This window comes from Ursus americanus, chromosome 26 (assembly GCF_024610735.1).
Source record: "Ursus americanus isolate L20-20 chromosome 26, mUrsAme1.1.p, whole genome shotgun sequence".
NCBI classification, from domain to species: domain Eukaryota; kingdom Metazoa; phylum Chordata; class Mammalia; order Carnivora; family Ursidae; genus Ursus; species Ursus americanus.
In genome coordinates this window covers 19,533,407-19,655,302 of record NC_142152.1, presented here as the reverse complement: position 1 = coordinate 19,655,302, position 121,896 = coordinate 19,533,407, and the positions used below count along the sequence as shown (strand labels likewise).

Below are 121,896 nucleotides of genomic sequence, written 5' to 3'. Positions count from 1 at the left end.
GGAGATCTCCCCTGAGGGCACTCCTCAGCGCAAACCAAGCGCCAAAAGAACCAGTCACAGAGCTTGGGGGCTTCCAAGAAGAGGAGACTAGCATGACTCCCCTTAACTCTCCCTCCATGGATGCTGAGTTGCTGGAAGTTGCAAGCACCCCCCGTGCCCCAAGGCACAGCAAGGAAGTTCTGGGGAGAACCCAACATGTGTCTTTTGGAATTGAGGATGGGCATAAATGAAGAGACTTGTGTGCACTTCCTGTCTGGAGGCCTCTGACTGTGGATCCTGGCCGGAGTGGCTTCTATGGCCAACTGAGGAGCAGCCAAGTCACCAGTGGTGTGCCGGCACGGACAGACAAGTCCCACAAGAGGCAGGGAATGCAGGAGTCTGCAAGGGGCTGGCCAGAACGTGCTTTGCTACAGCAGTGCAGGGTGGGGTCCTGCGGGGAGACTCCCAAGAGCCCACAGATGTGCCCATGAAAGAAAGAGCACTGGCACCTGCCAGCCAAAGGCACCTGTCACAGGATTTTGCCACTAATCCTGTAATATCTCTCCCCCAACCCTGACACGGGGGAGCCACAGCAGAAAGGGAAGGTTAGAAAAACAGACCATGCAAGGGGCACTTGGGTGGCTCATTTGGTTAAGTGTCCACCTCTTGATTTTGGCTCAAGTCATGATCTCAGGATCGTGAGATCGAGCCCCGTGTCGGGCTCTGCACTCAGCGGATAGTCTGCTGGAGATTCTCTCCCTCTCCCTCGGCCCCTCCCCCTGCTCTCTCTCTCTCTCTCTCTCTCTCAAATAAACAAGTAAATCTTCAAAAACAAAACGAACACAGTCCATGCCTTACTCTCCCTACCACAGGGTCTTGAGCCAGAGGATAGGCCCATGGGGGGAGGGGAGGAGTATTAAATTGGATGCAAGAATGGTCAAACTGGATGAGGTTTTGATTTGGACAGGACCAGACTTTTTAGTGCCTAAAAATTGGTCTTAATTACAGAAACGAGACTGTTCTTGTGGTGGTGGGGATAGTCAAGCCAAGGACTCTGCTGGAGATGTCATTAAAGGTGGAGAAGGGAAATTCACCATACCATGGTTGAAGGCAGTGAGGGGACAAAAATGTAGCTCTGTCCTCAGAGACCCTCTCCAAGTTCAGCCCATTCAGTAAGTCAGTTACACAGGTAAACAAATAAAAAAGATACTTCCAGCTGGGCATTAGACTAAGCAATGAAGGTAAAGCAGGGTGAGGTGGTACCGGTGGGAGGGCTGCTGTAGATTGGAGGCTCAGGGATGGCCACTCCAGGAGAGGGGAAGCAATGAAGAGCTAATTCTGTAAAACATCTTGAAGAGAAGTGTTCCACGGAGAGGGCAGCGGGCATTAATGTGTCTTGTTCAAGGAGCAGAAAGGAGGCTGCAAGATGTGAGACAGATCAGAGAGGGGGACGCAGCCATTCAGGGCTTTGATGGACAGTCAGGAGCAGTGGCCAGAGTCCGACACTAGGTATTAGCAGTGCCCATCCTTTGGTAGCGTGGGACATTATTCACTGGTGCCCTCCTGCCTGCCCTGTCACTCTTCCTTTCTAGGGAACAGTAGGCTGCAGGAAAGCACCGGGGCCAGCACGCTGGCCAGGTCTTCAGGCTTGAGGGCAGGGGGCCATGATGCGAATGATGAGCTCATTGTTGGAGGTAGTCAGAGGGGTGGCAGTCAGCATTCTTGCACCCCGCCCCCTGGCTACCACCTCAAGGTGTGAGCGAGCACACACCAGGTCAGCCAGAGACTCGTCGAATCCCTCCTACCCCTCCTCTGGCACATTCCCGAGGGAGTCCAGAGAATGGGCTTCTGAGCCCGAAGCAGGAGGCCAGGATTTCATCCCCTTTTTGGACACGCGCTGTTTCCTGGTGTGACCTTATTCAAGATCCTCTACGTCTACACCTCTGTTAAAAAGATGGTATCTCTCCTAGGATGCGCCGTCGCCGCCTCAGGCCTCGCCTGGACCCTGACGCAACAGGAAAAGGTTGAAGATCTGGGAGCATGGGCGGCATGGTGGCCCAGGACGCAGCCAGCTCCACTAGAGGGCGCGCGCCCCCCGGCGACCTTCCAGCGCTCACGCACCCTGCGGCGGCGAGGGGGAGGCGAGCGCCCCAGGCGGCCCCGCGCGGCCCCGCGCTAGCCGACCCCGGAGCGGGCGCCCCCAGTGGCCGGGGCGGGAAGCGAAGGGGCCGGGCGCCGGTCCCTGAGGGCCCGGCTCTGTCACGCCGAGCTTAATACCTCTCCTGGCCTCCTTTCAGACCTTCGAGGCCGCAGCCTTGGTCCTGCCACCGAGAGTTTGTTCCAGAGGACAGGGCGAGGAGCTCCATCCGGGACAGGTCAGCAGTTCGAGCTTGCCCAGGACGAGAGAAAGGTGACCAGGTGCCCCTGTCCCGGCAGGCGTCGTCTCCCCTGCCAGCCGTCGGGTCAGCCCTGCGCTGCCCCCAGCTCCTCACGGGTTAACCCCCCTTCGCCGCCCGCTCGCTTCCCGGTGCCAAAGTGGGTGTTGCTGGAATTCCTCTCTCCCTCTCCCGTAATGAGGGGGCTGAGCTGTCCCTCAGAGGAGGGGGCATGGTGTAGATAAAAGAGACGAAAAAACAGGGGGAGGTTTCCAAAAATAAAAGCGTCCGTCTCCCCTTCAGAAGGCTGCAGAGACGGCAGAAGGCGCGAAGGTGCCGCGGCGGTGCGCGCCTGGCTGGAGACGAGCGGACGCCAGGCTCGGGGCGCGCAGCCCGGGGACCGCTCACGTCGCCCAGCCCTCGCCCCGAGAAGGCTGGCTTGGAGCCTCTAGACCGGGAGAAGCGGGCCACCGTCCGGGGAACGGAGCGAGGCCGCCGCAAGCCCCCGGGGCAGTTCCCCCCCTCTCACCGCTCTGCAGTCGCCCCCGGAGCCATGAGGCCCCCGACCACCCACCGCTGCCCCAGGCGCGCCCTGCAGAACCCCTGCGGGGGCCTCCTGGCCCTCGCCCTGGCTCTCTTCGTGGGCATGGGCCATGCTCAGAGGGACCCAGTGGGAAGATACGAGCTGGCTGGCAGGGACGCGAATCGGCTGCGGCGCCCCGGGGGCAGTCACCCCGCAGCGTCTGCAGCCAAGGTGTACAGTCTATTCCGAGAGCAGGACGCGCCAGTCCCGGGCTTGCCGCCCACGGAGCGGGCCCAGCCCGGCTGGGGGAGCCCCCGGAGGCCTGCCGGCTCGCTGGCCAGGAGGCCGCCCCGCGCGCAGCAGCCGCGGCGAGCCCAGCCACCTGCGCAGACCTGGAGAAGCAGTCCCTCGGGCCAGCAGCAGCCCGCAGCCAGGGCCCGGGCCGCACCGGCTCTCCCGCGCCTCGGAACCCTCCAGCGGCCCGGGGCTGCGCCCCCAACCCCACCGCGAGGGCGGCTTACGGGGTGAGCACTGCCGAGGAAAGCCTGGGGGTCGGGGGGGAGGGAACGAGGGCGGGCCTCCATGTGCTAACTAGTGGAGGGATGCGCAGGCGAGAGGAGAGGGCCGCGGGCTCGTGCCCTTGGTTTCTCCGGGAGCAAGGCGGCCTCAGGACTGCAAGGAAAAGCACCGGGGTCCCCAAGCTGAGGCTCGGAGATCCGACCCACTTTCGTAGAGTTGAGGGCAAAGAAACACCATTTTCACCCTTTCGTACCAGCTCGCCGAGACCTGACGTTAAATCCTTTCCCAAGGCGTCCATGCTTTCGCCTGCCCTCCGCTAACCGGTTCCCGCAGACTCCCCCAGGGCTGCAGGGATCCGAGAGGGAGCCCCGAGGGGGCAACGGGGTGGGAGGTCCAGTCGCCTGAGGCCCCAGAGCGGTTGAGCGGGCTCAGAGCGCAGGAAGGTGGAGGACGTCGGGGCTCCAGCGTGCCAAGGCAGACGCATCTCCGGGAAGGGGGCTGGCAGCGAATCCTGAACTTGGCTACAAGTGTACGAGTTGGGACGCAGGTCGGGCTGGGCCCACGCGTGGCTGAACGTGGGAGGGGGAATGGGCTCGAGGGCACTTTGGGCCGGAAGCCCGCTCGCGCTCTAGCTCTGGCACAGTGGGTACGTGGGAGAGTGCGTCTGTGTGTGCGCCTGTGCAGCTAGGTGTCAGCGCGACTCTCAATCTGCGGGACCCTTTCCCCCCACCCGGCGATTTGCTTTTTTCCCTCTCCCGGGGCACCCCTGCTGCCCGCTGGGGGCGCCCTCGCAGCGTCGGGAGGCTCGGAGGCAACCCCATCCCCAGTCGGGGTTTCCTCATGGCAGAGGGGCACTTGGCCTTGTCTGGGTATGCCACGTGTCTCCAGAATGGGGGCAAAGGGAGCCCCGGGCAAGGCGGGGCTGGAGGAGGGCTGGATCAGAGAGACTGGGAAGGTCTCTCGCGGCCCTTTATGGCCTGGACCCCATTTACCAGTTGATTTTAGTCCCAGTACTCAGCAAGGACACTTGTACCCTCGGTTCTACCCTGGAGGACGGTGTGCCTGGTGGCCTTCCGCTCCAGGTTTTCTTTGGCTGCTGAACTCTTCCTATTTCCTCAGGATTGCCTCCCTTCGTTCAGATCTCTGCTGAGACAGGTCTGCTCTGACTACTCCTGCCCCACCCTCTCTCCTTTCCACGTGCTTTACCTGTTCCTGCGTTTATGGCCTGGTCTCCCAGCCCATACCAACGTCAATTCTACAAAAACAGATGCTTTGTTTTGTTCATTGCTATGTTACTAGTGCCTAGAACGGTGCCTGCATACAGTTGATATTCGTTAAGTATCTGTTGAATGAGTGGATGAACTCCCTGCTTCCCCAGTAAGGCCCAGCTTAAAGCAGGCAGAAAGTAGACCCATGCACTGCCAGGTTGCTTACACACAGGATCAGTCAACAAGTGTTAATGGAGCACCGGTTTTGTTTCAGTTTTTTCCTTTCCTGACGTGTGCAAGTGAATACATGCTTCCTACGAGCAAGTGTGCAGAGCCTGGGACAGGGGATGGGGGCTCAGAGACAAAGTTATTGTTCCTGCCAAGAGAGCAACTCATTTACTTAAAATGGAGTTGGAGAGATGGACAGATATGTAACAACGAATGTGCTTACTAGTAACGGAAGCTTCCCATTAAGCATAAAGGAATGGGACAATTATGACTGAGGAGCTCAGAGGAGCTGGGGTCCCTGAGCTCAATGGGCTGTCTGAGGGGACGCAAGAGGGGAGGAGGCAGGAGTGGGGCCCAGAGGTGTAACACTGCCAAAGGATGAGGGCTTCTCACTGTTGGCACTGGCCTGGGGGCAGGATGGCACCCTGGTGTAGGGAAGCCATCAGAGTGAGGCTGGAGGAATAGGTTGGGCCAGTTCATGGAGGAGCTTATAGCGTAGGCATTTAGGTGCAAGTTGGGCGAAGGTAGAATAGTGGAGGTTGGGAGAGGAAGGGTGCACTATTAGAAGTTATGAAATGAGGTGGGGATGTGCAAAGCAGATTGTCACCACAATAAAGCTGGTATATGTGCACAGGTATGTAAGGACACGGGCTGGGTGCCACCCCTAGGCACCTGTCATACACAGGTGCACACATCGAATCACATGCTGGGTTTGGCTCCTCCTGCAGATTCTTTCCTGCAGCTTTAAGGGTGGGCTCCTCTGGCAGTCCACCCAACCACTCCAAGTGAGCTGAGTAGCAGTCTTGTCCATCTGCTTTCTCTACGCAGTCTCATTCTGGCTAATGGCTCCTGGCCAGGCTGACCTCTCTGGCAACTGCCTAGTGGGCTTCTCAGGGCCAAGGAGCAAGTGCCACCTGCTGGTGAAGCTTGGAACTGCATTACTACCATGGGCCATTCATTCATTCCACGACTACTTGAAAAGCCTATTGTATGCCAGGCACTGTGCTGGACCATGGAGATACAGTAGAGACCAACACAGCTGGTGTCCTCACAGAACTTGCATGTAGTGGGGATTTATCGCACACAACAAAGATTTATTAAGCATGTGCCAGGCACAGTGCTAGTGTGTGCAGTACGTTGTAACCACAGCAGACACAGATCCTGCACTAATGGAATTTATGGTCTATAGGGGACTTTTTAAGCCATTGTTTCACAATATTCAGTGTTTCTTGAAGTAGCCTCACAGCCTAATACTTTCATAATATTTTCCTTGATCTTTTCCCTCTTGGTCTATTATTTTTCTTTAAATTTATACACTGTAAAAATAGCAGGATTTTGTATTTCATCTATTTTAAAGTATTTTATATTATGAGGTTTTGTACAAACATATTTTAAAAAGTATTGGAAATAATATAACGATCCACATTTTTCAAGCCTTAATATTTTGGCATATTTTGCTTTTGATTTTTTTAGTTGAAATTCCCTCCATAAACTTGTCTCTTTCTCCCCAGAGTTAGCCACTACCCTGAATTTACTCATGATTCCAATGTATGTTTTTACACGATTACTACAGATGCAATCCTCCATAAAATACACAATATTGTTTTGCATATTTTAAACTCAGGTAAGTGATACCATACTGTATTATCCTCCTACAACTTGCTTTCTCCCCTCCTCATTAGATTTTTGAGTTTAGCCATGTTAATATAATCAGCCCATGTTTATTCATTTTAACTGTGGTATATTATGCCGCTGTCTGAATATACCACAGTTTATCCACCCTCCTGGTTTTGAACATTTAGATGACTTACATTTTGTTTTGCTGTTACAAACAGTGCTTGACTCATTTTTCTACACAAATTCATTTTTCAAGGATACTTTGTATTACTATCATAGTTGAAAATAATACCACTAATCATAAAAAGAGGGTAATTGTAAGAAAATTGAAATGAAAATGTTCTCAAATTCTAGTCAGACACCCTATCTTAGGAAGCTCAACCGCGTGGTGTGTCCTTCCTATTGAAAAGGGAGACTAGCATGTGTTGGGGGAAGGACCTGGCACGGGAACCCAACCTCAGACAGATTTTTTTCACTGATCTAATCAAGCTAGAAAGATCACTGAAAGGGGGATCACTTTTTCACCATGCGACTCACATGAATGCTATGGTTGTGGAAACCTAAAACCCCCTTGCTTAACCTGGGTGTGGCCCATCCATTATTTGGGAAACAGGGGATTAAGTGAAACAAAGAAGTATTAAATGTATGCCGCGTGTCAGGCATTGTGTTAGACACAAAGAGGAATAAGAAAGAATTCTCAAGATAATCAAGATGGGGACACGTACAACCAGTAACCTGAGACAATCAGGACTAAATGATTGCAGTGGCTGGGGAATGGGGAAGGCAGAGGCTCTATCAGGGGAGGTTTACACAAAGGAGGTAACATTTGATCTGGAAGTCTCGGAGTATGCAAAGGACTTCAATCAGCAAAGAGGGGGGAGGCATTCTAGGCAAAGAGCAGTTTAAGCAAAGGCATCAAAATGTGGCCCAATGTGGTGCTTTTGTGGGACAACAAATTTTATAGCCTTGGAGGATCATAGCCTTGGTTGTGGAAGGTCATGGGCACGGGGACAGGTAGGTGATGGGGGCAGTTAGACCGCACAGGCAGGTGGGGGCCAGGCCAGTTTCATAGAGGCCAACAGAGAGTCAGGGGAGGTTTTTAACAAAGGACCAGTACAATCGCATTGGTCCTACGTGGACCAGCAGGTGTTCTAGGCTGTTAGCCAGATGTGTCCCCAAGGGTTGGACAATGATGTTGGATCCTGAGTTGATGTTTGTTGAGAGGTGTCACCTGGAAGGTAGGGCTCATATGATCTCATGGTGTTACCTTCCAAGGAGTCAGAACCATTGAGTCAGATATGCCCCAGCCAGTCAGACTTACTTGCTCTCTCTAGCTAGCCAGAGCCTGCCGAATGGTCTTCTCCCAGCTGAATGGTCATCTCCCACCTCCCTGGGCCTCTGCCCAAGATTCTAATATTGGCCTTGAAAGAACTCTCAGAGTCCCCCTTTGGGCACCTGAATCCCTTTTGAGTGCCCTTCCAGCCCTAGCCTGGCCGCCCCTGCCTGGCAGCCTTTGATTCTGACCAGGCCTCACTGTGTTCCTAAAGGCCCTGAGGGCTCTACCGCTGGCAGGCAGGGCATGGCCGGCTGCTGCCTCCCATAGTCAGCTACAAAGCTGTCCTGAGGGCATCTGGGGTGACAGCTGGCTCATGGGGCCTCCTTGGGCTGGGCTCCATGCCATGACCTCCCAGCCAAGTGGGCCCCTCAGCCTGTGCTTTCTGGGCACTAACAGACCCTAGTTCTTAGAAAACTCCCAGGGCATGCAGTCTGTTTCCTTGTGAAGACCTCCTAGGCCTCTAAGAGGACTTGTCATCACCACAAGGGGTAGTGACTTACAAATGCATGGGTAATATACCCACCCCTTCTTCCAGTGCGCACACTCAGAAAGCCCGGGTATAAGGACCAACCCCTTCCTCAGAACCCAGTGACTTGGGCTTTCATAGAGCCAGGAAGCCGCGGAAGGCAGCGGTCCAGAGAGGCTTCGGGGTGGCCAGGATGGCCCAGCTTTTGGCTGGGAGGACATTCTGGGAGCTCCCTGGGAGGCAGCTCCCCATAACTTTGGGCCACAGGGCTAGAAATGGGCTTCAGCTTTTCCAGGCTGCAGGAATTTATTTTGAATGTTTTGTAAGGCTCCAAAAACCACACAAGCTTTGGGGTCCACTCAAATGTCAAGCAAACTCGTAAACGAGACCAGATGCTCGCTCTTCTGTCCACAGAGGTCACAGGAATGGCCCCCTCCTCTTCACCCTGATTCTCCAGCTCGTTCTCTGCTGCCCCACTCACGCTGTTTCAATGAGTGCTCAGTAGACAAATTCTGATGGTAATAATGGGGTCCGCAAAGCCAGGGCCAGGCCCAGGCCCTCAGAAGCCTTCTCTGGGGGGATCCCTTCTAGAGAAGTCACCCAGGTCCAGGCATTTGGGTCTCTAGATGGAGAGTCGGGGCTGGTGAAAGCTGCTGGTGCTACAGGGGCTTCACCACACACCTGAAAGCAAAGCTTGGCTGAGTTGGGTGAGTACCCCAGCAGTTACTACAGACCAGTGTCTCCCGTAGGGACCCTCAGTGCTGGCACCAAGGAGTAGCTGAGGAAAGACTGTCCCCCATTAAGTAAGTTCCATTCGCCTGCCCAAATAAAAAGTGTGCTCACTATGCAGAGGCAGCTTAACCCAAGGCCCCAGTTTCATCTTCCTACCAGCTCATCACCTCAAGCCCCTCTTAAATAGAAATTCTGTAACCCCAGTTCCCTCTGTCTCCCCCTGCACCACGCACCAGCCTGCCTGAGGGCCAAGGCTCCTCCCCTGAGCATTTGTTGGCAGGTGATGCATATGTATGTCCTGAAGGGTGTTCTAGGTGTGTTTTCCAGCTGCCCTTAGATAAGCGGCGTTTGTGGGGCAAAGGACCACTGTGTTTATTCGTTGGTGAGAGGTGGTGTAGGGTTGGAGCATGACTTAGAGGCAGGCCAACTCGGGTTTGAATCCGGCTTCGGCACTTACGCATTGTTGAGCCTCGGTAGGTCACTGAACCTCTCCGAACTTGCTTTTTTCATCATCTGCATGATGACTGTCATTCATTGTCCCAGGAAGTGCCTTCTTTGTGTTAGGTATTCCCGGTCTCGCGTGCTCTCTCTCTCTCTCTTTAATCATGACAACAACCCAATTAGGCAGGTATTATGACCTGGGAGTGAAGTTGCCCGAGATCACGCAGAGAATGACAGTCAGGACTCAACGTCAGATCTGCGGGGTCGCAAACTTCTTGCCCCTGGGCCACATGGCCTCCCTAGAGAAGGATAGTCTAGGCAGCCTGGCAGGTTTCCCCTGGGCCCTGCCCGTAGAGGGTGGGACCATCCACGGGGCTCTGGGAATAGTACCTCTCTGAGCACCCTTGTGCTGACCCAGTTTTGCTGACCCCACAGGAGGAATGTCTGCGGGGGACAGTGCTGCCCAGGATGGACGACAGCAAACAGCACCAACCACTGCATCAAACGTGAGTGCCCCCGCCCTGTCTACCCTCTCCCCCTCTCTCTCTCAAGGTTGGCCAGGCCCAGAGACTCCAGGACCTGGAGCAAGGGTCTCTTCCCAGTCTGCCTTTCCAGAATGGAGGCAGTGGGCTGTGGAAAGGAGGTTTTAAAAAGGCCTCCAGCTGAAAACAACTCTCAGATAAAATTCCCCACTCGTGTGTTCAAAGCTTCCTGCATTCCCCTCTTGCTGCCCCACTGTGTTGGTGGCCCACTCCCCCTGTCCATGGGGCCCTTGGACGCCCACACACCCCTGTGATCTGCAGCACATGACTGGCCCCAGAGCCTCTGCATCACACAGTTCTGAGGGCACCATTCACCTTGCATACTCTGGGAATCCCCTTCTGCCCTGGCCGCTGGCCCTGCCGGTCCTGGCCTCTGTCAGGCCTCCTGCCAGCATGAGGCTGTCAGATGAGGCTCCAGCCCCGTGTCTGGAGCAGTCTTCCTTCCTCCTGGCTGGCCCCGATGAGAGAAAAGAGAGAGTCGTCATCTTAATTATGTGGAAAGCAAGGAGGGAGGCTGGAAGAGCCAGGGCCTCCATGCCCAAGCCTCCACTCACCCCATAGAGGCAGTGCCAACAAGAGCCGATGCCTACGCGGCTCTCATTTTGTGCCAGGTACACTTTACAAGGCCCACAGGGCAGGGAGTACCACTATCCATTGGGCAAAAAAGGAAACTGAGGCACAGGCAGGTCACTTGTTCATGGTCACGTGGCCTGGAAATGGCAGGATTTGAACTCAGGTAACCTGACTGCAGTGTCCCTTTTCTTTTTTCTTTCTTTCTTTCTTTTTTTAAAATTTTTATTTTGTTATATTAGTCACCATACAGTACATTCCCAGTTTTTGATGCAATGTTCCATGATTCATTATTTGCATATAACACCCAGTGCACCATGCAATATGTGCCGTCCTTAACACCCATCACCGGCCTATCCCAATCCCCCACGCCCCTCCCCTCTGAAGCCCTCAGTTTGTTTCCCAGAGTCCATAGGTTCATTCCCCCTTCTGTTTACCCCCCTTCATTCTTCCCTTCCTTCTACCGATCTTCCTATTTCTTATGTTCCATAAATGAGTGAAACCATATGATAATTGTCTTTCTCTGCTTGACTTATTTCACTTAGCATAATCTCCTCCAGTCCCGTCCATGTTGCTGCAAATGTTGTGTAATCGTTCTTTCTGATGGCTGAGTAATATTCCATTGCATATATGGACCACATCTTCTTAATCCAGTCATCTGTTGAAGGGCATCTCGGCTCCTTCCACGATTTAGCTATTGTGGACAATGCTGCTATGAACGGGGTGCATATGGCCCTTCTCTTCACTACGTCTGTATCTTTGGGGTAAATACCCGTAGTGTAATTGCTGGGTCATAGGGTAGCTCGATTTTTAATTTTTAAGAGAACTCCACACTGTTTTCCAAAGTGGCTGTACCAACTTGCATTCCCACCAACAGTGTAAGAGGGATCCCCTTTCTCCACATCCTCTCCAACATTTGTTCTTTCCTGCCTTGTCCATTTTTGCCATTCTAACTGGCGTAAGGTGGTATCTCAAGGTGGTTTTGATTTGATTTGATTTGAATTTCCCTGATGGCTAATGGGGTGGCTCCCTGCCACTACCTTCTGCCAGGCCCTAAGCCTGGCTACAAAGGCTCAGTCCCACCAGAGCCCCTTCCTGCCTAGCGACAAGCCCCAGGCCCTGTTCAGTGTGAGGGTTTCACAGCTAATGGTCTACGACAAAAACTTGCAGTGTTCCCAGCCCCAATGGATGCCCTCAGCTCTGATTCTGAGACCTCCCGAGATGGGGATGGGATGGGGACACGATGGGGCTGCTTCTGTTTCTGTGGAGATGGAGATGCTGGCTCCCCCAGCTCTTGGTTCTGCTTCACACGCCATGGCCCTGACCCTCTCCCAGCCTGACAGGGAAGCTCAGGCAGAACCTTGGGTTTCTCTAAGGGCCCCCAGGTAGAGAAAACAAAACCCCCAACTCAAAGACAAACAGCAAAGCAGATCTTTCCCCTGAAAATTCCTTTCCTTTTCAGGGAGCCTGGATTAGGGGGGCTCTCAGAGGACAGGCCCTCTCTGGCTGGTAGCAGAGATGGGGGAAAGACACTTGTCCTTCATAATTATAAAGATGAAGACAGTGCACCTCGGGTGGCTTGCTGAGGTCACAGACTCATTGGAGGAGGATCAGAGACTCAGCATCAGCAGCTCCCCTAGGCAGAGAAGCCAGGGACGTGGGTAGCCAGGGTTTCGTGCTCAGCAGAAGCTCTGAGGTTGGGCGCTGAAGCCCGGGCACTGGTGTATTTTTAAAGTTCCCCAGGCAATTCTAGCCGGGGCTGAAGACCACTGAGCAGAGTTTGATCAGTCATAGGAAGATCTGCCTTGGGGGCCCTAACTCAAATCCTGTTGTTCCCACGAATCCTCTGGGATCTTATTTAAAGGGCAGATTCTGGGACTCCTGCGGGCTCAGTCGGTTAAGTGTGTGCCTTCAGTTCAGGTCATGATCTGAGAGTCCTGGGATCGAGTCCCGCACTAGGCTCTTTGCTCAAGGGGGAGCCTGCTTCTCCCTCTCACTCTGCCGCTCCCCCTGCTTATGTGTGCGCATGCTCTCTCTCTCTGACAAATAAAAAAAAAATCTTAAGAAAAATAAAAAATAAAAAAGTGCAGATTCTGATTCAGCAGGTCTGGGGCTGGGCTGGAGAATCTGAGTTTCTAACAAGCTCCCAGGGACTGCTGGTGCTGGTGGTGGTGGTGGTACAGGGACCACACTTTGAGTAGCAGAGCCTTGGGGCACTCTGGAGGACTGGGGAGGGATTTGGGGTTGGAGATGGAGTGGAAGGTTGGTATGTTCTAGTGAGCTTGGCAGAGAGGGTTGCTGAGATTTGAGCTGAAGCTAGAGCAGGGTGGCTTCAGAGGGGGTGGGCTTCTCACCAGCTGCCTGAGGGTTCTGGGCCTGGGCCTCGCTCTGGCCCTCCAGCCCTGGAGGGTGTCAGTTTCCTAACTTGTTCATGATTTTCCCGTGTTAGTCTCTGCCAAACTGGAGTTTTGACACCGGAAACTCAAGGTTGGGTGAGTCTGCAGATTGTCAGAAACAACGTGTGTGTGTGTGTGTGTGTGTGTGTGTGTGTGTGTGTGTGTCTACCCTTGTGCCCCAGCTGGGGGAGGCTCTAGCATGCTGCCAAATCCCACTCCAGCCTGGGAGCCCTCAGCCCCCTATTTCTCTCCCGTTCCTCTGGCCCTGCTGTTCCCCCAGTCATCCCCCCTGACCCTGGCACGCAGGCTGGCACCTCTCCTGGAGCAGTTGCCAGTGGGCATTAGCCTTTCCCACTGGAAGTTGGCTTGCCCACTGAAGGGCTGTGTGCTAATTAGCTGGGCCTTGTGCTGTTTGCTTGTTGCTATTTTGCTACTAACGAGCCTAACGAGAACCACGTGGGCGGTGGGGTGTTGGCTCCGTAGAATGTGGGGCTCTTGGCTCCACACCCTGTCAGCTGGCTCTCCTGTTTCCCCCCGTGGTTAGCATCTTCCTCTCCCCTCCCCACAGCTGCCCTCCTGGCTGGAGCCAAGAGTGCCAAGGCTGCGGAATGCTCAGGACTCTTTTCTAGCACTTTCACACATGTGGGGTGCCTCCTTGGCCAGCAGGAGAGGGGGGCTGACAAGGAGGGGTGTGTGACCTACCCCCATGGCCAAGAATGAAGTCTAGTCCCAGAACCGTGTGGAGACTCAGTCTGTCCCCTGGTCTCTGCCAGAAATCTGTGGGTCCGACCCGCTACTCGTATGCAGGGAGGGATGGCCCTTGCCCCCTGGGCCACCCCTCGGCCCCCTCTTGCCTCCTCTCACAGAATCCTCGGGGGCTGTGACTTACTAATCCATCTGCCTGGCAGGCCCCTCCCTTCACCCCCGTCCGGTCTCTGGACCTCGGGGAGCCACTGCATCTGCCAATGACCACTGTTGGAACCCCAGCTCCTCAGTCCACCCTGGCAAGGTCAGAAGCTGGGCTCTCATCTCTTGCTCCGGTCTTGGTATCTGCCTCCCCTTCTGCGGCTCTGCCAGCTCTGCCACAAGATTTCTGTGTTTATGTATTTGTGGAGGCAGCTGCCGGGGGCCTGCCTGAAGTCCTTCCTGAGGGGAAGCACTGTCGAGTGTGGGCTGACTGGATCCTGTTTATAGTTAGGGCTTTTGGGAGACCGTCCAGCCTTCCCAGACTGGCTCACCCCCATCGCCACCCCAACACACACACAAAATGGGGGGCTTCTGAAAGCTCACACTGGGGAAGAAGATTTGAAGAATTCTTTGAGTTCTCCTTTTATCTCAGCCTAGATGCACAGAAGCTATTCTGGGCAGGGCAGAGGGAGTCCCGCAGCTGTTGAGGAAGGTGTAGGGGGGTTACTCCACCTGCAGCACCGCCAAGCAGGAAGGCTCAAGGTTAGGAGCCTGTGCTTGGGATTCGGGTGCCAAATCCAAGGAATTGTGGATCTGAATCCCAGCTCTGTGTCTTCAGGCAAGTGACTGGCCCCTTTCTACCATAGAGCCTCACCCATAAAACGGGTATAACCATCTATATGATAGTGTTGTTTTGGGGGATTAACAATAACACTGTAGCTATTACCGTGGGTCAGGTACTATTCAAAGTACTTGATATTGTTAATTTTTGATCCTCACAATCCTATAAACTAAATTCGATCTTTCTCCCCATTTACAAGTGAGGTTAGCTATTTGCCCAAGTCCTGCATCCAGGAACCAGCAGACGCTGGATGTGAATGCAGGTAGCCTGGCTCTGGGGTACAGGGCTCGTGCTCCTGATAAATGGGCACGTCTGTGTAGAGAGCTGTCATTTTAATCCAAATCCAGGAGGTTGTGCTGACTACTTGGGTTTAAATGCAAGCTCCACCACTTAGCTATGTGGCCATGGGCAAGATGCTTACGCTCTCCGTGCCTCAGTTTCCTCACCTGTAAAATGTGCCTAGGGTTAGTCTCCACCTCACAGAGTTGTAAGAGACAAATGAGATAACTCAAGTTAAATGTTTAGTTCAAGGCCCAGCATGTTCTCTGTGCTCCACACGTGTTTGGCCTTGATGCTGAGAGAAGGGACTGTGTCATACGGCCCTCAGCACAGAGCAGTGGCAGGTGCTCATTGGACACAAAGGAGAGGCTTAGTAAGCATGTACTGAGTAATACAAGGCCTATCCCAGGACTATGCCGACAAGTCCCCTTCTGCTGCCTCACTTCTCTCAGCCCTTCCAGAAGACTCAGGAGCTCCTGGAGTGGGCCTTGGCATCTGCCCCTGCCTTCTGGGTCCAGAGCCTCCACAGGCATGGTGGCTTTTGTTCTGGTCCACAGCTCAGTGCGATGAGAAATCCATTCCCCCTAATGTAGCCCTAATGTGGCCCCACCCATCCCATCTCTGTAATGACTCCATCCCATCGGGCAAAACTATGGCCAGGTGGACAAGAGCACCAACTTTGGAACCAGATTCCTTGGGTTCAAACCCTTCCTCCATCACTTAGTAGTATGGTGACCTCAGGCAAGCTGCTTGACTGCTTTCAGCCTCGGTTTCTCCATATGCCAAATGAGGATAAGAATAGCACCCATAGTAGTTATAAGAATGAGGAGAAGCGACACATGTAAAGAAGTTAGCCCAGGGCCTCATAATGGTAAATGCTGAGCAAACGTTAGGGAAAAGGGTCATGGCGGGGGGTGGGATCTTCACCAACTGGTTAGGAACTGCCAGGAGCCAGAGTCTGGAGCGTCTGTGTGGCTTCTCTCTGGAAGAATCATCCTATGAGAGTCAGTAGTTGGCAGGGAGTGGAGGAGAGCAAGGTGAGAGGTGGCTAAGGGGAATCATTACATGACCTCAGTGGAGACCCAACTAACGTGAAGGGTTCAGTTGTAGCAAGAGACCATCATCTCTCTCCTCACCAAGAATGGGTACCTGAGATTTTCCTCGTGAGCAGGCACATGCCCCAAGGCTCTTTGCTCAAAGAAGTATTTAAGAGATGTTCTTCGGAGGATCCTGAAGCCAGCTGCTGCTGTGTCCTATTGATAACAGGGGAGTGCCTACATGGTCCTTGTTTGGTAAAGGACTGAGTGGGTGCAGGATCTCGTGGGTGGCCTGGTAGTTTCCTTCCTCCATCCCCAGCCTCCTCTTCTCGCCTCCTTGGCTGGCATCTCCTTTTCTACCCAACGTCTTAATGTTTGGCTTCCCCAAGACTGTGCAGATCTTCCAAATCGCCCACACAAAGAGGGGGGCCATGGGAGCCAAGCCAAGCATTAGTTGTCCCCTATTCTTGAGCACTAGTAGGCACTGTTAACTGTCAGTCAACAATAATAACAGCAGCCACACTGTGTGCCGGGGACCACCCGAAACATTTCAACCCCGTTCACCCTGTGAGTGGTCATCGTGTGATTGTCTTCCGTGTCCCCCTCCCCTGGCTGCTGCTGGTCCTCTACCCAACGGCTAAACATTGGGTTTTCCAGGACTGAGTCCTGGGTCCTCTTCTTTCTCGCTGCACCACTCCTGGAATGATCTAATGTATTCCCGTGGATGGAAGCATCATCTCTGGGTAGACGACACCCAGATTTATGTGTATCTTCAACCAGACCTCTCCTCTGACCTCCAGACTCCGTCGTGATGCCTACTCAGTCAGCATCTGCTCCTAATGCTCCCCAGACATCCCCACCCCCAACTTGCCCAAAACAAGCTCGTGGCTTCCCTCCGTCTGTGCCAGCTGCCCTGCCCAGCTGTTACCCACCCTGTTAAAAGGCACCCCCATCTGCCCACATACTCCAGTCAGACAATGGGGGCACCGGGACACCTTCCTCACCAAGCTCTTCCTCTTTGTTTCACCTCCTAAATCTCTTGGGAGCCTGTCTGCTGCTCCCTGCTTCCCCAGCTGCCTCTCTTGTCCAAGGCACCAGTATGGGCTCCTGGGTGATGGCTGCAGCTGGCTGCACCCAGCCTCATCTCCCACAAGTCCCCTCGCTCACCAAACCAGCCTGGGTTCCTGGGATACACTGCCTCCGGGCCTGTGCCTGGGCTGCTCTGTTAGCTTCCTCTCCTCTCTTTATGCGGCTGGTTCCCTACCCTCTTTCCCCGTCTCTGTTTCAAGTTCCCCTCCTCAGAGGCGTTTCCCTGACCACTCTGTCGGGGCTTCCCCACACCAGCCTTGTTATTCTGGAGCCTAGCCCCTGGCTTTTTCTCCCTCCATAACTCATACCTCCATTTCGGTTCTTCTGCTTATTTGTTTGCTGGTTTTGTGACCATCTCTCTAAGTTGGAAGCTCCACGAAGAAGAGGACAATGTCTGTCTTGCTTACCAGCCTGGGTGAATAGTAAATGTTGGTGCATGACCATTTTCTAGATGACACTGAGGCTCACAGAGGTAAAGAGACTTGTCCAAAGTCATACAGAATTTAAACACAGGTCTCCTTGAGTGCCAGGTGGTTCTCTCCGCCATGCTTTTGCCCCAGCCCCGGTTGAGTTGTAAGCAGGAGTGGTGTCTTTCCTCCCTCCTGATCTGCCTGGGTCCTGGGCAGGGATCTGGTGGTGCCGCAGAAGGTGCTTGTTGGCTCCAAGTCAGCCACAGAACTGTCTTCCATGCCCTAGAGCTGCTCCCCTAGAAAAGCCCGGTTCCTGGGCTCATCCCTGATGGAGGCTGTCTTGGGACCCCGTCCCATACTTCTCTCATCTCCAGAGGCCCCTCTGGCAGTGATGCCTCCGAAGCCCTGCCTCTTCCCAGACAAGGCCCCCAGGGCAGTGCGGATCGCTGGGTAACTCTTCTGCTTTAGGGCAGGAGCTGGAGACAAACCCAGGCCTCAGCCCTGGGCCGTGAGCCCTGCCCAGTGGTCTCTTTCTTCATGCCTGCTGGAGCCGGTGGGAACTGGGACTGCTCTCTGCCCTTGGCCTCCTGCCCCTGACTGGCCCAGCATTGTGGCATTTGTTAATGCAGTTAGCAGGGCGGTCCGTGCTGTGGGGCTGGGGGCCAAGGTCTGACTCACACCTCCCCTTCCTCCCCTCTGGCCGCCAAACGGTAAAGGCCCGCTTGGCCTGCCAGACGGCGTCTGCAGAGAGCACACGAGGGGCCAAGAAACAGCATCTTTCTCTCATTAGAGGCTTTTTTGTGAACACAACTGCTATTTTGGAGCCGGGTGCTTGGCTGGCCCCTGAGCCCCAGCGCCGTTTCCAGCCATCCCGAGCTGAAGCCCCAGCACAGCTGTGGCGGGAGCAGGGCAAGTCCTTGAGGACCTGACTCTCCCACAGCCTGGGGGCTCAGGGCCGAGCTTGGGGCCTGGAGACACGGCCCCTGGGAAGAGCCCATGTATGGAGAGGACAGTCCCCCCACACTTGTGGGGACAAGACAGGGATTTCCTTGGCTTCAGAGATCTCTGACATCAGGTCCCTTTCTGTAGATATCAAAGGTCAAGACTGTGGAGAAACTGCTGACGGCCTAAGTGGACACCCCACCTCCTGGAAGAGAGCTCCAGGGCTAACCAAAACCTCTGGGTGGAGGCCTGAGGTGGGGTGCCCAGGGCAGGGCTGAAAGAAATACTGAGGGCGGGTAGGCGACTGTCCTGAGTGCAAAGGCCTCTGGGTGTGGAAGGGGACAGGGCCGCATCCTGAGGGAGGGATCGCTAATTCAGTGGGTAGGTTCTTTGTGTCCCACTGACGTAGATTTTAGGAAATATGGAGATCTCATCTAGGGAGCACCTGAGCTTCAGGTGTAGGGGTGCTGGGCCCAGAGTCTGATCTGGAGCTAGGGTTCATCTCCCAGACAAGAGCAGAAGGTGCTGGAGGTCTTAGAGGAGGTGCGGGGTTAAGGGACCCGTCTTGAAGTCAGTGCCTCATCTAAGAGGTCATAGATGGAGGCAGAAGGTATCTCTGGGGCCCAGGAGGAAGAGCTGGAGACAGAAGCCCCACCTGGGCGGTGGGGGTGGAGAGGGGACCAGCTGTATTCAGCACCTGAAAAGCAGCCCTGCCCCTGCACCACAGGGCTTGGTTCATCCCTTTAACCAGGGCCTGTACTGACATTGCCTTTCCCTGGGAAACAGTGGTGGAAGGCAAGTCCAGAGGCCATCTCACCTCTGCCGCTGGGAGATGGATGGTGGTTTTCCTTAAAGCTCTGCAGTGTTCCAATAGAAAGTTCCAATAGGAAGTTCCAATAGAACTTTCTGTGCTGATGGAAACGTTCTATAGCTTGTTGTTCAACGTGGTAACCATGAGCCACATGTGGCTACTGGGACTGAGGAACTAAATTTTACATTTTATTTGATTTTAATCAATTTCCTTTTCTTTTCTTTTTAAAGATTACTTATTGATTTATTTGAGACAGAGAGAGAGTGTGTGCAAGTGGGGAGGAAGGTCAGAGGGAGAGGGAGAGGGAGAAGCAGACTCCCCACTGAACAGGCAGCCCAATGTGGGGCTCAGTCCCAGGACCCTGAGATCATGACCTGAGCTGCAGGCAGACCCTTAACTGACTGAGCTACCTAGGAGCCCCAATCGATTTCATTTTAAATAGCCTCCTACAGCTTGTGGCTACGACATTAGACTGGGGTGCATAACTAGCATTCTGTTTTGTAGCCTTTACAAACATGACTTCTGCAAAATGTCACAAGATAAGACAATTAACCCCAAAGCATTTGTCCCTGTCACAGGCAAAGGACAGTTAAGAAAAAGCTCCCAGATGTCAGCAAAAAGAGACCATCAGCACATTGACATTAACCTAATAGGTAGACAGATTCATGACCAAAGCCCTGATTGGCACAACTCAGCACAACCTGATTGCTTAAGAAAGTTCCACAGAAGAGCTCATAAAAACCCCTAAACTTAGAAACTGTGGGGGTAACCCTCTCAGGCCTGCTCCCTCTCTGGCAACTTTCTACTCTTGCTCAATAAACGTTGCTTTGCTGCCCACCAAAAAAACCCACAAAAAACTGTAGGCATGGCACGGCCTTGGAGAATGCAATGCCCTTCCACATCCACAATCCTCTCGCGACTCACACAACTCTCTGAGGCAGGAATTTTCAGCCCCATTTTATAGACAAGATCACGGAGGTCCAAGGTCACACAGCAAGGATGTGCCTGAGCTGGGGTCAGACCAGATCCTTCTGACTCCCAGCGTCATGTTCTTTCTGCTACCAAGGAGCTGATCACAGAGGCTCTGAGCGGGTGGTAGGAGCAGGCCACACGGTGAGAGCTATTTCCAGAATCCCTCTGGGCCTGCCCATTCTGATTTTGGTCTCCTCCCAGAGGCAGGGGTTTGTGTGGAAAATCTGAGCAAATCTCTGTTCGACTGTTTTGGAGCCGAGGGAAGGTAGAAGGGGCACAGCCAGAAGGTGGGGGGTTGGAGGGAACGATGCCTTCTATTTCTTTCTTTCAAAGCAATTTCGGGAGTTTTCTTTTTATTCCCCTCTCTTTTGGCATCCTGCTAACTGCACAGAGCTGAGCTCCCAAGGCTGAAACTTTCCACATGTCCAATCCTCAGTGAGGAGGAGAGTGCCAGGAGAGTGTGGAAAAGCAAGGGTTCGGGAGGAGCCCAAATTATGAATGGCTAAGAGCTGGCATTGGCGACTGAGCACAGGGAAGCTGATACAGCCTTGCTTGCTGGCTGTGTGAGGTTGGCGGGGGGCAGTGGGGGTGGTGGAGTTGTGCCCTCGATGGTTAAGCATGGACATCAGGACATCCTGCTCCACAACCCTTTACCAATAATCAATCAATGAATACTCACTAAAGCCATATACCCCATCCTGGGTTAATTTCTCAAGTGTAAGGCGTGATCTCTGCTCTCTCGAGAAAATGGGAGAGATGGGGCTCCAAGAACAAAAGATGAAGACTTCCCAGTGGCCATGGCTGGGAGTTTTCTCTCTTAAAATTCTCATAGCGCTGCATGGAGCCACCTCTCCCAGGGCCCTCGGCATTTCCTCTTTTGCCTTAGGCAACAGCCCCGCCATCAGCCACTCTGTCATGGATGGTTTCCTTTCTGATACTTCAGCTCTGAAATGTGTGCTCATTTGACAGGAATGTTTTGCTGCAGTCTCCTTTCAACAAGAGGCAGCATGACCACAATGGCCGAAGGGTCCCAAACTTTTGGATTACATGCATCCGTAAAATATCCCCCAATACCACAGGTACCAAAGCACAGTCAGTAGCTTTTCCTTTTGCCAAGTGAGGATGTTAGAAATACAAACTACCACTTGCCATCATTTTTAATTTAAAAACAGAACACCAAAAAAAAAAAGTAGAAAAGACACAATCTCAACATAAAGGATGCTTTTAAATTGGGAAAAATAGCATTACACAAAAACTCAGGAAGCATTTTATTTTCTTTATTTTATGGCAGACCAGTAAAAATGTCATAAGAATGTGCCCTTTGACAGATAGGCACTAGGAACCACCACCTTGAGCCATCTGGGGGTGATTTTCGGGGTAGTGGAGAGAGAAGACAGGAGTCTATGCGCCAGTCTCGTGATACGATGCTTGGCTCGGAACAAAAGCGGGACCACTTCAGTGCGGATGCCCAGTGGTTCCCTGCATCTTGCTAAAACATCTGTAACAACTCGAGAGAGGACGCCGACGGAGTTGACGTGAGGTGGCTCAACACCTCTGAAAACCTGACACCTGTGGGAGGATCTTCCTTGGCAACTCTGGCCTCTGTGCAATTTCATAAATGGTTGATCCAGAAAGGTTATCTTCCCAAGCAGGTTTTATCCATCAGCAAATCGGGCTGGCTTGGAAGCCTTTTAGAACTTTTATTTACCACAGTATTACATACGTATATCAACGCTATTTTTATAATTTCCCCCAACCACCCATTTTCCACCAGCTGGTCATTGCACCCACCAAAGCTTGCCAACCCTGGTCTGAGAGACTAGCAGTCATGTAGTGTTCATGGGAAACCACTGAGGCCTACCCTTTCTACTGCCTCCCAAGACTCAGGGAGGGCCAAGACTGGCCCTGGGCACACCTGCTTCCCCAGGGTTCACCGGCCTTAGTTTGGCTGCCGGGCTGGTCTCTGGTGGTGGTGGTGACGGGGCCTGGTGGGTGGTCGGGGGGGGCCAAGTCTGCTTGGGCAGATGGAATGGCAGCCAAGCGATAGGCCCAAATCCTGCCATTGTGACACTTTGTATTTGGGGCAGTGCTCAAGGTTACAGTTCTCTGACATGGTCTGTTTATCTGGAGACCTGAGGCCTGCCAGGAAGTCATGCCAAGGCACTGAGGAAAATGCTCTGGCACCAGGATCTAGCTCATGTTTGGAATCCTGAAGTGAGACCTGTTATTTCCCCCACTCTCCCCTGAGTAGGCAGGTTGCCCTTGATTGACATGATGCCCAATCAACTCATGCTTTGTGTCTCTGATCAGTATCACCTCCTCTAGGAAGCCTTCCCTGACTTTTCCTTCTTCCATGTGAGACAGTACACTTCCTTTTTTTTTTTTTAAGGTTTATTTATTTGACAGAGAGAAAGTGAGAGAGCATGAGTGGGGAGAAGGGCAAAGGGAGAATCAGACCCCCCACTGAGCAGGCAGCCCAACTCCAAGCTTGTACCCAGGACCCTGGGACCATGACCTGAGCGGAAGGCAGGCCCTTAATTGACTGAGGCACCCAGGCACCCTGAGACAGTACACTTCTTAAGAGAGGGGCCCTCTCAGGGCACCTGGATGACTCAGTCAGTTCGGCCTCTGACTCTTGATTTCCGGCTCAAGTCATGATATCAGGATCATGAGATCTAGCCCTGGGTTGGGCTCCGTGCTCAGCATGGAATATGCTTGAGAATCTCCTCCCCCTCACCCTCTCCCCCTGCTCATGACCCCCAAAATAAATAAATAAAATATTTTTTAAAAAATGAGAGGGACCCTCTCTCCCACAGGCCTCACACCTCGTGAGTGCTCTATGAATGTTCACTGAACGAATGCATGAGCTGGCAAACATGGTCCATCATCATCTCAGATTTCCAGCGTGGGCTTTGGAGAGGGATGGGGTCCTGAAGTCTCCACCACCTGCAAAGGTGCATTTGGTGGCTGACTGGAAGCCAACAGATCCTTTTGTTTCATCATCGGCTCCGGGTCAAGGTTCAGAAATGGTAGGGAGGAAGGACCATACCAGCCCTGGTGGGAGGCAGTGGGGAGGAAAGAACCTGGGCTTTGCAGTCAAACAGACCCGGATTCGAATCCTTGATCTACCACTGACTGGCTAGGTGATCGATCTTAGGCAACATTTTAACCTCTCTGAGCTTGAGGCATTATTTATAAAATGAGAGTCATAACCACGCTTGCTACAGAGGATTGTTGTTAGGGCTAAATGAGGTAGGACATGCGAAGTACAGTGTGTGTAGAATGGAGGCCCTCCGTAGATCGTTGCTGCGTAGTAAAAATAACAGTACTGTGTCATTGTTCTACGTATCCTGGGAGCAAAGGATGCAAAGAGGCGTAAGGGGCAGTCGCAGGGGCTGATCATAGTAGCCGGGGAATTGAGCCACGTATGTGGAAAGCCCATCATGCTGACTGAGGCCCTCGGGGCGCACCCGATGTGTGGTGTGCACAGTGAGTGCGGGTCCTCATTGCTCTGAGGAGGGCTCACTGGCTGGAGGCGGGCATCAGGGATGGGGAGGAGGCCTTAGAGGAACAGTAGGATTTAGGTAAGTGGAGAGGCATGGGAAAGAGTTCCAGGGAGGGGACACAGTGCACACAAAGGCAAAGAGAAGAGAGAGACCATACCCACAGGCCAGTCTGGCTGCAGCCGACTGGCTTAGAGGGAATTATTGTTAGAGGGGATCAGACCGGGGAAGGTGTTCAGTGCTGGTCTATGGACTTGAATCCTGGAGGCACCTGGGAGCCAGTGAGTGTCTCCAAGAAGGAGGTGGCATGGGCCAAGTGGAATTTTGGAGAGATTTCTTCAGACCTGGCCGTGGTTTGGACTCCAGGCCTGCTGTCAGAGAGGAGAGTACAGCTCAGGCGATCCCAGGCTCAGGGGCTGTGTAGCGCAGTGCCTGGGATTTAACAAACGCACTTAGGATAACTGAGGCCCACGAGGGTCTGTGTCATCTGCCTCTGTTTCCCTGACCTGGAGTGCTCTCCACTGTCATCAGACCCCAGCCTCCTTGCACCTCTGGCACCTCCTTGAACATACCATGTTCCCTCCAGCCCCCTGAGCTTTGCATGTGCTTATCCCTCTGCCTGGAAGGCTCTGCCCAGACCTTCACCCGTGCACCTCCTTTGTACCAGTTAGACCCCGCTCTTCAGAGAGGCCTGTCCTGTCCTCCCCATCTAACATCAGGTGGGGGCCACTGCATCACCCTGTTTGTCTCCACAGCCTGAGATACTGCCCCAAAGCAACTTTATGCTATTTTCTTATTTCTCATTGGTCTCCCCCACTGGACTGCAAGCTCCATGAGAGCAAAGACTTTGTCCCCAGTGCCCAGTACAGAGTAAGAGCTCAGCAAATATTTGTTGAATGAGTAAGTGACAGACGGAGGGGACATTGGGTTTAGAGGGTCCGGCATGAGCCTGACCATGCTCTCCTGGATTCCTCCTTGTTCGCCAGAGGAGGTCCTGGGAGGGGTGGGGAAGGGCCCTGCACCCCAGTGTGTTTCTCTGCATGGGACTCTCTCTCCCGTGGCTGCTAGTCACTGGAGGGAGCTCCAGATTTTGCAAGGTGAGGAAGGGCAGTGAAAAGGCAAGGCTCTGGTGGCGCGTGGCTTTGGCACAGCACCAGCTTGGAGGAAGGCGCCCAGTTCCAGCTGCACTCTGCCCCCAGGCTGATCCCAGGGTCTGGGAAGCAGAGCTCTTCCTGCACCCGGTCAGGAGTTCCACCACTTGCTCAGGAGGGTGGGAGCTTGAGAGCAGATGCTCTCCAAAGGGGAGGAAGAGGAGAGACTGTCAGTGCTGAAGATGCCTTTGAGAGACCCTTAGGATGCCCCCCAGCCTCCCCAGCCTGCCCCTCAAATGATTCATGAGAAAATCGGGGCTCAGTGAGATCAAGGTCACACATCTCACAGAAGACAGGAAAACCTCAACAACTTGGCCCCGCCCCTGACTTTCAGGCCAGTGTTGAGCCCCCCTTCCCATTAAAAAACCTCATTCATTCATTCATTCATTCGTTCATTCATTCTTGAGAATCTACTCTGTGTCAGTCTCTGTTCCAAGTTCTGGGGTGACAGGAGGATAGAAAACAAAACGTCTGCCCTCTGGGACTTTCAGTCTGAGAGGAGAGGCTGACAACTAACGGTGAGCACAAGCGTACAACCCGAAGTCAGGTGTCCTGCTGGGAGTGCTCCACACCTTTGGTCACTCAGTCCCTGATTGGCTGTTCGGAGATCACAGGGTAACCCCACCTGGGCAGATGGGCCCAGGGCGCTTTCTGAGTCGGGCTTCCTGCTGGAGTGGGGGAGGCCAAGGAGCACACAGCAGGTGGCCCTCCTGACGGGAAGGAGTCACGGCCCCCCCACCCCCCTACACCCCCCCTCCCCCCCGCCCCGGCCCTCATTCCTCTTCCTGTCTCCGCAGCTGTGTGCCAGCCGCCTTGCCAGAACAGGGGATCCTGCAGCCGGCCCCAGCTCTGTGTGTGCCGCTCTGGCTTCCGCGGAGCCCGCTGCGAGGAGGTCATTCCTGAGGAGGAATTCGACCCCCAGAACTCAAGGCCCGCACCCCGCCGCTCAGCCGAGGGGTCACCCAACCTGCGCAGGAGCAGCGCAGCCAGAGAAATCACCACGACCCCCAGAGCGCGGTCACTGGCATCACAGCAGCCGCTGGCCAGGTAAGTCCCCTCCTCGCTGGGACCTCGGGTCCAGGGGCTCAGTCCCCCTCTAGCGGGGCTTCTTCCTCGGACCATTTGGTGAAGACCTTGGTGGAGAAGACCAGAATTATCCTTCCTCCTTCCTGCTCTCCTCCCCTTTCCCTGCCCCCACCAGAGGTGCAGTGAGCGGGAAGGTGAGTGTTGGGGTTGGCACAGGCTTTACCAGGCTGCGGTGACCAGGGGAGACGGGAGGTGAAGTCTCTACCCTCCAGGTCCTGGGAGAAAGCTGAGGAGGGCACAAGCCCATGCCCTCTTGTTTCGAATCCTGTCGTGGCCACTTCCTGGCTGGGTGGCCTTGGGCAAGTTATTTACCTCTCTGATTCCTCACAGTGAGGTGGGGACAACGATGGTCATCACAAGCATGGAACTGTTGTAAGGATTAAATTAGTTAATATAAAGAAAGTGCCTAGATCAGTGGCTGGCACGTAGTAAACTCTTTACAAATGTTTTCCTCTTCCCCCTCCTCTGCCTGTGGTCCATGCAGGAAGGACCCCTCTGCCCGAAGAAGCCCTTCCGTTCACTCACTGCCCAGCAGTAACTTTTCTCCTTGAAAAGAGAATAACAGGAGCTTGTGGGGGGAGGGTGCAGAATAAAATGTGGGCGAGGGAAACATCCGTGGGCAGGATTCCCTGGCCTGCTTGCCAGCCAACCTGGCTAGACTTTTTCTAGCTCTGGACAGGAAATCTGAACTTTGTAAACTGGTCCATTTCTAGGGGGGCTGTGTTTTCCTTTTGGTTTTTCAGTCGAGTTTTTCCATTCGTTTCCTACTTAAGATGTTCTTTCTGAGATGTTGCAACCTTGTCTTGCTGAACTAAAGGGAAAAAGGATTTGTCCTTTGGGAGGCCAGGAGAACCTGACCTTGAGGCCCCCAGTGGGAAAGCTCAGGAGGGAAGGGAAAGGAGCTTGAGATTATCCTGCAGCTCTGAGGCAGGGGGCAACCAAGGTCTCAGTAAGGTAGGGTCCCAGAGCCCCAAGCACCCAAGCAGCTAGTTTGCAAGGGTAGCCAGAAGCACAAAGAATGAACTCTGGTTGAGGTCTAGGGAGATCCAAATCAAAACCAGAAGAACCAAACCCTTTGGCCTAGGCCTTGAAATGCTGGGGCAGAGAGAGGGGCAGAGCTAAGGGCCAGGCAGACAACACAGGGGCCAGGGTCGATGGCCTAGGATTGGCTGTGAACAGGTGGGCAGGGCCTGAGCCCTGTGATGATTGGTCCCAGCTGTTGGTCCAAGGTGGGTGGGCCTGGTGTGAAGGCACCTGGAAGAACACCAGAGGTACCAGCTCCAGGGTTGGCCCAGGGCAGGATGGAGCAGTCCTTCCAGCCTGGCATTCCCCTGCAGGCTCTCTTTTGGCTTGTCGGATTCGTTCCTTTCATAATGCATGGAGCCTGTGTGCTCACACAGTGAGTATGGGGGGTAGTTGCTTGGCAGGTCATTCTATCCCTTGCACCCTTAAGTCAGAGCTGTTTAGTATCCCATGCCCCATCTTCCCAGCCCAGCCCACTCCTCCTATTCTTCAAGGCCCAGTACCACTTTCTCCAAAAAGCCCCCCTGATCACTTCCACCCAGCTCTCTGACCCCCTGCAGCGCCTACCCTGTGGATCTGTACCTTGTGTCTGCAATCGGACTGCATGGCCTGGGCCTGGGGGGCAGAGACTCTGTCTCTCTCTTTGGATCTCCCCAGCTCCTCCTACAGGCTTAGCTTATAGAAAGGCTCAATCTGCATTTGCTTCCCTGGGTCCAAACTGAAGAGTTACCCAAGAAAGGGCCCATCCACCATTGACCCCTCACCCTGTACCCAGAACCAAGGGCACCAGCCCCTGTGCTGCTCTGAGTGCAGGGAGAGAGGAGGCTCTGTGCTTCCCTGGCCGAGAACCCCACACTCTGCCTCAGGATGGTCTGTGATGATCTGTTCATCTGTTTGCCGCACCAGGAGCTCCTGGAGAGTAGGGACTATGTCCTGCTCTTTCGTGCAGGCAGCCTTGGTACCCAACACTAAGCTTGGCTCACTGTAGGTGCTCAATTTATGAAAGCTAAATGAATGAATGGATGGGGCCCAATGCTGGGAAGAGGAGGAAGCTGAGAGGAGAGGAGGAGCTGCGGGAACCTTCCATCCCACCCCACCCCCCGCCGCCCCCGTGCGGGATTCACGTATGCGGGAGGCAGTGGAGGGCAAGGGCCCAAGGGAGGTCAGTGGCCGACAGCAGGGACAACGTCTTCCAGCTTCACAGGCTCCCGGGCCAGGGGCTACTGTGATGTCGTGAATACACTGCTGCCTCCAGGCCGGCCCAGTCTGTCTCTGCCCTGGGACCTTAGTGCCATGAAATCTGGGAAAGTCCGAGTGGCCCGCTGTCGGCCCAGCTGTGTTTTGCTTTGAGAGGCCAAATCCTGCTTGCCTGGTGGTGTCAGACATTTCCTGTGAGCTTGGCTAGGTTCCCCAAGCAGCCGTTGGCCTCTTTCCCGATGGCAACTCGCACGGGCTCTTGGTGTCCAGAAAGAGGGAGTGACATGAAGCAGGGGGCATTCTAGAAGTCAGAGGGGGGCTCAAAATATTTGGGGGGGGAGACACTGCAAGGACTGGTGATGATCAGAGACCCCCTTCAGGAGAGCACTAGACAGAGGCCAAGAGACTTGCGTTCCAGAAGGAAGTCAAAAGGGAGGGGCCAGGAGTGGCTCAGGCAGCCTCGAAGCACGCCCTAAGGAGAGCCAGACAAGAGTTGATGTTGTCCGGCTGTGGCCTGGGCGGGCTGCAGGGGCCTGGAGACTCCCTCTGAGACCCAGGTCCAGGCTTCTTCCCCAAGGCTGGGCAGAGGGCCTGTCCTACCTGGGGAGCCAGAGCCAGGCAGCTGGGGACAGGCCTTAGGAGGTTGGGGGTGGGGTGACTACAACAACCAGGGACCGGCCAGCGGTGGAAACCTGCTTTTACATCAGTGCTTCTCAAACTGCCACGGGCACGGGCATCACCTGGGAACTTGCTAACAGGCAGCTGCTGATCCTGCAGGGCTGGGAGAGCAGCTCTAAAGCCGTCTCAGGTGGCGCCGAGGCTGCTGGTCCACGCACCACACCTTGAATACTGACGGTCCGGCCTGGGCTTTGGATTCAGGTTCCGGATTTACCTACTCACTAGCTGTGTGACATTAAGCACGTTTCCTAAACTCTCTGAGTAATTGTCCCCACCTAATAGGAGTTAGTCCTCAACATATTTTGGCCATCAGCAAGCTGGTTCTTTTTGCTAGGGGGTCTTGTGTGGCAAAGAGCAAACAAAACCTGGGGTGTGTGTGTATGGACCCGCTCTGGGAAGCATCAGAGCCCACCCAGCCTCAGGCGAGCCGTGAGTAGCAGATCCCGCCATGGCACTAGTAGTGGGTTTGGCTGGCTGGCTCGTTCCACCAGGACCATTCTTACCAGCCCTATGGGAGAGGGGGCCGAGGGGAGGTGTCACAACATTTCTCAGAATGGGAGGCACGTCCAGTGGGTTTGCTCCTTAGCCTGACCTGAGGACTTAGAGGCTGGGCCCTGGGGACATTCTAAGCAGGCTTGCTCCCGACTTGGGCAACAACGGGCCTGGGGGACAAGGCGAAGAGGGTTTGGCAGGGAGATGTCTGGGAAGCTGTGGGCCCCATGCTGCCCCATGGGCTGCTCCCCCAGAAGGCAGCTCAGGTCTGCCTTCTTTTTACCCACGCACTCTCCCTGTCTCCCGGATCTCCTCCTCTCCACACACCGCATGCTTTTACCCACTCTGTTAGTTTCCTGGGGCTGCCATAATGAATTGCTGCAAACGAGCCACTTAACACAACGCGGACATGTTATCCTGTAGCTCTAGAGGTCAAACATCCGACGCGGGTCTCACCAGGCTAGAGTCAAGATGGCAGCAGGGCTCAGCTCCTGGAGGCTCTCAGGGTGAATCGGTTTCCTTGCTCACTCAGGTTGGTGGCAGAATTCAGTTCCTTGCAGTCGTAGGACCGAGGTCTCCATTTCTTGCTGTCCCTTGAGGGCTGTTCCTAGCATCTAGAAGCCACCTCTCCTCTTCGGCTTGCGGCCACCTTCTTATCTTCCAAGCCAGCAATGGCACGTGAACTGTTTGTGTTTTGAATCTCCCCTCTGCTTCCTTCTTTGGCCGAACCTCTCACTGACTCTTCTGTCTTCTTCTTCCACTTTTGAGGGCCTATGGGACGACACTGGCCCCCCTGGGCACTCCAGGACGCTCTCCCTCTTTTGTCAGCTGATTAGCAACCTTAATTCTACCTGCTACCTTTATTGCACTTTGCCAGTTATTTTTTTTATTTTATTCCTGTGTAGTTAACATACAGTATTATAGGAGTTTCATTCCTTTTGCCATTTAATGTAACATATTCAAAGGTGTAACACCAGGGACAAGGATCATGGGGGCCAACCAAACCCACCTACTGCAGCCCATTCCAGCTGGGACCCCCCCCATCTGAAGTGTAACAGCTCCCCTTGTCAGGGGCTTGCCGCAGGGCAGCCCTCCATGATGGCCCCCAAAACCTTTCTGACATCTCTGATGTCAGCTTTCACCATTCATTCCCCCCATTCACTCTGCTTCTGCCACACTGGCCAACTGGTTTTTCCTCAAATATGCCAGAGACGCTCTCACCTCAGGGCCTTTGCACTTGCTATCCCCCTCCTTGGAATACTGTGTTAGTATTTCCTAGGATGGCCATAACAAATGACCACAAACTGAGTGGCTTAAAACAACAGAAATGTATTCTTTCACAGTTCAGGAGGGCGCAAGTCCAAAATCAAGGCATGGATCGGGTGGTTCCTTCTGCGAGAGAATCTATTTCATGCTTCTCTGCTAGCATCTGATGGCTCCCATCAATCCTTGGTGTCCCTTGGCTCATAGCTGCAGCACACGAATCTCTGCCTCCAAGGTCACATGGCCTGCCGTGTGTGCGTGCGTGTGTATTTAGGGTGCCACGCCTCTCTGGGCTTCTGTCTTTGGGAGAGGGAGGAGGGGAGGTACTGGCACAGCTCCTGCTGAAGGTCCAGCCTCCGTGGTGAGCGCCGGGCCACTGAGCACGTGTGGCTGCGTGTGGGTGGTCGTGGGACTGGGCGCCTCAGGGCAGGACCCAGACTTGTTCAGCCCCCACCTTTCCACCTGGGCCCCCTTTGCACTTCCTGACCTGTGACCTTTGACCTGCTGTTGCTGAGAGTGGGCCCGCAGGTTCCCCGTGGGAGTACTGCTCCTTCACTCCAGGCCTTGCCTGGGCCTCCTCTGGTGTGTACGGGGTCTCAGCTCCCAAGGGGTGGTCTCTGCCGGGCTTGGGGAGCGGGGCAGATTCCCAAGTGGATCACTGCCCCAGGAGCCACGGCTGGGGAGACCCAGGCTCCCCTCCTGGGGCTGAAGGCAGTGCCTGCTGACTGGCAAAATGGCAAAGAGGAGATTGATGACCCAGAACCAGAAACTACGTACCTGGGGCAACAGAAGGAACAAGAAGGTGCGAAGAAGCAGCCAGTGTGTGTCTCGGAAGAGCGTTGAGTTTTGGAGCCAGCCAGAATGAAAACCCTGGTGCCTCACGAACCAGTCATGCCAGTCACTCGCCTCGTGGAAGTTCAGTTTCTTTGGCTCTGAAATGGGAAAACTAATGCCCATCTCATAGGGTGGTTGGAGAATTCACTGAAATAACCCATGTGGGGGGATCATTGGGCGGTCTGGCACACAGGAGGGCCAACAGATGTAAAATCTCTGACCTACCTTTCTATTCCCCATGCCTATGACAAATCAGTGGAAGGTACCCCATTTGCCAGGATGGGTTTTTCTCCACCCCACCGTCTGGACTTGCAGATAGGGAAACTGGGGCAGGACAAAGGTTGGCAACTGGGTTATGGGTCTGCTCTGGGAACCCAGGAGATCCTGACTTGGGCCAGTCTGAAGGCTTGCCAGGGTCCTCCGAGCCACTCCCCTCCTGTGCTCGCTCCCTTGGGTGACATGACCCTCTGTTTGTCCTCCCTCCTCCTCATTCAAGGCACCCAAGACAATTCTTCAGTTCCCCTGGGACATCATGAGGACCCGACTCATGCTAGACTCATGCTAGAAGGCCTTGGAAAACTCCTTTGCCTCCCTGGGCCTCAGTTTCCACCTTTGGAAATCAGAGACCTAGAGTGGGTCTTCTCTGAGGCAGAGTTAATGGTCTCAGACTCTGGTCTCTGGCTTGGCCATTTTCCATCCCAGATGGTGATGTGTGCTTACTCCCCTTTTACCCATTTCCAAGGTCATGACAAGGACACATGATGCCTTCACCAGGACAGACCTTCGCTGGCCCTGACAATCTTGGCCTCAGGTCCTCCTTGGCAAGGCCGCAGCGGGGTTGGCAGCCTGCGTCTTTCACGCTGTGTCACCCATTCCTCGTGGCCATGGAGTGGCGCCGCCCTGCTAGGACAGCTACGGTCCAGGCTGAGTCAAGCGTTGGAGATCTCTGGGGATGGAATGTCTTCTTTCCTTTCCTTTTCTTTCTTTCCTTTTTTCCTTTTTTTTTTTTAGGCTATTTTTTTCTGATTTGTTTTTGTAACTCTGAGTCCCAAGCTTGCCCCCTGGGGTTTTTCTGGAGTTCCCCAACCCTTAGGACCTCGGGTACACTATTTTGAAAGAGCTTAGAATCAGGAGACCCAATTTGCTTCCAAGCTGGGACACTAAGTAGCTTTGTGGCTTTGGGCTGGCTGCTTAACTTGATGAAGACTTCATGTCTCTATCTATAAAATAGGAAAGAGAATTCTTTCCTCACTGGGATGTTGTGAGGATTAACAAAAACACTGTGGGCAAAAGATGGCTTTGTGAACTGTGATGTTTATTGCAAGTGCTGGTTAATGTTGTTAGTTAGCAGTCTTGACAGTGGGCTGGGGTATTTGCTTATGCCTCTGTTTGTGAGTGAGTTACTTTCAGGAGAAGCTCCTCATTGAGGCCCTCTCTGACTACCTTTGAAAGGTTTTAGCCTTAGGGTTGACCTTAGCCACTGGACACAAACCAGGGGATGTACTTCACAGTGCAGATCATAGCATCTACAATGGGTACCCCAAAAGTTGTGCAGTGCACAGCCTGTGCAGCTGTATGTGGTGATCCTGAACCTGGTTCCTTCCCAGGAGGGAAATGTCTCTTATCTCTCTATTACCTAATATTGTAACCCCTCAACTTGAGAATCCCCCTCATCTTGTTCATTTTTTATTTTCACAGTACTTTTAACTTTCTGTTTTCTAACATAACATATCATTAACTTATTTGTCGTGTTTAGCGTTTATCATCTGTTTTTCTCCAGCTACAATGTGAGCTTCTCAAGGACAGGGATCTTGCTTTGTTCACTGATATATCCCAGTCCCCTAGGACAGTGCCTGGTATATAGTAAGCACTCAAGAAATAAATGTCTAGTGAATGACCAACCCTACTGTAGTGCGTCCCCTGCGGTCGCCTGGAGCAAAGAAAGATGTTCTTGGGTCCATTCCCTTCTGAGCTGACACTCAGCCCATCCCCTGGATTGACACTGATCAGGAAGGTGATCTTCCACTCCTCCCAGCAGGTGGGTGTCCGCCCACTCTGTGCCCCTGGGCCTGGGGGCTCTGGAGCCAGGGCGGGTCTAGGGCAATGCTTCTCCCCTAAGGGTGATTAAATGGGGCGGAGCCGGACTTAGCAGACCCTAAAGAGCGCCAGGAGTGTGGTACAGGACTGTGGCAGCTATGAAGGGGGTCCCCTTCCAGTTTCTTCTGTCTCTGGGGCCTGAAAAAAGCCCAGGAACCCCCCCTCAGGCTTGTGGGTTTGGAAGAGGGAGGGTTTGGAGGGGAGTAGTCAGAGGGAGATGCTCGCTTGTGGGCCTCTAGCCAGAACAAATGAAGAGGGTTTTATGGTCCCAAGTTTGAGACCCCAGAAGCCCTGCTGCTGCTTTTTGAAGGGAGTAGAAAAACTCTGCATCTCAGCCAAGCACTTCCTTTCCTGCCCACATCCTCTCCCTGCTGCTTTCAGGGAGGTCTGCAAGTGTAGATGGGCCCCATGAAGTTTCGTGCAGGGTCCCTCAGCACTGCCCAGAAGACTGCTTGGAGGAAGTGGCTAGGTCTGAAGCTCTCCATTTCCACCAGGGAGAGGAGGGAGACAGGTTATTCTGTGCTGGACTTCTCAGTCACTGGATACAGCAGGAGATAGCCATCATAGCACAGTCTCTATGATAGGTACTCCAAGAATTGTGCAGTGCAGCTGTATGTAGTGGCCCTGGACCTGGCTTCTTCTCAGGAGGGAGTTGTTTCCCATGTCCCCCACAAAGCATGTTGCTTCAAAGCCATTCTTTGTAGCTGGATGTGGCTGCTAAGGTCCTTTCTAGAGTTCTCTGAAATGGTAGTGGTGTGTGGGGGAGTGGAACTCTGGGGCTTTGCAGAGTGTTAATATGCACCTCTTCAACTCAGGCAAGTACCTGAGACTCACAGAGCTCAGGGCCTGGGCAGGGTCTTGGCTAGCCAAGTGTGAATAACAAAAAGACACAGGCTCTGGGCAGATGTGGCCTGAGGCCTGTGTTCTGGCTCTGCTTTGACTCTAGGCCTAATGGTCCTGCCAGAGATGGTGAGGAAGGAGAATTCAGCCCAGTGCAGACACCTCTGGGTTGGTGAAGACGCCAAGCTCAGGCCTCTGAGTGCTCAGGGAGGAAGGGAGCCCAGCCCCTTCTAACACCTCTCCTGCTCCCCGCGTAGGACAAGTGGGCAGGCTCCAGGGGAACGGTGTCTGCTTCTTGCACACTTTCTCTTGCCTTCTTTTCCTAGTTAAGCTTGACGGTGAACATCTGGCCTGAGGCAGCCCCCAAATCTCTGATGAAGGCTGCATGACTCCCTTTCCCAGGATTCTCCCAGAGCTTAGGATTATCATAACCTCCCTGGGTGTGATTACAGAGGGGGCCTTCCTCCCAGCCCAGCCCTGGCCCTGGCCCTCGACAGGTCTCTGAGATGTGAGCTGTTCACCTCCTGTCTGCCAAGAGCCTGCAGCACAGTGATAGAGAAAGCTAGAGGATTTCTTCCTCTTCCAGTCCTCCCCTCTTCATCACCACCACCGATGGCATCGATTGTGCCCTGCCATGGTTCCAGCACTGCGCTCATCCTTACCCTCCTCTTCCTCCCCTTGCCCTCCCCACACCAAAGTCACCAGCTCAGTGACATGCAGGAAGGAGATGTTACACAAAGGTCTTCTGGCCAATCACGCTGAGTCTGTTTGGTGGAGTATAAATGGAGTGAGGTGGCAGGGCTGCACCTGCCGATGGGATGGGGACAATCACCCAGGAGCAGAGGGGTCTGGGAGACCTCCCAGTGCTCACCATTGCCCTGACCCTAGTCTGACCCTGATGGGGTGCCTACAATTGTGGTTACGGTGGTGAATGTTGGGTTAGGATTGGGTGGAACTGGAGTTGTGGTTGGGGTGATACTCTATTTCACAAGAGGGTGGTGGTGAGGGAAAAAGAGAGGATAACTTTAGTGTGGTATTACAGTGAGATTTTAACCTTAGGGTTGTGGCTAGGGTTGGGATAAAGTTATGCTAAAGTAGAATTTAGAACTGGGGTTTTTTTTGCATGTGGTGTGGTTGTTATTTTAACCTATCATTTATGGAACCTTATTGAGTCAGCTGGCCCTCCTGTGCAGAGCACTCAGCAGGCACCACCTAAGAGTGGGAACCATATGACGTAGTGGTTACGAGCATGGGTCATGAGTCAGACCTCTATTTCATCCGATTCTGTTGCTCACAGCCATGTGATGCAGTATTCCTCACCTCCCTGAGTCGCAGTGTAAAAGGATGATGCTAATACTGGCGGCACAGGGTTGTGTTGAGAATAAAATAAAAGAAGTAGATAAAGTGCTGAGTCACATGGGTAAGTGCTCAACCTCGAGAGCTGATACTCTTTCTTATCTGTATCAATCAGAGTTCCTGGAGGAAACAGATGGCATGCTCAGTGGGAACAGTTTGATAAAGGGTCTATTTGCAAAGGCATGGAATAGGATGAGAGGGGCAGGTGCCAGTGGTTACTGGAACCAGAGCAGCTACAACCACAGGGAAAGCCATGACAAGGAGGTGGCCTCTGTTGACCATGCCACTGCCCCCCCACACACACACTGTGCCTATCAGGAGGGAGTTGGGAGGATCAATTCCTCCACTCCCTCTCCAGCCCTCTTGCTGGGCTCCCACCTGGGCTGAATAGGACTGGAAGGCAGAGGGCAAAGGAGCCCCCCGGGGCCCAGAGTGGGGTGGAGAAAGGTCTAGAGGAGCAAGTGGAAGATCTCCAGCACATTTACGAGTCCTCGCAGTGGCACTCTGAGGACATTCCTGTTAACCCCACTGCACAGTGACAAAACTGAGGGGAAGGGCCATTCCAGTCCAGCTCTACTCAAGACTCTAGAACCTTGCCAGCAGCCATTTTGCTAAATGGCTAGAGGGCAGGTGAGCTCAGGCCAGTGCAGAGCAGCAAGCCTGGTGAGGGAGCCTCAGGGACGGGGTCAGGCAAGCCATCCAGTGTCTTTGCAGAAAACTCCAGAAACCCAGCAAGAGCCTGGAGTAGATTCTCCACAGCCATGTGTGGGGAACAGAGGCGGCTTGTTGGGATCATTCAAACATAACATATGCAGTTCCCAGCATCCAGCTTAAAAAATAGTAACAACAAACATTTCAAGCTTGTGGCTGAACTCATAGCATTTAACTGACCAAAGTCCTCTAGGATTTTTGTTTGAAAGGAAAAGGGTAGGGAATGATGAAGCAAGAAGGGACTGGAAAGACAGTCAGTCCTCTTTTTCAGATGCCCCAAGGGGTGGTTTGTCCCATCTGGTTGCTTTGTACAGAACTGTGGCTTCTCAGTGAATGTCACCCTCCGGGTAGGGTGTGTGTGTGTGTGTGCGTGTGTGCACGCGTGCGGCATGGGTGGGAAAGCTGTATGAAAGAACATGCCTAAGAAATCATAATGGAAATTTTTTTCAGGCTTTGTGAATTCTCCTTTTGAGTGCAAGGTTTTTAAATATACATATATCAGGTTTCACCCCTTGTCCGGGACGCAGAGGAAGTTTCTGATTTATGGGTCCGGTAGTTTCTCCAGTTACGCGATCTTTAAATCTGCCATCAGTTAATGAATTTGCCACTGTCAGAAAAGGCACTGTAAGCTTCCCAGGTGAAAATCGCTTTACCAAAGTAAAGTGGTACTATGATAACACTAGTAAAAAAGGGGCTCAGATGTATACTTGTTTCCACTCATGGAGCTCACTGAGTCAGTGTCGCAGCACTGCTCTCCTGATCACTGGCGTGTATGTGTGCATGTGTGCACACACAAGCCCGTGCACGCATGCGTGTGCACACACACACACACACTCCCCACCTCTGGAGAGAGCTACGGAGGAAGGTTTAAGGCTTGCCAGATAATTTCCCAGAAAAAGATCAGAAAGGAAAAATGAATTAAATGCAAAGTCATCTGATAACCATAGTTGTAAGCCTGGCTGCTTAGGACCCAGAGGGCGGTGCGTGCGCATTTGTCTGTCTGCAGATGACATTGTGAGGATCGCTCGATGATTTCCAATAACAAAATGTGAAAACACATAGTTGCTTTGTTAGCCACATAGCTGTGGTTTTGTGTCTGTGATTCATTGTGGAAGTGAGTAGCTGCAACAGGCATTTTGTGGGGGGTTTTTGTTCTTTTTTTCTCCTAAAAAAATATTTGTGAAAGGTCTAAAATTCAAGGAAGTCCAGTGCTTTTTGAAAAGAAAAATCCCCATTCCTTGCAAAATGAAGACTGCAGATCAAACCCTCTGGGGCTACCACAGTTCTGCGTCTAACCCTGCTGGAGCCTCAGCCCCTGACTACCTAGCATGTCCACCCACGGGTGCACCCAGAGCAGGGTGGGGCTGCCCTCTCAAGGGAATCTGGTACTGCAGGGGGACCTCAGACAGGCCACACTCTTGGAGAACCATTCATCCCACATTTCTTTCTTTTGTGGGGTCAAGGTCAGAGCCCCTGGAGCAGGCAGTGGGGTGTGAGGGAGGGATTGTGAAACTATTGATGTCTTACAATTAGATAAGTCTGGGTCTGAACCTCAGCCCTACCACTTAACAACTGTGTCTGCCTTGAGCAAGTGATTTAACCCGACAAGCCTCAGTGTTCTCATCTGTAAGATGGGAATGTCCATTCCTACCTTATAGAGTTGTCAGGCGGATTTACTACTATATCTAAATGCATCTGGCGCCTTTGACGTGTTCTATGAATGGCACCCACTGTTCTTTGTCCCTAGACTCTGGGGTTACCTGGGCCTTTTGTTTACAACAGAAAAGCAGCAGCAGTACGCAGGAACTCTGAGAGGTTGCCCTGACCGTGTGAAGGTGTTTCTGGCCCTAGTGAAGTTTCTTGGTAATGCACAAGGGTGAGCAGCAGCGTGGGGAATATCATCCATGGAAGGCAGGCGGAGCTCAGGCCATGAGACCCCACCCCAGCATTCCCCTGCTGGCACTGATCCTGGCCAGGGTGATAATCTCTCTGGGCTTCAGTTTTCTCTAAAATGGGGGGGTGGTCGTTCCTATATCACAGGGTTGTTGTGCTAAACAGAAAGAGTCTAGCAAAAAATTTTTTAAAAATGAAATGCCTATAGTAGATGTCTGGCACATAATCAGTTGGTAGGTTTGGGCTGCTACGATGCTGAATGAAGACTCTTCAGGTTGGGGTCCTCGTTCTCATAGAAATTTCCTTTTGTTTACGGTCCCGGGGTCGAGTTTCAGCCCCTGGAAAAGTAGGCTGGCTGCAGGCTGCCAGGACTTTGGCCTGCCCCTAAGGAGTATATCCTTGACCCAGCGCCTACATCCCCCAAGTGGGCCTCTCTGGGCAGGTCCAAAAGGGAGATAATCTCATCTGACATCAGAGGCCTGTGGTTGCTGTCTGAGAAAGGCAGGCCTGCTAAGCTCTGTGATTGGGCGTGTGTTATGGAGCATAAAGGTTTCCCAAAGGCCATAAACTGGGAGCTCAGGAGGTCAGGAGGTGGGCATCTCATGCCAGTTTGATGGTGGTGAAATGCCCATACACCAGGCTCTTCGCTGCTCTGGGAGAGGGTCCTCACTCAGTCCTCTCGCCTAAAGCTCTTCCTTTCCCTGCTTCACCTCCAGTCCCTCCTCCTCCTCTTCTCATCTCCTGGGGCACTAGAAAGCCTTCCCCATGCATCCAGCTGTGAGACTCCTGGCACCTGCCACTGGAGAAGCTCTTGGATGGTTCTGAATCACCCACGTGCAGCGTCTTGTCCCAGGGCTGCTGGGTATGGGTGTGACTGTTGTGCCCTGCGCAAAGATGGTCAGGGTGCGAATGGCGCTAAAATCTAGCCCGTGTTCTCAGCCAGCTCTGGCACTGTGAAGGAAACGCAGCTGCTTCTGTAAACTGGCCACCCAGAGGGGCCCCTTTTCTTGTCCCCACAAAGACACCAAATACGGGCCCTTCCCCACCCTCTGCCTCCTTGCTTGGAGGGAGCCAGATGTCTTTCCTACAGTGCCCATGTGGGACTATGCACCTTGTAAAATGCTCATTAATGCCCCTTGGAAGTAGGTGAATGATGAATTCGTGACATCCAGGTTCCCCATGAGCTGACAAGTCTTCCTAGGGGATGTTGGAGCCAAAGGTTTCCCACTGCCTGCTGGCACCAGCTCCTGCGAGACGGGGCCCAGCCAGGGCAGGAGAGATAGCTCCAGTGAGGAGAGAGGGCTGGAAGAGGCCACTGAGAAGTTGAAAGTTCATTGTGATAACTATTTGGGGACAGTGTGTGCCCAGCACAGTGATGACTCCATAAAGAATATAAAGAGAGTATAAGACTCGATCCCTTGCCTTCCTCTCTGGGGGGTGATCTGTGTTCCTGGCCAAGCTGTAGCACTTTGGATGGTCTGCTGGGCCCAAAGAGAGACGGAGGAGCTCTTGGAGGGGTCCTTTCCTCTGCTGGGAAGGAGAGGGTGACGATCCCAGCAGTCTGACACTTGGGCAAGCTAGGTGGAAAAGGAGGGGCATTTCTGGGGCCCTGAGCAGCCCACTCCGGCCCTCCTGTCCTGCTCCCTTGCCCAGCCAGGAGAGAAAAAAAGGCAGCACAGAGTCTTAAGGGGTCAGGGCTTGGCAACCTGAGAGCCTACAAGGCAGGCTGCTCAGCGGAAAAGGGTTTGTCAACATGAGGTCATGAGGGGGTCCAGAGGATGGAGGAGAGTGATGAGGCCTAGTGGGTTCTCTGGGCCCTTGGGAAACTGAGGCAGCAACTACAACTTGAGGGCTGCTCTAGAGGCGGGGGTTAGGCCTCAGGCCAGGCTTGTGCCCACAGACATTCTCCTGGACGTGCACAACTCCTGCCAACCTCTGTCTCTTATTTACCTGCAAGGATCCATGGGTGCTTTGTTTCCTCCTGAGCCGGCTCGGAGAGCAGAGCAGGCAGACACTGCCCCACCCCCAGGATTCTGCCCCCTTCCCACCCACACCCAAGCCTGGCAGAGGCATCCCCTAGGGTCTGTGTCCCAGATCTCCAAGTTTCAGACCTGGGTGTGGGCACAGAAAGAGCTAGAGACTCCGACCTCGGAGCAGGAGGATGTGACTCACAGGTGGCTGAGGTGGGGCTGGGTTGGGGACTCTGGCTGACCACTGAGGTCCCAGGGATGGGGCACAGCAGGGTGAGTGACAGAAGAGGTCTCAGGACAGCCAGCTCTCAGACATTTCAGGAGGGTACCAGGGAGTGAGGGTGCCGGTGCTGATGACGCCACATCAGTGTGCCAGGCACAGGTTGGGGGGGCAGGGTTGGGGTCCCCCCGGGCACCACACACCAAGCTTGCCATGAGCCCAGAGGCCTACAGCTCCCTCTCGGGCACCCAGGAACACAGCTCCACTATCCCAGGCACATCCTGCCTCTTGAGGGGTCACCATGCCGCCGGTCAACTCTGGCTCTCTAAACATCCTTCCTCACACTGTGCTGAAACCTGCCCTCCCCACGGCATGGTCTTGGGTCTGCCCTCTGCCAGTCCAGTCTCTTTCCTGCCACAGCCCTCCTCACGTCTGATGACAGATCCTGCAGTCTGGGGCCAGGAGGGCAGGGTTTAGGAGGACTGTCCCAGGCAAGGACAGTCAGGGGAGCCTAGTGCCTGGGATAAGAGCGAAGCTTCAAGGGCCAGAGAACACAGGGAAGGTAGCCAGGGGGACCTCTACCCACATAGTTACAGGCCAAGATAGACTTTTGGGGTTCCAGAGCAGACGCCTCCATTTTTTGTACTGCACTGTCCAATATGGTCATCACCAGCCGTATGGGGCTGTTTAAATTTGATGTAGAGCTCAGCTGCGCTAGCCACGTTTCCAAGTGTTCAAAAGCCACAGGTGGCTGGTAGTTAGCGTCTTGAATAGCGCAGACAATAGAGCACTTCCATCACACAGAAAGTTCTGTTGGACAGAGTGATTCTAGACAAATGATCTTGGACAAGCTCCTTAACCTCTCTGTACCTCAGTTTCTTTTTCTGAAACATGGGGCTCATAACAGTACTCAGCCCCTAAGGTGGTTGTAAAGATCAGATAACATAACGCAAATGTAACGATGAATACACGGCACAGGGCGCCTGGCTGGCTCAGTCCGTGAAGCGTCTGCCTTCGGCTCAGGTCATGATCTCAGGGTTCTGGGATCAAGCCCCACATCGGGCTCCCTGCTCGGTGGGGAGCCTGCATCTCCCTCTCCCTCTGCCCCTCCCCCCTGCTCACGTTCTCTCTCTCTCTCTCAGATAAATAAAAATCTATAAAAATTAAAAAAAAATACACAGCACTGGGGCGCCTGGGTGGCTCAGTCGTTAAGCGTCTGCCTTCGGCTCAGGGCGTGATCCACTGGGAGCCTGCTTCTTCCTCTCCCACTCCCCCCGCTTGTGTTCCCTCTCGCGCTGGCTGTCTCTCTCTCTAATAAATAAATAAAATCTTTAAAAAAAAATACACAGCACAGAATTAGTGCTCCATACATATTCATCATTAATGCCCAAGCCCTCCCCTCCTGCAGTGTCATCAGAGAACCCACCAACCTGGCACAGCTGATACCTGGATGCTGGAGAGTGATAGCTGCTAAGTTGTAACCAGCCTGCGTCTCCCCTGCTCAGCCCCCGAGCTGCACATCGCCTAGATCAGTGGGCTCCTGGCTCCTGTCCCGCAGCCACAGTGGCCCCTCGTCCTGATCCACCCTGGCCGGGTGCCCCCTTGCCCTCTGCTGAGGCAGGGCAGGTTTGTGGCAGGGCCCGGAGCAGGAGGTCTGGTGACACTACATGGGTCCCTGAGGGTTTGGCACAAGGGCCGGCTGACCCTGGCCTGGGCGGGAGGCCTGCCTGGCCTGAGGAGAGAAGGAGCAGAGAGAGAGCTCTGGGAGGGCTTCCCTCGCCTTGCCAGCAGCCAGATCCTCAGGGGAGACTGAGCCCCCTGGGAGGCACTAGGGCCTAGGCACCTGTCATTAGCGAGGCCTGCAGTCACGGGAGGGCCAGAAGTGGAGACGGCATTCTGGGGACGCCCTGCCGGCTGTAAGGGCTCTCTCCCTGTCCCCCTCCTACCTGTCTGGCTGCTCCCTCTCTGACACCTTCACAGCTTCATCTTCTGTCTGCTGGCAGGCCTGGTGCTCCCAGACCCCTCCTCCACCCTTGCTTATTCTCTCTTTCCTCCTCTGTTTTCTCCAAGTGTTTAGGTGTCAGGGTGCCTGGAAGTCATAAGGAATGCCATCGATGTAATTAATTCCCCGATTAGAGCTGAGAACAGTTTTATTAGCAGAAACTACGACGGTCATCTGTGTGCTCAAAATAAAGCCCAGCTATAGGCTCACGCACGTATCCGTGAGAAGAACGTGCTGTCAAGTGAAGCGCGATGGGCCACTGCCACGTTTTCCGTTCATACGCATTTACCGCTTGTTCGTTTGCTTTATCGTGTGCTAGCAGACAAGTGGCAGCAGGTGCCAAAGGCTGGAGACGAACTTATGGGAACGAAAGTTAGAACGGAGACCAGTCTGTTCATTAACACATTTTCCCTCCTGATTGGGAAGTGATAGCAGCACTAACGCCTCAGTCCGGCAGGGAATTCTGAAACATGGTTTATTCTGCATGCCCTCCCTGAGCGCTGTCATCCCTCCCTCTCAACCCCTGACCGCCACCTCTAGCCTCACAGCGCTCCTGACTGGGCCCTGTCTCTCTCCTGAGGCCTACCTCCTGGGCGTCTCCATGTGCAGAGCCATCTTGAGGCACCCAACACTCGTCGTGTCCAAAACGGAACCACCTCTTGGATCTCCCACTTGAGATCTTGGCCCCTGGAACTCCCCCCACCCATTGGTCTAAGCCACAACTGGAATTTCTCCATGACTTAACTATCCCTTGAATCCAGACTTTCTTCTTGGTCCCATCCTTGGTCCCTGCTGGCCTAGACCACAGCCAAAGCCTGCCAGGTGGCCTCCAGCCCTCCCCTCTCTGGTCCGTCTACACTCGGGTCATCTTTCACCAGAGTAATAATCATTTGAAAAGGCCTATCTCATCATGTCCTAGACCTGCTTGAAGACTATGAACATCTCAAGGCTAATATGCAGCCCCCCCGTGCCCTCACATCTTTGCTGGGGTGCTGGACCCTTTGCCCAGGCTCCACTGGAGCAGAGAGGGTCAGAGGGTCTTTGCCATCCTTGGACCTCAGTACCTGCATGTGGCAGACATTCAGGAAGTGCTTCTTGAAGGAGTGAAAGAAGGTGGGCTTCTCTAGAGACTCTTTCTCACTCATTCAATACAGCGCAGACACCTCTCTGATATTTCACACTATCTACCGCATGGACAGAACCTATTCTTCTTCAGTCCCCTCAAATCTCAGTGTCCTCATCTGTAAAATGGTGATATAGCAATAACAAATGGTGGGGTAGCTCTAGGATGAACTTACCTGGTTTGGTAACCTGGCTTCTGCCCTTGGGAGTTCTGTAACATTCAGGAACGGATAGAAACTTGCTACTGTATTTTCTTTTTCTTTCTTTCTTTCTTCCTTCCTTTCTTTCTTTCTTTCTTTCTTTCTTTCTTTCTTTCTTCCTCTTTTTTTTTTTTTTGAAGATTTTATTTATGTACTTGAGAGGGAGAGAGAGAGGGTGAGAGAGAGAGCGAGCACGAGCAGGGGGAGTGGCAGGCAGAGGGAAAGGGAGAAGCAGACTCCCCACTGAGCAGGGAGCCCGACATGGGTCTTGATCCCAGGACCCCAAGATCATGACCTAAGTCAAAGGCAGACGCTTAACCAGCTGAGCCACTCAGATGCCCCACTACTCTGTTTTCTTGACTGTAAGATGGGGTAATGAGTAACTCTTGGAGTTATGGAGAGACCTACGTGAGATGATGTGGGCAATGTGGATTATTGGCATGGAGCCTGGCACAGAACGAGCATTTGTTAAATTGTGGCACGAGTTTATTCCCCATCTACCCCCTTCCCACTCCCTGCCACCCCACGTACATAGGTAACCCCTGTTATTAATTTCCAAGGTAGCCTTCCTAGGTTGCTTTATAAAGATGCAAATAAATGTAACACGTATGCTTATTTTCTCTGTTTACATGCAAGTTTACATGCCCCACACCAGGAGTCGGCAAACTTTTCCATAAAAAGCCAGACAGTCAATATTTTAGGCTTTGTGTGACATATGGTTCTACAACTACTCAGCTCTGCCAGTGAGAGCAAAAGCAGCCACAGACAATGACCGTGACTCTGTCCCAGCTCAACTTTATTTATGGAAACTTAAACTTGACTTTCATATCACTTTCTCATGTCATGAAATGTATTCTTCTTTTGACCTTTTTCAATGATTTAAATATATTAAAAAATGCTGTTAGTTCACCGTCCGTATAAAAATGGTCGGTGGACCAGATCTAGGCTGTTTTTCCACTTTTCAGTATGTCTTGGAGAGCTTTCCAATAGACGTAAAGAAGCTGCTTCTTTCTGTTTCGAGGGCATATGACCCCATCCTGTGGATATATCCCAGTTTGTTTAACCAATCTCCTATGGAAGGACACTTACGTTGTTTCTATTCTTTACAAAATATTTTGCTATTATGAAATAGGGCTGCTATGAATAATCTGGTTCATCCATCATTTTGGACATTCCCAAGTGTCTTAGGTCAGACTCCCCTAGAGGTGGAGCTGGGACATGGCTTCCGGTGTGTGATTTATTGGGGGATTGCCAAGGGAGGGAAGCAGAATGGGAAGGTGGAAAGAGCCTAGCAAGGATTGGTCGCAAGAAAATCAAGCCAAGGCCTGACTGAGGGTGGAGCTTGCAGAATTGTCCCCCCTTGAGGCAAGGGGCAGGGCTTTTGAATGTCTTGTTCGGGCAGCCACTGGTGGTGGGAGGGGCTGGTCAGGTGGTTGCCATCCGCCTAGAGCAAGACTCAGATGCAGCCAGTGGGAGGTGCACCAGCTGCAAAGGAGACCCAGGCAGGGTGGGCTCAGTGCCTACATGGCAGCTTTACCTGTGGCATCATCTTGGAGCTAGAACTGCAGGAGCAAAGCATAGATGCCCTCAGTTACATTGCCAGATTGCTCTCCTAAGGCCTGTATCGATTCACGTTCCTACAGCAACATTCAAGAATGCTCGTTTCAGGGGGCGCCTGGGTGGCGCAGTCGTTAAGCGTCTGCCTTCGGCTCAGGGCGTGATCCCGGCTTTCCGGGATCGAGTCCCACATCGGGCTCCTCCGCTGGGAGCCTGCTTCTTCCTCTCCCACTCCCCTGCTGTGTTCCCTCTCTCACTGGCTGTCTCTCTGTCACATAAATAAATAAAATCTTAAAAAAAAAAAAAAAGAATGCTCGTTTCAGCACAGTCTCACCAAATTAGTCTACTATTGAACTTCTGAATTTTTGCTAACCTAATGGATTAAAAATGCTATCTCAGAGTACGTTTCATTTGCACATCTCTTAGAATGAGCATATCTTCAGGGCACCTGGGTGGCTCAGTCGGTTAAGCATTCGACCCTTGGTTTCTACTCAGGTCATGATCTCAGGGTCCTGAGATTGAGCCCCGCAGCAGGCTCCGTGATCAGCAGGGAGCCTGCTTGAGATTCTCTCCCCCTCCTTCCCCTCCCTTTCCGCTCCTCCCCTCCCCTACACTCCCTTTTGGTCTCTCGCTCTCTCTCTAAAATAAATAAATAAATAAATAAACAAACAAATAAATAAATAAATAAATAAATAAAATCTTTTAAAAGAGAGAGAGAGAATGAGCATATTTTCATGTGTTTAGGAAACATTTGTATTTTTTCCTGTGAACTGTTCATACCCCTTGGCTGATTTTTCTTTTAGGGCTACCAGTCAGCCTTTTCCATTTCCAGGAGCTCTTTCTATATCATGGAGATTGGTCCTTTGTCTCTGATAAGAGTGGCACCCATTTTTCTATTTGTCATTTATCTTTTTACTTGTTGAAGGGTTTTGGCCAAGCAGGGGTTGGGATCATAGGGCTGTTTGGACAAGTAAGCGGTAACTGTGTAGCACCCCTGGCACGATGCCTGCTACCTGGGAGACATTGCCTGGCTGTTATTTCCTTGTCGTCCCCGCCCCTCCATTCCATGCTTTATCTACCCACGCTGGCCCATGCTCCCCACTCCCCCCCGCCACGCATTGTCTTGTGTTATTTTTCTAATCTGCAATGTCTTCCGCTTCATTTTGGACTGTGAAAATCCTACCCTTGTCTTCAGGCCCAGCTCGGATGCCGTGGTCTTTCTTACATCTGAGTTCCGGTGCTGCTGCTGCCATCACGGTCCTCCTTGAATCCAAGTTATTTGCACACGTTTACCATGCTTTTCCTGAACCTCGGTTTCCTTATCTATACAACGGAGCTGCTGTGGAAAATAGAGATTTATTTTTATTACAAAACAATCCCAGGACCCTGAGATCATGACCTGATCACAGTCGCTCATTCTCTCTCTCAAATAAATAAAACCTAAAAACACCCAAATAAATAAAGCATCTGTCTCAGTCCTCAATAGATGGTAGCTCTAATTACTCTATGCACCTTGTATGATGTTTTTAAACTTTCTTTTAGCAGCAAAAGCCTTTGCAAACAAAACAGTATTCGGAAGCCCAATTTATAAAGTAGATAGAGTGGAGCCTGCAGGCTCAGGGTCACTTGGGTGGGGTGGAGGGCATGGAGCCCCTCACCCACCTGTCTCCCCAATTGCCTTTGAAAACCTCAGTGTTAAATATCTTTTCAGGATGGCAGAATGTGGGCACACCACATTGAACTAAGTGGCGTCTTTGTGGGTATGCACCGTCCGGGCACTTTTCACTTGGGTCTGAAGATCCCAGCCAGCAGGGGCAGGAAGTTGTTTTTCCTCCCAAATTGGTTGAAAGACCCCAAAGTCCTCAGACTAGAGTAGCTCTGTGGCTTCCTCTTGGCTTGGTGCTAACCTGTCATGAATGTGTCATTGGGCCATGAAGAAATGAAGAAAATAAAGTCAATGTGGTGAGGTTTCCATGAAGTTAAGCTTATTCAAATGTTTCTTTTTGGCATTGCAATGTCTTATCTTTCATGGAATTATGGTGGTCATCATTGGTAGGTTTGTGTGTGAATTTCTTATTTACCTAAACAAAAAATTGGCAACTCTATGTGGTTCCCCTACATTTGTTTCAAAATGTTACTGATTCACAAGACCCTAAAGTCTTAGAGATAGCTGTTCTGGTCCATTGTGGCTGCTTTGCCAGGACTTCCTGGAACAATCCCAGAGAGATAGCAAATTCTCTTCTTGTGCCAGGAAAGTTCAAGAACCGTTATCCTTTGATGAAATCAAAGCAGCTCTTCCCAGGCTGAGTAAACGGACCCTCTCCTGTGCGGGGCTGTGGTCCAAGAAAGTCATCTTCTCGGTGAAGCTCTTGCTTGCCTCTGTGGCCACCACTCTTGTCCTTAAAGGGGCATTGCTTCTTTATGCCACTCTGGGCCCAACATGGTGCCACACCCTTTCCTTGGTGTCCCACGACCTAACTGAGACTAGGATGGGGCATGCAACGGGGCTTTTGCTAAAGGCTTTTGAATCACTTGAGAGAATGAGCGTGAAGATAACACGAAGCCAGACTATGGCGCTTACAGACTCCACAGCCCTTGACATATAAGGGTGCTTGGACAGTATAACAAAGTGTTCTGGGGAGCCTTTCATTCCCCTTAGATGAAGAAGAATTTTCAGTGGCTTGTCTGAACTGTATCTAGTACTTCTTCTGTTGTCATTCATGTGATTTTAAAATTCTGGCATATTTTTCAACTTATGACTGTTTACTTCTATTTGCTGAGTAATCACATGGCCTCGCTGTTTCTCTTAGTCCCCACTCCAGTCCCACGATGTGGCGTTGCTATTCCCACTTTACTAATGAGGAATCTGAGGCTCAGAGGAGCTCTGTGACTTGCTCAGGCCATTCTGCTAGAAGAGGAAGAACGGACATTTGCCTGGCCTCATCCTGTTCTCTCCCCTCGGTACAGCCAGGTCCTACCTACAACTAGGGAACGTGGGAGTGTCTTTGTTGACGGTGGTATTTTTCTTCTCTGCAACATTAACCACTGGCCTTAGGATTTGAACTCGGGAATCTTGGGGCCATCAGCACTGAGTTCCATTGGAGAAACAAGTGACAGCAATGATAACAGTGACAACAAACTACCAAGAAAGAACCCTTGGAGTTTTGATCTTGACCAGATTGGGGAGCTCTTCGTCGGTCAAGTTCAAAAAAGTGCAGAACTGGGCAGAACATGAGCTACTCCCTTCATCTTTCTAGGGTGCTTTGTGGTGCTGGCACGAAGCAGCCTGGTGCCACCAGGAGGAGACGCCCACCAACCCACCAGCTCGTTCTCCCCCCCACACACACTCTCTCTCGGGCACACTCTGGGAAGCTTTTGAAAGGGCTGTGTTTTCTGCTGCAGCTGATTGTGCAGATCTTTTCGTGGGAATGAGGAGCAGGAGCCTGAAGTTTGGGCTCCCAGTTCTGGCCCGTTACAGCCCAGAACTTCTCGAATGGATAACAGAACCTCTCTCCCACTCCAGACCCCAAACTCGGGAAGCAGGGTGAGGCATGGTTGGGGCCTGTCAGGGTAAGGGTTTGCTGCCGGTGGCCCTGGAAGGAGGACCACCATTAAAGCCTATGGGAGCCAAACTCTGAGCAAAAGGGCCTGGGGTCGGGGGGCTAAACATTGCCTAGGGAAGTACTGGGGTACCCACGTCTGACATCTCTCCTGATTTGGCTTCTGCCAGGAAAGGAAAGAGGAAGCTTATTCATGGCCTAGGCACCCACAGTCCTCAGAATTGGAGTAGAGACAGCAGAAGGAGAGGGTCCCACACCTTATCCCACTTGAGCAAGGAATCCAGTGGAGAGGCTAGGGTTGGGGCCTACTGGGGGAAGGAGGGACCTACTGGGGGAAGGAAGAGCCTACTGGGGGAAGGAGCACCCCCCAGGCCTAAATGGATGCTCCTAGGCTGAGCTTCCATCATGGCCTGGGCTGGTCTCTTAGGTGGCGCAGGAGTCAAGATGCTCGGGCTTGGAATCCCAGGGCCGTGATTTACTGGCTGTCTAACCTTGGACCAGGACTTGCTCCCTCAGCTTCAGTGTCCACAGCGCACTCACACTCGCCACAGTGCAAACACCATGATACACAGTGGTTCATATACACTGTGAAGTGACAGAATATATCCCGTGGAGGCTGCCTTGTAGACTAGCCTAATAAACTACATGAATAATGTGTTCAAATCTGAGACAGCTCAAATAGTTAAGATATCAAAGGACACAGAGCAGAAAGTTTTCACAAGTGGAAAATAGATACATGAAGAACATTTCAACTCAGAAGTAATAAAGGAGAGAAAAAGCAACAATGAAATACCATTTTATACTTTTTCAATTAGCAAAGTATAAAAAAATAATAACACATTAGGAATTTGAGGTTGCGCTTTGAGTGGTACATTTATACATTTTGATACACCCTTTCAAAAAACAACCCACCAGTGTGTACCTAGAGCCATAAATGTTTATAACCTCTTTCTTATACCCTTCAATATGGTCATTCTAGTCTATAGAATTAATCCTAAAGAAAACCCTTTTTTAATGTCTATTTTAAGTATTTTTCAAACATACAAAATAAAATAGGATGGTATAATGAATCCCCCTTTACTAAAGGAATATTTTAACAGAAGGAAAAAAGCCATACGAGTAAGTATGTCCACAGTTAAAAATTAAAATCCATCTATGTAGCAGGCAAATGTCTAAATAAATTGTGATTTGTCTTCAGATAGACTATCGTGTAGTAACTGAGATGATAAATATGAAAACTGGGATTGTATAAAGTATGATCTAATGTTAAGTGAAAAATCAGAATTTAAGTTGTGTCTACAGGTGATGACAATAGGGTAAAACGTATATTTGAGCAAAGGTTGAAAGGAAATGTGCAAAGTATTTGCTGCATGGGGGCGGGGGGATGATGCATTAGGTTTTTTTCTCCTTGAATATTGTTATATTATTTTTACAATGAAAAGAAATGAGTGGGATTGTCTAGGCTCCGCCCCCAAATCAATCTGTGAATAAGCATTTGTTGGGCACCTGTTCCACAGGTAATTTGTGTTAAGGGTTGAATTAAGAAATGCCCCGGGGCGGGGGCGCCTGGGTGGCACAGCGGTTAAGCGTCTGCCTTCGGCTCGGGGCGTGATCCCGGCGTTCTGGGATCGAGCCCCACATCAGGCTCCTCAGCTATGAGCCTGCTTCTTCCTCTCCCACTCCCCCTGCTTGTCCCACTCCCCCTGCTTGTGTTCCTCTCTCTCTCTCTCTCTCTCTCTCTCTCTCTCTCTCTCTCTCGCTGGCTGTCTCTATCTCTGTTGAATAAATAAATAAATAAAATCTTAAAAAAAAAAAAAAAAGTGGCCGGGGGCAGGGGACACCTAGGTGGCTCAGTCCGTTAAGCGGTGAAGGATCTGCCTTAGGCTCAGGTCAGGATCTCTGAGTCCTGGGATTGACTACCTCGTCTGGTTCCCTGCTCAGCGGGGAGGAGCCTGCTTCTCCCTCTCCCTCTGCCCCTCCCCCCTGCCCCAGCTCAAGCTCTCTCACTCTCGCTCCATTTCAAATAAATACATAAAGTCTAAAAAAAAAAAAAAAGGCGGCAGGGTGTAGGTTTGAGGCAGACTTAGGTTTGGGGACAGAGGTTGGTCCCTAAGAGTCTCAAAGACTCTCAGAATGTCAGAGCCACATGGGACCAGTCTAACACCTTCATTTTATAGTCGAGGGCCCTGAGGCCCAGAGAAGCTGTGACTTGCCCAGAATAACCCAGCAAACACCTGGCTATTCCACATAGGGGTAGACACTCTCACAGAACCAACTGGCAGGCCAGAGCACCTCCACATCCCTGAGTCACTGCACACAGTGGAGAGAAGGCAGCCAAACACAGGGCACTCTTCTAGTGCTGAGACGGGGTGGGCGGCCTGAGTGGGGATAGAGGGCCTGAGCGGGGACAGAGGGCACAGCGATGTTGCTCCTGGGCGGTAAACTCCTGTTCCACCATTATCTTCACAGGACCCTGAGTGGGCTCAGCCAGACCCAGCCCTCCCAGCAGCACGTGGGGTTGTCCCGGACTGTCCGGCTTTACCCAACCACCGCAGCCAGTGGTCAGCTCACCTCCAATGCCCTGCCCGCAGGGCCAGGCCTTGAGCGAAGGGATGGCACCCATCAGGCAGCGTATCTGGACCACCCGTCATCCCCCTGGGGTAAGGATGCCCTGTCTCAGGGTCCTAGAAGAGCAGGGCATCTAAATCTCTAACCTTCTTATCCCCACCTTTGCTCTCCCTCCACTCGCCCGGACGGGCCGAGTTTCACCTGTCCCTCATCCTCAGCCAATCAACCAGCAGTTGCCAAGTGCCTGCTTTGTGCCAGGCTCCAAGGATCCCAAACCAGCTCATCAGGGACTTTGCTGCTGTCACACATTCTGCCTTTGCTTCCTTCGTATCCAGCCATGAACCTCATCTCCCTGGCCTGGGTCCTTCCACCTCATCCTTCCTGCAAACCGCAGCCTTCCTGGACCAACCTGACCAGTTGCTTCCGTAGTACCCACAGCTGGGCCTCTGCTTTCTAGAGGAGACAACTGAACCCACATCCCTGTGGGCTCCCACCTCGGCACATTCTGGTCATTTCCCAACAGTCCTTTCCTTTGTGCCTGCTCCCTCTCTGTCTCTATCTCTGTCTCTGTCTCTGTCTGTCTCTCTGTGTCTGTCTCTTTCACTCTCTCATCCCTCAGAGCAGCTACTCCAAGCTGCCCCCACTTTCCCAAGTCCCATTCCATCACACCTGCCACCTCTTGCAGAGCTCCTCACCTTCCTGCCCATCTGCCCCACCGTGCACACCACTCCCATAGCTAAACCAGGGCCTAAGCTCACCTCCTTTCTTTTTTTCCCATGTTAAAAGTTGAAGTGAAATTCACATAAAATTAACCATTTTAAAGTGTGCACATCAGTGGTTTTTAGTGTATTCATAATTTTGTGCAACTGCCATCACTATCTAATTCTAGAACATTGTCATCACTCCCAAAAGAAACCCCATACCCATTAAGCCTCTCCCGCAAGCTCCGGGCCCCACTGGTCTACTTTGTCTCTAGGGATTTGCTTACCTCGGACATGTCCTAACGGAGCCTGTATAATATGTGGCCTTTCATGTCTGCTGTAACTTAGTATCATGTCTTCAAGGTTTATCCCTCTCAGTACTCATTCTTTTTTAGAGTCCGTGACTCCTTTCTTGCCATCTTGAAAAGGGGGTGTTCCCCTTCTTCATTCCTCTAGAACGCTAGACCATCCCTTGTCCTCCCCCCCACACCTCTCTCTTCCCTCTTCAGCCTGTCCCCCCTTCTGGCCCCTTCCCATCAGCAGATACCCTTGGTTCTGGTGCCCATTCTCACACACACGCTTGCACACTCACACAGTCCACAGAGATCTTTCTCTGCTTCCCTTGGGCTTCCTCCCTGTCCCTCCTCTCTTCCCAGACTAGTTTCTTAAACACACGGTCTATACAGACTTTTTATACTTCCCTCCTCGAGCCCTCTCCCCTGGCTTCCCTCCCTGGGCTCCACACGCTGAATGAATACCCCTCCTTTGTATTTCCACTGCCACCACCTGTGTTGCGGAACGAGCTCGCATGGCTGCAGTGACCTCCCAGCTGGTCCCCCTGCTTCCCCGTCCCCCTGCACAGTCCAGCTGGGAGGGCACCAGTCCCCCACGCATTCTCTTTGATCTCTCACTGAAAACTTTCAAAGGCTTCCCACTACCAACCAAATAAAGTGCCCATCCTTGTTCCGGGAATCAGGGCACTCCACAGCCTGACTCTAGTCGTTCTCGCAGGCTCTGTCTTCCTCCCCTTCTCTTAGAAAACTCTCTGGCAGTCACAGCTACGGTCAGTTCTCTGCCCACGGGTTCCAAGCCCAGCTGCGACACTTGCAAGCTGTGTGAAGTGGGGCAACCCAACTTTCTCTGGGCCTCAGTTTCCTTAACTGTAAAATAGAAGTATCAGATGGGATGTAGGAACATGGTCAATATTCAGCCATTGTAACCTACAAAAATGGCAATTTCTAATGGTTTAACCTAAAAGAGTACTCCCCCAAGAAGGACAAGAGTTCATGTGCGTAAAGCACGAGCTTCAGGGTTGACACGTTGGCAGCCCTCAGTGCATGTTGGACTATGAGCTTCTCAAAGGTAGTACCCTGCCCCCACTATGGGACCTTGCTTCCAGTACGTACTTAGCAAATGCCCTTGGGATGGATTCATCCCTGACCCCATGGGCCTTTCTAACCAGCCTCTGGAGGTCACAGCTGTGCCTCTCAGCCCTGCCCCCTGGACCCAAGCCCTCTCTCTGCAGGGCTGAACCTCACGGAGAAAATCAAGAAGATCAAGGTCGTCTTCACTCCCACCATCTGCAAGCAGACTTGTGCCCACGGACACTGTTCCAACAGCTGTGAGCGCGGCGACACCACCACCCTGTATAGCCAGGGTGGTCATGGGCATGACCCCAAGTCTGGCTTCCGCATCTGTGAGTCCCTTCCTCCCTCAGGGGGTTCCCAGGCCCTGGAGGGGGGGGCAGGGTGGCCAGAAGGACAGGCCTGCCTTGGGCAGGAGCCCAGACCTTCTGCAGGAAGGAAGCTGACTGCTCTCACAGTATGGCTTCTGTGAGTTGTCTTCAGTCACACAGAATGCTGAGTCCTCACCAGCTCTGTGACAGCCTAGCTGTGTGACTCTAGGCAAGTCCCATAACCTGCCTGAGTCCATGGTTCCTCCACAGAGAAGTGAGGGAGTTAGCGCTGCGGCCCTCCTGTCCCCCAGGTTATTGTGGGGTCCTGGGAAAGCATGAAAGGGCTCTTTAGAAAGGCAAGGGCTGGCTATTATCTACGCTTCCTCACTCCCGGCCTCCTGGAAAGTCCCTGCATTTCAGGGTGTGCTGGGCTCCCCGGGCCATCCAGATTGGAGTTCCTGCTCCCCCTGCTTCCCGGTGGTCACCCCCCAGCCCCGTAGTGGGCACTGCTATGTTCTCCTACCATCAGTCACCTTGAGATCAATGTTGCAGATTTCTGCCAGATCCCCTGCCTGAACGGAGGCCGCTGCATCGGCCGGGACGAGTGCTGGTGCCCCACCAACTCCACCGGCAAGTTCTGCCACCTGCCCTCCCCGAAGCTGGACACGGGGCCTCCAGAGAGAGGCTCCCGCCACGGGGCCCTGCGGGAAGGCCCCTTGAGGCAGTCCACATTCACTTTGCCTCTCTCCAACCAGCTGGGTGAGTGTGGGGCTGGGGGGTACACTGGGTCACGGGCATGGGGGTGCTGGCATCGTGGAGAGGGCACGGAAGCGGCCTCTGTTCAGACCTCCCTCCTTCTCTGCCCCCGGGGCTCAATTTCATTTCCTAAACTTCTCTTTGCCCTTCCTCCAAATTCATCAATATTTTTTTTTTTGTCCTTGCCCCCAGTGGGTGCTATAGATGAGACAAAAAAGTATAAAGGCGCGGTCCTGCCTCCAGGGAACCCTCAGCCCTGGACAAGAGAGCAGGGCTGGATAGGAAGGAGAACATCATATAAAACATGTCATTTCCCTGCCTTCCATTATCAGGTGCCACGTAAAAGGCACCAAAAATACAGACCTCCATAGAAGGTCAGGGGGTGGAGAGCCCCCTAATTGTGCTCAGGAAGGCTGCGTGAGGGAGGTGGACTTCAGTTGGCCTTAAAGGGTGGATAGCCTTTGACTAAGCAGAGAAGGGGGGATGGGTTCCCCTGTGCAGGGACCAGCGGGGGCCACGGTGTGGAGGTGGGGCCCTGAAGGGTCCCTCGGGCCAGAGTTCAGGGGTTGTGCAGGATGGTGGGGGGAGGTAGAATCAGGAAGGTAGTTTGGAGATTGAGAATGAAGGTCCTTCACTGGATGATGCAGAGTGAAGGAGTTTGTGCCCCACCCCGTCCTCACTGGGAAGTTGTTCTGGGTTTGAGCAGAGAGTGGAGAAATGGAGGGAGAGTTTAGGAGAAACACAGAGCCAGTGGCCTGCCTGGCCCGGGGGTGGTGGGCCCTCTTCAGAAGGTGGGGCCCTGTTGCCCGGCTCTGACCCAGCCCCTGTGCCCAGCCTCCGTGAACCCCTCCCTGGTGAAGGTGCATATCCACCACCCGCCGGAGGCCTCCGTGCAGGTCCATCAGGTGGCTCGGGTGCGGGGCGAGGCCCCGGAGGAGAACAGCGTGGAGACCAGACCCTCGCCCCGGCTCCCCGCCAGCCCCCGCCACAGCCACTGGGACAGCAACAGCATCCCCGCGCGGTCTGGAGAGGCCCCTCAGCCAGCACCCCCAGCAGCACCCAGGCCTCCAGGACAGCTGGGCCGCTGTTATCTGAGCTCTGTGAACGGACAGGTGAGAAGGCCCCTGCCTCAGCCCTAGGGCTTCCAGAATAGTGACTGCCCCTCACTCTACCCCTTCTCTCTGCTCCTCATCCTTATGGAATGAATGTCTGCAGAGGCTCCTATTTCCCGTATGGGAAAACGCAGGGCATTAAACTGCCCGAGCAAGGACAGGCCTCCTTACTACCCGGGCTCCGCTGGATACTTGTCAGGGCCAGGCATGCCGAAGAGGCCCCGAAAGAGTCCCCCTCTGGAAGGGCACCAGCATCCTCTGGTCCCAGTAAACCCTGGCCTGTCCTGGAGCCGAGCCTAGGACTCGGGCTGTTGGATCCGACAAGAAAGAGTATGGTATTCCATGGCGACTGGGGATCAGAGAGGTGTGGAATTAGAAAAGGCAGGTTAAATCCTAAAGCCTTGGGGGTAAAAGATGAGAGACACTCCGTAACGTCTGTAGTCAGTGACGGGAAATCAGGGGAGATTTCCTGAGTCTAGGTACCTAAAAATATGGGCTAAGCCAGAACCAGGATGGTTTTTGTTGGAGTTGCATTTTGGTGTTTCCAGAAACCCCTCCCGAGGTTAGGGAACTGGAGGAGGTAGAGAGTAGCCAAGGGGTAGGGACTCTAAGTCCCCAGATCCTCCTTGGCCTCTCAACTTGCAGTGTCCCTGAGCCTAGACCCTGTTCATGGGGAAGGCTTGCATCATGCGTGACCCTATAGTTCTCTGGAGTTTGACGGAAGAAAGCCCATCCTTTGGGACCCTTGGTGGGCTGGGGACATGGAAGGGGCCAGTTTGCAGACCTGCACAGAACAGATCTTTTCTTATCTGGGTGTGCCGTGGCCCCAGGTTTAGGGTTTGGTGGGATGGACTACAAGTTTCTCTGCTTCCTTCCCAGGCACCCCCTGACTCTCTCCTCTCCTCCCTTGGCTGAGACATCCCTGTAGCAGGACGTTGGGGTTCAGCTCTTGCCTCGGGTTTTCCTGGGATAGCTCTGTGCACAGCAGGGAAGGGAAGAGGGTATGATGGGTGTCTGTGGCCTCTTTTCCAGTGTGCCAACCCCTTGCTGGAGCTGACTGCCCAAGAGGATTGCTGTGGCAGTGTGGGAGCCTTCTGGGGGGTGACCTCATGTGCCCCATGCCCCCCAAGACCAGGTGAGTGCCAGGCGCCAGGGCATAGGGTTTGGGGCGAAGCTTTCCCAAGGCCTGGCCTCCGCTTCCTCTCCCACCAGGGTCTCAGAGGCCAGGCAGGGAGAACAGGCTGGTGAACTGGGCAGGCTTTCCAGATCTGCTTTGAGGGTGCTCCCAGCTGGTGGCCGAGGTTCCTGACGACTCAGATGGCTCGGGCCCAGGTGCAGCCTGGACTCTCTGCTCTATCTGATTGCCTGGGAGGGGTTCCTCCCTCTCATTGTTCTTGCTCAGATTTAGGCCCATCCCATGCTGGGCCCCTTCTACACACACCCCCGCCCAGGCATCAGGGGCCCAGGGGTCTTTATTTAGTGACTCAGTTTCCCTCATTCTCCCCCTGGAGGGGCCTCCAGGCCTCCTCCTCACCTCCTCACCTCCTGTTTCCTAACCCAGTCAGGGTTGGGTGTCTGTCCCAGAGGGCCCTCTGCCTTAGGATATGGGAAACCCAGTTCCCTGCCCTCTTTTGGAGGGTAGGAAAAGCCTAACATGTATTCATTCATTCATTCGTTCATTCACTCGTTCGTTCATTTATTCGCCAAATACTAACCAGGTGCCTTGTGTGTGCCAAGCACTGAGGATTTGGGAGTCAGCAAAATGCCCGTTCATGCTGCTCTCCTAGGTGTCGATCTTATGGTTGGGAGGTGGGTGATGAGGTCCCTGTGCCCGAGTATGGCTTCTGCCCGCTTGGCCTCTCTTCTCCCACCTGGCCCCACTCCTAGGGCCTGGGCCTGGCATGGATTTCTTTTTCCTGTCAACAGTCGACTTGGTGAGTTGGCTTTGTAGGGGGCTTGGGCTGGAGCCCAAAGGTGGGAGGGACAGGGCTGTTCCTAACTTCAGACTTGGTTGTGGAGCAGTGACCATATTTTCCAAATTAAAAATAAGTGTGGACGGTTTAGCAGTGTGATGGAGCTTTCGGTGAAGCAGCAAAGGCTAGCAGTGAGCTTCCAGGCTTGAGAATGCAACACGGAGCAGGTACCAGGCCCAGCTCTGCTGGCTGACTTCTTCCCTGCACCATCTCTGGTCTGCAGAATGGAGACAGTAATGGCGCCAGTGGGGCTGCTCTGTAGAGTAGATGAGGCATGTGCTTAGCCTTAGGTCAGGAAACAGTAGCTGTTGCTATTATTGCCGCAAAGTATCCCTCCACAAAGGGAAAAGGGAGTGGACCCACTGCCCCGTGGGGGGGAAGAGGGCCTTGAACTGCTCAGTGTCTCCCCCTGCAGGCCAGAGATGTCTCACCACTTTTCTTCTTCCCCTCTTTCCCTCTTTCCCTTCCTCCTGGTTAGGCTTCCACATCCCACGTTCCAATCAGTCAATGGATATTTACATTAATGAAGCACCCATTTGAAGTGCTCCTAGGGTGCAGGCCCAGGAAAGACAGTGAAGTCTGGGGTATGGGGGTGGGGGTGGGGGGGTATACAGGTAGCACTAACTAGACAAACGCCAAATGCTGTGGGAACACAGCGGAACTGGGACCACGGTTAGGTCCTATAGCACCTTTGTACAAATTAGAGAAAGGTGCCACTTCCTTTGTTCAAAACAGTCTTTACAAATACAAATCTAAGATGCCAGCGATTCTTTGAGATTCTCTGGTGCTTTTGTGCAGTGGACAACCTGCACATCTATTCACTGTGGGGTAGGGGATCCAAATTTGTGGATCAGGGAAAGCTTCTTATAGGGGGTGACATCCAGGATGAGATCTGAAGAATTATTAGAGTAAGCCAAAGAGATGGGGAAGAGCTCAACACCCCAAGGAAATTGCAGATGCAGGAGAGACCAAGAGAGTGAGAAACTTTTCCTGGAGCACAGCACACCCACGGCTGTGCCCTCACCTCCTCCCTGTCCCAGTTAGTGCCTCCCACCCCCCCTCCCCTACTGTGTTCAGCACATCTCAGCAAGCCGGGCACCAGGGTTCAAACCCTGGAATGTCAAGCATTCCAGCACACGGAGCAAGAAATAACAAAGACCAGGGAACGTAAACACTTATAACACATTAGAGTGCAGCTGGGCATTGTATAGAGAAGGGGCAAGACGCTAAGGAACCTTGTTTGTGTTGACAGGGTGCCAGACACCCAGCTCCATGCCTGAGCCTGGGGCTGGGGATTGGGGATGTTTCTCTAAGTAGGCATGACAAGCAAGCTACCGTGCAAGAGTCAGAGGAAGAAAAGGTGAGCTGCTGGGGTGGGTTTGGGAATGGTTGGCAAGGCAGGCAGGACTTCTGGATTCTAGAACTTTCCCAGGTCTGGTGGCTTTGCCCCTCTGAGCATCTAAGTCTCCTCTGATGAAATAAGGCTGTGTCCTTCAGGGAAGGGCTTTGTTATCCCCAACAAGTTCATCTAGCAGAATAAGGGGTGAAGGGTGTAATAAAACCAGCAGCTGGGGAGCTATGCGACTTCATGGCCTCCCCTAAATCACCTTTTGGCTTCTGAGGCTCCATGCTGGACTGTCAAAGAAGGCCCCTGCAGAATGATGCTATTTCTGATGAGGAAAGGGACTGCCTTGAAGTCTCATTTACATGGCACAGATAAATCCCTTTTCTTCCGGAAAAAAAATTCTCCAGTGCTCTCTTTCTTAGGGAGATGGCTCAGGGAGTCAATTTAGGTCAGCCTCTGATCCCCTCCCTTCTTTATCCCTTCACTCTGGGTGACAGATGCTGCTGACCTTCCAGGACTCGGCCTGAGCCCCATCTTCCTGACCCTTGGGAGTTTTCAGAGCTTCTGCAGTTCCCCTGTCAGGGTCCAAAGAACGCACAGCTCTCAAAAGCCATTTTGATTGAGGCCACATTTTTGAGTTTTTGTCTGAGAAAGACAGACATCTGGGCTGACTGGAAAGTTGGCTGCCGCCCCATCTGGCTTGGCACTGGCTGTGTCAACCCCCAGGCCCCTTCGCTGGGGCAGGCGGGGCTGGCACCCTGCTCTCAGTCCGCAGTGGTGGGCTCCAGCTGTTCGCCACGAGATCATCTGTCCGTCTGCCTGGCATGGGATGAGGTCACCTCAAAACCCATGCCCCTCCCTGTCCCTCCACGGACTGCGGATTCTCTCGCTCCGCCCCTTCAAGGAGTTCTGCATCTTTCCCTCTTAAAGGCAATGATGGCCACCTCTTGGGGAACTTTCATGCTACGCTGGGCTCTTCACCTGCTTTAGCTCATGAAATTGTTGCAACCACGTGCAAGCTAAGGGTCTTTGTCCCGACTTGACAAATGAGGAAGATGAAGCTCAGAGAGGGCTGAGCAACTTGTCTACGGTCACACAGCAGGACAGGGGAGCAAGGCTTCAAGCCACAGTGTGTCTGACTCTCAGCTGACCAGGATCTCCCGAATCATTCTGGGGGGACTTGAGCCTGCCCGTAGACAACAAAATCCAAGCTGTTAGACTGGGAGTTCACAGCCAGGAGGGGGCCGCCCAGGGTCGTGTTTCATGAGTAATGTGCGCGTGAAAGACAACATCCCTCCAGAAGCCTGGGATTGGGTAGACACGGCAGCAACCTGCAGCTCAGGCCTGAGAGTTCCCGGAGATGTGCTGGACGGATTGTCCCGGAGCGAAGCTTGTAGGCTTGTTCCATGTGGTTCTGGAGGACTAAAGCCAGTGTGTGAATGTTTCTGGTGAGCAGAGCTCAATTTGAAACTGAGCACAAGGAATGGTTTGTTTTTAAAAACTGCAGCTTATCAAAACCCAGTGGTATAATGGGGTGTGTCCGGAAGTACTTCTCTCCCCATCATGGAGAGGAAGCCTCCTAAGAACTGGTCATAGGAGGAGCTGGAAAGGATATTGATCTTTGAGGGAATGGAAATTCATTTGTATGTGTCTGAAAATGTGTTGGAAATCCTCAGTAGAAAGCAAGCTTTGGTTTGCCTTGGTTTTGCCAGGGCCTTTGCCCGTGGGACCGTTTCAGGCGAGGCCAGCCCCTGCAGAGGGGGGCGCTTGCTAGAGGATGCAGGCAGCTGGCAGGATGTGGAGCGGGGAGCCCCAGGGCAAGTCACAGCAACAACATTGTTATCGTCACCATCGCTGTTAGCAACCGTGTCTTCAGAGAGCGTACACACCAGGCACTATGCTAAGTGCTTCCTCGTTCCCCTGCGTCCTGACCACGTCCCTGGGAGTTGGGCATGACCATCTTCATTTTACGGGTGAGGAAGTTGTGTCTATGTGACCTGAGGCCCCTGCCTCTAACCGGCCTGTGATCTGCCTTCTGGGCTGCTTCTTGTGTACCGGGCTTGGGGAATTTGCTCAACTAGAGGACCCCGGCTTAGGGACCAGCTGTGCTGGGGTGGGGCCCCTGTTCTCTGGGACTCTGGCTGAGACGCCCAGTCTCCTGCCCTCAAGAAATGGGATTTTTCAGAATTCCAGTTGTTGGGCTGAAAAAAAATCAGTGTCTCTTTGGCTCAGGGATGTTCTGAGAGCTTCTTCCAAGGGACTCAAGGTCTCCAGGGAATTGTGCCTCAGCTCAAGTTAGTGCCCTGCTTACCCCAGAGTGGGGGTCACCCACACACGGCATCTCTGGCCTGGAGAGGTCCAGGGAAGGTGGAGGTGGGGGTGGCTGGCGTGGCACCTGTCTGAGCCAAGGGTCTGACCAGACCCCTCTCCACCTCACTGCTTGTGGTGACCAAGACACCCACTTTGGCTTTTGTGCTGGCCCAGGGAAGCTGTCAGAGCCTTTGGGTGGGATGTCCACAATCCTTGGGGGGATCCATGAGGACTTCGCCAAGCAGTAAAATCTGGAATAATGAACCTTATAATAATCACCAATATGTGACAAGGATCGTGCTCAGAGTTTTGCCTGCTTTTTTACTGTTCACAATAGCCGCCAGGAAGGCATTGTCCCCTACGTTTTACTGATAAGAAAACTCAGAGAGGTTGAGTAACCTGCACTGGTGTCTCCAGCCAGTGAGGGGCAGCAGCCTGTGCAGTCCTTGAGACTGTGTTGCTGGAAAGAAAGGAAGGAAAGGAAGGAAGGAAGGAAGGAAGGAAGGAAGGAAGGAAGGAAGGAAGGAAGGAAGGGAGGGAGGGAGGGAGGGAGGGAGGGAGGGAGGGAGGGAGGGAGGAAGGAAGGAAGGAAGGAAGGAAGGAAGGAAGGAAGGAAGGAAGGGGAAAGGAGAGAAGGAAGGAAGGAAGGGAGAAAGAAAGGGAGAAAGGAAGGGATGGAGGGAGGACGGGAGGGAGGGAAGGGGAAAAGGAGGGAAGGAGAGAAGGAAGGAAGAAGGGAGAAAGGAAAGGAAGAGGGAGGGACTAAGTCTCAGGGAGCACCTACAGGGACTGTGCCGGGCACGATGCTAGCTTCAGTCTGACATTGATTTTTTTCTCAGTGAAGTGGACCTTCACAACCCATGAAACTGAGTTTCTGTCCCCACTTCTACAGATGAAAAAATTAAGACCGACAGAGGTTAAGAAACGTGCTTTGGGTCACACAGCTAGTCAGAGTAGAGCCAGGAATTTGATGGGGTCTGGTTGCCCCAGAACCCACACTCCTTCCACTGCTCTAGGGGACTAGAAGATTCTTTCCAGCTTACGCACCCGAGGTTTACAAATCGAGGATTCGGCTCCAGTACGCTCACATGCCCCGGTGCATCGAGCGTAGCCTCCTCCGGTGTGTGTGTGTGTATCTGTCTGTCTGTCTTTTGGCAGAGTGGTGTGTGGCAGGGTACCCTCCAGAACTCCCTGCTGGGGCCATCTGTCATCACAGGCTGAGATCAGCATGGCTTGTAAACAGCCCCGTGGCCAGACATATGTCTCCACCATCTCTTCCCTAAACTCTGTTGTAGAGTCAGGGCCAAAACTGTCTCCAGGAATTAGTCTGTTCTGGTTGAGGCTTCCTTGGGAGTCCCAGCAGCCAAGGGGGAGAGTCAGCAGAACAGGGGCGGCCCCTCTGCTTCCTTCCCCAGTGTGTGAGCTGGCCCAGGTGCAGCGGTGAGGGGACAGGACTGGGGTCAGAGGCCAGAAGACCTGAGGTTCTGGCCCACATGACCCACGTTTCCATACCAGGAAAGGTACACACACGACTGCCCTGCAGGCTTCCAGGGCGTTCTGTGATGCTCAGACTCCTTGGAGTTGGGTTGATCCCAGCTGACCCCAGCTGCTTGGACTTTCTCAGGCCTCAGAGGCCCAACTGCAAGGTCACTGGCAGCTCTCCACATGTCTCTTTGAAGCACCCATGGGAAACACAGCTTAGCCACTCTTTCCAGATTCGCTTCTCTCTGCTTCCCAACCTCCGTGTTCTCCTTGTGTTAGCTGAGGGGCCGTGAGGGGTGGTGTGGGTTCTGCCCCATTGCCTTTATTCATTCTGCTTGGCACTCCAGTGGTAGACCTTGCGGGGCATTTACCGAACATCTGATGAGTGCTCTGGCCATCTAGGACCACCAGTCCTCTGGCCCATCTCCTGACCTCCTCCTGGGTGTCCCTACCTTTGTTTTTCCCATTTGCTCTCCTGATCCCCTGTTTAAAAAAGGGAAGTGAAGGGGCGCCTGGGTGGCGCAGTCGGTAAGCGTCTGCCTTCGGCTCAGGGCGTGATCCCGGCGTTCTGGGATCGAGCCCCACATCAGGCTCCTCCGCTAGGAGCCTGCTTCTTCCTCTCCCACTCCCCCTGCTTGTGTTCCCTCTCTCACTGGCTGTCTCTCTCTGTCAAATAAATAAATAAAATCTTTTAAAAAAAAAAAAGGGAAGTGAAGTTCCCAAAAAGGGTAATATACTTCCTGATGGGCATGGGTTTCCCCGTAGCCCACAGACCCCAGGATTCCTGCCTAGACAACTCCTGAGGCTTGGCATGACTATATTCATTTATTTATTTGGCAGCAGGAGAAAGGTGTGGTTCAGAATCTATCTCTGGAGGCAGACTGCCTGGGTTCATCATCCTTGCTCCATCCACCAGCTGGGAGACCCGGGGCATGATTCCTAACCTCTCTGTGCCTCAGTTTGTGCCTCCATAAAATGGGGAAAATATTAGTAAGTCCCCTCAAGGGCTATTATGAGGATTAAATAAGTTAATACATGTAAGGACTTTATAATAGGGCCTAGCCCATAGTAAGTGCTGTTTTAGTGTTTGCTCTTATTATTCATTCCATTTTGATTGAGTGACTCTAGGGGCTTCTGGGTGGCTCAGTCAATTGAGCATTCGACTCTTGATCTCAGCTCAAGTTTTGATCTTAGGGTCGTGAGTTAAAGCCTCACATTGAGCTTACAAAAAAAAGAAAAAAAAAAGATGATGGTGTGCCTGCCGTGTGCCATATGCTGTGCTGGGCTCTGGAGATGCAGCAACAATGAAGACAAGGCTCCTATCTTCATGGAGCTTACACTTTAGTGGGGGAACGGACAAGCCAACAGGCCATCATAACACAGCATTGAAAGTGCCGCAGCAAGGGAAGGCCCGAGTGTGTCGGGAGCCTTCTATCCCCGATGAGACCGAAGCTATTGGATGCTGCACTTGGTCTCAGAGAAGCTCGTAGGTGGCCTTCGGGAGGTGCGAGGCAGGGTCTGAGGGCCCTCTTTGAGATCAGGTTGGGGTTGCGGCAAAATGGGAATTTTACCTGGGACAGTGGCTTTGAAATTTGTTCCTCTCCAGAGAAGTCTGCCTTCACCAACGGTGGCCCGTCCAAGTTTCTCTTAAGGCCAGCGAGGGCAGAGGCGTCTGGGGAAGAAATCCCTTTGTAGGAAAAGTCCGTGAATCTAGATGAGTGAATGAACACAGCGCATCTCAGTCTGCACGTTCCCGGGTTCTCACGGTGCCCCGCAGGCGCCAGCACCGTTCCACCCTTGTTCCCAGCTCGAACCCCAGCTCCCACCGCTCCTCTCCTGCTCACTCCAAAAGCGGGGTCCTTCTGCCTCATGTCTCCCTCCTGACATCATGGTGCTGCCCTGGCCTCCTGGCCCCTTCTCTCCCTCCCGCTTTCAGCAGAGTGACATGCAAGGGATGTGGGCTCCGCAGCCAGAGGTTTGGGTTCCACCACTACTGGGTCCCCTCGGAGCTTCACTTTCCTAATCCGTACAATGGGGAGAATGCTCCCTGCCTTGCAGGATGGTTGTGTGGGAAACAAGCAGGAGAGTGTGTGCCAATGGCCTCGTGGCTCCATCCAAACGTCCCCTTGTTACGGTTCCTTGGCCCTCTGGCATCAGCCTCGTGTTATTCTTTCCCACCTTCTGCTCCTCATAATGTTTGCAGGCATTGAATCAGCTTGTTTTCTGAGTTTCTCCAAACAACTTCCCCCCTCTCTTGCCTCCTCCCTGTCCTCAGCTGATACCCCCCAGGCCCCAGGCCCCAGGCCAGGAGCGCTCACATTTCCCAGGCTCACTCCCATCCTTCTGTCTCAAGCATGTTCAGAATCCTCATTTATCCCCACCAGGCCGGAGCCTAGTCCCCCCACAGTGGGACGACAGGCAAAGTCCGAGCAAGACTGTCGTCCACAGTGGGAAAAGATATTACAAATTCAACCGACATTTTTTTAATGTTAAAAAAAAATGAAGCTTTACTAATTCACATCCTCACTTGGTCTGTGTGTCAGACTGTCAGATGTCATGTTTGGTATGTGGAGTGTCCTCGGGGAAGAGCGGGGTTCCAAGAAAACATGGCACCTCCTCATGTTTGTCTTTGGCATATCACAACGCGTAACCTACAACAATGCTCGGTTTATGGGGTGTTTCAATTATGTTGTCAAGTTTTAACGAAAACAACCCTCACCAAGTGGAAAAGTGACTCTAAAAAAATTCCTGCAAAGAAATAGGATTCGAAATAATACTAATTACATAATCGCAAGTAATCACTTTTAAAATGCAATGCCACGTCTCCCCTGACCTGTAATCAACCGTATTCCAAAGTAAAAATAATGAGGACCTCTCAGATGTGACCCAAAATGGACCCCAGGTTCCAAATGATCAAGAAGGCTGTGTGAAATATGGTTCCGATCTACAATCACGAACAACGGGCTTTGCCCCAAGCCTATAATGTGCTGGGAACTAGCAGCTAGTGATAGAGCGAAAGTTATCTGGTTCAGAAAAACATTCAAAAACACCAAGACGCTCAAACTTTGCAACCGGGTGAAAGTATAGATGCCTCCAACGTGCCTCTTGGTATTTGCAAGAGTCCATTTCAACAATAGAGTATATGAAGAACTAGCCTTTTGTAAAGATACTACCAAAGAAAGTCTGAACCACAAGGCATATATTCTCAACAGTAAATGACTTCTTCAATAAAAATAAGTTTTCCAACAACTCTATAAGGGTAATTGCTGATGCTCTGATGGGAATGAAAAGGAATCCAGGTGAGGACATAGGGGAGGAGGGCACTCCGTGCAAAATCCCCTCACCGTAGCGTGTGATCATAGGCAAATTGCTTCCCAGAGCCCATAGTCTCTCATGGTCCATAGACTGCGGACTCTGGGAAACAAACTGAGGGCTTCAGAGGGGAGGGGAGTGGGGGATTGGGATAGGCCGGTGATGGGTATTAAGGAGGGCACATATTGCATGGTGCACTGGGTGTTATATGCAAGTAATGAATCATGGGACATTACATCAAAAACTAGGGATGTACTGTATGGTGACTAACATAACATAATAAAAAATTATTATAAAAAAAAAAGACAAATTGCTAGAAGAAGTCATCATGCGGTTCACTTCATGAAACAAGACCTTTAAAGTAGAATGGGATCTCTATGGAACACTGTGTCCGAATAGTGTCCGTGAAAATCCCTGTACCCCTTGAGAATTGCTGGCTATGTCTTGGCCAGGAAATGGTCAGACTTATAGATGAGCTATTCTTTTTTAAAAAATCAAAAAGTTGGATGTCCACATCTGCTGCTCTGTCCTGTGATGGCAGATGGCTGTCAGGACTCTGTTACCTGCTGGAGCTTTTCAAGGAAAGGAAAAACAAACAAACAAAAAAACCCTTCAAAGCTTTCCTCTGGAAGTTGATAGGCTAGTCTCTTTCTCCAAATAGAGATATTTCCCTGTTTTTAAGTCCATAGGGTTTTCTTTTCAAAGCACTTTTTTTTTCTCTTTTAAGTAAGGGAGAATGTCATGAAATCAAGGTAGGATGGGTATCGGCCCCAGAATCTGAGATTTATTTCCTCGTTGGTCAGCCTGGAGTCAAACATCTGCCCGGTTTGGTCTGCCACTAGCTCGGGGCGAGAGATCTCAGCCACAGAAAGAGCCTTTTGAAAATGGATGTTTGGAAGCAGTTCCGTCATTCTGGGATTTGCTGCTGTAAACCAACTCTATTTGCACATTTAAAAAGCTTGAAAACTGGCATTTTCGAATGTATTTTACATTTGTGAAAACGGAGGAGCCAACCTCAGGGGAGATGGAAAGTTACTGGCCAGATTTCAACACCAGCATCACACAGTTGGTGCGAGCGCGTGAACACTGAACAGCGTGGTTTTCTCCGTGCCATCGACGGGGAGCTTCTTCCATCGTGAGCCGAGATACCTTGTCAGTTATAGCAGCATTGAAACCCAGGATTCAGATAAACTGAACTTAAAATTAAACTGTGAATTGTTTCATCTATGTGTTTAAAAACTAATAATACAGCTATAGTTATGGAAGGTGGAACCGTTAGCCAAAACTGGGTGATGAACACACAGGACCTCTCTGTGACTATTTTTTTGTAACTTCCTGCAAATCTATAATTACTTCAAACCCAAAAAATTAAATACATAAAATTTGTTTCATCACATTAGAGTGTATAACATTGATATGCACCGTATGTAATGTTATAACTCTATATAAGACATACAGTCACTGAGTGTCATTTCTAGAAAGAGCAGGGTGCGTCAAGAGTAATCTAGTGAGAGCCAGGAAAGGGACAGTAGCCAAGGAGGCACGGCTCCCACAGTGATGACTTGGGGGACAGGGCCTCACAGCTGTTGAGTCGGTTGCACCCCACTTTTCAGCATGGGTGACAGAGGAGCCCAAGGGCCCTCCAGTGTGACCTGTCTATATCTTTACTCCTCAGCCTCCCCAGTGATTGAAAATGGCCAACTGGAGTGTCCCCAGGGGTACAAGAGACTGAACCTCACTCACTGCCAAGGTAAGGGTAACCCCGGACCGGGGCTGGGCTTGGGGCGGGGGGGTGATGAAGGTTTGAGGATGCCAGGGCACTCCCCCCCCATGTCCCCAGACAGAAGGAGTGGTGTCACTGAGTGCTCTTTACTGGGCACCGCTAAGCCCCAGCTTCGGGGAGTTGTGGGGGCTGCTGGTTCCAGGGTACTAAGGAAGTTGGGAAGATAATGAGAGAAGCCTAGAAAGGGCCTGAGAGCTGAGCCTGTCCCTCTTCCCTTCTCCACCTGCCCCCACCAGACCTGGGCCAGGTGCCTCTAGAGCTGTGGGGTCTGTGTGTGAAGGTACGGCGCCAGTCCCCACACATCCCCTCACCTCCTCGGCCAACCTCCTTGGAATGGGAGGACTTTTGACTTCAGGATCCAGTCAGCCTGAGTTGATGGGGACCTCTGTGGACTTCCCCCAACAAATCACCTTCCACTGCTCGGACCTCCCTCCCACAGCCAGGAGGGGGACGAGGGAAGGCACAGGTAGAGGAAAGAGGGAACCATCAATCACAGACCCTGGCCTTGCTGGCCTGGCTTACAGGCTCTCTAAGGCCAATTGAGGTCCGGGGCATTCTGCATTACAGAGGGGCAAGGCCCAGAGGTGCCTTGGGACAGAGGGGTGGGCTGCCGGCTCAGCTATGGCTTTGTCTCTACAGGGAATTCCAGTGGGTATGGTGCGTAGGACCAGGATGACTGAGGGGTCCAGAAGCCTTCACGGAGGGGCAGCTGCTGCCACTGAGCAGCTCGGGATCTGAGCAGGGAGCCCCTGTTGGCTGTGGGCCTGGCAATGGGAGATACAAGCAGGGCCTTTGAGCTGGGAGGCTCCTGGGGCTGGCAGAGGTCAGTGGGGAGCTGAGGCAGCTCCCCCTTTGGAGAACTGGATACACTGCTCTCTGTATGGCTTATTTTAAATGAAGCTGGGTTAGAGACAGGGGATTGACCCTCATGGTCTCCTAAGTACCCTCCCCCTGGAGGCTTCTTCAGGAGAGAGGGATCTGAGGAAGTCCTGGGGTGGCTAGGCTCTCTGCCTGGGAGGTGTCAGGCCCAAAGAGGATTTCTGGCCCATGGATAAAGTGCTTAGACCAGGCAAAAGGGCAGGCCTCTGACCCAGCCCAAGGTCAGACTCCCCTGGGGGCAATGAGGACTAGTAGACTGGATGGTGGGTGTGGGGAGAAGTCTTTAGTTTTGCCCTTGGAGCGTACAGTAGGGCCATTCATATCTGAACTGTCCTGAGGGCCCTCTCCTCCTGGCAGGTTTCCCAGTGCTCAGGGTTAAAGTTCTTCCCAGGATCTCAAATGAGCTCTTGGCCCTCCCTCCATTGAGCCCCAAGGATACAGGAAGCCAAGGGGCCCTCCCTCAGGAGGCCCCGCCCGTTAAACCTCCACCCTTCCTGTGTCTGTGGCCTTGATCTCCATATCTGGGAGGGGACTGCTCACCTCTACTCCCCTGTGCATCACCGTCCTCTCTCTCTCTGCATCCTTCTCTCCTGCCACCAGGCAATTTTCTGGCGTTGTTAGGAGCTGCATGCATTGTGCTAGGTGTTAGCACATGGTGACAGATAAACATGGCAGCTGCCCCCAAGGAATACGGATACTTAAACAATTATACACCATGGGAGAAGTGCTCTTGCTAGAAAGCAGCTCTGGGTGCCACGGGATCGCATGGTAGGGGCCCCTTCCCAGACTGGGAGGCTAGGAGAAGGGCTTCAGGTGATGGCCGACCTGGACTTAAAGAATAAGTAGAGGTGACCAGCTAAAGGGGATGCAGGCGCTCCAGGCTGAGGGAATGGCACAAGCAAAGGAAGAGTTGGGCTGGCTGGAGCACTGCCCGTGTGTCCACAGGAGACAACACAGGCATCCCAGGGCCTCATCAGAGCCAGGCTTTGGGGAAATATGGTGGAGGTCACTGGATACCGCGGGAGGGTTTAGGAGCTCCCTCTAGGAGGTGAATGGGGACTCCAGGCACATGTCAGGTTTAGAGATATCACTCTGGCCACAGTCCAGAGGCAAATGGGGTCTGTTTCTTTTCCTAGATCTCCATTGCATTTCCCAAGGCACCTCCCTCCCCATAGGGTGTCCTGCCACAGAATAGCTGAGCCATCTTCTAGCCCCTTCATTCCTGTGCTCGGTGACACTTTCCCTGAAGCCTACAGGCGAGCAGGTGACTCTGGTGATGGGGTCGCCATGTTTAATCCCTTGGCCCTGGAGGTGGAGGTGCCGCTCGCAAATCTTCCACACTCGCCATCATCAACAAAGGCACCATCACCAAGACTTCTTGGAGCTTAGAGTGTGAGGGTTGGGATTTCCCCTTGGCAGGAAGAAGTTTCCAACATGGAATGTTTTTGAGATCACAATGGAAGCTAATGTCGTTCCCTTGTTTGAAGAACAGCGTGAGCATCCACTGGTCTTGGAATATGTGTTGGCTTGCCCGAGGCCTTTAGCCTCCTGGAAGCATGCCCTCCAAGCCCTCTGCCTCTCAGCGCTTGCCTCCATCCTCCTGCCTCCTGTCCTTGCTGGGGTCCCTCCAGCCTGCAGCTCCCTGTGGACATGGTCCCTAGATCTGGGGGCCTGTGGAGACGCTTCAGAGTCCCTCAAGGAAGGCTGAATAGGAGGCACTGGGCAGATGGCTCTCCGCCCTCCAACCCAAACTGTCCCCTTGTCTGCTCCCTTCATTTGCATACCAGCACGCCACTCACTAGCCGAGTGACTGGGCAAGTTACTCCGGGACCCTGTTTCCTCACCTAGAAAAGGAAGCCACATGGACCTACTTGATAAAATTGTTGGTAAGAATCCGATGAGGTATCATGTGTCAGCCACCTGGCATGGTACCTGGCCCATGATAGGCACTCAAGAAACATTAGCTCTTCATACTGTGATCGTTATTGCCAGTTAGTACAATTAAGTGATTTGCAATTTTTATCTTTTTTATTCTCCTAACAAGATTATCGGGTAGTTACGAATAATGTCCCCATTTTATGAATGAGGAAACTGAGGCATAGAGAGAGGGACCACACTTAATAGATGGCAGCTCTCTTATTGTTGTCCCTTTTTTGGGGAGAAAGTTTTGGAAGATCTCTGCCCCGGCCCCTCCCTTCCATCAGGCCTTGCTGGGGCAGGCGCTCCCTCACCTCCTCCAACCCCACAGATATCAACGAGTGCCTGAGCCTGGATCTGTGCAAGGACTCGGAGTGCGTGAACACCAAGGGCAGCTACTTGTGCACCTGCGGGCCTGGCCTCATGCTGGACCCATCCAGGAGTCGCTGTGTGTGTAAGTGCCGGTGGGGACCAGGGATGGGGGACACTGGGAGGCAAGATGGGATCCTTGGGGTCCGCCGGCCAGGCCCAGAGCCATAACTTCCCCCAGGCCCCATGCCTGGGCCCAGGGTCTGTGTCTCAACCCGGAGCCAGGCCCAGGGTACACAAACGGATCTGCCCCTCCCTGCTGGAGCGGAGACAGTTATGACTTCAGTTTGGGTTTTTGGCATGTCTTTGGGGGCTTTGCAGTTTGGGATTTTCTACTTCTGTTTTTTTCTCTAATCCGTGCTGTCCCATTTGTTGCCTCATTTACTTTGGGGAGATGCGTGTTGCCTTTGCTCTGATGTCTGGCTGAGCCGTGGCTGCCTCTTCCAGGCCTGAGTTTGGCAGCCTGGTCACTGAACTGCAGATAGGCCTTCCTTAAAGGGCCCGTCTGTAGCATGAATGGCGCTGCTGCCTGGCCCCCAGGCCTTCCCGTAAAGCCGGGGTCCCTCATGGCTCGGAACGTGTCTGCATGCACGAATACATGTGTGTCGCTGGTCACAGGAGCACCGTGTCTGTGTGTGCGCACACCGTGTGTGTGCATGTGTGTACCCCCAGGCAGCTGTTTCCAGTGGCCTCTGTGGTTTCCCTCTGGAAGAGGCCCAGGCTGGCAGCACCCCCAGATAGCAGAGCTGACGCCACGGCCCAGACAGGGCTTTCCTGGGGCAGGGAGGCCTGACCAGAACTGAATAAAACCAGTCCCGACTGGCATCTGTGAAGCGGCAGCCCAGGTCGGGTTGCCCCCCCGCCCAGCTCTGCAGAGCTCCCCGCGGCCCTCAGTCCACAAACCACCAGGTGCTGGGTCTGGGGGGGCCACGGGATGAGCAAGACTCCAGTGCCGCCAGAGGGAGACTCCCATGTGAAGAGACGGATGAGACGGGACTCGGCCCAAGTCTCCAGGGAGGGGAGACAGGAGGAGGCCAGAGTGCGGAGAACGTGGCAGAGGGCCTCCGGGAGACTTCATGGTGACAGGGACATGTGGCCCATGCCTCCAGGGGCATACAGCCCTTTCTTCTCCTCATCCCACCCCCCACTCAAGATTGCTTTCATAGGCAGACATTTTTAACACCTGAAGTGACTTTTACTTATTAGCACCAGAAAGAGACCCTTACTTAATACAGGGAGGCAGAGATGGCCCTTGGGGGGTCTTTATTTTTTTTCTCCCTCCCTACTGTTACCTGCTCCAGCAACTTCTGAGGATTTACCTCCGTGTAGGTGGACAGGGGCAGACACGAAGTTTCTCTTTCCTTCATTTCTGAGCTTTCCCTCTTCCCTGCCACCTGACCAGGGCTGGGCTACAAGGGCCCCTCTGAGCTGGGGCAGCCCCCTGATACTCTCAGCCAGGTCACCTCCACCCTGGGGCTCAAAAGGACTGAGCCATTTCCTGCACTAACTCAAGGGAAGTGGCTGCTGCAAGCAGAGATTATACCTGGAGACCCAGGCTCATGGACTGACCAATAATTGATCTGTGTACACAGCACAAGCCCTTTGACAAGGCACTTTCACCTACATCATTGTGAAGAAAGTGTCTTAGTCAGGCCATGTCTGGCTGGCTGAGCTGGTGGAGTGTGTGACTCTTGATCTTGGGGTCATGAGTTTGAACCCCACATTGGGTATAGAGATTACTTCAATCAAACAATCAATAAACTTTTTATAAAAAGTATATTAGGAGCCTTTGGGTTACAAGTGACAGAAACCCAGCTCAAACTACTGTAAGCAAAAATAATTCATTGGTCCACACAACTAGGAAGTCCAAGGGTAGGCGAGCCTCAGACTGGAGGGTAGTCTTCGATATTCACTATCAAAGGACAAGAAAGGGGACAATGGTGGTGGTATTGTGACCATCTAAACTCAGCATAGCTCACACTCACAGCGGTCCATGGCATTTGGTTCGTGGAGATGGCCATCCATGCACACGGGTCCAGCGAGCATTTACTGAGCGTCCGCGTGCACCGGACACTGCGCTGGGTGCTGGGCTACAAAGATGGCCAAGATAGGGTCCCTGTCCTCAAAGCTCCCCATCAGGCCTTTGGCTCTCACCTTGTCTTGTCTCCCCAGGGAGACCGTGGCCCTAGAGCACACTGCTCCCCACCCAACCCCAGGTGGGTGGTGGGCTTTTGTAAACACTTGTAAACTCAGCACCTGGAGATAGCACGTACATCCCCACTTCCTTCCCTCAGGCTGTCCCCCGCAGGGTGGGAGTCAAGGGGCCCCTCCAACAGGTAACACAAAGGAGATGCCAAAGCCTTCCCCCTACGGCCATTCCTCCCAACATTCCTTTGAGCATTTCCAGGGCCCGAACCCGATTGAGACTCTGGCCAGGCCTGCTGGGTGTGCACTGCCAGCAGCCCCTCCTACCCACTGCCCCGCTCCTCCCCGCACTTCCCCAAGGCTGGCCACCTGCCCACGACACCTGCTGTGTCTGTTGCAGCCGACAAGGCCATCTCCATGCAGCAGGGGCTGTGCTACCGGTCGCTGGGGCCTGGCGCCTGCGCCCTGCCTTTGGCCCAAAGCATCACCAAGCAAATCTGCTGCTGCAGCCGAGTGGGCAAAGCTTGGGGCAGCAAGTGTGAGAGATGCCCCCTGCCTGGCACAGGTAAGCATCTGTCCCAGTCTCGGCTCCGGCCACCGAGGCGGGGCTTCCTCCAAGCCAGTAACCATTTGCCCCCACCTGGACCTCACCTCAAGCCAGAAGACCCTTAGTCTTCCTTCCTTCCTGCTCAACTCCTCACCCCAACCTGGGTCCCTCTTCCCTTGCTGCCACAATTGCTTGTCCCCCGAAGGGAGGGAAGGGAGGGCCCCGGGTTCCCTCAGGAACGGTGCCTCTCAGCTTGTCCTCTGACCGGTGACCTTGCAGAGGCCTTCAGGGAGATCTGCCCCGCTGGCCACGGCTACACCTACTCGAGTTCACACATCCGCCTGGCCATGAGGAAGGCCGAGGAGGAGGAACTGGCCAGGCCCTCCAGGGAGCAAGCGCAGAAGAGCTACGGGACCCCGCCCGGGCCAGCGGAGAGGCAGCCACTCCGGGCCGTCACCGACACCTGGCTGGAGGCCGAGACTGTTCCTGACAAGGGTATCTGGGCTGCGGGAGGTGCCTGAGGGGTTCCCCTGCCCCTCCCCGAAGAGCCACTGGGTATTTATCCTGGATGCACAGCTTCCCAACTCTGGAGCATTAGGAGACGGAGTTCAGAGCAGCAGCACCCAGCCCCGAGAACCTACTCGCCTGGCGTGCTGAGAAGGCCTCACCTCCTTCCCCTCCCGTGTGGGGTCAAAGGTGCCCACGTCCCAAGGGTTGCGGGTGGAGGTGAGAGGTCAGCGGCAGTCCCCACCCCAGCTGATCAAGGCTTTCTGTCCCCTGCCCTTGGCCGGACAGCTTCTGGGCTGGTGCTTGCTACAAGGCCTGAGAGCTGGCGGGGAGATCCTGGGGCGTCCGGGTGCTACAGATCCCCTCCCTGGCCTTAGAGTCAGAGCACTAACTCCAGCTCAGTCTCCTTGGGCCCAGGAGGCACGGACTGGAAAGAGCTGGCTGAGGCACCCCCCGGGGCAGGGAGGGTCCTTGGGGAAGCCACGTTGAAAGCGCACCCAGGTTCCCGGTAGCCCACAGTGCAGGCAGCCAAGCAAGTATTAAGACCAGGAGAGCTATGTGATGGCCAGAATTGCTCTGGGAATCTGTAACAGACAGACAGGGAAGTCAGGACAGAGGCCCAGTCGTCATGGGAACTGGACCCTGGCCGGGCCAGGAGCAGCTCCTCTCTTTCTAGAACTGTTGCCCGGTTCTATAGCCTAGGGCAGGGGGCGGAGTGACCTGGTGCAGCTAGGAGGCTTGAGAGGGAGGAGGTGGCAGAGCAAAGAGGAGGGTTACATCCAGGACTGACAGGTGGACTGGCCCGGGAAGGGGTGGGACTCATCCCTGAGGCCTTAGAGGAAGGCAGGAGATTTCTTCTCACCAAGGAAGCCCACCTTGTAGGCCCTCCAGACCTGGCATTCTGGGATCTGTGGCGGCCAGTCCAGCAGGGCGGGAGGGGCAGAAGTAGGTAAAAAGATTCTGCACTCTCTCCATGGCTGACCTCCAGGGGGACAGGTCGGGAGGTCAGAGACTGAACCAACCCTGGCCTTGGGTGGAGGGGAGAAGATAGACAGGCTCTCCTCCCTGAGCTCACGCTCTCGCCTTTCCTTCCCAGGAGACTCTCAGGCTGGCCAGGTGAGTGCATCCTCCCAGCAGGGGCTGGGCAAGCGTGGCAGAGAGTGGGACAAGGCAGCCACTGACGCTGCAGGGCAGTGTCCCCTGAAGGAGGAAAGGGAGACAGATGGGTGAGGTATAGGGTGTTCCCTGGAGAGATGCTGGCATGGGAGGGTCCATCCAAAGACCTGGTTTTGCCCCGGGGGAAATGAGAACAGTTCTTGTACAAGTGTTCTCTCATGTGGGGTGCTCTGGGGCCCCCTTCAGAAAGCAGGTAGGAACATGTCCTGTTAGTCCCGGCTCTGCAAATAAGGTCTAGAACTGGTTCCGGATTAATTCTGGATTCGGCACTTTCTGAGCCTGACTTGCTCACACCGCAAGATCTCCTCGGCGGGTGGTTTGTGGGGAAGTGGAAACAGAGCTGTGGATGGCCTCAAACCACTTCACACCCTTCCCTGAGCCCAGGACTCCCCTGTAAAGAACCGAATGTCCTCCTAGAAAAACATTCCAGAAGAGTGCACCTGCTTCTTCCCTCACCCGTCTGCCAATCCCTTCCCTGTCCCCTGCTCCTCCCACCCACAGACCTGACTGTCCCCAAACACGGTTTTTCCAGGGAGCTCCTTCTCTCCCTGGAGAATCATGTGTTGTCCTCCCAGACCAGAGTTCTCTGTCTGTGTCCTCACAGCTCCCGGCATGCCCCTGACCCTCTGTCATCCTCTGTCCCTTCTCTCCTCCTGGGTCACCGCCACTGACTGCGAGCTGTGGTGAGGGACACCAGGTATGGCCTAGGGTCTCGGCCTCACCACACATGTCCTGTGACCCTAGGGAGGCTAGCGAACCTTGAGCTTTTGTCGTCAAGCGGCGCCGATGTGACACCAAGCAGGCACAGCACATACACCAGCTCACTTACTCATTACAACCGACTGTCACAGGCTAGTTGAGCAGATTAGTTAAGACAGCGGACATAAAGTGCTGGCAGAGTGCCCGGCACATAGGAAGAACTCATCAGGAGCTGGAAGGAACGAGAAGGTGAATAAGTGAGGTGGCCGGGAAGCCTGGAGTCAGGGGTGAGTGTGGCGGAAGAAAGCACATCACGGGGGTGACCAAGGAACCCACAATGACCTTCTCCTATGTCTGCGCAGGTCACGACCAGTGCTACCCAAGTACCCGCCTGGGTCCCAGGTGAGTCTCTGCTCCTAGCGGCTCCCAGAAAACAGAAGGGAGGGCAGGAGACACCATGGTTTGTACCATGGGCAGATACATGGGGCTCAGATCAGGTGAGGTCGTGGATGGCGTGACACGTGAATGCTTTTCTTGGGGCGCTCTATCTACCTAAGGCGCTGTAAGGTCAGTGAAAGACACTGAGCTGTTTTGCAAATATTTCCCTAGCCTCAGCACCCTTTCTGCATTTCATGGGGCCACTCAACGTATAAACGAGACCAAAGCAGAAGCGCTGGCGGAAGCAGGGGCCGGTCAGGTCCCCAGAGCCCTTCCCCCACAGCCTGTCTTCCTATGGGAAGCGGATGGAGCTCTGCAGAGCCCAGCTTTCTGAGGGTCCCTGGAGTTGGGGACAGGGCACTGTCCAGGGGCTCCGTCTCCACCAAGCCAGTTGGCTTTGAACAAGTGGTCATTTCCACAAACCGGTCTCCTCACCTGTGAAGTGGAAGCTGAGACTGGCTGTGCTCAAGGACCCATTTAGAGCTGTCAGATTCTCTGACTATCTGGAACCAGGCTAAATTTCGGGAGCCTGGGAGGCAGAAGGGCCGACCCACCCTGGGCGCCACCCCTGGTTCTCCAGTCAGAACCGCAGGAGAGGCAAGGGCCACTGTCAGTATCTCTGGAAGGAATGCTGTCTGGGGGTGGGAAGGCAGGTGGCCAAGGGGCCGTGGCCCAGCTGCTCTCCTCTCTCCATCCCCCTACCCCCGCCCCCCAGGAGATGCCATAGAAAGACCAACACCACCACTTCCTGGACAGGGGATTCCAGACAAGGAAGAAGAGCACGTGACAACCTCCGTGGAGGGGCTGGCGGCCCTGGGCCCCTCAGGTACCCGCCGTTGGCCTGGGGAGGTGTGGCTGGTCTCTCCCACAGAGGCACAGTCTCCAGCGAACTCCCACTCAGGCTCAGCGCCCCTGGCTTCATCTCCTAGGGTGCCCCTCGTGAACCCAGGAGTCCTGTCAGGAGCACAAGTCGAGCAGGGGAAGAGAAAGAGAAGGGAGGTCTTGGGGGCGCCTCTTATTCAGAGGCTTTCTAGAAACATCCAGGGGCCCTCTGGAGGAAGGGCAGCGCAAGGAGCCTCCAGGAGCCTGGCTCCTCCGGGCTGGTGACCTGAGTCAGCTGAGTGCCCTGGCAGCGGGCAGCCTCCTGCCCACAGGGACGGCCAGCTTTCGGGAAGGAAAGTGGTTCTGTTCTCAAGGTTGTTTAACTGTCTGGGAGCCTGCGTTCCCCCTCTCTGGCCGGCTACAATGGTGAGGGGGTGCGGTGTGGGGGAGACCGCTGGCAAATCCACCTTGCTCTGGAATGTGCCCTCCTCAAAGCCTCATTGTTTGGGGACTTGGTTCAGGAGAAGCAAAGCTGGTGATGCCGCAGCTTCTCCCTGTGCACGTGTGTGCTCACGTGTGCGTGCCCTCACGCGCACCCTCACGAGGGGGCTGGCTGACCTCTTCACCTCACAGACCCAGCTCACCTCAGGGGAGAGGGGTAGTCCTGGATTTCTTCCAGCAAAGAGAGAGCCCGTGCAGCCCGATGGAACCGTCCAGAGGGTGTGCGGTGGAGGAGGGGTTGGCCCTCCCAGGCCTGAACCAGGGTTTCCTGCTGCCCTTTCCCCGGCCCTCTCTCTGTGCTCAGTGCACTGCTCCAGGGTGGCCCCCTCTGCTGGGCAGGCAAGAGGCGCTGGGTTGAGGGGCTCTGTTGGGGATTCTCTGACAAGAAAAATGGGTCTGGAGGCAGGGACGGGGGGCGGGGGGGGGGGGGTGAGGGGCCAGAAGAAGAGCGCAGGCGAGGCTCAGCAGCAGCTCTCAGCTATGTAGGGGGACAGAATCCCCTCTCAGTCACCACCCACAGCTTAATCCCTCTTCTCCCCTGCTTCCCCCAACCTCACTCCTCTGGGAGGATATTTAGAACCAGGCAGGGGGTCCCCACAAGCCCCCGGGGCTGACACAGACTTGGAGCCAGGCCAGGGACAGGATAGCCTTGCAAACAGGCCAGTGCACATTCAACTCAGTCTAATTTAGCGAACACCGTGAGGCCCTGCTGTGGACCAACGCTCATCCGCTCCCTTGGGTCTCCGGGGTTCCCTCAGTGCTGTGGGACAGGGCAGGGGAGCCCTGGGTGGCTGGGCTTATGCCAAAGACCTCAGGGCAGACACAAGGCTGCAAGCGCCTTTCACGCACGTGTTCAATCCGTGTTCATTCAGCACGCTCTAAGTGCCAGGCACTTTTCTAGAGTTAAGGATGCAGTTCGAAAAAGCTAGCCTCTATGCAGCCTCAGTGCCAAGTCTGGCCAAGTCAGCAAACTGTTCCTGAATTCAGCATGTCTCCCCACCTTTTACCCCATAACCATCCCCAGGGAAGTCCCTGTTTGAATTATTTCAACAGGTTTCTAAGAGCCCCCTGTGCCTCCCCCCCCACCCCAGTCCATCCATCAGCCATGTGCTGCCTTTCTGAGCAAGATGGTGTGGCAAGATGGGTGGTCTTCCTGAGATTGCTCTGATCATACCCCACCTTTCATGACTCCCTTTCTCATAGGCCTGTCTCAACATGGCATTCAAGGCCCTGCTCAGTTGGCCCCAGCCCACCTCTCCTCTCTCCCTCTGTCAGGGCTCCCTCAACACCCTACTTGCCAGCTCTGTCTGCCTGGGGGAAGGGGAAGGGAAGCTCTGGGGACTGTGGGTGAGAGCCATGCCCTTATTCAGGGAGAGGGCAGGCTGGAGGCCTCAGCAGGGGGGACCCTTTGCTGGGACACAGGCCAGTGGCACCCACTGGGTCTTAGCTGAAGGTATGCGCTACTGTGAGGTCCATCCTGGGACTTGGGGTCCTGGGAGGGGTGCCATGGGGTTTTATACAAGGCCATGCTACACATGGACATGGGAGGGTCCAGCCAAGAATGGAGTGAGGCTTCTGTGGGTCTTCTGGGGCCCCTGTGCCCTGCCCCCACCCTCTCCCCAGCCTACTCCACTGCCCCGCTCCACTGCCTTCATCTATCCTCGCCCCACCATAACCTCTGCTTTCCTCTGTCTCCCACAGGCATTGACAGATGTGCCACAGGAGCCGCCAACATCTGTGGCCCAGGAACCTGCGTGAACCTCCCAGATGGGTACAGATGCATCTGCAGCCCCGGCTACCAGCTGCACCCCAGCCAGGCCTACTGCACGGGTATGCACGGCGGCGTCCTGGGCTCACTCAGTGGCTGGGGACAGAGTCCAGTGTCCAGGCAGCAGAAGGTCCAAACAGTGCCGTGTGGTCGATGAGTTGAAGAGTACTAGCCCTGCAGACAAAGCCAACCTTAACCCTGGGGAGACAAGTCTCTGGGAGCACCATCTGATGAGTCTCCAGGCTCCAGGAGAGTGCGAAGCCACCCCAGGGCCCCCTGACCAGTGCCTGGAGCCCTCAGCTCTGAGATCAGCCCACCCCTCCAATTAGCCATCTTGCTGCCTCCAGAGCAGACCAAGGCCTACCGTAGTTGGAAATGTCTCCACTAGTCCCCCCCTCAAGAGTTTGATACAAGAGAGAAACATCCACTGTGCCTTGAAGGAAAGGAAGTGATCAGGGGGCCACTGGGGGAGGGGGACATGGGACAGGGAGGAAGTGCTGGGCCACTGCCCCAGGCCCTTGGTGCCTCAGTGGGCCCAATGAGCAGACTTCGTGACCCCAGCCTTAGAAATTTGTTTTATTGTGTCAGGTAGCCAGCATATAGTACATCATTAGTTTTTGATGTAGTGTTCAATGATTCATTAGTTGCGTATAACACCCAGCGCACATCATAACACGTGCCCTCCTTACTACCCATCACCCGGCTACCCCATCCCCCACCCCCTCCCCTCTTAAACCCTCAGGTTGTTTCCAGAGTCCATAATCTCTCATGGTTTGTCTCCTTCTCTGATCTCCCCCCTTCAGTTTTCCCTCCCTTCTCCATCTAGTCCTTATGTTCCACATCAGAGCGATACCCTGTGATAATTGTCTTTCTCTGCTTGACTTATTTCACTTAGCACAATCCCCTCCAGTCCCGTCCTTTCTGATGGCTGAGTAATATGCCATTGTATATATGGACCACATCTTCTTTATCCACTCGTCTGTTGAAGGGCATCTTGGCTCCTTCCACAGTTTGGCTATTGTGGACCTCAGCCTTAGAGATTTTTCATCTCCCTGGCCCCCTCTACTCCCTCATTCCCTCCTTGACCCACAGCACCATTTCCTCTCCAGCTCCTAGCATGGGCAGGTTGCTGGCCAGTGCCCAAAGAAAGATCTCCCTGACCTCCCTCCCCACCTTCCTCTGCTCAGATGACAATGAGTGTCTGAGGGACCCCTGTGCGGGAAGAGGACGCTGCGTCAACCGAGTGGGTTCCTACTCTTGCTTCTGCTACCCTGGCTACACGCTGGCCACCTCGGGGACCACACAGGAATGCCAAGGTAAGCGAGCCTGCCTGCATCCCTGGGATAGGCCCAGGACCCCACAGAGAGTGTTGATGTGGAAGAGGACCCAGGCATTCACAGCACCCAGTCACTGCACTGCAGTGTGTGGACCACAGGGCCTGTGAGAACAGAGACTCAGGGCTCTGACCTGGACCTGAGTGGAAGCCAACCCCTACGCTGAGACCAGACCGGAAGGAGAGGTTCACATCTGAAAGATAGCAACATTCACCAAGGCTCCAAGGAGGTGTGGCTGGAGCTGAGAGTGTGAGGGGGTCAGGGGGCATGGCTGGAGACAAGAACTAAAAGTCCCCAAGTTCTCAGTGACTAGGAGCTGCTTTCATCTTGGGTAAGGAGGGCGGTGCGTGAGGACACCGGCTGGGACTCCTGGCAGACAGGGGAGCAGGACCACCTTTGCAAGAAGGTCCTCAGCAGCTCGGAGAGCCTGCACGTCTCTCCACTTCCCTGGGACGGCGTGGCCCCCGCACAGGGCCCTGGGCAAAGCAGCTTCCCCCACAAACCCTTTAATGCCCAGCATTTGCACTGAGATACAAAGCGTCTGCATACATTTTTATGAATGAGCTCACAGAGGATATGACGCAGCACTTTCCAGGCAGTGCCTTACGATGCATAACCAGCCGGCACACTCACCTGAGGATGGCATGGCTGTTCTCGAGGCTCACGTGGCTGGTTCTGGCCTGGGCAGCCCAGCACTCATTCACAGTCCCCTTCTGGAGGCCAGGAAGCTGTGTGTCCTCTCATGACCTAACTCCCCACAGATCTGGTCCGCAGAGACCAAGGCCATGCAGGTCCCCTCACCTGATATCGGGAAAGGGGAGTAGAGAACGACCAGCTAACTGGAGCAGAGTGGGGGAATTACATGTCCTTCGTTCACGCCAAGTGTTAAGCACCTACGTGCCAGGTACCACGTGAGCTCTGGGCCCCTGCAGTGAGTCCGGCGTGTGCGTGTGGTGCTGTGGGATCTGGTGAGGAAGCAGCTGGTTCCCCACGGAAGGATGCAGGCAGGTTTGCTGAGGGAGTGTTAGAGCTGGGGCGGAAGAGGCCCAGGCACGATTTCATGAGCACTTCTATGTGCTGGCACTGTCCCAAGCCCTCTGTCATATGAAGCTCATCATCCCACCCCCAGGTGGTAGAAAGCCTTACCCTATTTTATGGTTAAGTAAACTGAGGCTCGGAGAGGTGAATGGAAATACACCATTCCAGAGGTGAATGGAAGTACACGCATACCTAGTTGTGGCAGAGCTAGAAACAGAGTCAAAGTCGTTCTGGCCCCAAAGCATGGTTTGCTTCCAACACGCTCCCTTATGCGCAGTGAAGGAATGGAGGAAGTAGAGAATGTTCCAGGGAAAGGGAACCATCCCTCCGGAGAGCAGGATGGTGAACAAGCCTGGCCAGCTCTGGGAATAACGCTAAACCCAGTGTGACTGGAGCGGGGGCTCTGTGGAGGAAGTGGCAGGAGCCGAGGCCAGTTCGTGACGTCTTGAGTGCCAGGCTGAAGGGTTTGGACACCATCCTGCAGGCAGGGAGCGGCCAGGTGGCCACGGCACTCAGGGTCGTGACTCAGCGCTGCTCAGAACAGCCTGGAGGTTGTGAGGGGAGAGACTGGGGGCAGGGGGCTTCTCTGGGCTTCGTTGCATCGGCAGGCATTGTAGGTCAGAGGCCCTGCTGTCTGCAGGCCCAGCCTGGGGCACCGGCCAGGGATGAGCCATGGCTGCTGCAGGGAGTGGTGTCACCAGGCCAGGATGTCTCTGCCGGCCCCAGCAGCTGGGGAGGGAGCCCCAGGTCAGCCGCCAGTGCCTCTCCCCGTGGGGCTCGGCTGCCACTTGATGGTTCCAGAGACTTGCCTGGGTTTAGATAGTGCAACTCTCTCATCTCATCCTCTGTTCACTAACCTTAACCACATGTCTGTCTTTTAACAGAAATCCTTAATTCTGACATATTGAAAATCACCTTTTTGCCTTGTATTTTATGCTTTTGTGGCTTAAGGAGTCCTTCTCCACCCCTAACCTACAAAGATATCCTTCTACACTTGCTTTCACTGAAGTTAGAGTTTCACCTTTTACAGCACGCTTGAATCCATCCGGAGCTCATCTCTGCATGGGCCTTAACCTCTGTTTTTTTCCATTCCCCTGCCCATTTTTCTCCACAAACAAGTCCGTTTTCTCAGCCTCATCCCCAGCCCTGCCAGTCCATGGGTTCTTTATCAACGGCCCACACGCAGCTCTGCCTCTGAGTTCCCTCGCCTTGTCCACTGGCATCACAGCTTCTCAAAGAGAGGACCAGTTATTTCAGAAATGCCTAGAGAGTTATTAAAATGCAGGTTCCAGTGCTGCTTGGGCGGAATCTCCGGATGTGGGCCTGGGGGGTGCGTTTTACCCCTTCTGCCAGTGACGCCGCTGGGCACTACAGCGTTACAAAGTACAAACATTGTCCATGAACAAATGGTCAGTATTCCATTCATTCAACAAGCACTTTTGGGGGTTCTGTACTGGGGACCTTAGGTTAATAAAGGACATTCTCAGCAGTCGGGGAGAAAAAAGCGAGTAAATAAATAGTTACTGTAATGGCTGGGTCCTAAGGGAACCCTGGGAAGGGGCACATGGGTTGGAGGGGAGAGGTCCGCCTCTCCTAAGAGCTGAGTGGGAGAGAGCCAAGCTGAGGGCAGGAAGCCACTCCGGGCAAACGAGCTGCACATGGCCAAGCTCAGAAGTAGGTCCTGTGTGGCTGAGGTTAGGCGGTGGGACCAAGGTGGGAGAAGCAGACAGGGGCCAGATCGTGAAAGATCTCACATGCCAGGCCTCGGAGATCAGATTTGTAGGTATTAATGCTAGAGTAATAATAGCTAACATTTGTTCAGTGCTTCCCTTGTGCCAGGCAGGCACTGTGCTAGGCCCTTCACTTGGGTTATCTCATTTAATCTGCACAGGGACCCAGAGAAGAGTTTGAACCAGTGCCGAGGGGGTGTGGGGCAAAGATAAATGCTCTACTGGTATGATGTGAGGACAAGAGATGGGGAGTGGCCAGAGCAGCCTTGAATTGATCAATTGAACCAGTCCTTGAAATGGGGGTAGGACTCTGCTGACCACTGAGGCAAAGAAAGGTACTCCACGTGGAGACATCTCTGTGAACAAAGGCTTGGTGGCTAGACCGGGGGGATCAGCAAACAGCAAGGCTGGGGCCGGTGGCAGAGGTCTTGCAAGCCAGGTTGAAACAGCAGGGAACCCTAGCAGGGATTTAGGCAGGGGAGTGGCATGACCCAGGTGGGGCTTTTGAGCCACTGTGGGGCACCAGGTGCTCTGGGACAATGGAATAAACCACCTCAGGAGATCCCAGCTGCCTGAGACGCTCGCTCTCCGGCTGCTCAATCCCTAACTTTTAGGAAGGCCGTCAAGAACTCGAGGAGCAGACCTCTGGAGGAGGGACTGGGGTCAGGAAGGGGACTTTATTGGCCTCCTCAGATCATGCCATCTGGACTGCCATCTGACCTCAAGACCAGCCCTTGCCTCAGGGTGAGGAGATAGCTTTGAGGGTCCCCAAGGGCCGCCAAAGTAGTGTCTGCTGGGAGAAAGGAACTCAGGAGTATGTGGGGGCCTGGGAGCAGAGGGGCGTAGGAGCCCCCACCAGCCACGGCTGCAGCAAGGACGCCTTTCCTGCATGGGCCTCGGCACGAGCGTCCTTGTCCTCTGAAGAGATGCCCCAGGACTCCCTGCAGGGCTGGCCACCTCAGGACTTTTCTGTGTGTTCACAGACGTGGACGAGTGTGAGCAGCCAGGAGTGTGCCACGGGGGCCGGTGCACCAACACGGAGGGCTCGTATCACTGCCAGTGCGACCAGGGCTACATCATGGTCAGGAAGGGACACTGTCAAGGTAAGAAATGGGATAAGAGAGGGCAGCCGGCCTCCCCACCACCTCTTGGTCCCTCCCCGGGGGCTGTCTGCCCCCACCTTCCAGCTTGTCTCCCACTGGGCCCCTTGATGCTGAGCCCGCTCCTAGGGACAGGGACCTGTCTGGGAATTCATGAGTCTTTCCGTCCCCTCAGTGACATTTTGGCCTGTCTGCCCCCCAATGCAGGGGAGCACAAGCAACGTTATGTACATGAGACCCCGGGAACATCCCTCCGTACACCCCTTCCCCTTGCCTTGAGTCACACGGCTCTCCTATAGGACAGAGGAGCAGTTGGTGTCTCTGGGAGGAGCTTGTGGCTACAGCCCTGACCTACTTGCTAAAGTTTGTTAGGCTATGAGCTCCTCGGGGCTGGACCCTATTCTTAGAGGACTCATGTGCAGACACCTGAGAAACGTCATGCATTGGACAAATGTTAGCAAATATAAGCTGAATGAGTGAATGAGGGAAGAATGAATGCGCGAGCCCCAATCCTTGCTCCGTTTCCCGGGCCCTGCCAAAAGGCGGCCGTGACATTGCCAAGTGATCTCCTCGCAGGCTGGCTTGAAGCTGCTACTATCATGCCAGCTCCTGGCAGCTCTGCCGCCACCCCCTCCCTGCCAGGCTGGGGCGTCAAACGCTTGCAAGAGGCTTGGGTTATGTGCTAAGACTGGCTGAGACAGGAATGAAGGGGGGTAAAGCAAGGTTCTTTCTGGGAAGAAATCTTGCCCTTGACCCGAATTTAGGACTAACCACCTGCCAGCCTCCAGGTTTTTCCTGGCCAGGACTTGCCTGGTTTCACAGGGTCCTGGAGGTGAATACCTTGCGAAGGGAGAGTGCCCCTTCCCAATGCCATTACCAGGGAAGCCCAGTCCGGAGTCCTAGAAGGTCTTAGCAAAGGAGAGAGGTGGCTGGGGGTGGACAGACGGCTCTCTATCTGCACCCCCCAAGAGCCACCTTCTCCTCTCAATGCCTCCCTCTCGGTGCTCTCCCTTTAATACCCTGGCCTACACACAGTCAAAACCAGAATGCACTCTCTTTGTTCTCATGAGCATGATGGAGTCGGAAAGCCTGGCATCTTCCAGAAGAATGGAGAGTGAAGGGAGTTAGCTTTTGATGGGTGCCTTCTATGCGCCAGGAGCTGTGCGAGGACTTGATTACCTCATTTTAGCATGACAACATGACAAATTTGACATCAGACTTTATTTAAAAAAAAAAAAAAGTAAAACTAAACGAGATGAACCAAGAAAATACCAGGACATTAAAAAGATCAGATTTATACTCACCAGTCCACTTTACAGGCATAGGCTCTGCTGGAGACGGGCCTGGGTTTGGCTCTTGACATCTGAAAGTACAAACCATAATGCCCATCTCAGAGGCCCTTCTGAGGACCAAATAAGCCAATATATACAACAAGACCTGCAGAGCACAGGGGGTAGCATTTCTATGTGAGGGCCCCATTCTTTCTCACCTCTAGACTCCCCCCCGCGCTCCAGGTCACACCTCTGGATTGTCCCCTTCCCTCCGGGAGGAAAAGTTCCAGACACATACCTAGGCTGGGAGCTCAGGGTGGGTTCCTGGCCCCGGGGAAGACACTCAGGCTGCGGCAAGACAGCCTGATGTAGCCAGCAAACTTCTCCAGGTTTCCGTCAGGAACCACAGACCCAGCCGTCACCCTGGGAGCCCGGTCAATTTCCTCTCCCTCTTTCTTCTCGCTCCAACTGAGAAACCACTCTCTCCACTTCAACTCAAAGTCTCTGGTGGAGGGCCCGAGTGCTCTGGACAGTGGCCCATCCAAAGTCTCAGCGGCATTTCTGTCATACCAAGACTCTGGGTTCCCACGAAAAGGGGTTAGACCCCCTAGCAGACTGCCAGGCCTTTCCTGCGCCCCAACCGCATCCAAGTTCTCGCGAACTTCTGGCCCCGGAGCAGCCTCCTGCTGCCGCCCTGTGCTCTCACAAGGAGCAGGGATGGGCACCCTTACATTTCCCCAGGCAAAGGCTGAAGCCCAGCTTAGAGAAGCTCCAGGACCTTCCCAGGGTTCAGACAGGTTGGCAAGCTGGGCCTGGGGCGCCTGTGTCCCTGGGTCTCCTGAGGTCCCTTCAGCAGCCTCATAGCAAGAGGGTGTGAAGTTTTAGTCACGTGGTCTCAGTCTTTGGTGAGCAAACATGTGTTGAGCGCCAGCCGTGTCCCAGCCATGGGCTAGGAACAGAGCGATAAGTAAGGCGGACAGCTCCTGCCCCCCCAAGACCAAGTTATTAGAACCTACCAAAATATATGGTAATCTTAGATTAAAATTCAAACCCTAGACTAGGCAGAACAGCCTGGCTCCAGTCCACATACCAAGCGGTTGTTGGAACAGCCTCAGGACTCCTGGTGACATTAGCATCTGTACCCTTAACACGGACCGGTCAGAAGTAGGATGTGCTTCATCTGGAGTCTTTATCTGGCTCCTTTCGATGGGCCTGGGTGGCTCTGTGACAACCACTTCCATTTGGGAGAGCCTTTCCCTGGCTCAGGGGGTGACTGAGGGCTGCTGTGATCTTCTGCCTTCCCTCCCCGCTCGGTGACAGACCTCTCACTTACACTCACTGGGGGCTCTGATCTGGGGAAGGAAGCCGGCATTGCGGGGATAGACCAGGTTATGCTGCATGAACAAGCCACCGCAGCCTTCGTGACTTCGAACACAGCAAAGTTTATATCTGACCAGCGCCACGTGTCCATCATGGGTCAGCGGGGGGTCGTGCCCCATGTTTCCTGACTCTAGAACTTGCCGAAAGGAAGAGCCGGTATGTTGAACGTGGCCGGTCTCCAAGGAAGAAAGGAAGAGCACTCTCCAGAGCGGCTCACGATTATGCTTTGATCCATAAGTGACGCACTTCATAGCTCATCAGCCAGCCCTAGTGCCCTGGTCCCACCCAACCACGAAGAACCGGGGGGCACAAGCCCACCCTGGCCAGCAAGGGGAGAGCTGGTGTCCTTAGTGCATCAGTGCCACGAGTCGCCTAATGCCCAGCCGAAGACACCTTGTGCACCACCTCCACGAACGTGCCCAGAACATTTGGGGCAGGGCAGACATCAGGGCTCTTCGCTCCTGCCAAGTCCAATCTCCTTCCTACACTGCCTGCTCCCTGCAGGAGAGATCCGAAGACTTCATTTTGCTCGGCGTGGTCTTAGAAAAGGGTCCTCACCTCTGCCTCTTTATCTCCTGAAGCAGCGACTGCCTATCATTCCCAGTGGCTTCGCCCGTCCTCCTCCTGCACCTCAGCCAAGGCCCCGGGGCCACGGTGCTCGCCGCTCTCTCCTGGTCGGCCCGAGTCAGCGGTCCTAGACCCGTCCAGCCCCCTCCTCTGTCTCATTCTCTCCATCCCTGTCTTTACAGGAACACTTAGAATAGGTTAGCCCAGTGCCACCACAGCCCAACCAAGGGCTCTTGGCTACCCTCTTTGGAGATGAGCCTTCTCTCCGTGTCCCCAAGATTGCCTGGGGGTTCTGGGTATCTCCTTGCAGATCCCTACCTGAATCACCACCTGCCCCGTGTATATCTTCCTCTTGTGGACCCTCGGGGTGAAACTTTGGCCTTGAGAGGGTCCCGGTTCCCTGGGACAGAGGGCTTTGCTGTGGCCTGACTTCTGCAGACCAAGCCACCTCGAGGGAGACTCATTTCACTCTTCACTTCAAGGCCCGTGTCCTGTTGCGTAACAACAGCTGCTGGCTTTCCTCCCGTTGCAGAAAGTCTGTGCTCTGACCCTTGGCCCTGCCTCCTACATTTCCTCCCCGGGTGCTGAGTAGCTCTTCCTCTTGGGCAGGAGGGCTTCCGAATCTGCCTAAGCTGGTGGACTTCCTCCAGGGGAATGACCATTACCCGTTTAGGAAGAGTAAATCTTCTTGTTTCCCCTGGAGCTCAGTCAACCTGTCTGTCACTAATAGGGACTGGGAGCCTCAGCACTGAGCCAGGGGCACACCACATCCTCCTGCCGTCCCAACCCAGAGTTCAAGCCCTGTGTCATGACCTCCCTAACTCGGCGCACGTCCCCTGTGTGCCTTGAGTGATGGACTTCCAGATATGCCAGGTCACATCGGGAAGAACACTGCCTGCATGCAGCCCCCAGGAGCGACATCTCTGTCCTCCTCCTTGCTGTCATTCTCCCAGGACTGGCTGCTCCTCTCCCTCCTTGGGTCCCCTCTTCCCCTTGTTTGTGTGATTGGTGCCCAGGCTCATCTTTTCTGACTCTCTCCTGGATCTCACCTGAGTGGGTGCTGGGAGCCCTACGTGGTTCTCATTGGAGCAAAAGTCTCTCCAGCCAAGAAGCCTTGCCAGCCTCCACCCGTGACTCTGCATCAGTCTCCGGGCTGGTTTGGGCCACCTCCGAGATGAGGGGTCATCCTCAGTCCTCTTCTCCTGGTGCAGGAAAGCCTATCTGGCCTCCATTGTTCAGCTGGCGATCTGTTCCGGGGCCTCTGGGACCTGCTGTGCCAAGCACGCACGATCCCAGTTATGTAGAGGAACGGGATTCACCCAGGCAGAAAGGAAGGCCCTTCCCAGCGGTCCAGCTCACAAAGCACAGCTCTCCCACCCTCCCAGAGCTGGTGGTGACCCGGCCTCTTGCCCCACCCAGGGAGTCTCCCTTTCTAAAGTTCTTCTATCTCTTTCTTTTGTCTGGGACAGTGGGTGGGAGGTGCAGCTGGGAACACTAAACAGTGCTCACTTTTTCCTAGTTTCCATCTTACAGAACCTGGCATCCCTCCCTCTCCCTCACCGAGGGCAGGGTCAGGGATTGGCTTCCTCACAGAATTGCCCATGCGCTGCGGCTCCCAGGGATGACCAAGGGAGGGGATGTTATTTTGCAGATATCGACGAATGCCGTCACCCTGGCACCTGCCCCGACGGGAGATGCGTCAACTCCCCCGGCTCCTACACTTGTCATGCCTGCGAGGAGGGCTACAGGGGCCAGAGCGGGAGCTGTGTAGGTGAGGGCTGTTCGCCAAGCAGTGAGAGGGCTGTTTGGCCTTGGGACCTCTGGTTGAGCCCACACACAGGGAGCGAAAGAGACGGGCAGAGGGGAGTGGCTTGGAGGCTATTGTCCTCCCTGACCTGGCTGGGTCCCCACATGACGCTGGCCATGAGATGGGTGTGCTTCAGTGACTGCCGCTCTGCCCTCTGAATCAGCTTGGGTGGGGGCCCCTCTGGCTCCTTGGCCATGTCCATCCGGGAGCTACAGCCTAAGGTCCCAGCAGCTTTTGTGGCCGGATCCTGCTGGGTAGAGTGAGTTGCCAAGAATCTTAGGAAGAGGCTGACTCTGCTGGTGTGAGCTGGCAGCCAAGTCCCGCTGTGCTTCCCGGGCAGGAGGGGCCTTCGGCTCATCGGCATCGCACAGCAAAGTCTAAACAGCAACACCTAACTGAACGGGGGTGCTCTTCTCCCCCCAGAGGGGGCTGCATGTCAGCTGTAGAAGGAATGTTCTTTCCCCCTCAGTCCCTGCAGGAAGAAGGGCCCAGGGTTCCGAGTGCCAGGAGGGTCTGAATTGTGAATAGATGCTTTGAGGCTCTGGGGAGGACAGGCATTTCCCAGGCCCTTGAGACTGCCACTCAGCCACCCAGGGATAGACTGGCCTGTCTCTGCATTGCCCACTCGCCTACTGAAGCTGGCTGTTGGGCTGGGAACGTGGAATCATACCAGTTTGGTTGGCAAGTAGGCGGCCAGAAAGGTTTAGACCTACTGTAAGGTGAGTCAAGGGTCTTGGACAGGTCATTCCGGGTATCCTCAGAAGGGCCAAGCCAGCCTCAGGGCTGGGGGACCTGGCTCCCTTTTCTAGGACATACGCAGAGTGCTGCGTGTTACTAGAGCCTCAGTGGGCTCAGGCGGGAAGGGACCCTGCCCTGCCTCTGTGGGTGGGGCCGGGAGCAGGAACAACCTCACCGCCTTCCCAGGGTGGCCTATGCCCCCTCTGAATGCTGATTGCCCGGCCTCATCATTAAGATGCCCTAAGCCTGACAATGGGGACTGCGTGAAGGACAGGGGCCAGCTCGCCATCTTGGACCTCTCACCCACAGATGTAAACGAGTGTCTGACCCCCGGGGTCTGCGCCCATGGAAAGTGCATCAACCTGGAGGGTTCCTTTAGATGCTCTTGTGAGCAGGGCTACGAGGTCACCTCAGATGAGAAGGGCTGCCAAGGTACAAAGATGCTAAAGCACCTTCCTCTAGAGGCCGGTCAGCCTGCAGCTCCTTCCCTCTGCACACTCACTCCTAATCCCACCCTGGCCCCACATCCCTAACCGTGCTGACCCAGCCACACATCCTTCGCCCTCCCCCGCCCACCTGTCTCTGGCTGTCCTGCCATGTCCCGTCCTTCGCCCTCCCTCGCCCACCTGTCAGTCTCTGGCTGTCCTGCCATGTCCGTCCTGCAGAGCCCCACACAGAACTCAATGGCCTGTTTCAGATGTCGATGAGTGTGCCAGCCGGGCCGCGTGCCCCACGGGCCTCTGCCTCAACACCGAGGGCTCCTTCACCTGCTCAGCCTGCGAGAGTGGCTACTGGGTGAACGAAGACGGCACTGCCTGCGAAGGTAGCCCTGGGGAGGGGCTGGCAGAGGGGGACCAAGAATATAGGCCTTCTTACCTCCCAAAGAACACTCCATTTGTCCCCCAGCTTTGGGCTGATGCTGAGGGTCTCCAGGCTAGACTAGAGGAGCGTCTATTGTCATCATCCCCGAGTTTGGAGGTGAGGACAGGAGGGAAAAAAGGAAGTCACAGAGACAAGAGGGAAGCTGGTGGTAGAACTGCCCCCAGAGCATTCTGGGATGAGGGGGACCAGGGTTTCCCCCACAGAAGGCCCACAGCAGGCGCCTGCTCCTCCCCAGGGGCCCGGAGAGAGTCACAAGCTCAGAGAGGGAGGCCAGAGGTGTGGGGAGCTTCCCAACCTGCCAGGTAGAGGGAGCCCTCCCAGGCCCCCAGGGTGACCGGCCGGCTGTCTGCCCCAGACCTGGACGAATGCGCCTTCCCTGGAGTCTGCCCCTCGGGAGTCTGCACCAACACTGCCGGCTCCTTCTCCTGCAGGGACTGTGAAGCGGGCTACCGGCCCAGCGCCCTGGGCCGCACCTGTGAAGGTGAGAGCCCCCTTCCCCCCGACGGGGTGCCCGAGACTACCCCGCCCCCCGTAGAGAAGGGAGTGACCAGACACCGCAGGGGCTGCTTCCGGGCCAGGGGCCCCTCTGTCCACCTTGAATGGGCTAGCTGGGGACACCCATCCTCACCCCTGCCTCCACAGCGGTTGGAAAGACCACTGCAGATCTGGGTCTAGGGGCCGGTGCGCCACTGGGTCGCAAGCTCCAGGGGAGCTGGTTCCACACGCAGCCTCCTGGGTTCCGTGTGAGGGTGGATGCTGGGACCGTATTTTGGAACACGTCGGCCTGTGCCAGGCAGTCTGCAGGCCAACTTCAGAACCTAGTTTCTGGGCCCTTCTCAGGTTCTCGGGATCTGTTGCCTTCATTGATTTCTCATTTGTTTTCCCATTGCTTCTCAGTAAAATCTGAGCTGGCTCAGCCATGGTAAGGGCAGTGGGTTCGGCCCCCCCAGGCCAGGGGTGCTGGGAGAGGCTGCGTGTCCCCAGGGCACCATGTGGGCAGCGGGAGAAGCCCAGCAGCCAGAGGCAGAAGTGGAAGGAGCCGCAGCCACGCTGCTTTCCAGAGGCTCCCTCGCCAGCGGTGCTGCTTTACAAGGGGATGATGCCCCTCTGGGTCCAGACTCCCCAGGCAGGGGGCAGACCCTCTGGAGGCCTCCCCGTTGGTTCCTGGCCTTGGGAGGTGCCGCCAAGCGCCACCTTCCTCCCTGTGTGACCCTGCAGACGTGGATGAGTGTGAAGACTTCCAGAGCAGCTGCCGGGGAGGCGAGTGCAAGAACACGGCTGGCTCCTACCAGTGCCTCTGCCCCCCAGGCTTCCAGCTGGCCAATGGCACCGTGTGTGAGGGTGAGTGGCTCCGCATCCCCGTCGGGGCCTGCGGGCATGGAGTGTAGGGGGAGGTGGCAGCACGCCTGCGAGACGCCATGCCTACCTTCTCCTTGCAGACGTGGACGAGTGTGTGGGAGAGGAGTACTGTGCCCCCCGTGGCGAGTGCCTCAACAGCCACGGGTCCTTCTTCTGTCTCTGCGCACCAGGCTTCGCCAGCGCAGAGGGGGGCACCAGCTGCCAGGGTGAGAAGCGAGCTTGGCCGTGTCCACTTGTCAGCAGCAGGGGGCGCCAGAGGCTATGTCTGGACTGAAATAAAGTGCTCCCGGCCCCACCCTGGGATGGGAGATGGGAGGCTGAGCGATGACAGGGTGCCAGGTGCCAAGAAGGCACTCAGAGTCTTTCAACAGGGCCTCTCCACGATGTCTACGACAGACAGGTGCCCTCTGAACCCTTTGGGTGTCACCCTTCTGCCCTTGATAGTGCCCCAGTGCCAGGGCTCCTCCCCGCAGCCTGGCCTCTGGCTTCCAGCTCTTCTGGCCCTGAGCTGCTCTCTGGCTCTCCTCTGGGCTGCTTCGGGCCTCCAGGCTCCATGGCTGAGTCTGCTGACAGACGTCTTTATTCTAGATGTGGACGAATGTGCGGCCACAGACCGGTGTCTGGGAGGACACTGTGTCAACACCGAGGGCTCCTTCAGCTGTTTGTGTGAGGCCGGCTTCCAGCCCTCACCAGAGAACGGGGAGTGTGTGGGTAAGGGCTCCAGGGGGAGTGGACAGGTTGATGCCCCGCGTCTGCCCACCTCCACCCCTGCCTGGTCCTCCGCTCCCCGGGACCAGGCACTACAGCTTGCAGGAGGCAGAGCACTTTCCAGATTAATCATCCAATGGGCAAGGCATTCATTGAGGGTCTGCTGGCTCAGGGCCTATCCAAAGATGACAAAATGAAGATAATCATAACCTTGTGCTAGCAGAGCACACAATCTAGTTTTTAAAGCCAAATGGATCCAACAGACACTTATTAAACCCCTGCTAGTTTCAATGTCTCTCGTTAGGACAAATAGACAATTATGGACAATGTTGAAATTGAGCAAGGGAGACAGATACGAAGACAATTTTCTGCAACACACTTTGGTGAAGGTTTTATATAAAGAGAATCATCAAGGACTCTGCTTTGGGAGAAGGGGGTGGGGGAAAGGAGTGGCACAGGCAGCTAGGAGCTCAGTGCTTTCCTAAATAGCACGTAGTTCTCTACCTAGACAATCATCCCTGCTGGGTCAGGAGACATGATCCTGAACTTGATGTGTTGGAGCTGAGATGAGTACAGTGATTTTTAACAGATCAAGGACCCCGAAGGTTGTGGGGCATGACCCTGTAATGCCGAAGAGGTGGGGCCAGAGCTGTGACCTGCCCATTTCTGTCCCCTCTCTTGGCTCTGGGGCCAGATATTGACGAGTGTGAGGACTACGGGGACCCGGTATGTGGGGCCTGGAGGTGTGAGAACAGCCCCGGCTCCTACCGCTGTGTCCTGGGCTGCCAGCCTGGTTTCCACATGGCTCCAACTGGAGACTGCATTGGTGAGTAGGAACAGGGAGGGCTGAGGACACCTGCTTTTCACGTATTCAGCTAGAAACGACTTTGTCCTGAGGACCCCTTCGTTGTAGCTGTTTGAAGTTTGCATGTTTGCCATACAGCAGGGCTTGCACAGAAATTGAAGAGGAATGGTAATGTTGGAGTGTTCTTGTCCTGTGTTTAGAAGTCCCTTTTCACAGACCTTGGTGTCAACAGACCAAGTGTTCCCAGCAAATAGAGCAAGAATGCACCCTACCCTCTAGTCCCCATTGTCCCACAGACATAGACGAGTGTGCCAATGAAACCATGTGTGGGAGCCACGGCTTCTGCGACAACACCGACGGCTCCTTCCGCTGCCTCTGTGACCAGGGCTTTGAGACTTCGTCCTCCGGCTGGGACTGTGTTGGTAAGAAGCCTGCAGCTAGCCAGGCTAGGGGTCAGGGAAGGGAAGGCCCGTGGGCCCTTGGGCCCATCTCCACAGATCTTGGCTGTCCTCAAGAGAGCCCCTGGGCCCTCCTCCTGAAATGTTTAAGGTCACACGGCTCCATAATAGGTTGTCATAAAGTGGGCAAGGAAAGGTGATTTTGGCTCTACCCCACAGCTCGCACCCTCCCCAGCTCGGTAGAAGCGTGGCCACGTTCTACCAGCAGGGGGAGCGAGCACAGTAGTGAAGGCGCACTGCCCTTCCAGAGACCTCGGTCTCCAGAGGCACGTCTGGAGAATGTGCAGAGGAAGGAATCCCATCCTCTTGGTCCCTTTAGTGACCCTTTTCTGCCCCTTTTCTGTCCCCTTTCTCCTCTCTCCCTTCTCATGCTCTCTGCTCATCTGTTCCTCTTTCCCGCTAACTCGCTTCCGCTCTTGCCCTGAGACCTAGCCGGTTTCTTTTGAGGGGATGAGAGGAGGATCTGCCCACAGGGCTGGAGACAGAGGGCCAGGGGGCAGGGCTAGGTCTTCTCCACCCACAAGCCTGTCCTTGTGCCTGGCAGACGTGAATGAGTGTGAGCTCATGCTGGCGGTGTGTGGGGCAGCACTCTGTGAGAACGTGGAGGGCTCTTTCCTGTGCCTCTGTGCCAGTGACCTGGAGGAGTACGACACTCAGGAGGGGCACTGTCGCCCGCGGGTGACTGGAGGTGAGTACACCCCATACTCTACCGTCATTATGCATGATCGCTCTGCGGCTTACAAAGCACTTCCGCTCTCCAGCTGCTGAGAGGGAGCCAGGGCTGGGCTTTGTGGGCAAGGGTGCCACTTAGGACTGGAGTAGAACGGAGTGAGGAGTCAGAGTATGGCAAATGTCAAGACGAGAGGACATCTGTCCCAGGCCAGGGAATATCCAGGAGGCTTGGGGCTGTGACAACCCTACAGGGGCTCAGGAAGAACTGATGCCAACTTAAGGTGCCTAGGGAGCTCAGACTGAGCCTCAGAGGGACCCCAGGGAGCCCTTCGGTGAGGGAGGCCTTGAAGCTGAGCTGAGCCTCACTCTCCCCTGCCCACTCCACCCCAGAGCTTTGGGTTCAGCCTCTCACCCCAGGCTGGACCTGGACTCAGCTGGCCTCCTCTGACTTGGGGAAGAGAAAGTAGGACCAGGAACAAGGAAAGGTGGGAGGGGCTGGGGTACAGTGTGAGCTGAGGAATGGAGGGGCTGCCCATATGGCATACCATGTGCCCCCACAGACTGGGGGTACCTCCTATACTGGGGGCAGCAGGGAGATATACCAGAAAGAGCGGGGATTTGGGTGCCAGAAGAACTGGGGTCAGTGCCACTTAATAGCTGGTGGCCGTGGCAAGTCACGTAGCATCCTAAGCCTCAACTGCCTCATGTGTACAAGGGAGCTGAGAATATAATGCCGTCGAGAGCATCAAGTGAGACAATACAGGTAAAAGCATGTTGTACACCATGAAGTGCTATATAAACGTAAAACCTTGAAAATAAATTCTAAAGCTAGGGTGCCCAGAGGGCCAAGGACAGACAATAAGAAAGGGCACCTATCACACACAGGTCAGAGTATTCCTGAGACCCCACCAGGGGACCACCCCCCAGGCCCCATTCGCATGGAATGCTACTCTGGGCAGGAAGGCCAGCTCCCCTGCTCCAGCCTTCTGGGCCAGAACACCACACAAGCCGAGTGCTGCTGCACCCAGGGCGCCAGCTGGGGAGATGCCTGTGACCTCTGCCCAGCTGAGGACTCGGGTAAGGCCCCCAAGGGTCCCAAATCCTCAATGTCAGCTCTGTAGGGTGACACTGAAAGAAGGGGAGAGAGGAAGGGGGCAGAGCCCTTCAGTCTCTAAGCTTGGATGCCTCCCTGCACAGTTGAATTCAGCGAGATCTGCCCTAGTGGTAAAGGCTACATCCCCGTGGACGGAGCCTGGATGTTTGGACAGACCACATACACAGGTAACCTCCCTAGACACCCTCATCCCCAAACCCCACTCACCTGAGGGGGCACAACCTGGTCCTCCAGGAGGCCCCTGGGGGAAGTTCCACATGCGGCCCCAGCCTCCCGGGTCGCTCCCCTCGTTCCTGTCCCAGGGCGGGCTGACTACCCGCGGATTTGCAGCAGGAAAGTCTGACCTGAGCCCCTCCTGGAGGTGTCCCTACAACCCGACCTCGGTTTCTCTGCTCCCCCGAGGCTGAACCCTCCAGAACAAACTATGACACCATGACTAACCCAGTCATGGGGCACAGAGTCAGGGTGGGGAGTACAGCTGTACAGAGACAGCGGCTTATCCCCCTGGCCCCACTTACAAAGCCAGAAACTTCGGGGAACCCACACTCAAAGTGGGTAATTCAGGTATGAGCCCTTCAGTGCCCTAATCCTGAAACTGGAGACGGAAATAGAATAGAAACAGAAGCGGCTTTCCTTAAGTGCTTGCTACGTGCCAGGCACTGTGTAAGCACCTACATGTGTTAACCTTTTAATCTTCGTAACAACGATAAGAGGTTAAGTAGTAGTAGCCACATTTTTTAGGTAGGAAGCTGGGGCAAGGAGAACGCAAGCAAGCTGCCCAGTCACCTGACCAGCAAGTGGCAGCACCAGGATTCCCACCCAGCGAGCCTGGCTTTGGAGCCCCTAGGCTTAAGCTCTGTTACCTCCCGGCTTCTCACCTCGTCTCTGCCCTCCCACAGATGCAGACGAGTGTGTGATGTTCGGGCCCAGTCTCTGCCGGAACGGCCGCTGCCTCAACACGGTGCCCGGCTACACCTGCCTGTGCAACCCTGGCTACCACTACAATGCCGTCCACAGGAAGTGTGAGGGTGAGGATGCGTCCCCGCCCTCCCCACCCCACCCCCGTCCACTCACCCAGCCCCTGCCATCCAGCCCCATCCTGGCTGGGAGTTCCCACTGCAGCGGGTGGGCCGGAGGTGAGGGGAGCTGTGGGGCTGTCAGGGCTTGTATGCGAGCACCTGTGGGAAAGGCACCCCTGGGGAGGGGCCTCCCAAGCTGGGCTGGATCAGGGGAGGAGGGGGAAGCAGGGTGCTACCTCTTTGTTATCAGTTACAAGCAAACCTTCCACGAAGATGGTCCAGGGGCAAGCTGCCTTGGTACTGCCCCACACGTTCCTTCTGTCTTTCTGCCACCACAGATCACGACGAGTGCCAGGACATGGCCTGTGAGAATGGTGAATGTGTGAACACTGAAGGCTCTTTCCACTGCTTCTGCAGCCCACCTCTCACCCTGGACCTCAGCCAGCAGCGCTGCGTGAACAGCACCGGTAGCATGGGTCAGTAGGCCTAGAGTGGTGGGGCAGCAGGGAGGCTGGATCTGGGCTGGGAGGGCTCACGTGGCTCTGGGGCCTGTGCCACCAGAGGACCTGCCTGACCATGACATCCACACGGACATCTGTTGGAAAAGAGTCACCAATTATGTGTGCAGCCAACCCCTGCATGGGCGCCGCACCACCTACACGGAATGCTGCTGCCAGGATGGCGAGGCCTGGAGCCAGCAGTGTGCCCTCTGCCCCCCCAGGAGCTCTGGTGAGAAGGGCGACCCATGCCTGCACAGAGGGAGGGGCCCTACGGAAGGGAATGCCCTCACCTTGGAGGGAGGGATTTAGAAGTAGAGAACAGTCAGAATGTGGCCCTGTCTTTCATCCCTATTGTTGGGGACAAAGGGGGGCAGCGGGTGGGATGGGGAGAAGAGCACTGCCTGGAACTCCCGGAGGGGACCAGTCCCAGCATGTTCCCTCTCCCGGGGCAGTGAGCCGGGGAACAGCACACCAGGCTTTAGCTACCAGGAACTTGGCAGCTTCCTCTCTCCCTCCTCCCTGACAGAGGTCTACGCTCAGCTGTGCAATGTGGCCCGGATTGAAGCAGAGCGGGAGGCGGGGGTCCACTTCCGGCCAGGCTATGAGTACGGCCCTGGGCCCGAGGACCTGCACTACGGCCTCTACGGCCCCGAGGGGGCGCCCTTCTACAACTACCTGGGCCCCGAGGACACCATCCCAGAGCCACCCTTCCCCAACACAGCCAGCCACGCAGGGGACCACACACCAGTTCTAGAGTCACCCCTGCAGCCCGCGGAACTCCAGCCCCACTACGTGGCCAGCCAGCCAGGTCTGTGTTGCTGCCCTGATGGGGAAGTGGTGGGCCCCGCAGCTGTTTCGCTTCCACCTCCTCTACCTACCCGCAGGGTGAGGCCGTGGCGGGGTGGGGGGGAGGACGACCCACCAGGCCCTCCCACAGCTCACTCAAGGGACAGCTCCAAATGCCCGGGTCAGACCCTAACGACTCTGATAACTGGCACAGGGGACACAAAGAGGGCACCACCTCAACCTCAAAAGCTTCCCTGAGGGAGCTGAGAGAGAGAAAGCAGGAACACTCCAGTCTGCTTCGCCCTCCACGGCACTCACAGTGAGCGGAATACCCCGCTCCACGAGCTCACACTTGTGGCCTGAAATGTGCATAAGGATAAGTTTTGCTTTGTGTTGAGTGAGGGTAACCCCCTCTTGCTGCCAATCTCCTCCCCACAAATAAACTATGCAAAGATTTTTAACCACCACCAACCACAACAAAACCAAAACTGTAGACACCCACTTGCTCAGGAACCCTGGCACTGAAAGTAGTGAGTCTCAACCTTCTCAGAGCTGACATTTAAAGCACAGCATGTCTCTGCCACCGTAAATGATGACACATAGTATTTCTTAAGGGTACAGCCTTTTGTTTCAATAGCTTTCTGTGTGGCTTTTAGACCTCCCAACATCGACCTTAGTAACAGGAGCAACCCTTTGTGGTAGAGGGTGAGGGCCCCCAGAGTCGGGTGCAAGGCCTCAGTTTCCTTCTCTGACCAGAGCACCAGGCCGGCTTCGAAGGGCTTCAGGCAGAGGAATGCGGCGTCCTGAACGGCTGTGAGAATGGCCGCTGCGTGCGCGTGAGGGAGGGCTACACCTGTGACTGCTTTGAGGGCTTCCAGCTGGACATGGCCCACATGGCCTGTGTGGGTAAGTGTCGATCTGAGTGGCAATGCCCAGGGAGCAGGAGGGCCCTGATGGCTCCAGGTGGAAAGGTCAGACCAGCCCCACTGCTCACTTAGGAATACAGGACGGAACTTAGGGTAGCCAGAAAATCCACTGCTGCCCCCTAGTGGGGCGTCCTGGAGCCAGGCCAAGTGGTGAGAGCGTGCCAAAGGAAGGTCTCCTGCTGTGTGTAGAAAACCCTTTCCATGGAGATTCCTAGGCAGAGGAAAGGGACAGGAGAGCATCATCACTCTCAGGGGCACAGGATGGGTCCACTACTACCCGCTCTGTGTCTCTGAGAAGCTTCGTTTTGGGCAGTGACTTCAGCTTCTGGCTGCCACATGTAGGATTCCACCACAGGGCAGGGCCAGAGCTTAGTGCCCACAGCAGCAGAGGCACCCAGGCTCCCTACAGCGCTCTCCTCCCTCCCTCTTAGATGTGAACGAGTGTGATGACTTGAACGGGCCTGCTGCCCTCTGTGCCCACGGTCACTGCGAGAACACCGAGGGCTCCTACCGCTGCCACTGCTCCCCAGGTTATGTGGCTGAGGCAGGCCCCCCACACTGCACTGCCAAGGAGTAGCAGTGAGGGGTCAGTGTGGACAGCTACCTGGAAATGGGCCCCAGCCACAGGCAGGGGCCTTGAGGAGGCTTTCCTAGCAGGGAAGACACCATGAAGAAGCAGGCAGAAGGCCCTGCATCCCAGCTCCCAGCCAGCCCTGCCTGCTTCTCAGCTCTCCCAGCTTAGGCCCTGGCTGTGAGCTTCTATCACTGCCTTCATGCCGCCATGCCCTTGCTTGGCTCAAACACCACCAAATGCTAATGCTTCAGCCACTGGCCGTGAGGATCAGTCTGCCATCTGTCCTGGCCTTGCTGTGGGATGCTTACCCAAGAATGGCCCTCATCCACCCCTGCAAGCTGTGCAAACATGCAAGGTCATTCGGCCTCACACTGCAGACACCCTTTCCCAGCCACGATCCACATAACATCCTGATGATTCCACACCTGGGTCAGAGGTTACATCTGCCCAGGTATGGTCCTTCAGTATTTCCTGAGCAACAAAGGATTGGGGGAAGTTTGGGGAGTGACTCCAAGGCCTCCTCCCAAGAACCATCACCTCGGCCAATCTCGTCTGGGACAGATTTTGCCACATCTCCATCCTGTAGCGGTTCTGTGGCCCCAGGGAAGGGCGGAAGATCCCCTCATCTCAGAGAAGCAAGACTGATACTAGCTTGCTGAGTAAGACACACAAATGAAGGGGAACACGGAGACTGAGAAAGCAACAAGAGGGCAATATGAAAAATATGGGAAGTTGGTAAGAAAGGGGGAGCCAAGGCTTTCAACAAGGCTAAAGAAAATGTTCAGTAGCTTTGGGTCAACATTCACCATCTACCCACAACAGCTCCTGTGCACCACAGCAAGGGCTGCCACAGGACAGGGTGCCCATCTCCGAAGACCTGTACTAAATACACCCTGCTTCTTACAGGACACAGATCTCTCCTGGGCTCTCCTTTTGTGGTTACCAGTTTGAGGTACTAAAAATAAAGGGGTCTATTTTCTAGCTTGTGAAATACAGTGTAGTCTTGTTTAAGGGAAGCCCGATTTCCCATGTTGTTTCTTCTCTCTACTCAGAAGCCCTTGCTGTCTTTCTTTCAAAAATGGGATGGCTAGCAGCCCTCTCAGTTTACAAGTAGAGACCCACTCCATCCTTGGCTAACTAGGAGTTTAGAACCATGGTGGAATAAAGAAATGTACATCTGGGCTCCTGTTTTTATTTCATATTAAACCAAATTTCTTTACCATGTTGGCTAAGTCTAAATGTTAGACACGAGGCTGTGCCTATCCTTTTGCCAGCTCTGCCAAAAGCCTATGATTGGGATCCAATGGGAAAAGGTTCTTTACTCTTCTAAGACAAGGAAAGTTCTGCCTTTGCCTTCATCTGATGAAAGGCAATGGTAAATGAACAAGACTCCATGTGCCTGAAGACATGGAGATGAATGCTATTTCTTAATTTAATCTGTCCTGTCCTACCTGCTGCTCTAATTGTCAGCCATCCCATAATAACTTATTAAATGCTTGTTATGTGCTAGGCACTATATTGAGGGCTGAACACAAATTTCATTTAATCATCCAGCAATCCTACTTACTATTTTTATTCCCAATTTACAGATGAGGAAATTGAGACACACAGAGTTTAAACAATTTGCTCTACGTCACTATACTAGTTGAGATGTTTTCAGCAGACAAAAATATGTAGTTCTTACACATATGAAAATATTTGTAACAAAAGAAATACAAGTTAAAACCACACTTGAGACACTTTTTCGATACTGTCAGATCGGCAAAGATCAAACGTTTGTTAAGCCTCCTAGTTGGCAAGCATTTGGTGCAAGAGGGACTAACATACGCAGCTGACGGGCTTAAACGGACACAACTTCTGAAGAGGATAATATGGCAATGTCTTTCGAAATTACAAAAGCACGTACTCTTTGACTCTTCTAGGAATTTAACCTTCAGATATATTCTCACCAAATGTGAAATGACACATGTAAGAGGTTATTTATTGTAGCATTACCTGTAACAGCAAAAGATTAGAAGCAATTAGTTGCTACGGAGGCCTAAAAAAGAAGGGGAAAAAATGGCTTTAAATGCCTTGATAAGAAGTCCGAAACAGACTAAGCGGGGAAAGAAGACTGCGTAACGAAGTGGACCATGTGCTGCTGTCTGTCTAAAGAAAGGGGAAAGACAACTGGGTATCTGCTGACCTCATCCTTGCCCCTCTGCCTTACACCCCACGGTTCAGAGAACCTCCCACTCTTCTACATACCCGCGGGCGCTGCGCCTCCTCCCAACCCTCACCTTCCTGCTCACCCTTCCAGAAAAACTTCATGCACCTACACATATTTCTCTGTATCAAAAACACAAGTAGCATCCTATGCACGCTCTTCTGCACTTTGCTTTTTTCACTTACTCCATACTTGCACATAAAGAACTGTCTCATCCTATTTTATACTTGTACACTATTCCACTGAATGGATAAATCGTAATTTATTTAATCAGTCCCCTATTGATGGACATTTCCATTGTTTCCTATCTCTTGCTATTATAAGTAATGCTATAATGAATATTCTTGTGTATATGTTATTTCACATTATATATCTATGGGATTATACCTATTGGGTAAATTCTTAGAAACAACAGTGGTTTGTGGGGAGGGTGACAGGGTGGATGGGTACAGGACTGGGAGACTTTTCACTGTATCCCCTTTTGTGTCTTTTGGAATTTTGTACCATGTGTATTACCTTTTCAAAAAAATAAAATATTTTTAAATACAGCTTTGACCACTGACTGCTTAAATGCTCCCTTCTTTATATAATTATCTGACAATTACAGCCACATAATTATTTCAAAACTTCATAAAGCAAACCTCCTTTAAACAGCCCTGTAGCATTTCTGTGGAGAAATGGCAAACAGGGATTCTAAAAGAGCAATCATAAACACCACTGCCAGATACCTAGAAAAGCAGAGGAGTTTCCTGCCTTTGAGACAAACATGCAAGACCATAATTACGTTGCAGTGGATAATGTTAGGTCCTGAGCACTACCAGGGGCAGACTATCCACTCTCAGCCAGCGTTGAAGGGAGGGCTACGCCATACAGTCAGTGCTGCCCACTGCTCTATATAGGAGGCTCCTGCCAAACGTCAACCCTCCGCTCGATGCTTTGGAACAGGAGACTAAAATAACGGGTTTCAATTATTAGAAGTTAGAAAAGTTAGAAAGTTCTTCTTGGACACCTACTTTAGTAGCCCTTCCTAACACCTTACTTGTAAGCCTGTTTTCTCCTAATCCCTTATAATCTGTCAACATTCCCACACAAACTAAGGGTGGGTGGGACACCTACAGTTCACATACTACTAGTCACTATCAATCACGTAACTGAAGAGTAGGATTCCACAACAAGGCAAGATCTGGACGTTGACTAAGAGGCCCCTTCTTTTGCGCCAACAACATAAAGGAGATTCACAACAGGGATGCCTGGGTGGCTCAGTTGATTAAGCGTCTGCCTTTGGCTCAGGTCATGATCTCAGGGTCCTAGAATCGAGCCCCACTTCAGGCTCTCTACTCGGTGGGGAATCTGCTTCTCCCTTTCCCTCTGCCCTGCTCTCCACTCGTGCTGTCTCTCAAATAAATAAAAATCTTAAAAAAAAAAAAAAAAGCTGGGGCACCTGGGTGACTCAGTCAGTTAAGCATCTACCTTCAGCTCAGGTCATGATCCTGGAATCCCAGGATCCAGCCCCACACTGGGCTCCCTGCTCAGTGGGGAGTCTGCTTCTGCCCCTCCCCCTGCTCCTTCTCACTCTCTCTCTCAAATAAATAACAACAACAACAACAAAGCAGATTCACAACATAAAGCAGATGGAGGGCTCCCTTGCCTTTGGTTCTTGCATTATATCTTGCTAGGGCAAAGGCAGGGTACGCTGCCCCAAACACTCTCTAACTTGCATAAATAAAACCAATTCTGCAACAATAAGGCCATTTCCCTTGAAAGTAATGAGGAAGCAAAAAAATCTTCCAACGGATACCAGAAGAGTATAAAGTTTTCTTAAATGAATTTGCACAGTGAGCAAAATGTGTGAGAACACCTACTGGTCTTTACCAGAAAGAGGGCAGCTGGTCATAAAGGACCTGCAAAAGACACTAAACCTATTTTACTATGCTTACTATTTATCCCAAGCAAATTGCCCACTGTTCCCTTGATGCTATTATTTCTCTATGCTCTGTGCTCTTAAAATTTCTACATCATCCTACTCCAATGGAAACTTATTACTACTACGGATTTTCCCATGAGGCTTTCTCAGTGTGATAAAGTACGGTGATTTCTCCCAAACCCACCCTTTTTAAAGCACAGAACTCCAATTCTCCCGTTAACAGGTACTTACATATAGGTATTCAAAGAGACTGTTCCTACGCGACTACTGCAATTTAATGGTTTATTTAGCAACTAAAGCTATTAAGCTTGTGCTCTGCATGACTTTTAAAACCACAAAATCATGGGGCACCTGGCTGGCTCAGTCAGTAGAGCATGTGACTCTTGATCTCAGGGTCATGAGTTCAAGACCCATGCTGGGTGTTGAGCTTATTTTAAAAAATAAATAAAAATAAAGTGCACTCTTTAAAACAATAGGTTCTAACACTTAAAATGTAGCAAAATCTCTTTTTAAAGAAGATAAAAAGACTTAGTCTGAGCTGAAAATCTTATTAGGCCCAGGTATCAGCAGCAACTTGAAATGTCTTAGTAAAGTTAAACAGACACTCCCATGATATGCTGTTTTCTGCCTCTTCCCATGGAAATCTGCTAAGAAAGTTCAGGTTTCTGAGTGTCCCCTCCTTCCTCTTTGTACACATTGTACACACAACAGGTTTGCTTTCTCTAAATCCTAGGTTTTCCCATATTGAAAATATAAGTACCTAAGCTACTGTCTCAGATATCTTGTCTCTGAACTCTGCATTTCCTTTTTTTTTTTTTTTTTTTTAAAGATTTTATTTATTTGACAGAGACAGCCAGCGAGAGAGGGGACACAAGCAGGGGGAGTGGGAGAGGAAGAAGCAGGCTCATAGCGGAGGAGCCTGATGTGGGGCTTGATCCCATAACGCCGGGATCACGCCGCTTAACGTCTGCGCCACCCAGGCGCCCCTGCATTTCCCTTTTTAATGGTAAATTTTTTACTGAATAACCTTAATTCCAATCTAGCCCAGAAATGCACATTTTTGCTGTAATGAACTTTTAGGCTATTGAAGAAAACAAGGGTTTAACCAATTTTTCCAGAATCAATTTGGTTGTGGTTTCCCCACATGAGCATTAATAAATCATTTGTCATGGTGGTGGTGTTTCTTTTTTTTAGTTGTCTGTCGACGCAGTCCCAGCTCCCCCAGCATGTTGCACACTTGCCACAACTATTGGTAGCTCTGTAGCCTAACTGTCATACCCAAAAAGTACTTTAAAATCCCCTGGAATTTTTGGCTTAAAAAGCTTTTCTTTCAGTGACCCTAACATAAAGTTGCCAGGTTTAACAAATAAAAATGCACAATGCCCAGTTAAATCTGAATTTCAGATAAACAACAAATAATTTTTAGTATATGTCTCATGAAATATTTGGGACACACTTATACTAAAAATTATTTATTTGAAATTCAAATTTAACTGGGTATCCTGCATTTTATCTGATAATCCAACCTGAACGAAAATCCCTAACTATCCATTATCTATACCAACAAAAGAACCACTTCCTGCTATGCATGAGACCAAAAACATTTTACATCATAAGGTAAGTGAAGCAACATATCCTAAAAAGACTCAGTCACTGAACAGTCACAGAATCTTGAAATATCTGCAGGAGTATGGAATATGGGGCCTATTTTTCAAATGATTCAGGTTACCAATGGGGGTTAGATCCAAGTTTCCTGGGTGATGGGCTACTGGTTTTGTGAATCTAGCAGACTGGTGAGTAAGAGAGGAAAATGTATCTACCCTAACGAAAGTGGAGAATGGGCAGCACAGAAAATAAGGATGTGGGGGAAAAGAAAAAAAAGAAAAAGAAGGGTGTCAACCAGAACATTCAGAAAGAGTGAGATGAAAAAGAGAACCTTCCCTTTGCCTTTCTCATCCTCTCTAGCCTAGTAACCAGTGTTCAAGCTACCCAATCTGTGACCCTGATCCAGAACACAATAAGGACTTTCTTCAAAATGAAGCTTTTATACAAAGCTATACACCTATGTACAAGTAACTCTGAAGGCCTGAGCAGTAACTCAAAATTTTGGAACCTTGGAGGCTCTACAGATTATACTGAGTTTCAACTAGTTAGATCTTCAATCGCAGCACCTAGAGGCTTGGCCTTAGAAATGTGTGAGTGAAAATAAATCAAGAGTAAAAGCTTCATATTCTGAAAATAATAGTGGCAAAACGCAACACTCCTGGACTGAGGGAAATAAAATTGAGAGGAGGACATGATTGGAAGGAAACCTCTAGAATTCTACTAATCTCAGGTTCCTCATATCGGTACAAGTAGTAGCAATCTCTGGGTCACCTGTCAGCACATCAAAGTTTGATAGAGAAGGAGGATCCACAGGAGCAGCCTTGCTGTGCTTGAGGATTGTTCAACACCTGAAATGAGCTTCGGATCAGTTCTTGGCTGAAGTCCACCTGGGCCCCTTTCACGAAGGCCAAGCTATCAGAGTCAACCACCACTCTTGCCCCACCCTGTTCAAATACCCTGAAAAAGACAGGACGAAGACATTAATGACTATCATAAACACCAAAACCATAACACCCTCTAAGCCCTGGGACGCACATCCTGTTTTCAAAATACAGGAGAAGCATTCCTTATTACCTCTAACAGGTGCTGCTTTTCTCTGAGGCAAAAAGAGTCAATGGAATGAATACTGGTAAATATTTAGGGATTTGGGCGTGGAATCCAGTCCACCCTAACTCTCCACACTACAGACCTAGGCAGGCCAACTTTTCCTCCTATAGCATAGGTATTCTGAATCATGACAACAAATCTTCACTGTATTCCCACTGTGTAAGAAGGATGATGTTAGGGGTGCCTGGGTGGCACAGCAGTTAAGCCTCTGCCTTCGGCTCAGGGCGTGATCCCAGCATTATGGGATAGAGCCCCACGTCAGGCTCCTCCGCTATGAGCCTGCTTCTTCCTCTCCCACTCCCCCTGCTTGTGTTCCCTCTCTCGCTGGCTGTCTCTATCTCTGTCAAATAAATAAATAAAAATCTTAAAAAAAAAAAAAAAGAAGGATGTTAGGCGTTCTTAGCAAACCTTTTAAGTTTGAAATAAACTTGCACTTTTATCCCTCCCACACATTCGCTGAGGACCCACCCCTTCCTTCTTGCCTGTCGTCGGGGTTGATAACCGTATCCAGTGAAAATTTGTATTGGAATCCGGAGCATCCACCTCCCTCCACCTCCAGCCTGAGGAATTCTGACCCTTCGGTGATTTCCAGAAGTCTCTGAAATGCAAAAAGGGGGATCAAGAATGCCAGGCAAGAGGAGGTAGAAGGGTGGGCCAAGGGGAAGCCTCCGCACTCCTGGCCCTCGCCCCGGCCACTGCCGCCCCGCCTCCGGCCTCCTACCTGGACGCAGCTGGCGGTGAGGTGGATTTGCCCCTCGCCGGCCTCGGGGCTGGAGGACGACGCGACCCGACGAGCCTGAGGTCCGCGAGAGGACGCGAGGAGCCTGCTGCACAAGGGAGGAGGATGAGCCCGGGAGAAGAGAAGCACCTGGTGACTTCCACCTGGACAGCCTCTCGGCAAACCTGACCTCCACCTGGACAGCTTCACGCCAAACCCTCGCCTCCCCCGCAGGCCTTCGTTTCCCCCCTTTGTTCTGGAGGCGCAGAACCTAACACCCATCCCAGGTGCTATCGAAGGCTTGGTACCTGCCCCTTGCCCAGGGAGTGACCGCCCTCAGCGCCGCGGCTGTTAGAGATAACCCGCGGACCGCCGCCATCTTCCTCCACAAACTCCGCCCCTCGCACCGCCCCAATCCCTTTCTCCACCTGGCCCTTCGGAGGCGGGACCCACAGAGACCACCGCCTCCGAGCACACCTATTGGGTGGTGCTGGACGAGAAGGGATTTCATTGGCTAGAAATGCTCCCATTTGCGGAAGCAAGGGCGCACCGACAAAATACGGCGAAGCGCCGGAGCGCCCGAGCGAGGAGGGGGCGGGGCGGAGATGGATCTTAGTCTGTGGGGCGGCGGAGCGGACAAGATGGGCGGAGATAGCCGGCGTCTGGGCGGGACCGAGCCAAGCTTGGCTCTCGGGACTGGGGGGGCGGGGCGCGGGCAGGCCCATCCCTGGTTGCTGCTGACGAGTGGCCTGACCGGGCTCCTCCCCCGGCCCGCCCCGGCAGGTTTATCTTGTGACTGAGGCGGTCTCTTCTTCCTTCCTCGCGCTTGGAACCTGTTTAGCTGCGATGCGTGTCTTGGTCGCCGCGTCCCTGCTCCTGGCGCTCGGCGCCTCCGCGCTGGCGGAGCCGGTGCATTTCAAGGACTGCGGTGAGCCAGAACTTGTCCGAGATTCCCGCGCCCTCTGCAGGAGACCCGTCCGGAGCCCTGCGCCGAGACCCCCGGCTAGGTTGGGCGGGTCCCGCGGGCGGCCAGGCTCAGCCGCGGACCCTACGTGGAGTGGGCTGGAGTGGGCTGGGGTCGGGGAGAAGGTGCGGGCGGCGAAACCCGACGGCACACAGCTTTGTCTCTTTCCTGAGTCGCGTGATTAGGGTCCCTGGACATTTCCTGGAGCTGGGCCTTTTGCTGAAGTTTCCTAAAGTTTGTAGGGCAGACAACTGAAGGTGTCAATGCTGCGCGGGGCGTGAGCGGTGGGGCGCAGAACTTTATGTATGCCTTGTATCTTGGATAACCTCTCCCTCCCCCACGCCGTTTGCTTTTATTTTTAATTTCCCTTTTGCTGACAAGTTAGAAGGCAATTCTCCTTTTCATGATTTGCTCCATTACCGCTTCCTTTGGGCTGTATAATTTTGTGATTCTTAATCACTTAAAACTCGTGTTGCTGGTCACGGCTTGTGACACATAATCCGCTCTTGCCGCTGTAGTGGGGATCTTTGTTGGGAAATACAAGGAGTGAGGGGCAGGTACGAAAGAGTGAGTCAAGTCTATAGAATTTTTTGTTCGAGCAGAACTTCCCTGAAGTGAAAAGGTGTAATGATAAATGAAAGGAGACATTTTATAGAATCTGTGAGCTGGAAGGAAACTTGGAGATCCTGGAGTCAATCATGGAATTCCAGAGATGTTCGAAAACTTACACAAAGTAACCCAGCAAAATGGGATAGAGAATAAGTTTGATCCTTTATGTCTAGTGCCCGGGTAATAGTAACTGCTCAATAAATATTTGTTGAAAAAGTAAAGGAGGGAATAAATATTTCCCACTATATCATCAAAATTCATGTTGAGGCAAAAGCAGAGTTAGGCTGGGGGACAGGATTGATGAAGGAGTGAAGACCGCTGGCCTCTTAATACTTAACAAATGCTATTCCACTGAACTACTAGTACTTGAAAGACGCTATTATCACCTCAAATTACTGCCTTTCCCTCCATTAAACTTAGTGGCCAAATTTGGATGAAGATATTATATTAACTTTATTAACTCGTTCAACCCTCAGGATCTGTTTTACAGATGAGGAATCAGGCACATGGAGTAACTTACCAAGTTCTTCCAGCTAGTAAGCAGTAGGAAATTAGTGGGTGTTCGTGAACCACTTTGGGTTTCAGTGGTAACATTAACATTAAAAACAACAATTATGGAAACCAAATTCAGATTTTGTTCTGATTTGAAAAAAGCAGATGTACACCTATGGCAAGAATTTAAGGGAAGGATGGTTTCATTACAGATTTTCAGTTCACTTCCAAATTGGGAAATAACAATGTAAAAACTTCTGAATTGGGAAATAACAATGTAAAAACTTCTGAATTGGGAAATAACAATATAAAAACTTCAGCGCCCACATCAAAGGGCTTTTGAGTTCCACTTGACCACCGACCCCTTTCCCCTGGAGTGGTATTTCCTCAAGTAAGCAATGGGGCCAAGCAAACTGGTTTTGCTATTTTTGCCGGTTAGGACTGAGGGTTTTGTTCCGTTGACATTGAAAGTCCAAGAACCTCTTGTCAGTAAAACTGGATGAAGGAGTTACAAGCACTACCCTTTCCTCAATGCCTACTAGATCACGTGACCCAGGCTGGAAAGAAGCAGAAGTGGACGTTGAAAGCTCTTAGCATAAGCACTGATTTTCCATAGGTTGTTGATTCAAGTTCTGAATAGTTTTTTCCTATCTGTAGAAGATAGGAGGACAGAGTGGAAGACAGTGCTTGAAGAAGAGAATTCTTGCAGGTGTATTTTGAGAACTTTGCCCATGATGGAGAAGCAAGCTGGGGATGAGGGACGGCAAGTATTCTTTACAGACCTTGCTGGAACACCATTGCTCAGTATGATGAAACTGTCCCACCCAAGAGCAGGCACAGGCCGAGAAAGCCAAGTGCATCTACATGAGTCGCTCTTTTCATATGCTGTGGGCTAAGCTAACCTGGTGACTGCAAAGGAGAGGCCTGCCTTTTGTGTCAAAAAGAAACTTGCTAACCCACCCAGGAGCAACTCTTTCAGATTAAATTCAAGGACTGAATCCCAGTGTGATGGTAATAAAATGAACACTACGTAGTACTCCTATGTTGCAAACACTACCTAAGAGCTATGAGTGTGTTAGCTCGCTTACCCTATGAGGCAGTCACTGTTACTTTCCCCAGAGGGGTGAAATATCTTGTTCTGAGGTTTCACAGTAAGCCATGGAGCCCGTGAGATTGCAAACCCAGGTGTCAGATCCCAGAGCCTACCTCTTAGCCATGATGGCCGAATGGCAGAGCTTAAGCTTTGGGGGGGTGGGGGGTGGAGGGGGATGACTGTCTGGCTCAGTTGGTTGGGCATCTGCCTTCGGCTTGGGTCATGATCCCAGAGTCCTGGGGTGGAGCCTTACATCGGGCTCCCTGCTGAGCAGGGAGCCTGCTTCTCCCTGTCCCTCTGCCTGCCGTTCCCCTTGCTTGTGCTCTCTCTCTGTCAAATAAATAAATAAAATATTAAAAAAAAAAAAAAAAGCTTTCCTTGGTGTGGGTGGTAACAGACAGTTTGCATTCTCTCCATTCAACTGTGCAGTTTTAGGGGCCTAGATGAGGCAGTGGGATGTTTAAAGATTTTACTTAACCTGTTTAGGTCAAGCATTTATTGGGAACAAACGGCACTTTTGTCTTTGTTTAGACTGCAAAGACACATACCCTGTCCCAGAGACACTTAGTTTGAAGAACACATGTTTCCAGAGTGGAGCGTACACCTGTATACTGCAGATACATTCTTAAAATTGTTTTCACTGGTAGGGCATACAAAGCTCGGCCGCCACCAATTTGGAACAAAACCAGGAGAGGACTGGAAGGGGGGAGGGGCAGTTCAGGAGCAGCCAGTGTCGAGAGTGCGGGTGGAAATGGCAGCTCTGAGGCTTGAGCTATCATTTGTGCCATATGTATGCTGCTTTAAATCCTGCGTGGGGCTGACTTTCCCTGGTGTAGCCCTCCCAGGATAGAGAGCAGGAGAGCTGGCTTTTTATACTTCACTGATTTTCTTCATTCCCCTTCAGCCATCAAATATGAAGAGTTTCCTGGAGAGCCAAGCACCTTTGCGTTAAGTAGGGGACAGCATAGGTGGTTTGTTTTCTCTCCTATTCCAATTCATTGTTTCTTTTCTTTTTTTTTTTTGTTTAACAGGTTCTGGGCTTGGAGTTATAAAGGAACTGAATGTGAACCCATGCCCCACCCAGCCCTGCAAACTGCACAAAGGCCAGTCTTACAGTGTCAATGTCACCTTCACCAGTAGTGAGTAAAAGTGGCTCTAGCCTTCAAGTTTGTCTTAAAGCCTAACAACAGTCTCAAGTATTGGAATGAGGGTGGGAATGTCGGGGAGGGGCACCGCAGCCAGGACATCTGTGACCTCCCTTCCAACCTGTGCAAAGCTCAGACTTCTGTAAGGTTTAGGGAGTTCATTTGGGCCCCAAGAAAAAAAATCTGAGCTTCATTTCTAGAAAGGGCATCTACCTTGAATCCTTTCCTCACTTTCTAGCCTATGGAACTAGACGGGGCAGTCTAATAAGAAATCTCAAACTTCCTGTCATCTTCTGTTCTTAAGCCTAAAGACAGCTCTAAATACTAGGGTTATTTTCTTTCCTGGATGATACCCTGCCCCCTCTATTGTCCCAAACCAAAAATGTGCCTTCTAAACAAAAGTAGTCCCCAACCAAGAAAGAAAGAAAGAAAGAAAGAAAGAAAGAAAGAAAGAAAGAAAGAAACAGAGCCACTACTCTGGATCTCCAGCTCATAATCCCTAGTTGCCCTAACTTTATTGTATTTATTCCCCCTGCCCATCTTGTGATATAGAGGGGAGAGAGAGAGCAAGAAGTATATCTCCTCTTTCTAATCTTACCCAGTTTCTAAAGGGTTATCTCTGTTATAGCCCATGGCATTTCTGTGGCAATTCCTTTCTATTTTGTCCTTAATTTTTAATGGAATCCCATGGGCAGGGCATTTGAGAACTCAGAGACCAGTCTTCGAACACTCTGTGAGATACCCTGTACATTTTGACAGAAGCTGGTATAATTAATAAATGGAAAGTTTACTACCGAAAAACTCAGTTACTTTGTTGGATAAGGTTATTTATGGAGCTCTGATTCTCCTGAGAAACTGAAAGATGGTAAAGAGCAAGGTAGGGGTGACAGCAAAGAAAACAACCCTCTCGGTTGCTTTTTTTTTTTTTTTTTTGGAGTGAATACTCACTCTGTAGCATTCACAGAGGTATTAAGCATAACTACAAAGAGAAACAGACTTTAGGAATTAAGTACAGACTTTATGATTTGCTATCCTAGCAATGCCGTTGCTTGGGAACATATCGGAATTTTTTACTTAGGCTTTAGAAATAGGCTGTTCCTTCACTATCTGATTCTCTTTTGTTCCTCTCAGATATTCCATCTCAAAGTAGCAAAGCCGTGGTGCATGGCATCTTGCTGGGCGTCCCAATTCCCTTTCCCATTCCTGAGGCCGATGGTTGTAAAAGTGGAATCAACTGCCCCATCCAAAAAGGCAAGACCTACAGCTACCTGAATAAACTACCTGTGAAGAATGAATACCCCTCTGTAAGTGACCTTGTCGTTCGGGATGCTGAAGGCCTGTGACTAGATGAGAAATCCGAGGAGAGAGGGCAGGAAGAAAAGATTGGGGTCAGAGTCGTTCATCTCTTGGTGGTGAAGAAGCAGAAGCTTGGGGGGCAAGGAGATGAGTTGGAGTGTTAAGAATCCTGAGGTAGGGCAGATAGTTTTCACCATGCCCCTCCGTTCTTTGTCACCTCTTGATGCCATTTTGATATATACAGTGTTTCCCTGGATCCTCATGACCACCCTTTGCTGAGGCAATGTTATGTCTGGTTTATGAATGAAGAAATTTGAGCCTCCGATGTTAAGCAATAAGAAGAGAGTCCACTCCGCTCAGAAATACTACATCTCGACCTAGAGCCGGGCCTTGTGACCCTTAAAACCTGTGCACTGTTAAAAGATTGTAGGCAGGTATCAAATAGTTCAAGATGTCAAGTTGCTATCAAAAAAATCCTGGTTTCTCCATTAATCTCTTAAGGGAGCAGTAGTTTCCCAGCTCCATAGCAGAGAGGTCACTTTTTCCACACACTTCTTTCTCCCCTGCCTCCGTCTCCAGCTCCTACCGTCCCCTGTGACTTACCCTGCCATACCTACTTCTTTCACTGCTGGACCCTTGTGAGGCAGAACCTCAATGGGCCTGTATTCTAGATAGGAACCCTGATAAGAATGGAGGAAGTAAAGGGATTCCTGTTTTCCATAAAGGAAAAAAAGCTGTATTTGGTTTTTTTTTGGTTTTTTTTTTGAAAGGAGATCAAGTAGAACCCATGAGCAATCTGGCCATTTATTTTCTAGAAATGGCAAGTCATTAAAGAACGTTGCAAGGAGACTCTAATAGAGGGTATCTGTGTTGAAGGGATGTTGGAGACCCTACAGGTCAGGAACAGGTTTGTAGATAAATTTGTAGAGTACCCATAAAATCACTGGCGTTTCTGAGTCTCTGGTCACTTACGTGGAGTGTCTAATGAGGGCCTGCCCCATAGTAGGCACTGAGTGTATGGTAGCCATTGTTAAGTGAATCACGTTTCATTTCAAAAATGGATTAAACTATGTTAATTTAAGCACTAAGTGAAACTGTAGTTAATGTGTACTAGTCTTGAAAAACTTAAGTTTCGAGAAGCCAGGTATCCTGGTCACTTAAATGTTGTGTTGTAAAGAAATATTTGAGTACAAATTAGAGGTAGTAACTAATAACAAGTAAGCAATTATCTACTTAAGAAAGGACTAGAAAATTATCGGTGACTTCTTAAGAATTAGAAGGGGCAGTTCATAGTATAACAAGTCAAAGCAGAGATATCTAATGAGGTGTATCATTAAAAAAAAAAAAAAAACAGTTCAAGGAAGGTATAACCGAAGCTATATTGCTACCAAGTGTTATTGTTCCAGAAATTATTCATACAATCATAAACTTCTTCGGACACCCTTTGTGTGTTGACATCTTCAGTACAAGTAACAAGGTATTTTGTTACGCCTACCAATCTAACATTCTACTCTCTGCTCTTAATTGGTTATGCTTGGAAAAAGCTGGATCAGATTGCCAAATACATAAGAAATTATTTAAATGTGAAATTATCTCCCGTGCAAGGCTTCATTATGTGCCATTGATCTAAGAGGGAAAAGAATGCTTTAGAAATTCTATCTGATGAGTTAATGAGGTGAGTATGTGGTACCGCTAATCACAGGTGTGACTTGGTTTGCTCTTCTGACTTGAAGGCCACGGGCTGTGCCCACATCCCTAGCAGCCTTCGTGATGGCCTGATTTAAGAAGAAAGATCTGAGGAATTAGGCAGCTGGTTGTTAGGATTCATAGTTAAACCAGTTCTGAATTGAGGCAAGGTCCTACTTTCATTTTTCCCAATTCTTTTTCTCCTTCTCCAGATAAAACTGGTGGTGCAGTGGGAGCTTCAGGGCGACAATGACCAGCGTCTGTTCTGCTGGGAAATCCCAGTGCAGATTGAAGGCTAGATCTTTTGCTGCCAGTATGTCCGTCGGGGTGAGCGAGCACAGGAGAAATCCAGTCTAACCTAAATCAGTGCCATAAGATGAAAGAAATTTCTACACCACTGTTTTATGCCTGTCAGCCTCCAGCCAGTTCCAGACCCTGTTTCCTGAGAGCTCAGAACTATTGCCCTTGTAATATCTTTTGTGAAGGGTTGGAGGAAAGAAGAGAGAGGGAGCGATAGGCATGGATTGAATTGTCTTCAGTGTTTTTTTGTTGTTGGAAGAAGGAGGGTCCAGCTGCTCAGGACCCGAATGAGGCTGCGTAGGGCTATTGGGTAACTTGCCCTCGGGTTATCATCCCTTGCAGCAGAGGACGGGTTCCAAACCTCCCCCACCTCCTGGGATATTACATCTGCAAGTTCCTCATGTCCAAGTGCCTCCTTGAGTTCAGTGCGTCCGGCCAGCACCTCCAGCTCCGCTGCTTCGACGACAGTGACTTGCTGTCCAGTGGTGCCCAGCATCTCGGTGGAGGGGAGGTGCTCTGCCACAGAAACGCGCCTCTGAGCAGCCCGTCCTCTATGGTGGTCTCCCGTCTCCTTTTCTGTCTTAGGTGGTTTTCATTAAATGCAGCACTTCATTAGCAGACGTTTGATTTTTTTTTTTTTTAACAACACTAACTTGTGGCCTCTTTATGCACCTGGAAATGTCCTTTTGAATAAATAAAACTTGGCAGTCTTGTCTTCTGCACATTGGTGGTGGTCTCCTGCTTCTTTCAGAGTGTTTTCCCCCAGATCTGTGGAAGGCAGACACCCAGTCCCAGGGTCCCGGAGTGCAGTAAAGACATGACTCTTTCAGACACCGCCCTTTCTCCCTTCTTCACCCAATTAGACTTTACCTATCTATTTTATACAAAATGACATTATCGTTTTGCTTTATTTTGCACACTCTTAACACCAGCAGATGTGCTTGAGAGAAGCAGAGAAAGCAAACACCACCTAGCTGAATGATAACCTCTGAAAGCTCAAGGGAACTAAATTGGGGGCGGGGGAGCAAGGGGGGCAGGGAATAAGAGCTTGCAAGTTGGCACGAAGCATAGTAGTCGTCTTTTGGGAGCCTTAACCATGAGGAAAGCCTAGAAGCTTACACACGAAATGTGAAGGTGTAGCAAATGAGGACTGGCCCAGTTAATTCAGGCTTGGAGTTCACTGCTTTTGAAGTTCAAGTATAAACATGGGGCAAGTATTTTGCTGCCTATTTGAATCCGTGTACTGTCAATCAGCTTTTAGCGGTCACAGGTATTACAGCCCTATTCCTAAGTGAGTGGGGAAATGTGGACCTTGAAAGGCCATCCCTTTTAGACTGGGTGCTTATGCAGCAAGTGAGTCATTTGGTCCAGTTCATATTTCATCCCACTAACTTCACTAGAGCCTTGGACTTCCATGGCTTGTGAGTTTCCCAGGAAAACCACCAGGGGACAGCCATAGATCAGGAATAAAGTGAGCAGCCGCCCAGACTTACTAGCTAATTCCCAGAGCCATTCAACCACTGTCCTCTTTAGCTAAGATCCTTTATGTATCCTCTCACGTTGTGTCCAGAGGGTCAGCCCATTCATGGGTCTGGCCAGGATGGGGCCCTAGGTCTATCAGATTTGGACGACTCTAGAGGTGGTTAACTGCTGTGGTTCCTGGATTCACCAGTTCGTAGGACTACCAGTGCCATCTGCAAATCCCTTAACCTCTCTGTGCTTCTGTTTCCTTACCTGTTAAATGGGATAATAACAGCAGGGCTGCAGGGCCTAAACAGGATGATGCACGTAAAACACCTAGAATGCCCCCGGCCCATGGTACACCCTTGGTAGACGTTAGTTGTTGTTCTAGGAGGTAGACATTGTTCCTCCTCTAGAAATAGCAGGAAAATCAGAAGTTTCAGTCGGATGTGTGATGATATGTCACCTCAGAAAAATGAGCCCATCCTCTGCATGGAACTTTCTGGGATCCCTGGAAACACTCAGTTCTCCTGTGTGCCCGCTCTCTCCCTACTCCCAGAAAACTGCTCCTGTCACTAAGGACATTCGATGCTCACAGCAGCCTGCCCTGAGTTCTGTACTTGTGCCCTCGTATGTGGAGACAGAAGCAAAGCAGTGCAGCTAGCGCCTACCCTTCAGTCAGAGCGGAAAGGTAATGCAACAGCTTACAACTGTTTACCAGCCGCTGCGGGGCTGCATGGAGCCTGTCGTGCGAGCTGGGTAGCGCTCCCGTGGGGGAATTAGTTTGAAAGGTCGTCTTCTGTACAGGTGGTTCATAGGCGCCCCCTGAGTCATTAAAGCATTGAGAAGCACTGAACCTTAGGCTACATAAAAAGGTCACGCTCTTTCCAATGATGGTCTTATACTTTTCTAGTCCACTGAGCAAGCCGTGGAGGCTTAGACACAGCTCCTCTCTTGCATGAATTCAAGGGCAGAACAATCCCAGACTCTGGTCATTAAAAAAGCATGAGGAGCACCCCCGCTTACAGAATAAAAGGGACCCAATATCCAGTATCTCCAGTTTGGGCAAGGGTTAGGTGGGAGGCCTGACTAAATTTAGTCAGATCTTCAGGTTCATGAAGAGCAATAAGCATGGAGTAATTTCCAACCCTATACATTTGGTTTTGAAATCTTAGTTGATTTTTTAAAAGAAACAATGACGACTAATCTTAATTATGCTTTGCAAAGGTTGATAAAAGTCTGTTCTCAGAAAACCCACGGATGTAGGAAAAGTGTCTTGACATAGGTGAGGTCCAGGCCGAGGGAAGATGGTCACGGCAGATAACCCAAAAAGCAAATATTGCTGGGTTGCCTACTGAGGATAACTATTTAATAAATAGTACAGTAGGAGGTCTGGGGAGAGAAATGGACAAGGTCATGGTACATAGGAAGAGCGCCGACACAGAGCAAAGGGGTATGTGTGAGATACGTCACTGAGACGATAGCCATCTTGAGCAAGTGTTTCTTCCAAAGGCCTTTGGAAAGGAGACAGAACTGGAAACAGAGCTTGGAAGATTTAAAAGCCTAGGGTAGTCAGTTGAGAGAGAGAGCAAGCGCGCGCGCGCGCGCGCGTGTGTGTGTGTGTGTGTGTGTGTGTGTGTGTGTTGAGAATGGGAGGGGCCTTGTTGTAGGTAGAAGGTGGCACTGGCTCTCCACAGGTATGGCCTAGTAGCGTCCTTAGAAGAGTTGAGTCGTTTTGGGTGATTGTGTCTTTTTCTATGAAGAGAATCCCCTGGCCCATCCCTCAGATTCCAAACTGAAGCCTATTCACTTACAGCTGTCAGTTGACTAGCAACTAAATGGTCTGGGTGTTGGTTGCCATGGAAACAGCTAAAAGGCCCATTGCTATGGGAACCTACCATGCTCTCCAAAGCAGGGGTTTGGTTCCTTAAAAGGGGCGGAGCGCAGGGTGGAGGGTGGAGCCTAGGAAATGGGCTGCCGAAGCCCTTGAGGGGCCGGGAAGAGAATGAGCAGGGCGGGGCTGGCTAGCCTGACCACTGGGGCAGAAAGGCAGTGACTCCGTGGGCTTCCTGCAGGCATCCCCCACCTGTCATCTGTGCGCCACCCCCTGGTAGCCACAGAGCACGGGCACTCGCTATCCCGAGTGGAGAGGAAGGGCATGAGATCGTGGGGCAGACCCAGCATGCCAGTGCCCTGACCCTCCTCTGCAGGGGCTCTGCGAGGGAAAGTCTCGGCTCCTCTCCACACGGCAGGCCGTTCTCCATGCATCTAGGTCCCCGAGAAGCAGCCAGCGGGTGAAAGGAGCTTAGCTCTGGCTGCCGGTGGGTCAGGCCGATAAGGAGCCTGGCAGACAAAATGGATGGCTGCTGGCCTTGAATGTGGCAGAGGGGCTGGGGGTTCCAGGAGGAAGCAGAAGGCTGGCCAGCAAGAGCTGTGTCTGTCGTCAGCACTAGAGAAATGCACCGCTCTGCTCTCTGCCCCCCGCAAGCCTCTATCACAGAAGGTACTGCAGATGCAACACAATAGGGAAAACGAGGTCTGGCAGAGTCTCGGGGGATGCGCCCAACGGTCCTAAGAGTCCTTTTTGAGTTTTGCAATCGAGGGGAATGACTGACGTTGGTGTTTGGCGCTGAGATGACCCGTTCTGAGACAGAAAACACCCGAGAGGCTCTGCCGGTAACTACCGGTAACGGGGGGTGTAGAAATGGAAGGGATTGGGCTCCTTACTCTCTCGAACCTCTGTCAGACCAGCAGTTTATGCTCCACTGAAACACTGAAGGGAAGTTTTGGCACTGCGGGCAAGCGAACACAGCCTGATCAGACCCGTGAGAGCGAGGAACGTTCCTGGAGTCCAGAGAGGCTCAGGACCGAGACTAAGACCGAGACATTTGATTTTAGAAGCCGTCGCAGACATGTTTGGCCCAGGGGACTTTCACCTTCTTCTCCAGAATCCTGAGATGCGTGGGTTTGCTTATTTTCTTCTCCTAATCTTGCCTTCTGCCTGGAGTAGTTGGTCTCGGTCCCTCCCAGGGAGTTTTAGAGTCTAGGAGCCTGGCACCAGGGGGAGAGAGAGAGAGAGGCCGCCCAGCAGGTGCACTGCTCCACGGGACACCTGAGGGTTTTCCCCAGGATCCATGAGGAGATTTTCACTTTGGGAACATAGCTGTCTATAGATTTCTGTAACATTTAAAATTGTAAATGTAAGCTGAGTTATAGCCCACCTCCAAGTCTTCCTCCCCAACCCCCGCCCCCCCCCCTTGATTGACTGTGGTAAGTTATTTAACCTCTGACGGCCTCCATTTCCACAGCTGTAAAATAGGATAAGAACACCCCCCTCGGGGCGGTCCTGCCGATGACCTGAGGTGGTGTCTGCAAAGGGCGCCGTGCAGAGCCCATCTCTAATAAGTACCTGATTATTATTATCCTCCCAGATAAGAAAAGAAGGTTGCAGCCATGGAAACTGCTCAATGGCCTAGAATCATAGGCATTTGCCATGGATTTGTCTTCCAAATTTAATCTCAGGTGCCATTCAAGACTAATGTTCCCTCCGCTGGTCCTCCCTGTGGTTTGCTTTCGTTAAGGGCAGATTCTAATCCTCTCGCTTTAGGACACTTAACCACATTCTTTTTTATGTATAATTTTCATCTGTCAGCTCACCTTCCTAACTAGACTGTAAACATCTTGAGAACAGAGACTGCCCTTTCACATTTAAGTAAATGCCCCAAACTCAGCACTCAGCAGTTACTTAGTGATTTTTTTAAGAAAGGAAAATGTCATGATTCTTCCGGTTTTGAATCTGACCCTTTACTGCTATTGTAGCTTTGGTCTCCAAAGGGGCGGGAAGAGCAAGGGTTGATGGGGTTGCATTCTCCTGAAGAAGGCACAGTAGTGCCCTATCCTAGGTAGGTCGCTCTAGAGCCGGCCTCGGGCTCACGTCTTGTAGAAGCCAGTTGTCACGTGCGTCCAAGACTCACTGAGGACGCTTGCTTGTCTCCAGCCTGCTGGCTCCCTGGCCCTGGGCTCAGGAGGAAGTGGCTCCCCCTGCCCATCCGGCTTCTGTCTGTCTGCAGTTCAGTGCAGCAAGCCTGCTGACTGCTCCTGGCTCCTCCTGTCTGGGTCACGATGATGGCTCTGTAGCTGTGTCTTGTATCAGCCTGCCTCTGGAAGGGTGAGGGAAAGAGGATCTGGCTTATCCAACTCTCTCCCTTCTCTGGTAGAGGCTAAATCCCTGCAGCTCTGGCAGGACCCCCCACCCCCACCTTTGGCTTCCCACCAGAGCTTGCCCATGCTCGCTCAGCAGGAACAAGGCCCAAAGAGCTGTCGGAGCATCTCCCAGACTGCGGCTGCTGAGAGCTATCTCCTCACAAGGTGGGTAAAGCAAAGTGCTGGGGTGGGGAATAAGGCAGCGGAATGAATGCAGGAGAAAAGCCTCTTTGCCATGTGACCTTGGGTGAATCATTTAGCCTTTTTTAGTTGGATATCTCATAGCAGTGGTGCAGGCACAAAAGGAAATGATGGGTGTGCACGCGGTAGCTTGGAAATACAAAAGTTACTCATACTCAGAATAATATCATAGGCTAGTGGGGAGGGCTAGCAATTCATCCTTCTGATTTTCCTTCCTCGTTCTTACCGACTTGATGAGCTGGACACACCCACGGAAAAAACCACAAGAAACACGAGGTCCTGGATTTGATCTCTATAAGGACAAGTTTAAGATCTGACCACCAAACAGATGTTTAATGCAGCTGGCTCTCCCATAATGTTTGCTTAGTCCTGAGGGCATGCAAGGCTTAGGCAGCCTCTCACTCCGTCATCCAGATCACCCCACAGTCTCGTTGAGTTTATATGGGCAAGACAGCGTGCTGTCCTTCAGCCAACACTTCCTGAGCCCCTGTTTTGTGCCTGGCATGGTGATGGGCCCTGCGGATGAAAGAATGAGTAAGACAGGGTCCCTGCCTTCAAGAAGCTCAGAGTCGATGGGA

The 121,896-nt window shown here is 52.8% G+C and overlaps 3 protein-coding genes across 4 annotated transcripts; 2 read left to right on the top strand and 1 right to left on the bottom strand.

Moving 5' to 3' along the window:
• The first annotated feature begins 2,197 nt into the window (after positions 1-2,197).
• LTBP2 (latent transforming growth factor beta binding protein 2) lies at positions 2,198-103,062 on the top strand. Its single transcript, XM_045807818.2, has 37 exons — positions 2,198-2,354; positions 2,658-3,401; positions 9,860-9,930; positions 25,452-25,701; positions 51,225-51,415; positions 53,550-53,720; positions 54,252-54,458; positions 55,290-55,567; positions 56,600-56,702; positions 67,665-67,739; positions 70,900-71,022; positions 73,483-73,647; positions 73,909-74,124; positions 75,233-75,252; positions 76,374-76,413; positions 77,165-77,275; positions 79,474-79,602; positions 80,728-80,856; positions 84,626-84,745; positions 89,612-89,731; positions 90,815-90,937; positions 91,203-91,328; positions 91,743-91,868; positions 92,606-92,728; positions 92,827-92,952; positions 93,335-93,457; positions 94,149-94,280; positions 94,556-94,681; positions 95,262-95,405; positions 96,275-96,466; positions 96,587-96,670; positions 97,403-97,531; positions 97,861-97,998; positions 98,084-98,251; positions 98,549-98,830; positions 99,565-99,714; positions 100,166-103,062. The coding sequence occupies exons 2-37, from the start codon at positions 2,908-2,910 to the stop codon at positions 100,309-100,311; spliced, it is 5,451 nt and encodes a 1,816-aa protein (XP_045663774.1). The 5' UTR covers positions 2,198-2,354; positions 2,658-2,907; the 3' UTR covers positions 100,312-103,062.
• A 2,176-nt stretch (positions 103,063-105,238) lies between these two features.
• Positions 105,239-108,316, bottom strand: ISCA2 (iron-sulfur cluster assembly 2). Of its 2 annotated transcripts, none has more exons than XM_045807820.2 (4): positions 108,177-108,316; positions 107,872-107,977; positions 107,633-107,748; positions 105,239-107,000 (listed from the first exon to the last, which is right to left on the bottom strand). In XM_045807820.2, exons 1-4 carry the CDS (start codon positions 108,245-108,247, stop codon positions 106,826-106,828), a joined length of 468 nt encoding a protein of 155 aa, XP_045663776.1. In that variant the 5' UTR covers positions 108,248-108,316; the 3' UTR covers positions 105,239-106,825. The 2 variants fall into 2 exon arrangements, with proteins under 2 accessions (XP_045663776.1, XP_045663777.1); XM_045807821.2 differs by having other exon boundaries at positions 107,872-107,974; positions 108,177-108,286.
• A 323-nt stretch (positions 108,317-108,639) lies between these two features.
• On the top strand, positions 108,640-115,967 carry NPC2 (NPC intracellular cholesterol transporter 2). Its single transcript, XM_045807822.2, has 4 exons — positions 108,640-108,796; positions 112,058-112,165; positions 113,303-113,475; positions 115,366-115,967. Exons 1-4 carry the CDS (start codon positions 108,715-108,717, stop codon positions 115,450-115,452), a joined length of 450 nt encoding a protein of 149 aa, XP_045663778.1. The 5' UTR covers positions 108,640-108,714; the 3' UTR covers positions 115,453-115,967.
• The last annotated feature ends 5,929 nt before the right edge of the window (positions 115,968-121,896 follow it).

Bases quoted from the DNA above. Each gene is read 5' to 3' on its own strand.
- NPC2 (XM_045807822.2), top strand. From the start codon at position 108,715: ATGCGTGTCTTGGTCGCCGCGTCCCTGCTCCTGGCGCTCGGCGCCTCC. The intron at 108,797-112,057 runs GTGAGCCAGAAC...TTTGTTTAACAG, and splicing joins GGTGCATTTCAAGGACTGCG to GTTCTGGGCTTGGAGTTATA. The intron at 113,476-115,365 runs GTAAGTGACCTT...CTCCTTCTCCAG, and splicing joins TGAAGAATGAATACCCCTCT to ATAAAACTGGTGGTGCAGTG.
- ISCA2 (XM_045807820.2), bottom strand. From the start codon at position 108,247: ATGGCGGCGGTCCGCGGGTTATCTCTAACAGCCGCGGCGCTGAGGGCG. The intron at 107,978-108,176 runs GTACCAAGCCTT...TCCCTTGTGCAG, and splicing joins ACTCCCTGGGCAAGGGGCAG to CAGGCTCCTCGCGTCCTCTC. The intron at 107,749-107,871 runs GTAGGAGGCCGG...TTTGCATTTCAG, and splicing joins TCACCGCCAGCTGCGTCCAG to AGACTTCTGGAAATCACCGA.
- LTBP2 (XM_045807818.2), top strand. From the start codon at position 2,908: ATGAGGCCCCCGACCACCCACCGCTGCCCCAGGCGCGCCCTGCAGAAC. The intron at 53,721-54,251 runs GTGAGTCCCTTC...TCAATGTTGCAG, and splicing joins CAAGTCTGGCTTCCGCATCT to ATTTCTGCCAGATCCCCTGC. The intron at 90,938-91,202 runs GTACAAAGATGC...GGCCTGTTTCAG, and splicing joins AGATGAGAAGGGCTGCCAAG to ATGTCGATGAGTGTGCCAGC.